At 33.2% G+C, this 141,542-nt stretch overlaps 15 protein-coding genes and 1 long non-coding RNA gene across 23 annotated transcripts in view; 7 read left to right on the top strand and 9 right to left on the bottom strand.

The window, feature by feature from the left end:
- Nucleotides 1-9,989, bottom strand: part of LOC125859380 (uncharacterized) — an 11,662-nt gene extending 1,673 nt beyond the window's left edge. The window contains exons 1-15 of one of the 3 annotated variants that reach the window (XM_049539118.1): nucleotides 9,711-9,989; nucleotides 8,540-8,988; nucleotides 8,358-8,443; nucleotides 6,470-6,624; nucleotides 6,159-6,223; nucleotides 5,831-6,025; nucleotides 5,635-5,689; nucleotides 4,037-4,252; nucleotides 3,432-3,544; nucleotides 2,944-3,133; nucleotides 2,728-2,787; nucleotides 2,392-2,646; nucleotides 1,580-1,838; nucleotides 1,298-1,503; nucleotides 824-874 (exon numbers count right to left, since the gene is read on the bottom strand). In XM_049539118.1, the coding sequence (XP_049395075.1) occupies nucleotides 824-874; nucleotides 1,298-1,503; nucleotides 1,580-1,838; nucleotides 2,392-2,646; nucleotides 2,728-2,787; nucleotides 2,944-3,133; nucleotides 3,432-3,544; nucleotides 4,037-4,252; nucleotides 5,635-5,689; nucleotides 5,831-6,025; nucleotides 6,159-6,223; nucleotides 6,470-6,624; nucleotides 8,358-8,443; nucleotides 8,540-8,802 (2,169 nt within the window). In that variant the 5' untranslated portion in view covers nucleotides 8,803-8,988; nucleotides 9,711-9,989. Of the gene's footprint in view, nucleotides 1-823; nucleotides 875-1,297; nucleotides 1,504-1,579; nucleotides 1,839-2,391; nucleotides 2,647-2,727; nucleotides 2,788-2,943; nucleotides 3,134-3,431; nucleotides 3,545-4,036; nucleotides 4,253-5,634; nucleotides 5,690-5,830; nucleotides 6,026-6,158; nucleotides 6,224-6,469; nucleotides 6,674-8,357; nucleotides 8,444-8,539; nucleotides 8,989-9,710 lie in introns of those variants that run through there. The other 2 variants (XM_049539119.1, XM_049539120.1) reach the window with 2 other exon arrangements.
- A 6,516-nt stretch (nucleotides 9,990-16,505) lies between these two features.
- LOC125859384 (uncharacterized) lies at nucleotides 16,506-24,781 on the top strand. Its single transcript, XM_049539124.1, has 4 exons — nucleotides 16,506-16,641; nucleotides 16,906-17,082; nucleotides 21,964-23,514; nucleotides 24,532-24,781. Exons 1-4 carry the CDS (start codon nucleotides 16,627-16,629, stop codon nucleotides 24,565-24,567), a joined length of 1,779 nt encoding a protein of 592 aa, XP_049395081.1. The 5' UTR covers nucleotides 16,506-16,626; the 3' UTR covers nucleotides 24,568-24,781.
- A 624-nt stretch (nucleotides 24,782-25,405) lies between these two features.
- On the top strand, nucleotides 25,406-27,210 carry LOC125859394 (uncharacterized). The gene is made up of 2 exons (XR_007445769.1): nucleotides 25,406-25,611; nucleotides 26,891-27,210. It is a non-coding gene; the product is annotated as an uncharacterized LOC125859394 (long non-coding RNA).
- Nucleotides 27,211-27,837: 627 nt separating this feature from the next.
- LOC125859383 (TORTIFOLIA1-like protein 3) lies at nucleotides 27,838-32,244 on the bottom strand. Its single transcript, XM_049539123.1, has 5 exons — nucleotides 31,247-32,244; nucleotides 31,002-31,110; nucleotides 29,869-30,383; nucleotides 28,840-29,290; nucleotides 27,838-28,323 (listed from the first exon to the last, which is right to left on the bottom strand). The coding sequence occupies exons 1-4, from the start codon at nucleotides 32,048-32,050 to the stop codon at nucleotides 28,853-28,855; spliced, it is 1,866 nt and encodes a 621-aa protein (XP_049395080.1). The 5' UTR covers nucleotides 32,051-32,244; the 3' UTR covers nucleotides 27,838-28,323; nucleotides 28,840-28,852.
- Nucleotides 32,245-51,354: 19,110 nt separating this feature from the next.
- Nucleotides 51,355-53,501, top strand: LOC125859382 (ABC transporter G family member 23). The gene has a single exon (XM_049539122.1). It carries the CDS (start codon nucleotides 51,474-51,476, stop codon nucleotides 53,457-53,459), a length of 1,986 nt encoding a protein of 661 aa, XP_049395079.1. The 5' UTR covers nucleotides 51,355-51,473; the 3' UTR covers nucleotides 53,460-53,501.
- Nucleotides 53,502-62,176: 8,675 nt separating this feature from the next.
- Nucleotides 62,177-63,966, top strand: LOC125859392 (uncharacterized). Its single transcript, XM_049539135.1, has 3 exons — nucleotides 62,177-62,446; nucleotides 62,557-62,623; nucleotides 62,831-63,966. Exons 1-3 carry the CDS (start codon nucleotides 62,369-62,371, stop codon nucleotides 63,730-63,732), a joined length of 1,047 nt encoding a protein of 348 aa, XP_049395092.1. The 5' UTR covers nucleotides 62,177-62,368; the 3' UTR covers nucleotides 63,733-63,966.
- Nucleotides 63,967-71,678: 7,712 nt separating this feature from the next.
- Nucleotides 71,679-74,249, bottom strand: LOC125859381 (formin-like protein 4). Its single transcript, XM_049539121.1, has 2 exons — nucleotides 73,170-74,249; nucleotides 71,679-73,073 (listed from the first exon to the last, which is right to left on the bottom strand). The coding sequence occupies exons 1-2, from the start codon at nucleotides 74,153-74,155 to the stop codon at nucleotides 71,801-71,803; spliced, it is 2,259 nt and encodes a 752-aa protein (XP_049395078.1). The 5' UTR covers nucleotides 74,156-74,249; the 3' UTR covers nucleotides 71,679-71,800.
- Nucleotides 74,250-78,435: 4,186 nt separating this feature from the next.
- On the bottom strand, nucleotides 78,436-85,770 carry LOC125857895 (two-component response regulator ARR5-like). The gene is made up of 6 exons (XM_049537551.1): nucleotides 85,731-85,770; nucleotides 80,040-80,321; nucleotides 79,855-79,931; nucleotides 79,562-79,639; nucleotides 79,378-79,448; nucleotides 78,436-78,939 (listed from the first exon to the last, which is right to left on the bottom strand). Exons 1-6 carry the CDS (start codon nucleotides 85,768-85,770, stop codon nucleotides 78,654-78,656), a joined length of 834 nt encoding a protein of 277 aa, XP_049393508.1. The 3' UTR covers nucleotides 78,436-78,653.
- Nucleotides 85,771-86,172: 402 nt separating this feature from the next.
- LOC125859393 (uncharacterized) lies at nucleotides 86,173-87,420 on the top strand. Its single transcript, XM_049539136.1, has 3 exons — nucleotides 86,173-86,329; nucleotides 86,408-86,496; nucleotides 87,119-87,420. Exons 1-3 carry the CDS (start codon nucleotides 86,300-86,302, stop codon nucleotides 87,270-87,272), a joined length of 273 nt encoding a protein of 90 aa, XP_049395093.1. The 5' UTR covers nucleotides 86,173-86,299; the 3' UTR covers nucleotides 87,273-87,420.
- Nucleotides 87,421-87,583: 163 nt separating this feature from the next.
- Nucleotides 87,584-93,926, bottom strand: LOC125859385 (anaphase-promoting complex subunit 8). Its single transcript, XM_049539125.1, has 4 exons — nucleotides 93,585-93,926; nucleotides 93,183-93,504; nucleotides 88,080-89,330; nucleotides 87,584-87,946 (listed from the first exon to the last, which is right to left on the bottom strand). Exons 1-4 carry the CDS (start codon nucleotides 93,668-93,670, stop codon nucleotides 87,875-87,877), a joined length of 1,731 nt encoding a protein of 576 aa, XP_049395082.1. The 5' UTR covers nucleotides 93,671-93,926; the 3' UTR covers nucleotides 87,584-87,874.
- Nucleotides 93,927-97,521: 3,595 nt separating this feature from the next.
- LOC125859387 (pentatricopeptide repeat-containing protein At1g74900, mitochondrial) lies at nucleotides 97,522-102,272 on the top strand. Of its 5 annotated transcripts, none has more exons than XM_049539130.1 (3): nucleotides 97,522-99,231; nucleotides 99,491-99,648; nucleotides 101,010-102,272. In XM_049539130.1, exon 1 carries the CDS (start codon nucleotides 97,552-97,554, stop codon nucleotides 99,010-99,012), a length of 1,461 nt encoding a protein of 486 aa, XP_049395087.1. In that variant the 5' UTR covers nucleotides 97,522-97,551; the 3' UTR covers nucleotides 99,013-99,231; nucleotides 99,491-99,648; nucleotides 101,010-102,272. The 5 variants fall into 5 exon arrangements, with proteins under 5 accessions (XP_049395087.1, XP_049395086.1, XP_049395085.1 ...); XM_049539129.1 differs by having other exon boundaries at nucleotides 97,522-99,648; nucleotides 101,010-101,656; nucleotides 101,746-102,272; XM_049539128.1 differs by having other exon boundaries at nucleotides 97,522-99,648; nucleotides 101,746-102,272.
- A 566-nt stretch (nucleotides 102,273-102,838) lies between these two features.
- Nucleotides 102,839-106,045, top strand: LOC125859389 (E2F transcription factor-like E2FE). 2 transcript variants are annotated; one of them, XM_049539134.1, is made up of 11 exons: nucleotides 102,839-103,170; nucleotides 103,268-103,335; nucleotides 103,421-103,473; nucleotides 103,577-103,654; nucleotides 103,738-103,791; nucleotides 103,889-103,997; nucleotides 104,122-104,189; nucleotides 104,274-104,346; nucleotides 104,482-104,543; nucleotides 104,664-105,078; nucleotides 105,739-106,045. In XM_049539134.1, the coding sequence occupies exons 1-11, from the start codon at nucleotides 103,088-103,090 to the stop codon at nucleotides 105,828-105,830; spliced, it is 1,155 nt and encodes a 384-aa protein (XP_049395091.1). In that variant the 5' UTR covers nucleotides 102,839-103,087; the 3' UTR covers nucleotides 105,831-106,045. The 2 variants fall into 2 exon arrangements, with proteins under 2 accessions (XP_049395091.1, XP_049395090.1); XM_049539133.1 differs by having other exon boundaries at nucleotides 103,883-103,997.
- Nucleotides 106,046-106,766: 721 nt separating this feature from the next.
- Nucleotides 106,767-110,177, bottom strand: LOC125857893 (pyridoxine/pyridoxamine 5'-phosphate oxidase 1, chloroplastic-like). Its single transcript, XM_049537550.1, has 8 exons — nucleotides 109,855-110,177; nucleotides 109,727-109,765; nucleotides 108,839-109,006; nucleotides 108,653-108,758; nucleotides 108,063-108,214; nucleotides 107,674-107,940; nucleotides 107,545-107,627; nucleotides 106,767-107,050 (listed from the first exon to the last, which is right to left on the bottom strand). The coding sequence occupies exons 1-8, from the start codon at nucleotides 109,954-109,956 to the stop codon at nucleotides 106,957-106,959; spliced, it is 1,011 nt and encodes a 336-aa protein (XP_049393507.1). The 5' UTR covers nucleotides 109,957-110,177; the 3' UTR covers nucleotides 106,767-106,956.
- An 888-nt stretch (nucleotides 110,178-111,065) lies between these two features.
- LOC125859386 (pyridoxine/pyridoxamine 5'-phosphate oxidase 1, chloroplastic-like) lies at nucleotides 111,066-118,664 on the bottom strand. Its single transcript, XM_049539126.1, has 14 exons — nucleotides 118,458-118,664; nucleotides 118,185-118,361; nucleotides 118,042-118,080; nucleotides 117,468-117,635; nucleotides 117,259-117,364; nucleotides 116,029-116,195; nucleotides 115,690-115,932; nucleotides 115,406-115,494; nucleotides 114,751-114,801; nucleotides 114,565-114,655; nucleotides 114,032-114,136; nucleotides 113,848-113,918; nucleotides 111,803-111,898; nucleotides 111,066-111,300 (listed from the first exon to the last, which is right to left on the bottom strand). Exons 1-14 carry the CDS (start codon nucleotides 118,593-118,595, stop codon nucleotides 111,234-111,236), a joined length of 1,608 nt encoding a protein of 535 aa, XP_049395083.1. The 5' UTR covers nucleotides 118,596-118,664; the 3' UTR covers nucleotides 111,066-111,233.
- A 688-nt stretch (nucleotides 118,665-119,352) lies between these two features.
- LOC125859388 (uncharacterized) lies at nucleotides 119,353-124,996 on the bottom strand. Its single transcript, XM_049539132.1, has 16 exons — nucleotides 124,847-124,996; nucleotides 124,639-124,698; nucleotides 124,392-124,489; nucleotides 124,155-124,255; nucleotides 123,982-124,060; nucleotides 123,720-123,780; nucleotides 123,517-123,563; nucleotides 123,302-123,394; nucleotides 123,104-123,194; nucleotides 122,733-122,781; nucleotides 121,500-121,616; nucleotides 121,264-121,411; nucleotides 120,418-120,510; nucleotides 120,271-120,339; nucleotides 119,757-119,799; nucleotides 119,353-119,646 (listed from the first exon to the last, which is right to left on the bottom strand). The coding sequence occupies exons 2-16, from the start codon at nucleotides 124,694-124,696 to the stop codon at nucleotides 119,546-119,548; spliced, it is 1,248 nt and encodes a 415-aa protein (XP_049395089.1). The 5' UTR covers nucleotides 124,697-124,698; nucleotides 124,847-124,996; the 3' UTR covers nucleotides 119,353-119,545.
- A 1,120-nt stretch (nucleotides 124,997-126,116) lies between these two features.
- On the bottom strand, nucleotides 126,117-134,400 carry LOC125858008 (aminoaldehyde dehydrogenase 2). Its single transcript, XM_049537672.1, has 15 exons — nucleotides 134,161-134,400; nucleotides 133,802-133,935; nucleotides 133,076-133,156; nucleotides 132,842-132,990; nucleotides 131,825-131,917; nucleotides 131,622-131,745; nucleotides 131,459-131,524; nucleotides 131,295-131,364; nucleotides 130,810-130,886; nucleotides 129,061-129,174; nucleotides 127,231-127,308; nucleotides 126,994-127,145; nucleotides 126,851-126,911; nucleotides 126,642-126,748; nucleotides 126,117-126,372 (listed from the first exon to the last, which is right to left on the bottom strand). Exons 1-15 carry the CDS (start codon nucleotides 134,276-134,278, stop codon nucleotides 126,279-126,281), a joined length of 1,518 nt encoding a protein of 505 aa, XP_049393629.1. The 5' UTR covers nucleotides 134,279-134,400; the 3' UTR covers nucleotides 126,117-126,278.
- Between the last annotated feature and the right edge of the window lie 7,142 nt (nucleotides 134,401-141,542).

The following is a 141,542-nucleotide window of genomic DNA, read 5'->3' as shown; positions in this document are numbered from 1 at the left end:
CTCTTTTGTGTTCCAATCAATAGATCTTGTGATGTGTGTTTAATGCAGGTTTCCCTATATTATAGAAAGAATGAATGCACTTCATGACATTTCAGAAATTTATTCTCTGCACAAGATCTGCCATAAGAGCACAATACTCTTGGTTCAAGTCTAGAATGCCATACGAATGTAAGGGCCATGGATCATTTGAGCTTTCTATCTTAGTAACCAATAGATAAGATTTTTCACAGAAAATTATGTTTCACTTAGAAATTCCCAGTGCAATCCGAACACTATGTATGTTGCTTAAAAGACTCGACAAATGACTTTTACCGATCACAGCTGAAAAGAAACTCAACTTCTCTACCCCTTTAAAAAAAAATCTTTCTTTTGAGCCTGAAAATTATTGTTCAACATTACCCGACTAAAAAATTTCTTAGCACAATTCCTTTCCTTTTGCGGATGCCTAATACATTTACATTTTTCAAAATTAACCAAGAAATTTTCGAGCCTAATGGTGCACGTTTCAAAACTCGGTAGATAGCCTAATCACATCACGCGTTGCAGTCGTACCACTAAGCCAAATAGATTGAATATAATCCAAATTCCATACATTATAATTCTTTGATTGAAGAACATCAATTCCCATACAGAGATCACTTCTCAAACCAAATTGTCTCATGATAATACACTCAATTTCAGTTCTATTATATTCTAGACGACACGTATAAAATACTGAAGAGAAAAAAGATCCAATGAGTTTGTATTCTATAATCAGAAGGAACCATCGCGAGAAAGTAAAAAAAAAAAAAAAAGGAAGCCAGCAAAAGAATATGAATAATACCTGAGGTGAAGATAACAAAATAATATTCTTGAAATTCTCCAAGGACCTTTGCTGGAAAAGACGCAATTAGGAGTGTTAGTACTCTTGCTAATAATCACAGCTCCTGTTACATTATTTTTTTTAGATTGATAAGAGCCTAGTACTGAATATTTGAAATATCTTTTCGAGCTACCAAATTTAAAAGAACCAATAACAAAAATAATTTTGGGATGGAGGTGTAGTTTTTTTTTGCTTTTGATAGAGGCATAGTTAATTGATTGAATAAGAAAGATAACCACAAGCACATCATAATAACGGAAAGTAGATATTCCATCTGGAATTCATGACTAAGACTGATCAATCTTCTTCCCACCCTTAACTAGCCATGAATTCCAACAAAAAAAAAAATTCAAAAGAAATGAATTGGTGAAGCAGTCATTTAGGCCACAGCACCAATACCTCAACAAAAATTAATACTGTTATACCATGTAGTACCTTGCAAAGTTTGTACAAGAATGTGTTCCGGAGATCGGGGTCATCTGTAAATGTAAGCTGATGTATGCATGGTGTGCCCTTGAGCTTCTTCAAGAGCCACAACCCAGAATTGAACAAAGAATTTGAACTGTACAGGTAACCTAAATGTGGACCAGATACAGAAACATACGTGTGAAGGAATCTGAGATATGGTTCCATGATGCTCTCTGCAAAGGAAGCACAAAGTCTAAGAAACTTTGAAAAGTTATTTGAAGAAAACAGATGAGATTACAGAGTACAAACCTGTTAAAGCTGTTCTTAATATGATGTTCCCAATGGAATGTCCAACAAAGCTTAGCTTAATAGTCTTCAAATTTCCAGATCTCGAGGCTTTGTCCATCTTCTTTTTTATGAAAGAAGTTACTTCTTGTGCCAGCCTTAAGCCCATTTCTCTAAAGTCTCCCGCTGTTTTTTCTTCATTAACTTCTGACATAAGAAACTCCATCTTGGGATCTATTAACAGCCACTGGTTTCGAACAAGGCGCAAGTCTAAATGATGTCCCTGCAATAAATGCTCTCATATTAGAGTTAGAAAGGATTATAAGCAAAATAATCAATAAAAACACTTCATCACACCACAGGTGCAGTACAAACATAATGAAGTGCATTCTGTGATCCTAGCAAACCCTGAAGTCCCTCATCCGTGTATCATGATAAAGACTGCATAGTAAAGATTTAGTATCAGAATGCCCTGTCTATCTGGCACAGTTTATTCAGCATGTCAACCCGTCCTCTTGCATTGCCATTCATGAGGACAGAGTCTAGTTACAAGAAGATTTCAAGAACAACAAGCGTCATGCTCGAATACAGGCATTTGGTTCGCGTAAACATCCAGAAGATAACTTAGCAGGGTATGTTGTTGTTGTACTTTGATCAAATTGTAACATAGAGTTGAATGAAAAAAACAATATTGAATAGACAAGTATGTTGGGTTTTAAGATGAGGAACTAGAGGTGCTTTCTGACAGAGGAAGACAATTACAAGGACGTATGCAGGAAACAAATAACAGGATTATTAATCTATTTGATGCTGAGGAATGAGGATGATAAAATTGCCTGGAATCCATGGACAAAAACCACAATCTTCAAAACACGGCCATTTTGACAAGGGGTTGTGCCATGAATCTTTTTTGTGCCTTTAGAATGTGTCTCAACTAGCAGGCTATTTACATCTTTTGGCTCCCGGTGGTTGAAGTATGAATTTCCACTTGTTGACCGCAAAGGTGCATTAACAACACGCTCTACAATTACAATTGGGATGCGTGATGGATCTCCAAATATAAACATGTCTTGGATAGATCGACTGTTGATCTGCAATGCATCAATTTTAATTCATCAATCCATCACAGTAAAGATAACTACACCGAGAATAATATGTTAGATTGTACTAACCCTCATTTGCGCAATACTTCTTCTGTGAAGATCAGCTCTCATAGCTGCAGTCTGTGCAGGCTGCACAGAGCAGAATGACAACTCAAGTTCAATACTACACTAAAATATATAGAATGATTCTCATCTTTAACAACTCAGACTTTGTCACACTACAGAGATAAAGTTCAAAAAGAAAAGACAATGATTATAGCAAATCAGAAGTGTAGATATGCTTACATCCTCCGATATCTTCCGCAGGACAGGTGCTCTCCCACGGGAACCATGGTAAGAAGAGCTATCAATGTCACTACTTATGTATTGGTGAGGCATTTCAACTTTAGAATGAACCATCCATATTGACCATTCAGCTCTTCGATCAATAGCCCATTGCTCACGCAGAAAATCCATAATTGATGTCTTATGAGTCCTAAAGGTAAATCAAGAACCAGTTTAAGATCCCAAGAAACAGCAGTACAGCACTAACCATAGATGACGAACCCTAGATACAAATTATATTTATGCGTGATCTTGTGCATGGATAGACTAATTGAGGTGCATAATGCATTGACTGGTACCTAAAGCATAAAATGAGGTAGTCGTCTTTCTTTTTCGGTGTACTAAATACATATTATTTACTCAAATGATGTACTAATCAGTAAAGTCTGAGGGGTAAAATAACATAAGCTCACTGACTACAAATAGTGCAAATGTAAAGGTAAACAAACCTGTGAAACCTCATAAACATACTCCATAAGTAAAAGACTTGGTCACCAAGGGAATGATACAACTGGAGTAATTCATCCTTGGATTGAGACTGGAGAACTCCATCTTCTAGTTTCTGATTAAGAATATAAAGAGTGAGAATTAATAAGGTATAGAAGGTGGTCCTTTGTCAGTCCCAACTCCCAAGTTAATATCTAACTTATTACATAGGAACATCCAAAAAGGATGGCACTTTGTGAAAAGGGAAGTTATAAATACAAACATACAACTAAATTCGAAGCAATGCACAGTCGAAGTGGGATATACAACTAAATTCGAAGCAACGCACAGTCAAAGTGGGATATTAAGTCTTACTTTTAGAAAGCAAAGTTGGATATTAAATTTTAAGATGCACCAAGATCAATATTAATGTAATGACAATCAGAAAAAGTTTCTGCAGTAAAAGAGGAAATACAAAAATACAACTGAATTCATAGCGCACAGTCAAAGTGGAATATTGAATCTATTTTTTTGGAAAGCAAACTTGGATATTAGATTTTGAGAGGCACCAAGATCAACATTAATGTAATGAAAATCAGAAAAAGTCTCAGCAGTATGAGGATAAGACCTTGGTGTCATTCAGTATCTTGCTTGGCACTTCTCTTGCAGCCTTATCATTCATCAAGTCTGTGGCTGCACTTGCAGAAAATTGGGACGCTTGTTTATCACCAAACTTGGAAGTAAAATCAGTAAAATCGATAGACTGATTTATAGCCTTGCTAATTTTTTCTAGCTCCTCGAGAAGTATGTCCCGTGCACTTGAAAGGGCTTTAATAAGCATTTCCTGATACAAGATATGATATGAAAATACTGGAGAAACGCATAATAAGAATGACAAGGCAAATGAATCTAAGATGTCACACATGCTCGAGAAAAGATATTCCCTCCATTTATGTGGCAAGGTTTGCATTGGTACAGAGTTTAAGAAAGAAAGGAAGACTTTTGAAACATGTGGTTATAAACATGCTATAACTTTTTTTTACTTGATAAAAAAAACATGTCATAACATTTGTGTAGCCAGAAAACTTTTAAACTCGTGATCTTAACATTCCATAATAATTGTGTGAAAGATGGGAAATTCAAGTTCGATTGTTTCCATAATATATAGAAAGTTGTCATTCTTTTTAGAAAGGATTAAAATGGAAATGTTGTCACATAAACTGAAACAGAGAGAGTGCATGATTCTGTCATGAATTTTTCCTCTTTGTATTAGGAAAACAAGCATATCAAACCATTTTATCTTTTAAAACAAATCGTTCTTTTTCATAATCAAAGAAATCCTAGAAATCCCCGAGGGCCGGTGGCCACAGTTCAAAACTCAATGGGTAATTGGTCCACTAAAGAATCTTAGTGTTGTTATTGAGTTCTTTAGTGATGCACCGCTGAAACATAAAGTCATTTAACTTTCAGTCCTTCAAATTTGATATGATACTAAACTTAATTCATATGTGAAAATCCTAGACTGATTTCTTTTCCTACAAACTTGTACTGCATCACCACATTTCTATACTTCTTTTTTTTTTTTTCAGTGGTGGCTGGGTCAGTTTACGTGCACCACGACATCGGGTATCTTCTACCTCCCTACCTCCTATCAGCATAGGTACCACAGGTACCAAATAACTCTTTCCATCAAGGCTTAAATAGATGGAAGCAAATCACCTAGTATTTTTTTTTTGCATCGTCAAGATTTGAACATGAGACCTCATGGTTCTTATCTTTCTTCATTGACCACCAGGACACACCCTAGGGTGCCCTTTATTTCTATTTTATCTTGAAATTATACCCATTGCCAGATGTGCCATCACTACTGTTGTGTATACTTACTGAAATTCATTGAAAAGCAAGAAGCATAAACAGCAGAATATTCAAGGAACCCATGAATATTTTCTGTTTGGATACCATGATTTCTTAATACAGTTCAAATGGAAAGCAGAATAATTGAAGAGTAAGCAAGAGACGGTCATACACTTGGAGAACACTAATAAATCATGATCCTTGACTCTTAAAAAGATCCATGATCATAAATCAATGAAGCAAATTACAAGATGATCCTCCTTACATTTCACCAACACACTGGTATATCTACCTTACTTAAAAAGTTAAACCGAATAAATTGTGAAAGACAGGTGAAGGAGTCAAAAATCTAAAGTCAGGAAGAGCACATACTTGTTTTCCCTGATTGTAATCTTCATTATCATTATCTTCATCCACACAAGGGTCACTGAAAAGGTCCATTGTAAATGTAGTTATTATTATCTTGTAATAATAAAATTAAGCAGCAGCCACATGAAACAGATACAACTCCGGTATGATCTCAATATATACTCAATTTAACAGTAAAGGATTGGAATCTTTGACAAACCTTGGTACCTTCTTTGAGGAAGTGTAGACACCACTTTTCAAAAGGCTGATGTGCACACTCACATCGACCAGTACTGCATGAAAAACATCAAAATGTACAGGACAATAAGAGTGCAACCCTAGAAGAGCTTTGGATGGAAGACGAAATTCATGGACTGCAGCAGGAGAAGCATCCAAGGAATCCTGTAGACTAGTCCTGCATTATACAGTTATTTATCAGGAATGCAAAGTATATTTGTATTTTTATGTTTATTAGAAATAACATTATTGTTTTGTGAATTATTTCTTGATGCAACTGCAGAAAAGCACAGTTCAAAAAATCAACTAACCCATTCTCCAATATAGGTGCATAGAAAAGCTCAAATTTCAGAATGACACCAGATGTCGATGGGCCCTGATAATTTTTACATATTAGTAGGTGAGATTAAGATATGGAAAGATATAACGGTTCCAGATAACCTATATGCCTGAAATGTTTGAACAATGTGGACACATACTTCAATTGAACCAACCGACCTTGTTGCTTCATTGTTATAACAAGAACAAAGCCCACATAGATACACCTTTGATGGGTGAATGTGGGGGGAGAAGGTGGGAGGGAAGAAATTTACAGATGGGGGCTAAGTTCAAGAGAGATCACCTCATGTTTGTTCAGAGATAAGTTGAAGGAGACCATCATGGAGAGAAGAATATCCTGCCTTGCATATTTGATTCGGAAAGGCTGTGTGGAGAAACTATGATCTGTATCATCAATTCTCCATACACCATATACATCTTCGGAACCCAAATCAGGAGCTGCAACCCAAACAAAGGTATTACTCACCAGACAACAGTTCTCCCATGACTGCAAAAGCTATATCATATTATCAATGGTATGCTTTATATGTGTGTGTTCATGAAAGGGCATATGCAAACATGTATTTCCGTTGCTTTTCTCTCTTCATCTAAGAATTAAGTAATTAACTATAATTGAGGACAAAAGGCCCTACCCATTCAAAACACAGGTCGTTACCCATCAAAAAGAAAGGAGAAAGAACGAAAAGGATAAAATAACCTGGTTTATTCTAACTCATTTTCCTCCCTTCTCAAATAAAGATCTCTTTTCAGAGAGCTCATCATCATTTCTCTTCTTCTTAAGAGAGTTGAAGACAAGATTACGACCATTAAGTGTTTACTTTACAAATGTCTAGTGAAAACAGCAAGAAGAAACAGATTAAAAAGATAAGTGCAAAAAATGTTAGTTAAGTTTTTCAAAACAGCAATCAATCATGAGTATATACATGAAATGCCAAAAAAAGTCACATTTAGTCCACTAACCTGATCAAATCTAAGAAATCTGTACTTATCCAGACAGCTCACAATAGGAACTCATTTAGCAGCACAGTGATTGACTTAAGGTTGGGCATATTCTAGGATGCTTAAATGCAGAATTATTTTGAAAATAATAATGACCATCAACTTTCAGAAAGAATGTCAATGTCACGAGAACGAAGAAACATATATAAGAGTCCAAGTATGAGAACAAGATCTAGGAGTGTCATCGAACAGGTTCATTAATTATTGTCTCTAGAACCTTGTAAAGGACTATAGAGGTTAGACTAACAATTAAACGAACTTTCTTGACAGTAGAGAAAGTTAATTATTCATGCCTTTGCTACCTTACGTACACATGCTTAAAAAGGATGTATCAATTTTTGTGAAGTTAAAAAGGATAGATAAATCATAACCATGACAGCCATCATTATATTCATTACTGAAAGGGAACAGAGAGTTCTGATTTCTCCAAAAGGAGAATGGGCTTGCGCGTATTATCTTGGTGGATTGAAATATTCATTTTTTGAGAATCATATTCAATTATGATAGACTAGTGCACTATACAACCTATGACCTCAATCTTCCTTTTAATTAGTTTTTGCAGTATTTTTTTTGTTTGATTAGGTAAGTGGTATTAATAACAGCGTCAAGAAGATGCAGAATTACAAGATATGGCATTTGAGCTTACAAAAAAATCCCTGGCAAACTATACAAACTATCTAAGCCAGAACAGAACTAGTGAGTCAGTAAAATCCTGAAGTTGTTCTGCATTAACAGCATACAAGTTGGACCAACTAAACAAATTTGCAATGCACCTAGCCTTCAAAATGCCTAAAGCAGTTGACTCTCCATCAAAACATCTCTTGTTCCTCTACGATTATATCCTCTGAAACAATGTGCAATGACCAAAACTGCTTTCTACGATTGTAAATTTTGTTCTCAGCAATGAAGCAATAAAATAAAAATCAAATGCACATAACATCAGAAAGATATCATAGTGCATAAAACTACCACATCAGTTTCTCATCTTGCATAGCTTATTCATAGTATGGGACTTTAAGAATTTCAGAATATTGACTCCTCCACTTTTTCCTCAAAGATGATATTTTTCTCACTTCTACATCCCACTATACTTGACTGCAATATTCGAAGGTACCCTTCTTTTAGAAGCCAGCTGTATGCTTTGACCGTTTCGCCATATTCTAGAAATTTACCTTCATATTGGATGACTCTGGATGGAGTTCCTAATACCCCATTATCGCCATTTTCCCATCTCATTGTAATCTTAATCTGGTACCATCTACATATTTGGCAAAAATTGTAAGGAAACAGAAGTACAATAGTCAAATTACCAAAGGAGTAAGATAAAGAACTATGAAACATGATGCCCACATACCCTTGCTGGAACAAATCAAGATTGTGAAACCGGTGAATGTAGATGGAAATCTCATGCACAGCCTCCAACATTGGTTGTTTAGGCTTTCTATGCTCAGACTTTGACTCGTAATAGGACTTGAGTAGTTGCAATTGTTGCTGCTTTGACAGTGGCGAAAGAGGCACAGGCCGCACATCAGCACTGTGCAGCCTCTTAGGGGTTACTGGTGTTCCTTTATTTAGACCAGTTATCATCCATCGAAGGCGCCGTAATATAATAGACATCTATTGAAATATCTAAAAATTTGCATCCCTCTAACTCCCTTCACCCAAGTATTAGCCCACTATATTTCCAATCAGAAACAAGATTATAACAAATGAAGATCTCAAAAAGCGACTCGTAAATTCGATTGTGGAAAAGCTAATCTTGCTCCAGTATTGTCTAGCAGCAAATATCTTCACAGCGGATCCCTGTGTATAGAAACATTATTTGTAAAAACTTAAAAACTCCTTCATCAAACCTAAAAACCTACTGGGTGAAAGTTTTGATAAGCAAACAGCAGGCTTTGATAAGAAAAATTAGCAGCAAGTTCGTACTATCCGACATCAGAGAATATAGAGTTTGCCATCTTAAAAACTTCAAAGTATTATAGGTCAGAGATCACAAAAGGTTAAAGCAAAGACATTTATTATGAGGCACATAGAAAAGTTAGAAAGCTATCCACATCTACAATCCCAAGATAATAAAAGCAAATAGAAGTGTACAACCACCATACATCAAATATTTACTGACAGGCACAGTTGTTATGCTGAAAAAAAATACAAAAATTGGACCTTGAACCTCACTAATGCAGAATACAAAATTTCTGAAAACCCCACTAAAACCCTTTGAAACTCATCTTATTCTGATGCAAAGTCTCTATCTTTGTACAAGAAACAAGAATGAGATTAGAAAGTAAGATAACTAGTTAACTAAAATCACTTTGATCAATCAACCAAGAAAAAAAAACAAGATTTCAACAACATAAGCCAAATCCAAAATACCCCTCCATTCAACTCAAAAAAAAAAAAAAAAAAAAAACTTTACAGGTTTTATTAGCAAAATCGAAAATACCGCAAAAAATCATTCGATGCAGAAGTTCGAATTAACTTAACAATGCGAATACAAAAAACAATAAAGAAGAAAAACCCACCTACAAGCACTGATCCAATTAACGTTTTGATAAACAAAGAAGAAACACCTAAAATGTAGTTTCTTGTTTCTTGTTTTCCTCTTTTTCTTTTCAGCAAACAAACGTGGAATAACTAAGTCAACGGTGCTCGAGCTGTAAAAAAGCTTGCAGCTTGTAATAAAATTAGTGACGGTGGGGCGCGGCGGAGGTGGTTGTTTACGGCGGCGATGGGTGTCCCCGGAGTCAGAAAGCGTGGAAAAAAGGAACAACAGATGTGAAGGAGAAACGTGTTTGGGGGACAAGAACTTCGTTTTTTCCTAAATATTGAACCTGAAAAACAGCTAATTCCCAATGACACCTGTAGATTTTAACAAATGACAGTATTACCCCTATTAAATGAGCTTAATTAGAAGTTATTTTGTTCCCGAATGAGTAATTTCACATATTTTTTCAATAATGCGTTTTAAGCAAAAGTTAAATATCTTAGCGGCGGAAAATCTGAACCCTCGAAATAGGAGCATTAAAGATTCACCATTAAACCACTTCATTAAAAACAGTAATTTTGTTTCTCGTGTTTTGTCTAGAGAATAACTTCATTAATGCTTATTAAATTTCAACACAAAATATATTCCTATAATGATGATATTGTAATGAATATATACCTCGCTCATATAAATTGTATATATATATTAATATGTTTAGAAACATGTATAAATAAATAAATTCATTTTTAGTGTTTAAAATGAATTAGAAGTGTAATCTTAATGCACAAGGGAAAAAAATCATGATTCTCATATTATATAAAAATGGAATTAGGCTACTTCAATTTTTATTAATTTTATTGTTTATAAATATGATGACTTTAAAATGTGGTTAGTAAAGATTCAGAATTGCATAAAACTAGTTTAAGTTAATAGCTTTAAAGCTTGTGTAAATTAATAGAGTAACTAAAATGAGCATATATCACTAAAGTTTTATATGTACACTTTTTATATATTCCTCTTCTTTGCACTTGTCTATCAACTTTAAGTTTTAGAGTTGAATGATTCTAGTGAAAAGAAAAGAAGTTGAATCATTCTATTTAAAAAAAAAAAAATTGAATCACAAGTATATATATTATGATTTTTTGATAATTTTAATTAAAAGTTGCTCTGATTATTCTTTTTATATATATAGTAACAATGATTTTTCATTTCAAATCAACTTGGACATATAACAAAATTATTTAGCTATTCAGAATTTGCAAGTGAAAGTGATCAAATATTACTTGTAGCAAAACATTTTCGAAGTATTTCAAATCTGTAGGTTTTTGGACAAGTTCTTGAAAGGTCAAAAGGTTTTTTTTTTTCTTTTCAAAAAATATTATTTTTTAAAAAAGTGAGATATTTAATTAAATTTTTGAGAACAAATAATTTCGGAGTTGCAAAAGCTATTTTCACAAGCTAAAAGAAAGTAATTTCAAAAATATTTTTAAAAACATTTTAGAGAACATATATTTAGAAACGCTTTTTGAAAGTTTGATCAAATATTAATCGATATTCAAATGTTTTTTTTTCAATTCATTAGTTAAACACAAAATAATTCTCACAAAAAGTACTTATTTAAGAAAACAATAATGACATAATCAGTTAAATCATAAAAAGACTTTATTGGCACTTTTTAAAGAAAATACTCCTCACGATAAATGATAAACTAAACTTTTAATCTTGATGTTTTATTTTTTTTCATATAATTTCTAATAAAAAGATGATCATGATAGGTGGGTCAGGGAAAGAAAATGTTATTGTAAGAACTATGAGGGGTTGTTTGGTACAAAAATAAATAACGTACGGATTAGTAACACACGAATTAGTAGTGCAACGTATTTTTATCAAGTGTTTGGTTAATTGCTTCCCACCTCATCTTGTGTTTGGATTAAATTTACAAAAAAAAAAATCAATTATACCCTTCAATTATTATAAGATTTGTTTATTTCATATAATCGGGTTAAGGTAGATAACTTTCGAACACTATGATTTTTTTATGGTCTTCTAACTAGTTGGGAGAAGAACAATTTTGTTGCCATGTTTGCTATTTTCTCACTTGAATTACTTGAGAGTAAATAGTGATCATCTTAATTAATTAATCACTCACAAAACGTCAATTTTCAAATTAAAAAAAGATAGACCAATTACTTTTAAAACCCAAAAGATGGTAAACAATAATCAAATCGAATAAATCATCTATATTTACACATAAAAATTGTAAGTTGTAGTTTTAATATGTATGCAATTTTATAAATTGTTCAAAATACAAATAATTAGAAATCACACACACACACATATATATAAATCAACAAATAAGACGAGAGGGAGTTGCTCGGATGGTAAGAACCCCTCACTTCCAACCTGAAGGTTGCGAGTTTGAGTCACCAAGGGAGCAAAAGGGGTAGGAGCTCCTAGGGAGGGTTAAAATATATATATATATATCAACAAATAATACATTCAATTAAGATCACAAAGATCACGTGGCAACGTGTTTGCCTTTTCAATTAGTAAATGTTAAGCAACTCACATTTTAATACTGTATTGATTTGTATTGCATTTATTTAGCAACAAACAACTCTCTCTAAATAATAATATTTGTAAGCTAATTTATTTAAATAAATCTAATAGTACAAACATAAAACATAAAATCAAGCAAATAAACAAATAATTTGAGAGATATTTTTGTCTTTACATAGATTAATTCCATAGTATTAAATCTTATCTACTATTTACTAATACCACGGATGGAAGGTATTAGTAATACATCCTACAATACCATATAAGGTGTATAACTAATCAATAATCCATTGATTAGTTATAGATAGACTCAAAATTTCTATCAAGCATAATACGTACTAAATATTCCTCAGTCTCTAATTACTTGTCCACTTTTCATTTTTTAGTTGTCTCTAATCTCTTGTCCATTTTGATAAATCAAGAAAGAACAATTTTTTTTTACTTATTATACTCAATTAATTACTTTGAAAAATGTAAAACTTATTGAAAATCTTAAGTTTTTAATTCATCAAATTCATAATTAATAGGGTAAAATGGTAAACTCACTATGTCAATCATTGTTTTCTTAATAGGTGTGTCAATTCAAAAGTGGACAAGTAATTAGGGACAAGGGAATAATACCATACATAGACTTTCACTTAATACTTCCTACAACCAGGGGCGGAGCTNTGGAAGGTATTAGTAATACATCCTACAATACCATATAAGGTGTATAACTAATCAATAATCCATTGATTAGTTATAGATAGACTCAAAATTTCTATCAAACATAATACGTACTAAATATTCCTCAGTCTCTAATTACTTGTCCACTTTTCATTTTTTAGTTGTCTCTAATCTCTTGTCCATTTTGATAAATCAAGAAAGAACAATTTTTTTTTTACTTATTATACCCTCAATTAATTACTTTGAAAAATGTAAAACTTATTGAAAATCTTAAGTTTTTAATTCATCAAATTCATAATTAATAGCGTAAAATGGTAAACTCACTATGTCAATCATTGTTTTCTTAATAGGTGTGTCAATTCAAAAGTGGACAAGTAATTAGAGACAAAGGGAATAATACCATACATAGACTATTTCACTTAATACTTCCTACAACCAGGGGCGGAGCTACATGGAGCGGAGGAGGTTCATTTGAACCCCTTCATCGGAAAATTACACTGTATATATATGATCGATTTACCGATTTACGTGTATATATTTAAGGGAAAAAGGACAAATATACCCCCGAACTATCGTAAATAGTATGCAAATACCCTCAGTCATACTTTTGGGATATTTGGTGCCCATGCCGTCCAAAAACTAGAGCATCTATACCCTTTATACTAACGGACATAAACGTGTCATAATCTTATCCACCGATCCGATATTTATTGACGGATAAGATTGCGCCACGTGTCCCTATTTAGTCTTCCGTTAGAGTAAAGGGCATATATGCTCTAGTTTTTGGACGACGGAGACACCAATGTCCCAAAAGTATGACGGAGGGTATTTGCATACCATATGATAGTTCGGGGGTATATGTGTCCTTTTCCCCTATATTTAATAATGAACCCCATCCGCATAAGCTAAAGACTTGGTTTAGTGATAAAGTAGGTTCAAGATTCAACCAACTCTTCTCGGCTTCGCTAGTTCAAGTTCAGATTGCCTCCTTTTTTATCACATTTTAGCTTACTCCGTGCTTACTTATTTTTGAACCGCTCAATGAAAAATTTTACATCCGGCACTGTCTACGACCCCTCAATGGATATGTGTGTGTTCGTGGACGATCGTGTGGAAACCATATCGTCTCTTGCACTATATATGAGTTAGTGTCAATTTTATTTAGTATTTAAACTTACATTCATTAATAGTGCAATAAAAGATTTACATTAAAAATCTTATTTAGGATGTTATTGAAGGTAATTTTTCATATTCTCATTATCTCATATATGATAACTGAAAATAGAAAAAAAATAATCCTATAAAATAATTTTTTTAATCATTTCTAAATATTTAATAAATAAATAAAAAATATTATCCAAACATAATTTTAGGAGACATTATTGAGTGTGTGGGGGGGGGGGGGGGGGGGGGGGGGGGGGGGGGGGGGGGGGGGGGGGGGGGAGTAGTAGAGGAGGTTGGGGCTGTAGGGTGGCCTGAGCTTTAAAATTTGTTTTTTTTTTTAAAAAAATTTAGTTGTATTTATATATATGCTTCATTTATTATTTATTTGATTGACTTTTGTATTTGACAAACGTTTTTAACAAAATTGAAAGTCTATCAAATTTTATTTTATTTATCCTACATAAGTTAAAAATAAAACTTATATATATTGCAGTCTCTTTAAATTCAATTTGGGAGTCCACATACTGATATGTTATTGTTGTTGTTATTATTTGATTGATTTAAATTTCTAACTCTTTCCTCATTTTTCAACCAAAGACTCTTGTCTTCTTGAAGTTTGACGAGAAATATAAAAAAGTTTCGATAAGTTTATAATCTTTTCGTTCTTCTTTACTAGTTTTTCATATATATTTTTAACTTACTTGTCCATTTTATCAAACTCATTTTTTTTAATATTATCCTAATCACTGAACAATTATATAAAATATTAATAGTCAAATTATAAAATATCATTTAATAAATTTCCTATTATAAATTCTTAATAAATAATTTTTAAGAAAAGTACCAAAGTGAATAGAGGATAAAAGAAAAAATAAATGGAGTAGCAGGTCAATTACCTTTATTCAAGTCATGTTATTAATGATCGAACCAACCAATCATCAATATATATTGCTTTTTTGTTTCAATTTTGTTTGTCTTATATTTTTTTAGTCAATGTCTCTTTTCTTCTTTATTTTTTTAACGATTTTTTAATTATAAATGTCTACATAATATATTCAATACTATAAGATTAAAAATATTTTAATACATTTCACTTATTTTTAATTTGAAATCATAAGATTATTTATTTAAAGTCAACCTCAAATTGAAATTAAATAAACAAATTAAAGTACAAAGGTCAACTAATTGTTGATAGGACCTAAACACTCCATCTGGAAACAAGTCACACTCCTGCATAGTAAATCCGCAACTAACTTTCACAAGTGAAAACAATATTCAGTGTATGTTTGCACTTTGAAGTGTTTGAGAACAGTTTTTTGAAGGATAAAATAATACAAATTTTACTAGTTTAGAGTTTGATTATATATATTTTTTGTGAGTTTTTAAAATTATTATTCGTGTTAAATTTTGATCTTTAAATACATATATCAGACGCATTTAGATATATATATATTTCAGATTGATGGGGTAAAAAAACAAGTGTAATTTATTCCATATACAATGTATATAAGTGAATTTACATGTATCTGACTCTCTTGCTCGTCTCTCTCTTCTCTCGTTCACCTCTCTCCTATGTATTTATATTTCGGAATGTATATGATATCACATATACATGTATATAGTGCGATTCATGTGTATTTGAGATACACAAACTTTTCGCTCGTTCGTCTCTCTCCGCTCTCACTCACATCTCTCCCTATGTATTTATATTTCAGAATGTATCTGCTAATAAGAATATATGTATCTAACTTGAAATTTTATATAAATTTATTAATTAATGAGATAATATATAATTATTTCAAACTATAAGAATAATTCTTAAATATGATATAAATATTTGTGTAATAGAATAATTTTTTCCTTTTTTTTAAAAGTATGACATAAGATGGAGCATTTAACTTACCACGGGATATGAGAAGTCTTGAGGCATAAGTCCCACGAATATTACCAACAAAGGTTGTGACTTCTGGTGAAGCGATATGTACTCTATCATCATTGTCTAGAGGCTTGGGGTTTAAGTCCTCTCGAATACAAAGTCGCCTTTGTTAGAAAATATTTTATTCCTCGGGTAGAGTTTTCCGGACACCGAATGAATATTCTTTTTAATATTTTAAAAATTAATAAAACTAACGTATAAAAAAACTAAATATTAAGGAAATGAAAGTGGGGCCATTTTGAGATCTACTTTCCCTCCAAACTTCAACCTCGTGTCTCTAAGCCACCACAGATGAACAACCCAATACTGCCACGTCATCCAAAACCATCGGACCGTGGGACCCATACCTTTTCCGACGCGCGCACATAGGCAACCAAATTCTACAAGCCGAAAAGACAAAAACTGCCCCCAGTCACATAACGGTGGCGGTCTCGTAGTTCGACCCGTTTCTCAGGGGTATAAACGTACATTCACAGAACCACACAACAGAACATTCAGTTCATAACAGACAGCTGCTGAGAAAAAAAAGAAAGAAAAAAAACCACCTTCCCCTCTTTCTCTTTTATAATACTTCGGTCTGAAAAACCTTAAAACCGCAACCCCGTCGATGCTTTAACGGAAAACCGAAATGGACACCGATGAGGTAAGCCCGGCGCCGACATTCCGACAATCTGGTCGGATTCTCACGGCAGCGCTACCAACTCAACCACTACTTACAACTTTCTAACTACCTGTTTTTTTTTAAAAAAAACTATTTTTAAATTTGAGTACTTTTGTGATAATGGAAAACGATATTGATCGTATTTTAAGTTTTGTTTGATGGTTGTAACGGTTAATTTAGTTTCATTGATGTTTTTTTTTGGGTGGGTTTGATTTTTTTTTTGAATTTTGATTTATTGGGTTGCAGAGACTGACGGCTTTGAAAAGGGCTTATGCGGATATAATTTTGAATACGGCGAAGGAAGCGGCGGCGAGGATTATGTCGTCCGAACAGAAGGCTGTTCGTTATAAGCATGAACTTCAAGTGGCGAAAGAGGAGGGGCTTGGGATGCTTTTGCGTCTCAAACAGATGATGGATTCAAAGGTGATTTTTTTTGTGTTTCTTGACAAGTGTGTTGTTTTGAAGTATTGAGTTTTCTTGATTGTTGTGCTCTTCAATGTGTGTTCATTTGGGTTTTTTGGGTTGGTTGATTGAACTTGATTTTTGTGGTAAAATTGATTCTTGACTTGTCTAGTAGTGATGTAAATGTTCTTTTTTCCCCTTGTCATTGATTGATAGCTAGATAACTTGTTAATGAGTTGATTGATTGATAGGTAGATAACTTGTTAATGAGTTGATTGATGTTATGCTGAGTACTTTGTTGATGAGTTGGTCAGTCTGCTCAAGGGATCGTTCTAGTTTTAGTAATGTGTAAAGAATTTTGAGTAAAAGAAAGTATGATCATCTCTCTTGCTGATTTTCTTTCACCTTTTTTCAGGCTCCCTTGGTGGAGACAGGAAATTTCAAAAATTATGTGCTGTGACCTAGTAACTCAATTAGGTTTTTGTGTAGCTCTTGTACTCTTAGTAATGTTTATTTTTCTGATGCTTACACTAATGTTGTTACCCCTGTTTTCTGCTCCTAAGATTTCAATTTGTTTTAAAGGCGATTTAGACTAGAGAAAATGCTGTGTCTTGTTCAGTAAGGCGACGTTGTTTCGCTGTGGTTGTAATATTTGCTTATACTCTGCTTCTTTGAGTATGTGTCTTGTTCATAAAAGTTGAGTCTCTGCTATATGTCATGTACCACGGCAGATGGAATTTTGACTTATTCAATTTCAAAACGAACTTTTTTGTTTCAGAAGGTATGTAATTTTTACTAGATGTCCGCTTGCAATAGGTCTGGTTATTCTCATCTTTTTCTTTGAAACCTGAATATGTTTGCAAATGCTGAAAGTGTTTGGGTACTCAAAGGGTAGACATTTAGACTTCCAAAATTCTCTATTCGAGATACTATACATTTTGAAGTTTCACCACATATTTTCAAAAGGCAAGTATCAATTTGATCAAGGAGTATTACTGAGTAGGACCTCTCGTCGATTGTTCAGTGTAGTTCAAACATCTGTCTTTCTTCCTTCCTATTCCTTTTCTTGTTTTCTGGCCTGGAGTGGTGGTTAGGATGGAAACATTAGCTTTACATTTATTGGCTGAGAGTGAAGTAAATTGCTTGAGGTAATGATACTTCAGTATTCTATCGTTTCAAATGTCTAACTATTATCATACCACATATTCAGGTCTGGTAACAATCTTTAATGCTTTTTCTCCCAGATTATGTGGTAATGTTCTTCTTGATTCTGTTCTTCCCTTCCTCTCATTCTCTCTCTCTCTGTGATTGGTTTTGGTAGAAGTGGGGAAGGAGGTGATTTTATAAGCTCCAACGCTATTGTAATAAACTTTATTAGGATAACTGGTCTATTTTGTTTTAAATTGGAATCAACGAAATGTAGAAAAATATTGTACCTTTGTTTTGTCAATCAAATTCATAACTTGTTCAGTAATGGATTAAGTCATTTCTATCTTTTTCAATTGTGATCATGCTTCTTGGTCTTTCATGTTGATATTCAGTTGAGAATGTCAATGGCTTTAGAAATGTTATTTCTTCTTCCCCCCTCTATTTGAGCAATAACATTTTAATTTTTCAAAAATGATTTCTCTTGGGATTACACCGGGTATGTTGTTGTTGTTCATTTCTCCTTTTGTGATTCCATGTTTTTGAACTTTTGTTTTCTCTTTCATTCCAAATCGTCTGTCACTAGGGCAGGGCATCACCATCTAAACGTTTTATTCACTTTTTTCTTCCTGTTTCATGACAGAGAAAAAAGGTTTATCATTTAAGTGAAAAGGTCAAAGTAATTGTCTTATTTTGTCTTTTGTGTTCTTGTAAGGTTTTGTACATGTATTTTCCAATAAGTCGAAAGAACTTGAGCCAGATATTTCCCGAGATCAACAGGTACATACTTCCAAAAAAATAAGAGAGGGTGATGATAGGGTATCACAAGCAAAGGCATCACTGGAATTTTCAATTTATGTTCTTGATGATGGGGCTAGGAAAATAAATTTCTACGATGAATTTAGAGCTTAAGATCTATTTGATTCATGAAGGTAGTCAAAGGCTACAACTTGGTTTTGCACCCAAGTGTGTGGCTTAAGGGGAGAACCATGAGGCTTTAAGTTCAAATCCTAGTAGAGGCAAAAAAACTAAGTGATTTCTTTCCATTCACTCAACCCTTAGTGCAAAGTTACTTGGTGCCTGTGCCGGTAGGAGGTAGCAGGTACCTGGTGGAATTGTCGAGGTCCGTGCAAGCTGTCCCAAAGACCACCTTGAGAAAACGGCTACAGCTTGGTTTCCAGCTGGTATAGCTTGTCTGCCTACTTGTTTATGTGTGCCTTTTCTCCTCATGGGCAGTCTTGCGCTTTCTAAAGGAATGCCAGCTGTGATGGGTTCTAGAAATTACAATGCCACAAACTGAACTTGGAAGAGGATTTCCAAACATCTCACTCAACAATGTTCACATATTTATCAGTTGGTTATGAAATATGTGCAAATTGATGAAATTTTGAGTCAAGTTTTACATGTTAGTAAATAGAGTTACACCTGTCCTACTAAACATGATATTTCTTTTCTATTATAAGTTACCATTAGACTTAATAAACTCATACTAACCTCAATTTTATAGATGTTTGGACAGTTTACTTTTGAGGAGAATAATGCTATTTGTGAACAATTCACTTGTGTTAATTGGCATTGTTTTCACCTGTTACTTATGTATCTAATAAGATTCCAAGGAGAAATTTAACATGCTCTACTGATTTAATTTTAGTTGAAGAGGTCAACAGTAAAGGTCAGTAGGTAATAAGGGAGGCTCTGGATCCCGGACCTAAATTTATCTGAGCATTTGATCATCATTTAATTCTGTTTTCCATCAGATTTGAGGGTGGGTTAAATTGTTATCTCTACTCAATGAGTGGAGAGGGACTGAGGAGAATTCTCTTCCTTGATACAAATTTCTGTTTCTTCCTAAAAATATAACATGGTGGATAATTGACTTCTCAATGGGGTTGAATTGTTATCTCTACTCAAATGGGTGGTTGGGTACTGAGGGAAATCCTCTTCCTTGATATAAAGTCCTGTCTCTTCCTAAAAATATAACAAGGTGGATAATTGACTTATCAAAAGAATGACAATAAAAGAAAGATGATGAATTGCTGATTGTGAACTTTGAGCTATATTGGGTTGTAATAAGATGCACGACGGGAATCAAGTACGGGCAAGATTTATTCACCTGCACACCCTTTTTCCTTTCAAGGATTGAGTTATCAAAATGTTGGCTGTCAACTGTTGGTTACACAGAGTTTCAGGACTCTTCCTGTTGTGCAGCTTCTTTGTATTTAGGATGATGGCATGCAGGTAATTAGTGTCTTAATGGTAAAACAGTTGAACATTGGGACAAATTACGGTTTTTGTGTGGCACCTGCCATGGACGCCCAGAGGAAATAGATCCCTTGCTGGATGTAGTGGAATGTGAGGTTGTTGGACCTAGGATAAAAAGGGCCGCTGACTGAGTGCTTGAGAACTTGTTTGACCCTAATGTTTTGGGCTTTATATTGGAATGACTCTGTGTAATTCATTAACTTGGGAAAATTTCCTTTCGTTTCGAATATGTTGCGATATTTGTAGGATATGTTTGGCTCTTTTTTAAATCTTTTGGGACCTCTTACCTCCTCTGCAAGAGTTCATCTTAAATGAAGTGTTGTCTTTCTTTTCAGTTCGTTTTGTTTACCCAGTAATTTTGTATATCAGCATTGTCGTTCGGTTGTAACCTAGGCTTCTAAGCTTCTATGATATCCATTGAGAGACATCGGCACTTAGGAGTCCAAACTTCACAAATGCACATAGAGGTGACCTGCTTCCTCCTTGTGTGCGCACGGTCTTACCATTTTGGCTGTTGACTTGCTTTTAGATAGAAGTTCATAGTCACTTAAAATTATAGGATAGAAGCTAGTGTCAGTCCACTGGATTAGTTTATTAAGGTTATAATCTTGTTACTAGTGCTATCTATACAATTCTCTTTGTTTTCTTGTTTGATATGATCATTTTGATATGCACCTCAAAAATCCTTGTCACATGTTCTTTCCTTCTTCAAGAAATTTTTTCTTGACTGGTTAGCATAATCACTGGTCATGCCAATGGATTTATTAATCTCGTTTTATATGTATGTTTGCATGGACACAGTCTTGGGCAACTTTGACTTGGCACCAGATAAACTTGTTAGTTTGATTCCATTTGCTACTAAGGTTCCAAACCTTCATTGAGCTCTAGAATTGACAGATGCATTTTAAAGAAATGATTAAAATGAATTTGGAACTTTCTGGAGTGAAGAGAGACATTTAGGCTCGGAGGATATGTGTTGATCAGTGATGTTGAACTATCTGTCTCAGTGTCAGTATACTCCTCACTTGGACTGTCTGTGTGTAGGTCTAAGGTAATTGACCACATAACAAGCAGCACTTTTTCTGTCTTACAATTTGGCTTCCAAAAATTGTCTTGTCAATCTGAAATAAGGTGTTTGGGTTAAATTATTGAGACCGTAAAGTTTCTGTTATCAAGTATGATGCTTTCAGTAATCATCAGAAAGCTGTTCAACAGCATCTACAGGTTCGACATATATAAGTTTGACACAAAACTGAAAACCACCTTTCGCATTGGTATAAAGGAACAAGAGAGCGTTCAGAGTAGTAGAAAATTCCTTTGTACAAATTAGATTAACATTTCGTTTTTTGGTGCATTTTTAGAGATAGCACCAGTGATTGGATACTCTTTGTAACTCTTGCTTAATACTTTTCCCCCCCTTTTTCCCCATGAGTTAACATGCTATTTACTGGTGCTTCGCGTATTCATAAGTTTTTACTTATTCTTTTGCAACAGATTAGTGAAGCAGAGTTGACGTCCTTGAGTCAACAGAGAAAGATTGAAGAACTTGAAGCTCAACTTCAGGAAGCAGAAGATATTGTGAGTGATCTCAGAGTAGAGCTGAGGGAAGTTCAGGCAGATCTTGAGAGGGTGACAAGCTGCAAAGAGAGAGGAGTACGTAACTTAGAGGATATTGACACTGCTCCTCCTGGAGAACTACACGAAGAGAACAGAGTTGTGTTGCCTCATGAATCACAGGAGGAGTCTATGACAATTTCTAACGTAGAAGTTACGAATATGAAGCCGAAAAATCAGGGCCATCAGTCATGTAGCAAAATGGTTCAACTTGGAAAACCTAGCATTTCAGGTCCAGATTTACCCTCTATAATTTTGAGAAGTAAAGTGCCAGAGCTATACAGAAATGGGTGTACACAGAGAATTCGTGCTTGTGAAGGAAACCTTTTAGATGGAGATTTATCTGTTTCTAAAGGAGTTGAAAAAACTAAAAATGAAAATGGTAATGCAGTAGATGAAGGTGAAGGGATCTATTCAGCACCTATTAATAAGATCGATGATGTGGTTAATCCACAGGAAAATATTCAACAAGCAGATGACTTGCTTAGCAGCTGGCACCTGCTAACATCTTTTCGCCGAAAAAGAAGAAGAGCTATGAGAAATAGAAAAGCTGGTTATCCTTCACCAGGAAGCAGTCCTGACCATTTCCTGAATATTGATAAAACGTCGAACACTGGTAGCTTGACTGCTCACTCCAGCCCTGCTAGCGATGGTGCTCCTGATCAAGATCCTTCTCATATGGGCTATGGTTTGTCAATAGGAAAAGATGAACCAGATATGAAGCTGGGATTCACTGAAATGCATGGAAATGAATCACAGATTTCAAAATCTTTTCGCCGAAAAAGAAGAAGAGCTATGAGAAATAGGAAAGCCGATTATCCTTCTCCAAGAAGCAGTCCTGATCATTTCCTTAATATTGATAAAACATCAAATGCTGGTGTCTTGATAGCTCACTCCAGCCCTGATAGAGATTGTGCTCCTGGTGAAGATCCTTCTCAGATGAGCGACAGCTTGCTGATAGAAAAAACTGAACCAGGCAAGAAGCTGGGGTTCACTGAAATTTCCGGAAATGAACCGCAGTCTGCTGAAATTTCTAGTGTTCTAAATTCAACAGTCAGTGATGAGTTAGTGATGGCAAAAATGGACTCCCCCAGACAAGAAAGTAGATCCTTGGAGAACTTAGCGGTTCATAGCGACAGACCTGATTTTGTAACTGTTAGCAGTCAGCCAGGAAACTCATTGTCAAAGATAGCTGATGTATATGGTGAAGTTCCTAGCCAAACTCCGAAAGATAGAGTCATCAAATACACCTTTCAAAGAAAGAGGAAGAGAGAGCAGTTGAGTGTATCAGAAGAGAATGCTCCAATTGAGAAGAGCTCTCCAAAGGAATTAAATGGAGAAAAATTAAATGGTCATGTAGAGCCAAAAATGTCAAATTCAGCGACAGAATCATCACGGGACAGTCGCCGAATGGCACAGGTTGCACGACAGGTTGGTTATTCTTCTATTTATCCTCGTAGATGTTTCTGCTACATGTCCATGTTTGTATATGCATAGAAGTTTACATTTATTTTCATATATAAGGTTAATACGTGGAATGTGACAACTCAGGTATCTGTTGTCATTTACTTCCCACCCATCCAAAAGAAACAAAGAAGTGTCAACTTTTGATGTAATTTTAACTGCTTATATATTTATGACAGAAAAGAGAACTTAAATGTCTGTGCAGTTTGGAGTCAGATATGGAGTGTTCTTCTGAATGGATTTCACATGGGAATTATACCGACACTTGTATAAATAAGCTGCAAATCGAGGAATAATTTTGGACCTGCTAATTCTACTTCTTCACAAAAATTATCAGTTCCTAGGATTCTAAAATACCATGCCGTGGACGCCTAGCTCAAGTGACAAAGGAATAAAAAAAGTCACATGTTTACCTCGTGTCATTACCTACTTTTTTTACCAGTAGTATTAGCAATATTCTCGTAATTTCTTGTTCTTCAAATTCAATTATCACCTGTGTTTGTTTGTGCTTTGGTTATCACATTATTTTGCTGTTGTTAGTGTTCTTTCTTTTGTATGTTGTGTACTGTTTTCCATTTCGCATTATTTCGTTGTTACTGCTTTCCCTTCTGTATTCCCCTTTTTAAACTGCTTTGAATTTTTTTTCTTTTTTCAATCCGAGGGTCCATCCGAAACAGCCTCTCAATCTCTACGAAGTAGGGGTAAGGTTTGCGTAACTTTACCCTCCCTAAACCACACTTGTGGGATTACATTGGGTATGTTGGTGTTGTTTACCTCCTGTCATTGTTGTGGGGTTTTTCACTGTAGAGCACGTAATTTGTTCTATTAGCTTTCAGTTTGTATGAATATGTCTCCATTCATGTTTCTCTATTGGAAGATAAAGAACTGACGGCATCATTGATGAGTAATTTCTTACTCTTGACTCTCGGTTTGAACCCCCTGATCACTTGGTTTGCTCATCGTTCTCTATTTATATTTTGGCAGCTAATATCTTTGTCTGAGAAGAAGTGGTGGAAGTGAATAAAGAGTTCACGCCAACACGGAGTAGTGGCAGCAGAAATCCATGATGTTCTTTCCACCCTTGGAGATCATTTCCAGAAGGTCGTGAAGGATAAGGACTGAGAGTTGATTGAATTGATAAAATATTTAATAGGTTGACGATGTTTTTTTTGTTTCAATACTGTCCTGCTATGATATATATATAATATATGAACTTGGCATTGTTTACAGTTAATGTTTTAATTATTTTCAATATATAAGAATCTCAATTGTCTGATTTAAACATGTGTTGATTTCTAAGATGACTATTATGGCGGAGTTTTGGCCTCACCATTGCTTATTTAAACTGTTTGGCTTACAACTCCTCAAACAAATGGACAATCCAGCCTTATATTTCACTAATCTATCTACTCTTTAATAAACAACAATCCTACCTCCCTTTTTGAAAACCTTGTAAAACCGAAGATAGCTTATACTAGTCAAAAAGAATAAGAAAATACGTCTTGAGGACGATAAAGCATATTTTTTACTTATTTGAAATTGAAATGAAGTTGTATTTGATTACACGGAAGAAATTCGAAAAATGATAAACCCAATGGGTTGACGCTACAAATTCCACCCAAAAATCATATTTTGACTGAGCTTCCACCATATCAACTGCTTTATTTGAAATTTATCAAGATGAAGTTGGAAAACAAATGTAAAACACTTTCTCAAATTTATATAATCCAACTTCGATTTTGATTTAAAATTTTATCTATGGCACTTAGATATGATTATAATTTCAATTTATTTATCTTATTTTTTCTTTTACTTTAATTTTAAATTTTTTTTTATCACTTTTTATATTTATTTTACACTCAGCCTTTTTATTTTCTTAAAAAGAGTGCGAGTGAAAAATAAGAAAAGCGAGGTGAAGAGTTGTGTGCTATGGGAGTGGTGAGTAAAGCAGGAGATTGGGCATTTAAAGCCTTCTCGGCGAGGCTGGGTGTTGCCACCATTTTCTTCGCCGCCACTTTCTCCGCCAACGTCTACCGTGGTCTCTCTTGGCATAACCGACAATCGGTAATCCCAATAATCCTCATCTCTCTGTGATTTCTTAGTTCGATAAACCCTAAAACCTCTTTTCCTCATTAAATTTAAACGAATACCAAAAGATTATTCTTTTTCTTCGTTTTTTATTAAAGGAAGATCGCCCTTTTTATACCAATTGTGTTCTTGTAATCATATATGATTGACATAAGAGTTTGTGATTATATGACCTGAATAGTATGTTATCCGTCTTTTATTTGTGTTATGGTTGATAGGATATGTAGTATAAGTATATAACATCAACATGTAAAACGAAGAAATGTTTGCCTTTTATTTGTCATTGAACTGTTGGGTGTAAACTGGAAGAGTTTCTACAAATCATTAGCTTTCCGTATGAACTGGAAAAGGATGCGATAAATGGATAATAACTCAAAACAGCTATTATAAGAGATTGGTTAAACTCATTATCAATATATATATTCTGAAGCTCATATAAGTTTCTAGGTTATGGTTGTTCACAGCTCAATCTTTCCGTGGAATGTAATTAAGGATAGTTTCTGATGCCAGATTACCAATTATTGGAGCACGAAAGCAGTGGCTCGTATGTTGCCTTAGGGTTGTACTTCTTGCTTCAATAGTATGTTGGGTTTGGGTGCCACTGCACTGTGTGATTTCAAACATGAACTACTTACCTGCACTCCGTTTAGCCTAAATAAATGTCGTAAATCTATTCCATAATTGTTCTATTCTAGTATAGTTGGATAGTTGCTTGTTCTGTTCTTTTCCTATCTACTACAACTACTGATGTCTGACAAGTGACCAAAATTCTGTGTAAAAATTGAACTATGAATAGAAGTTCTACAAGAGTTCTTTTCCTATCTACTTTAAGCACTAATTTCTGATAGGTGACCAAAATTCTGTGTAAATATTGAACGATAAATCAAAGTTCTAGAAGATTTGTTGATGTATGATGTCATTTCCTTTCATTTATGGTGATAAGTACGGTTGCTTCAAAGGTGAATCTGTGCTACTGCTCAAGTAAACTGGACCTTCTTACTACCGTGTTGTCAATGGTTCTAATGAAAGTTGAATTATAATCCCTCCGGCTTATGGCTACAAGTCCCTGTGCTCTTTGCTTTTCAGTTCTGCATTCTGCTTGCTCGCTCTTTTTTATGTCTTTGGTATTCTGTACTGATGTGCTAATTTTGACGTCTGACTATTAATTAAGCATTGTTCCAGCGTTACACGTCGTTTAATGAACTTTTAGCTCAACTAGTCAGCTATCTGATATGTGAGCATTTCCTTCATGTAGAGGGTTGAGAAGGAAGGATCTAAAGTCCTGCAGCAGCAAGAATGATGGTTTGAGAAGTCCTGCACTTCCACATCGCGTTGCTAGCTGAGGTCATGCTATAAGTTCTGAATCTTTTTTAAGTGATGCAATAACTTCTACACGAGGATGGTTTACATTCCGTCTTTTCTGTTCCCGGCCACATAATTGTGGAGATATAATTCTGCGATACCTATTTAGTTATAGCAACTGATGATCGTTTTAAAAATGTAGTTGGAATGATGTTTGAAATTCACATGTGTGAATTGAAATTATAGAATACACAGTATTACTTATCCTGGAAACTAAAGAAAGCAAGAGAAATGAAGTAAACCTCTAAATTTTCCCCTTCTATTGATTGGTTTGAGTAAAAAATGTGGAAAGAAAATAAAGGAGGGAATCAATTTTCCTCTTGGACCCAAAATTATTAATTCTTGAAAGAAACGTCAAATGTTATTCCTTTCTTTTCTTGTTTTCTACCCAAATTACAAGACAAGAAATGTATCTCCATTTAAGTTCTTGTTTCCATAATTTTCCGTCATCTTTTTTATGTTCTTTTTACGGCATCATTGTGCACCACCAAGTCTTCAATAACTCTATGAACTGCCTGATGTTTATGAGACGCATAAACAAAATTGCATAACATTTGACCAGTGTACAACTAGAACTTATAGCATTATAAGAAAAAAGGTATACAAGCATGGCTAGCCAATTGATTGGCCGCGTGGTCAGTTGAATTATGACTGTCCTCACCAATTAAGACTAATTATAATTGGTACTTACGATTATTAAGCTGTCTGGGTAGTTGGGTTGCAGTTGTGGTTAAATTAGGTGGGAAAGGTCATCTCTCTCAGGCCCACGGGACTCCAAAAAACATTTTTGTTTTCGTAAATACAAAAACAATTGAATTTATTTGACGTAAGGTACTGTACTTAAACAAATTATTCATATCGCAGGTTGAAATTTTTTGAATTCCCTTCTCACAATTCATGGTTCCACCATGGGGCATCATCAATATAGACACACTGGCAACAATCATTTACATATTCTGATATCATTTCAAACCCTATTCAATGCATCAAAAAGAAAGCTAGCTAGTTCTTAGCAAATTATGAAATAAACGAAATATTCTTCTATACAAGGCCAACGTTCATACCAAACCTGCCATACAGTGGTCTGGCTTTCCTTTTCGTACTTTGAAATATCAAAAAGTAGAACATCAAAAGGTAACACTAATTCTGAAGAAAGTTTGCTTGAATGATGTGGGATAGTTTATAGTGCACTTGGCAAAGCTTACTGAGTGAATAACCGAGGCCGAAAATGCACAAAATAATAGTTGTTCTAGTAAGAAACTGCTTCCTGCTTCATTCTTGACAATCCTCTACTACAATGCTCAAGAGTCCATGCAGTCTCCAAACCTAGAAACAAAAGCAACGGTGGTAAACTGTTTCAGTGTACGTTCCTCCACTCAAAAAAATATATTTGTGAAGCACACAATATCCAGGGCCAAGGTGCAAAGTAAAAAACTTCCTAATGAAAATGTGTTGGCTATAAATTTTTAACAACTGCACATTTTCTTTGGGGTTATCAACTTATCCCCAGTGTGCACTGATTACTAACAACAATTATTGCAATCCTCCCAACAACCCCCTCACATGAAAAATCACGGGAATGGATTAAAGGAGGACTCTACAGTTGGTTGTTACAAAAGTAATGACGAATAAGAAGTGTCCTGTGTGGTCATTCACTTCCTGAAAGCACGTCATGCTCAGGAGAGGGTAGCCCCAATATAGGCAACAGAAACTGCTTATGCACCCAAATCACAATTACATACTTTTATCAATATATGTGACCATTGTATTCCAAGCACAAAAATCCATGTTCTCTACTATACATATAAATTAATGGAAAAATATGAAATATTACCGAAGTACCTGACATAAACCATCATACACCATTTCGCAAACTTTTTGAAACTCCACCAACTGAAGGCTCAGAAATTCTCTGTGGATCACCATGAGTTTCAGCTAATGGGTTCACAATAAACCCACGACTACTATGGAGTCGGTATGTCCTATTCTCCAACTTAAGTCTTTCACCATTTCCATTCTGACCAGCTACATTGCTTATTAAACCTGCTGATGATGAGGTTCCACCAGAAGCAGAGAAGTGTGAAGTTGCACCACGACCTTCTGTTTTCTTCCAAAGTTTTGAAGTCAAGAATTCTGCACCTGGTAGCTTGCAACACATGGATGCAGAGTTGGTATTTGACATCCTTCCGGCTGACATAGCCAAGTCAAATGAGATTTCATCTAATGCCAGTTCCAGACCATGTACACGTGTCTCCAGAGAATGCATGCCACTTTGTGAGCTCCCCATAAATTTCTATATATACAAAGAGAAGAAGAAGTTTGAGAAAAATACTCAAGGAAGCATCTATGGACTAATCAGGAGAACTAAGATTTATGGAATAATGATTAAGAGCATTTCTATGCTCAATATATTATAAAAAAATCCAATGCACACTGAGCTGAAATTGATAATTAGGCTGGAATATCTTACAAAGTAAACACGGGAGCTGCATATAGCAGCATTTTGATCCAACGGGAACTGATATATGTTTTTTAATCAAGATCCAAAGGAACTAGCATAAGACCAGAGAAAGTTAAAATTTTGGGCTCTTTGCAGGATTCAATCATTGAAGTAAAAGCATATGTCGCAGCATAAAAAATTGGTACTATACAAGGACTAATTTCCTTCTATATTTCCTGTTTTCAGTGTATATCTTGGGAAGCAAGGAAAAGAACTTTGGTATTAAACATAAAACAAGTGCAGGCAAGTTAATGCATCTTACTCATATTTGTTGTACTTCTTTTTCTCCGATTGATACTTTCATTCACACACCACTTCCATTATGAATAGGAATCATAGAAGCAGAATTTCGTCAAATATTAGAAAATTACCTGGAGAAGATCTAACAAATTGGACTGCTGAGTTTCAATTTGAGCAAGTTGTTTCCGGATCAGCGAGAGATCTTCACAATCTTTTGGGTTCCTACAGAGATCTTCAGTTTCATTGCTCACAACTACAGTAGATTCTGATATCTCATCTTGATATGGAACCACACGACATCCAACCTTCACCACACTATTCCTGGTTTCATTAGTGATCTTACTAAAAAGAGTACGTTTGACTCCAGGTTGTGTATGTGTTTCCAACTCCTCGTCTTTGCGCAACTGTATCCCATCTTTGTTTTGGTGGTAATCCGCAGAAGAACCATGAGGAGCAGAAACTTCAACTTTCCATGGCTTCTTGCGATCAAGTTTGCGAAAGATTGCTGGACCTTTGTGGGCAGCAGGAGCAGTGGAATTATCTGCTACAGAGGACTTGTTAGATGGCCTTTTTACACTAGGAGCACTAGAGCTCACAGCCCTGGAAGTCTTCAGACCAGGAGGATAACGTCCATCACTTGCATTTTCTATTTCAAGGACACAACATGGAAAACATACAAATTGATTCAAATTCACAAGCAATGAGTATTAAAGATGAAAAGTTTTTAAGAAGAAATTAAACTACCCCAAGGAAAAAACTAAAAAAAAAGAAGCAACTAAACTAAACTAAACTAGACAAAACAACATCAGCATACTAAAATATAGAAAGCAGTAGCAAAAGATCTTATGAACAAAAAGGAACTGATGAAATGTGGAACAAAGTAACTAACAGCTAACCACTTGCATAGATGATCCGTAATTTAGCACAAGAGTGACCAAATCAGAAAATTCAGTGATTAACATCCTCCCAGAACAAAAAAAAGAAAAACTACGAAAAAAAGTAAATAAAAAACATATACTAATTTGGGAAAAAATCAAGGTACAACAATATTCTTGCCTGACGGATGATTAAGAAAAGAGTAGAAAACCAACAAGTTTATCAAAAGGACACAAAATAAGGAACTAGGACGCATACAAAGTACATCAACTACAGTCTAACTGGGGGAAAGTATGATCTTGAACTTGACAAAAATGCACCAAAGGTAATTAATGTGAAATAATACACTAAACCTAACTACGTTAGAGCGAAGATAGGGTGAAAATACCTTTGGAAGAGGAATTTGACAAAGGAAGAGGGGAACCATCATCAGACAAATCAGGGATTCCCTTCCAGGCTTCCAACATTTGATTCATTGTTTCTCTCACTGCCTTTACCTGTACAATTTAATCAATCATCTTTAAGTATCTGGCGAAATATAGTACCAAATAGATAACAATCAATGGTAAATCGAACTGGATTCGGATCAGCCAACAATGAAAAGAGGAGATAAATTGAATGTAATTTACAAACCTTATCAAATCGTTTCGCCTCGAATGTCTTCAAGCACGGTGCTTTAAACTCAGATAAAGCGTCTCCCTCAACTGCCGCGAGCCTCAGCAAAGCCTCTGCACTGGCTTTCCGAGCCGCCCAATCATCACTACTCACGAATTCCACCAAATACGGCACCAAATTCCTCACAATTTGCTGACTAGAAGCTCCTCCAACTGCGATCACACTGCCAATCATTGTAAGCAATGCTGCCTTCGCTTTGAAGCTATCACTCTTAAGCAACTTCTCAAATCTCGGCAACGACTTCCTCAAGCAGGCAATATCCGGATCTGGCGACGCCTCGATAGCTGCCGACAAACACAAAGCAGCACCGATCTGCGAGTTCATCTCCTGTTCCGTGAAAAGCGCTTCCAGGAACGGCTTGATAATTGAGGAGAATGGAGGTTTAGTCAGATGTGACGAAATGGACGCACAAGCAGTGACGCAAGCAGAGCGTACGGCGGAATCCGCGTCGCGGAGTCGGCGGACGACGGCGGTTAGAAGTTTAGAAAGATGAGGAGAGAGAGAATCTCCATGATGCTCGGAAAGAAGGGAGATCAGTCGGAGACATTGTTTACGGACTGGTGACTTATCCGAAGAATCAGTGACGGAAATGGAGGAAACAAAAGGAGGAATTGCTTCAGGGGAAAGAGTTTTAGCAATAGACTCGAGTTCAGAAGCCGCCGCCGAATGTGTATCCCGGTCGGAAAGCTTGTGTAGGCATGTGAGTACCCGGTGCTTCATATCACGTGTTTGGTTCTGGTTTTGCTTACTGTGGACCGACATTTTCACCGACAATTCACCGGGAAACTGATTTCTAGAATGGAGTTAGAAATTGGCGTGAGAAAATCTAACAGAGTTACTGTAAAGGTGGTGGTGGAGGTGTCTCCGGCAGCATCGCAGCGGTGCCGGCGGTGGGCGGTATCTTTTGTGTTGCAATGCTTTATGGATTTGGTTTCTCTCTCTTTCAGCCTTTTATAGAGAGTGGGGAAAACTGTAGCGAGGAAGTTACACTTGAAGAAAATCCGTTAATTGAGTTTTGACTGTTTATTAGCCTAACAAAACGACATCGTGGTGCTAATGACGTTAAGCGTCGCGCCATTTCGCTACTTCCCTCCTTTTATTTGTTTGATAATTATTGTCATATTATATTTTACTTGATTAAATGAAATAGCAAAACAATACTTTCTCGTTCATTTTTATATGTTATTTTAAACTTCACATAATAAACAAATAAAAATAAAGAGTAAAGTAATTTGTTTGTCTAATGGGTATGGGTTGGACATTCTTAGTGGAGGTTCGGTTTCCATTAGTGATGAAAAAAAAAATCAACTGCACAAAAACAATGACCAAAAACCGGCGAACAAGGAAATTTTTTGATGAAATCAAATTCAACCATGTGCATTTTGTTGCGTGATAATCTTTTAGCACAAGTTTGGTTTACCTACCATTCAAACGAACTTATATTATGTGTCACTATAATGAATAACATTGTTATTATAGGTAAAATACAAAATGAAAAATCAGGCCGTTATAATAAAAATGTTATTACAGCCAATGGATATTATAACTAAGTTTGATTGTATTCGTTATTATTAAATGTGTTAAAAGTTAAACTTAAAATTCAATCAGTTCATTCAAAACTAACACCGTTTATATCTTTTGCAACTTTAATAAATTTCAAACTCCTACTTGAATAATCTTGTTCAAACAAAATTGTAATTTATATTTGTGCTTCAAAAAATATATAATAATCGATAAATTACCCAAAAAGTAGTTGAGACTAGAGAGTAGGTCAAGAAATTATAGCCAGTACTAGGTTCTTAATTAAGTTGCACGCACCTATGTATCTATAGGTTTAATGCAATAATAATTACAAATTAAATGCCATAATCCACTCAACCGATTCTCATTGTGGTCGTTAATACGGTCAGCATTACTCTAGGAAAGGTACACCGTGACTTTTGAGTAAATTATAAAATATAATTGAGTGTTTTTTGGATTATAAATCAAAGTTGAGTAATTATCTAAATAAATTATCATAATTGAGTGACTATTTGAGATATTAGCTCCAACATTAATAGGTAGAATGATCAAATTTTCAAAATCTGCTTATCCAAAAAGGTGTTTTTAGTTGGAACTTCAAAGTGATTTTGAAAAATTATTTTATGGAATTAATGGAGAGTGATTAATTAATATAATTTTTTAATCGATATTAGAGCAACAATTTATGATTGATCAAGGATCTCAAAATACTTCTATACTTTTTTTTTCTTTTTTTCGTCTATGCTACAAATAAAAAATAATTAAGTGCAAGTATTTTCTATCTTAAAAACTTGATCAAATATATCGACTCTAAAAATTAAATATTATTTTTCCAAAAAGAAAAAGATTCTATTAGCTTCTGATCAGAAGCTTGGCCAAACGAATTATACATTCGTTTAAAAACTTAATAGTAATAAATTACTCTAATTATAAGTTGCTAAAAGCTATAAATATAACAAAGTAATGATGTGAGCATGTAAAAAAAAAAGAGTAGTATGATACAAGTTAGTGTTCTCACATCATTACCTCTTCATGATTAAGTCTTGTTCTCTAATCAGTGGACAAACCTTCCAATTTCTTCTCTTCATTTTCTGTGCTTTCTTGATTTGATTAAATATCACTGTTAATTTTTGTTTAAACGTCATTAAAAAAATCAGTCTTTTTCCTTAATCAAGTTTTTAATCAAAAGGCATAAAAAGTAGGGAACCAAACCACCTACTCAAATAGGAAAGGCCAAGCAACCCGGCCCCAAAATTGTTTACTATATTTATACTCACTCTCAATTCTCATTCTAACCTTGAAAAAGAAAGATTCTTATCAATCAAATTTAACATTTTCAGTAATTAATTTCCTAAGGAATAGTAATAGTGGGACTTACTATTTCTTAAGGAATAATCGAGACATGAGTTGTTAGGTATTTGCCTGACTTTCTTATCTTATTAGAATTATCTTGTATCTAGAATGAAGGGCGATAACACAATTATTTTTGGGATAAAATGGTTTTACATTGAATTATTCATTTGCATGTCAATTGATCAAATTATGTTAAATTATTATGTCTTTTTTAATATACTTTTTTTTGTATATATATGATTTATTGTCATCCAAAGTTTGTTTTATTAACTTCCATATAATATCTGATTATTCCAATCCAACATAAATTTTATGTAATTTCAAAAACTATGCATTTAAACTAAAAATATATTTGTTTTATTTTCACTACAATATACGCACAAAACTTTGTAGTAGACATGCTCATTGACAAGAGTAGGAGAACAAAATTTTCAGAGCTGCTAATAATACTTGATTGTTAGGAATCTAGTGATTGTTAGGCCAAAATAATAATAATAAAATATGGCAAAGGACAAGAAAAAGAAACTTAATAGGTAGTTTAATTTCTAAATAGTACTACTATTATAGAATAATTAACACCTTTTTTGTAAGTAAAATATGGTGTGATAGTTGTGTTTTTTTGGTGAACCAAATTCAATATTGAGTTCACCTACCAAAACACTCTTTAACAGAGATTTATGAGTCATCAATTTCAAGTTAAGACCTCTTTATCTATGAAAGAAAAAGAAGAAGATAAGACCACCTTTTCAAGAAAAGAGCTCTCAGAATTTTAAGGAATTAGCAATGATAAGCAGGACTAAGAGAAAATACTTAAACTAATTACCGATATTTTTTACTATTTTCTCGATCTTATATTAGCTGATCACTATCTTTTTGTACTGCATTTTAAAAAAAATCATAAATAAGATGGTCAATTTTTACTAATTTACCCTTTATTCATATTGATGGATTCAAGATAATTATTAAAATTATGTTTAATAGCATAGGATATATGAATAGATATCACTGAATATACAAAGTAATTAGTGAATTTTTTAAAAAAGAAATTTTTAGAACTTCTAAATTTGTTCAAGGCCTTCAAAGATTGTTAATTGTACGGATAAGATGAATTTTTAAATTTTTAATTTATCTTCATTTAGAAATTGGTTAAATAATTTGGGGCATATATTTTTAATAAAACGATCAATTAATATGAATCAAATAGACTAATATTTTTTAAACATCCTCCAATACCATTTGAAAAATAATTACTCTACTTGTAATAATAATTGTCGGCTGATACAGAACAAAGAAGCTAAGAATTTTAAGTCAACAAAAGAAGCCGTAGAAAATAAAGGAATTCTTGTAGGTGTAATATATTAAAATATTCTTTTAGCTATATAGACTATAGAGTAATTCCCTTGTATCCCTTTATCTGTAATCCAAAGAAATTGGAAAATTCAAAGTTTCCAAATAACCCCACACTCTTACTTTCTTTTTCTTTTTCTTTTTTATTGTTGAGACTTTTCATTTGGCAACTGATATTTATGTTGAAGGTCGACTAAATTTAAATTTGTATCGGAAAGCTTCACATTAAGAAATAATCACTCCTTTGCTCAATATTTTTTTTTATAATATATATATATAAAAATCTCTCTATGTCTTTTAAGTAAAATAGCGTAACTTTATACTTATTTTAAAAAACAACGAAGAAATGAAGGATAGAAAATGATTTTCTTAACAATACAAAATCAAGTGCTTTCGATCGATTCAAGTCAAGAAGATAGATATAGTCCATTCAAAATGAAGGTGTAAATTTGTGTATATTCACTTCATTAGTTGAGCAACCAAGAATATGATGGTCTTGTGAACTTTAAACGTATGTTATTATTGTGCTAGAATCATAATATATATGAAGAGAGAAGCATGGAATTTTGCTATGAAGAGACAGGCAAAACGGCTACAATTGCGCTTATAGATTGTGAGAGCCAAATGCAATTTTTTACTTTTGATCTCATTTTTCATTTGGTGTTCGGTATCTATATTGAAGCTTGACTAATGAAGGTTTGTGTCGCGTAGGGACCATTCGAGGGTGCTTCCTATCAAGGACTTTTTCATATTCAGAAGTCAAACCTGAGACTTCTCATTAAAAAAAAAATGAGAGAAGGTGCCCCTTCTGCTAAGTTGGAGCTAGGGAAGTTAAAGCAGGACGTCTGNCACTAATTGCTGTCATATGACAGATTGCATTATTGAAGGAAAAAAAATAAATCAAAATGGAGAGTTCATGTTGAAATTAGATTATTTTGTTTTTTGTCATAGTATAGACTATAGATATATCGATTTGGCAATTATAGTTAATAATACATTTGCATCTGTTAGCTAGCCTCTCGTTCCTTCTCCTAATCTACTAACTATATATTATTTCGTTTCTTTCGTTTTATTTGACCCTTATTGACTTGATATATTATATTTTATTGCTTTTTACTTTTTTAGTTTTATATTAGTTGATTATTTTATTTTTTACATGAAAATCATAAATAAGAAGATAATTTTACTAATTCATCTTTTTAAAAAATTATTGAGAATTTTACATAAAAATGTGAATATTTTCAAAAAAAATTAATTGTAAGAGTTGTAGAATTCTCACGTCTAGGATTAGAGAAATCAAGGATTGTATTGATGAAAATAATGTTGAGTTACAAGCTTCTTATATAGGAGAGAATTGTAGAGTCCTAAGTTAACTATACTTAGAGTCCTACTACATTACATCAACTAGTACAATAAGTAGTAGCCTAGTCGATATAATAGTCTAATCCTAGTGTGACTCTGATTCTACAACAGTGTTGTAAACTCGACAGTCAGTTTCGTTGGACCTGTTCCTTTGACATGTTCCAATCGTCAACTTCCTTCTTATTCAACACTTGTTGTAGATACGTCAATCAGCTTCGTTGGATCTGTTCCTTTGACATGTTCCAATCGCCAGCTTCCTTCTTCTTCAACACTTCCCCTCAAGCTAGTGAGTAGAGGAACGATTACTCCTAGCTTGCCTCGAATACCCAGAAAAAAAAAACTTTGAATACCCAGCAAAAACTTGTTTTGTCAATGCTTCGGTATGAATGTGATGTCTAGTCGTTGCTTGTGATAGTTCATCTGCAGATTGATACGAGTAGTTCCACCAGTAAAACCACTTAAAAACAATATGTTTATTCCTACCACAGATTTGACATCACTCAATATTATTCCTCTTCTTATTTTCACTTTGGAAACTTTTATTGTTCAAAGAACCTGGTCCATATTGATCGTTCTAAGAACCTATTCCTTGTCCAGCAGGCTTGAAACTTGTTTCTCTGGAGTTGATGTTGTTGTTTCCTCTTCCCCTGCCTTTTTGGGCAGAGAATACCATGTTATGATTTTGTTGTGATACCTCTTCTTCATCTTCCCTTATATCAAAATCCGTTAGAGCATTAACAATTTGATTAAGGGTGGGATATGGTGTCTTACCTAACATGACAGTCCTGAAGGTCTTGTATTTGAGACCTAAACCTCTAGCAAAATTAATTACTTTTGTTATTTTAATATAAGCTTTTTCCAAGCATTGCCACATCTCCTTGGCAGTTGAGCTGCCCGCAATTAGGTGCATGCTTTCTTCGGTCAAGGTGCTTGAGATTTAACTCCTTAGCAACACATCTTTCTCCTTCCAATCATCAATGGTGCCACTATCTTTTGCATCTTTCTTAACCGCTACAACTTTCCCAGCAGTCTGTCCAGTGGAACAACTACTTTTACTTAGTTCATAGATGAGATACGTTAGTTTCATCACCTGAATCAATTGGGATATTTGTGTCCTCCATATGAGGTAGTTTGTTGGCTTAAGTTTAATGGAGCAAGCGACAATGAGTTGGTGAAGTGAGGAGGTCAACATAGTGTTGGTAGAAGAGGTCATTGCAATTTAACGTGTGGTTGAATTTTTATATTTTTTATTTATCAATACTCAGAGAGCGGAAGAGTTTTTATGCTCTGATATCATGTAGAAATCTCACGTCTAGGATTAGAGAAATCAATGATTGTATTGATTAAAATAATGTTGAGTTACAAGCTCCTTATATAGGAGAGAATTGTAGATCCTAAGTTAACTATACTTAGAGTCCTACTACAATACATCAACTAGTACAATAAGTAGCAGCCTAGTCGATATAATAGTCTAATCCTACTGTGACTCTAATTCTACAACAGTGTTGTAAACTCACCAGTCAGCTTCGTTGGACCTGTTCCTTTGACATGTTTCAATCGTCAGCTTCCTTCTTTATCAACACTTGTTGTAGATACGTCAGTCAGTTTCGTTGGACATGTTCCAATCGCCAGCTTCCTTCTTCTTCAACAAGAGTAATATAGGAAAAAATTATCTCATGTTATCTTGATTTAGTAAGATGGACAACTGTAATATGACAACTATTTTTTGATAAGATGATCGATCAACTATTATAGGACGTAAATAAGTTAACACAACTTGTTGCACTATTTTCACGCTTTCAAATTGATGATCAATGTCATACACATCTCAACACCAATATTTTTATTAAACCATTTGAACTTTTTTATTGAGGTATTAATTAATTTCTTCTTATTTCTCAAATTAATTACAGTAGTTGATAACATGTGCCTACACTAGATCAGTTGTAGAGGCCACTTTTCCAAAACTACACATTAAATTGATATTCATAAAAAAAGTACAATGAATATTAATATAATTGAGGTAAGTTGGTTATATTTTCGAAAATTGAAATTCTTGCTTGATCGAGGATGAAATAATATGACCAGTTATTTTCCACGATTATAAACGTCACTCTTAATCTTTTGTATTCTCAAAAGGCAAACAAAATGCATTTAAGACAAAAAAATTCTACCAAGTATTCGAATTGAAACTTAACTAAATTCAAATTCATGTCGATAAGTAATCTAACTGTAGGCCAATTATGCTAACATACTCCTTCACAATACAATTGTGTGAGGGTAAAAAACTTAAGTATACAACTTAAGTACCTTAATTACTACTATATAACAATAGTTTTTTTACAAAATTAGGATTTATATTTAAAAAGAAAAAAAAAACGTAGAAATAGTCAGCCATACTTATCCCATATCTCTTAATTTTCTCCAATTATTTTACCTTCTTTGATTTACTCAGTTTTGTTATATATTCTCTCCCATGAGAGGTTTCTAACAAAAAAAAACTCTCTTCTACTCTAATCGACTATTCAAAATGGATACCAACAATTTTTCAATTCTAATACAACACAATGGATAATGGGACTCATCAGGTATTTGAATAAAAAAGGATTGATTTGGTGTTTTTTTACGTGGTTAATGTATTTGATTTTTCATCACCATCTGTGTTTTTTTTTTTTTTTGATAATTAAACGTTGGTTTATAAAGTACGTTTTTGTGGTATAATATAAAATTTATATGGTTTCGTTAATAGTCTGGTACATCGATTTTATTGGATTTTGTTGTTGAATAAACATTAAATATTAGTAGTCGTTTTTTTTTTGTTTTTTGCGAGTGATATTTTTTCGTTGTACATAAAAGCTGCTTTGGTTGTTATTTATCAGCCGTTTCATTGAATAATTGATTACTGGTAAATGCATGCGTAATGTTGGTTATAATACTTTGGGAGTTCACAAATACTTATAGTATGTGATTTGGTGTAATTATTAGTTTTGAGACCCCGTGTAAACATCAATTTCAAAATTGATATTTTTGTACATAGTTTAGCTAACAAAATTGAAGAAATATTATGTTGGTTATAATGCTTAAAGATGGTGTAGATGATTACGTTTATAATATCTTGTGTATTATTTTTTTTTATAAACACCAACTGTCATATAAAGTTTATTATGTAATTTTTTTGGGTGAATAAATACAATGAAATTGTGATATGCGATTTGGTGTAATTGATAGTGTGAATTATGGTTTGGTGTATGATTTGGTAAGTGATAGTGTGAAATTGGGATACGTGATTTGGTGAAAATGTATTTCCAAACAACTAAACCAGTTCTCGTCAGCCGTTTCGATACCTTCATGCCTATCAAATATTTTTGATACATTTATTGGTATATATAAAATGTTTAAAGAATTATTGAGTTGCCTACTTTGGTATAGTTGATGGTGTAAATTACGCTTTGATATATGATTTGATTAGTGATTTAGTAAGTGATAGTTACCATTTATGGTAAAATATTTGGTAAGTGATTTTACCATTTATGATAAGAAATTTGGTAAGTGATGTGGTGGAAATGTATAGTATTATACATTTTGTGGTACGTTATTTGGTATGTTTATTGGTGTATTAATTTTTCTGATTTGGCATATATAACAGGTTTAAAGAATTATTGAGTTGCCTAATTATTAATTGATAGTGTGAAATATGTTTTTATTAGTACCATAAGGCATCCCAGGGTATTATGTAGTTTGTTTTGGTTAAAATGTTGGTATGAAAACTGCTTTAGAACAAAACCCATTTGTACACCATCAATTACCAATATAACTACACAGTGCCTGATTATAAATTGAGTGTGAAATATGTTTTTATAAACACCATAAGGCATCCCATGGGTATTATGTATTTTGTTTTGGTGAAAACGTTGGTAAGAAAACTACTTTAGAACTACACCCATTTGTACACCATCAATTACCAATCTAACTACCAAACTGTGTGATCGTTTGGTATAGTGTATTAGGAAAAATAATGCATGTATTAGCCTTGTGTATTACTAGTACCTTGTTTGGTACTCTTTTTCAACCTATGTATAACTAATGCTTGCATTCTGCTAAATTTGAAAACTGATTGATAATTTGTAATTTTATATATAGGTAATTACGTGGATTACAATATTGAAGGAGTGATGTATGATGCAAACACTAAATACGAAGGCTTGATTACTACTATATCTTCCCAATTGGGTGTGGACACTAGCCATATTTAATGTAGAACTCAAATATGTCGTGAGTGGTCCATCTCCACCAATGAAGATTTATAACGATATGAGAGTCCAAGTTTATTTAGATCAAAAGAAATGCAATTCTGATTTCTTTTTAAAATATCCCTTAAATTATATTATGTTATATATGTAATGACAATACAATCAATCTTTTCTTTAACCATTTTGTTGTCTTCTCTTCCATTAGGAGATGGAGTGAATGCATTCAACTAAAACAAAAGCCTTGAACATACTATAGGAGGAGTGTCAGCAACTAAAATAATCACCAACCCTCAACACGATTGCTATAATATTTACATTTCACATGATACAATATTGATATAATTTTGATATTTTAGATGATAAATGTTGAAAATTTGAGTGATTTAGGGACATAATAAAAGGTTGGCAGTTATGGTAACATACCATACCTTATTTAGTACATTGTAAGATTAATGTATAATTAATAATAAAAAAAAATAATAAACACATGCAGCTAGAAGTTGACATAAAGTGTAGTCATTTTTAGTAAATAACATATTTATAGTTATTGAACTTCAATAACCCTATAACTATAGTCATTTTTGTAAATTGCTCTTTTTTATATTTGAGATGATACAATGTTGGTATAATTTTGATATTTTAGATGATACATTGTTGGTATAATTTGATAATTTAGATGATACAATATTGTTACATATTATGTGGTGCATATATTCTTTAGCACAAATTTAATGTATTATATGATATATATTGAGGTGTAATATAATATTAATATATTATGTAAGATTTAGCATCAAAGTTGTACGAAAATCTATCTAATATGCTAATTTTTAATTACTTTAATAAACTTTCTAGATTCAAATGATTATTTAAGTCATACCTTAACAAAATTAAAATATTTTTTCAAAAAATAACCTAGATAAATTTCAAATTTAAAAAATAAAATAAAATTTGATCACAATAAAAGAAAAAGATATTTGTATGAACACAATATTAAACAGGTGAGAAGAAAGCTACAAACAATAATTTGATTTGAATGAATAAAAATTAAGAGAGGGAAAAATCAATATATGGGTAAAAATATATATTAAAGAGTATAATTATGATTGGAAAGTTAAGTAGTAAACAATAATTATCAATTCTGTAAATTTAGCACATAACCCCCAAAAAAGGAAATAAATCGGATACTGAAATATATTTTAAAAAATAAAAAATTCAGTATATGAAAACATCTATATTATAAAACAGTATAATTATGATTGGAAAGCCAAAAAGTAAACAATAACTATCAAACTCATAAATTTAGCACACAAACCCCCAAAAAATGAAATAAATCGGATACTAAGATATATTTTTTATAATCTAAAATTCAATATATAAGCACAAAAAAATAATATAAAAGAGTATAAATATGATTGGAAAGCCAAAAAGTATACAATAGTTATCAATCCCATAAATTTAGCACATAACCCCCAAAAAGGGAAAAAATAGAAAAATAAAATATATAAATTAAAAAAAGGAAAATTAAATATAAAAAATTATCAATAATTATGGTTGGAAAGCCAAAAAGTAAACAATAATTATCAATCCCATAAATTTAGAACATAACCATCCAAAAAAGGGGGAAAAATTGGAAAGTAAAAAATATAAATTAAAAAAAAAACAAAAAACTAAATATTTTGATAATATAAAAGAGTATAATTATAGTTGGAAAGCCAAAAAGTAAACAATAATTATCAATCCCATAAATTTAGCACATAATCCCCCCAAAAAAAGGAAACAAATCGGAAAATAAAATATATAAATAAAAAAAACGAAAATTAAATATTTTGTCATGTTTGTAATTAAAAACCTAATTTTGTAAATAAAATAGAGTATATAAATATATTGTTAATTAAGTTATTAAATAGTATATTCTTGTAATTTTTATTTGTGGTGATTATATTTGGTGTTATATATACTAGCCCTTGTCACTTTGAATACTAACATGCTACGAGTCTTTAGCGTCAACTAAATACGGTCTAAGTCTAATAGAAAGTCTCAGGAATAAAATATTTTTTAACAAAAATGACTTTATAATCGAGACGAAGAATAAAGGAGCATAAAGTATTGTCATTGAAAAAAGGTGCATGTATGTTGAATAATTAGCTTTTTGAAGCTTAAAACTGCATATTGACAAATAAAAATTTGGAAAATTATATATAATAGCAATCTATTAATTCAAATTAAATGCTATACAAATATTTTGATTTAATTGTACCCTATAGCAAACTATTGCTATTTTCGCCACTCTCCCTGGTGGAATCTCGCTCGCCACTCTCGTTTGGTTACAATCTCGCTCGCCTCTCTAGCTTTTATACAAACACAAATGTCTAAAATGTGTTTGTGTTTGTATAAAGCGAGAGGAAATTGTATATATACATATATTTTCGTTCCCCTCTAGCAGATCTCGCTCGCCACTCTCCCAAATCTCGCTCGCCGCCTTCGCCTCTCTCGCTTATACAAATAGAAACGAAATGTATAAATTGCGCTTCTGTTTGTATAAAGCGAGAGAAAATTGTATATACACATGCAAATACATATATCTTCGTCCTATACACTTATAATTATACAATACAAATATTTCTCTGCCCAGTTTTCTTTTGCCTTTCTCTCTTTCTCGTTTTATACATACACAAATTATACAATTGGTCTTTTGTATACAACTGCTTTCTTTTGTATATGTATAGTGAATTATACAACTGCTTTCTTTGTATATGTATAGGGAATTATACAACTATTTTTTTTGTATATGTATAGCGAATTATACATATATATATGTTTGCTATGGAGCGCAATTATGCAAACTTTGCTATAACATACAAATATGAATTTTGTGTTTACTATATGCGAAAGTTGCTCATAAAAGAAAGATATTTATACAACTTATAATGAGCCCAGTTGACCCACATTTTTTATATTGATGTTTTTCCACTTTTATATGACTCCAAAATTAAGTAAAGATTTTCTTTTTTTCCCAGGAAGCTATATTTGTCTTTTAAAGAATTCGTTCATATCCATTATAAGCACCAACAAAAACTCTTTTTATTAACCCTTGCCACAGCTCCCACCTTTATGACTCGCACTCCCGGCCTTAAGATTGGAAGTAAATGATGTTTATCATCTGAGCAACTCCCTCTTGTCACATCAGCAAGACCTAAGTTTCTTTTTTTATCCCCTTTTGACGATTATTTTTTGGATGGAAAAACTTAGAATTAAAGAGAAAAAAAAGTGAAAAATCATTTAACCTCTTGTTTATTAAATTACTACTAGCAACAAGTAGGGTGGACCAGAATTTAGAGACAAGGCTCGTGCTCATATAAGGGGAACAAAGCTTGTTTGTTTCTGTTCTCATATATATATATATTCATTTTTTCTTTGTCCTCATCATTGTTACTAATAATGTTAGTTGTGACACTGCCTAATACGTATAATAATTTATCATAAACTTTCAACCTAATTTCACATGCAAGCAAGTGATAATCATTTCTTGTTTTTTGGCTTCATTTTCTTTTCTTTTCTTTTGGATTTGATTCCCTATTATGTTTTGGCTATTTTGCTAATTAATAACTGCCATGATCTTAATTAATTGTTATATATAGGTCTAGTCTCTCTAACTATTATAGCCACATGGATTGAGCTAAATGCTAATCAAGAGGGAAAATCTTTTGTAAATTTTCTTCACAAATTCGATTGCAAAAACAATAGTATAGTCTTTTCTGGGATTTTCATTTCTTCAAAAGAAAAAGAATTGTGAAAATTAGACACGTCTAAATAAATGATTATCTAACTAGTATATATTTCGATCTCTACATGAATCGCTGGTAGAGGAAATTTTAGAGTGTCACAAATCACAATTTTGTAATATGAGTTTTAAGTAATATATATTGTCACGGTCTCTAAATAATTTTTACATCATACAGATCATCTTTACCTGTTATATANAGTGAAAAAACGTGAGATGCTTCGGTTCAGATGCACAATTTAATTAGTGTGCATGTATGAAGACGTGAATGAATTAGACACATAACATGGTAGAAGACTATACATATGATAGGATAATGGTCCATATAAAGACAAAGAACATTTACAAGCATATATTTCCCCACAGACCGACATTCTTTCAACCCATTTCCTTTCACTAATTGCTGTCATATGACAGATTGCATTATTGAAGGAAAAAAAATAAATCAAAATGGAGAGTTCATGTTGAAATTAGATTATTTTGTTTTTTGTCATAGTATAGACTATAGATATATCGATTTGGCAATTATAGTTAATAATACATTTGCGTCTGTTAGCTAGCCTCTCGTTCCTTCTCCTAATCTACTAACTATATATTATTTCGTTTCTTTCGTTTTATTTGACCCTTATTGACTTGATATATTATATTTTATTGCTTTTTACTTTTTTAGTTTTATATTAGTTGATTATTTTATTTTTTACATGAAAATCATAAATAAGAAGATAATTTTACTAATTCATCTTTTTAAAAAATTATTGAGAATTTTACATAAAAATGTGAATATTTTTAAAAAAAATTAATTGTAAGAGTTGTAGAAATCTCACATCTAGGATTAGAGAAATAAAGGATTGTATTGATGAAAATAATGTTGAGCTACAAGCTCCTTATATAGGAGAGAATTGCAGAGTCCTAAGTTAACTATACTTAAGTCCTACTACAATACATCAACTAGTACAACAAGTAGCAGCCTAGTCAATATAATAGTCTAATCCTAGTGTGACTCTAATTCTACAACAATGTTGTAAACTCGTCAGTCAGTTTCGTTGGACCTGTTCCTTTGACATGTTTCAATCGTCAACTTCCTTCTTCATTAACACTTGTTGTAGATACGTCAGTCAGCTTCGTTGGACATGTTCCAATCGCCAGCTTCCTTCTTCTTCAACAAGAGTAATATAGGAAAAATTTATCTCATGTTTTCTTGATTTAGTAAGATGGATAACTATAATGTGACAACTATTTTTTGATAAGATGATCGATCAACTATTATAGGACGGAAATAAGTTAACTCAAATTGTTGCACTATTTTCACGCTTTCAAATTGATGATCAATGTCATACACATCTCAACACCAATATTTTTATTAAACCATTTCAACTTTTTTATTGAAGTATTAATTAATTTCTTCTTATTTCTCAAATTAATTACAATAGTTGATAACATGTGCCTACACTAGATCAGTTGTAGAGGCCACTTTTCCAACACTACACATTAAATTGATATTCATAAAAAAAAAAGTACAATTAATGTTAATATAATTGAGGTAAGTATGTTATATTTTCAAAAATTGAAATTCTTGCTTGATCAAGGATAAAATAATATCACCAGTTATTTTCCCCGATTATAAACGTCATACTTAATCTTTTATAATCTCAAAAGGCAAACAAAATACAATTAAGAAAAAAAATTCTACCTAGTATTCGAATTGAAACCTAATTAAATCCAAATTCATGTTGGTAAGTAATATGACTGCAGGCCAATTATGCTAACATACTCCTTCACAATACAATTGTGTGATTACATTTAATTTGGTGTTATATCTACTAGCCCTTGTCACTTTGAATACTAACATGCTAGGAGTCTTTAGCATCAACTAAATACGATCTAAGTCTAATAGAAAGTCTTGGAAGTAAAGCACTTTCTAATAAAAATGACTTTATAATCGAGACGGAGAATAAAAGAGTATAAGGTATTGTCATTGAAAAAAGGTGTATGTATGTTGAATAATTAGCTTTTTGAAGCTTAAAACTGCAAGATTGACAAATAAAAGAAAGATATTTATACAACTTACTATGAGCCCAGTTGAGCCGCATTTTTTATATTGATGTTTTCCCACTTTTACATGACTCCCAAATTAAGTAAAGATCTTCTTTTTTCCCAGGAAGCTATATTTATCTTTTAAAGAATTCGTTAATATCCATTATAAGCATCAACAAAAGACACTTTTTTTAACCCTCTCCCAGAGATCCCACCTTTATGACTCGAACTCACATTCTTAAAATTGAAAGTGAAAGGTGTTTCATCTGAGCGACTCCCTCTTGTCGCATCAAGAAGACTTAAGTTCCTTTTTTATTCCCTTTACACGATTATTTTTGGGTGGGATAACTTAGAATTAAAGAGAAAAAAAGTGAAAAATCATTTAACCTATTTATTAATTACTACTAGGAACAAGTAAGGTGGACCAAAATTTAGAGACAAGGCTCGTGCTCATATAAGGGGAACAAAGCTTGTTTGTTTCTGTTCTCATACATATGTTTTTTTTTTTTTCTTTGTCCTCATCATTGTAACTAATAATGTTAGTTGTGACACTGGTTAATACGTATAATAATTTATCATAAACTTTCAACCTAATTTCACATGCAAGCAAGTGATAATCATTTCTTGTTTTTTGGCTTCATTTTCTTTTCTTTTCTTTTGGATTTGATTCCCTATTATGTTTTGGCTATTTTGCTAATTAATAACTGCCATGATCTTAATTAATTGTTATATATAGGTCTAGTCTCTCTAACTATTATAGCCACATGGATTGAGCTAAATGCTAATCAAGAGGGAAAATCTTTTGTAAATTTTCTTCACAAATTCGATTGCAAAAACAATAGTATAGTCTTTTCTGGGAATTTCATTTCTTCAAAAGAAAAAGAATTGTGAAAATTAGACAAGTCTAAATAAATGATTATCTAACTAGTATATATTTCGATCTCTATATGAATCGCTAGTAGAGGAAATTTAGAGTGTCACAAATCACAATTTTGTAATATGAGTTTTAAGTAATATATATTGTCACGGTCTCTAAATAATTTTTACATCATCAGATCATCTTTACCTGTTATATATATAGAAAATAATAGAGAGAAGTGTTGAACACCCTTAAACTTGACACAAATTATTAGTTTCATCCTTGAACTATTGATAACCTTAAAAACACCCCTCTACTTGACTAACTAAACTTAGATACACCCCCGATTTGCCACAAGACATAGCAAGTGGTCTCAAACTCTTGTATGACATGTAACCCTTAATAAAAATCCGAGAAAAGTGTTAAAAATACCCCCAAAATTTGACAATAATTTAGGGGTGTATTTCACTCATGTTATAAGATCGGAGGTATATTTAAGTTTAGTTAGTCAGACAAAGAGGTGTTTTTAGAGCTGTCAATAGTTTAGAGATGAAAATAATAATTCACACCTAATTTAGGAGTGTTTTCAATACTTCTCTCAAAATAATATATAAATCTTATTTTTTCAAATTTTATATTTTAAGGAGACTTACCTTTTTTTGGTGCATGACAGTGACACGTTATATAAATTTATAACTCTTGTTAACATGTCTATCGACCTCAACATTTACGTCGGCAGTGTATTATACTTCAGAAATGTAATATCCACTAATCAAGTATCTCTCTCTCTCAATGACTATAAAAAATAATCTAAGCCAATGCTGGTAGTATCTCTCTAATAGTTACAACAATAACAATATATTTAATGTAATTTTATGGATGAAATTTTAAAATACGTAGAGTATATGCAGATTTTATCCTTATCTTATGAAGGTAAATCAAAATTGTTTCCGAAAGACTGTTAAAATAACACAATTCAAGATACAAAAATAAAATAAACATTACAAATAATAGAGAAATCACTACCAATTAGCATTCATAATGTGATAACCAGATCAAAGAAACAACATGCACTAACAGTGTAACACAAATCGAATGACAAGAAACAATGAGCTAGACTAATATTGATACTACTGGTATGTGTAAGGAGAAACAACACTCAACTATCTATTAACTTTTCACTCTAATCATCGGCCTCTGTATCCTCCGTGTCAATGAACATTTGAAGGGTAAATTTCACAAATCATCACACAATTATAATTTTTTAACATCAAAATCACACAACTTCATTTTGTCACTTAAATTTCACCAATAACTTTCTCTTCTTAATTCCTTTTCCCTCCCATAGAAAAAATCAAAATAAAGAATTAATTAATGTCAATATTGGCCAAATAATTTAACGCGTAACAAAATATGAAAATAAAGCATCACCTAATTAAACAGATCTGATAATGTGCTATTAAAGCAAAGAAAATAACAGTTATGAATTTTGGAAGGACTTTGGTTCTTAAATTGTATTATTTTGTTAAATAGTGATAGTGATGAAAATTGAGCACAAAAATTTGTTGGGACTAAAAGGGACATATGGTTTGCTTGAAACTTCATTATCAAAACAAATGGACAAAACATATAAAAATCAAGAAGAAATTAATGGGTAAAAGTTGTATATGGGGCTTACTAAATAGACTTGCTGTCGGGGTCAAAAAGAGCACCCTACCATAATTGGTTTGAACCTTTTAAAGGCTTTTTTCTCCCTTCACTAAATTCTATTTGTGGTTTTGGACTACATACCTCGTGTGATGTTTAGAATAATTTACGCTCGCTTCGATTAATTTTATAATGTAATTCCTACTTTTCATAACATAAATATTGGATAACTTTGTCATTAAGATTTAAATAAAAGAGAAAAAAATTAGCTATTATTTTTTAATTCCTCCAATATAATTTAAACTCGGGAATTCAGTTTTTTCAATCCATTTCGCTGACTATTAATTAGTCCACACTTTTGAGTATTTATATTTTATGAGTGTTTGATTGAATGCGTAATTTTGAATAGGAAGAACGATTTTTTGAAGCTTATAATCTTAAACATGCTACATAATTTGTATTACTAAAATTTATGTTTAAGGAAAACATAGAGTATTTAAGTTAAATTATTTCAAATATAAAAAAAAATGTCATTTTATCTTAACAAACTAAAAATGATATAGATAGATTACTTGAGTAGCGTTTGTGTGGCCATATACTATCTACACATACTTTAAACTAAATAGCCAAAGACATTGGGTTATAATTTTCGGTAAACAAATTATTTGATGTTTGTTGGGTCAACGTGGGTTGAGTTATGGGTTATAATCCAGACCAATCGAAGTTTAGAAGGAATTACACTTTCATAGGCTAAAGTGACAATCATCGATCATATGTTATGAAATGGCCCAAAGACATTGGTATATGTTAAATTTAGTTAATGAGCCATAAATTAACAAGGCCATGCATGTTGTTGGATTAATAAAATTGGGTCATGTCATAAACCAACTTGTTGGACTCAAGTTTCATATCGAGTCGAAACGAATCGAAATTGATATATACTCCTTACATGATTTATGGCTAGAGTGACGTGACATGAAGCACCAACGTCTTCAAATCCTAACTCCGACTCTATTGGCACCTTAATTATGATTATAGGTATGATGAAAAATATAAGGACAGAAGAAAATAAGAAGGGTGGAACTACAGATACACAGACTAAAAATAAGCCCAATCCAATGAACATGATAATGGTGGCAGTGACAATAAGTTAAGCCCAATGAAACAAAAATAGATTATTGATATATCTGGACCTATAGTTGTATTGGAAATAATTGGCATTAGACAGCCTATTCTCGTAAATGATTTTGATATATTTGAGCATATAGAAATCAAATCAATGACATGTTGGTCTATAATTTATAAGTAGCAAAACAATTTTATTTATGCCAGAGGACCCAACATAATTGCACATCTGTAATACTAAAAAATCCGAGTGATGTTCCTGACGATCGTTTTATTGTAAGTAGCACTTTACTAGCATGACAACTTTTTATAAATATTCAAATCAATTTCTCTTTTTTAAAACAGATTAAATAACAGCATTTCCTGGCGTCCTATATGATAGATGGATGACAAATGGCTAACAGGTTCTTTTTTATTAACAAGAAAATTCGCAGTCGCTATTTTTTAGGTGCGTACAAGGTACAACCTATAAACCACACACGATAGAGAAATCCCACTGGGCAACTCCAGTGGACTAGCTTGAATGAGAAAATATGCAGAGTTTCAAACCTGAAACCCCCATTTGAGAGATCACCTGCTCAACCAACTTGGTCACTCTTTCAGATATGGCTAACAAGTTATTGTATACATCACCATAATTTGATAATTTTGAGTATCGTCTAATCATATATGTGTATGTAGTCTCTTAATTATAATGTTGGTCAAAATATGTAGATGGCCAAACATTGCCAATATTACATTACATATTTTCACCAGCATTTAGGAAAACATAAACAACAATCAACCAAGTTTGTTCAACTTCCTTTTCCCAAAGTCCAAACTAAATATTTGTACACTTAATTCTCTCATCTCCATAACCTTGTTTAATTTTCTGCTTCACCAATTCTCTAACTCCCAAAAAAAATGGCTTCTCCATGTACAACTTACCATCCAAGTCCTGGTAGCCCTGAAAATGACTCAATGATACTTTTCTCAACTTCAACTTCATGTTCACCAGCCAAAGAATCCACAATAACTCACTCTAATTCTTCTTCCTTCAATTCTTCATCACCACCACCACGACAATCGTCTCCAGATAAAACTTATGAACTAAGAATTCGAAATCTTTCATATACTATCTCCCCAAATGGCTCAATATTTTCTTCATTATTAATGAAGAAGAGTACTAAGCCAAAAAGCACCATACTCAAATCAGTTTCTTTTGTGGCTGGATGTTCGGAGATTCTAGCGATTGTTGGACCAAGTGGAACGGGCAAGTCAACGTTGTTACGTGTGATATCAGGCAGGGTGAGTGACAAAGAGTTTGATCCAAAGAGTGTTTATCTCAATGATCATGCAATTACTACCCCTGTACAATTGAGGAACATATGTGGTTATGTAGCTCAAGAGGACAATTTACTTCCTTTATTAACAGTGAAGGAAACTTTGATGTTTAGCGCGAAGTTTAGGCTAAGAGGGATGAGTTCAAAGGAGCGCGAAGAAAGGGTTGAGAGCTTGATGCAAGAACTTGGCCTTGATCATGTAGCAAACAACTTCGTTGGAGACGAAGAGAACAGAGGAATTTCAGGTGGCGAAAGAAAAAGGGTGTCAATTGGAGTTGACATGATACATGATCCACCAATATTACTGTTAGATGAGCCAACTTCAGGACTAGACAGCAGTTCAGCACTTCAAGTTATTGAATTGCTTTCGTCTATGGCGAAAACAAAACAAAGAACCATAGTTTTATCTATCCATCAGCCTAGTTATAGAATTCTTCAGTACATTTCTAATCTTTTGATCCTTTCTCATGGATCAGTTGTTCACAATGGCTCTCTTCAATCGCTCGAGGAAAATATAAATAGGATGGGATATGAAATACCTATTCAGCTCAACCCTCTTGAATTTGCCATGGAAATTATATCCGTATTGGAAAATCAAGAACCACATTTTAAGTATCAGTCATGTTCCTATTTGAGATGGGAAGAGGCCATAATTCAAGACACCGCGAATAAAGAAGTAATCGATCAGGGAAAAATTGGTGCTGTTTCGAATAAACACTGCTCAAGTTTATTTGAAATAGCAGTGTTATGTTCAAGATTCTGGAAGATTATTTACAGGACAAAGCAACTGTTCTTGGCGAGAACGATGCAAGCTCTTGTGGGAGGATTTGGACTTGGAAGTGTGTATATAAAAATGAGGAATGATGAAGGTGCAGTTGCAGAAAGATTAGGCCTTTTTGCATTTAGCCTTAGTTTTCTTCTTTCATCCACTGTTGAAGCTTTACCAATTTATCTTCAAGAAAGGCGGGTGATCATGAAGGAAGCGTCTAGAGGAGCTTATAAAATCTCTTCTTACATGATCGCAAACACTATAATCTTTCTCCCATTTCTCTTTGCAGTGGCCATTCTTTTCGCTGTCCCAGTGTACTGGATCGTAGGGCTGAACCCCTCTATTACAGCTTTCGTGTTCTTCACTTTCGTGGTTTGGGTGATAGTGTTGATGGCAAGCTCATTGGTTCTGTTTCTGAGTGCAATTTCCCCTGATTTCATTTCAGGGAATTCACTGATTTGCACTGTTCTTGGGGCTTTTTTTCTATTCTCAGGCTACTTCATTCCAAAAGAATGCATACCAAAATATTGGCTTTTCATGTACTATGTTTCATTATATAGGTACCCATTGGACGCTTTGTTGACAAATGAATACTGGAGTTTGAGACACAAATGTTTTACTTGGAATGATGAAAATCATTCAGAATGTTTGCTTACAGGAAATGATGTATTGAAGAATAGGGGACTTGACAAGGATACCAGGTGGATGAACGTTGGAATTATGCTTGCTTTCTTTGTGTTTTATAGGGTGATTTGTTGGCTTGTTCTTGCAAGAAAAGCGTCAAAGACAACAATTTGAAACGATTACAACATGCTGGAGATCAGAAGAACACGACATTGTTGAAGATTGAAGATTGAAGATCGAGAGTATCTCATGTTTATAATAGATCTATGTTGCTCATACTATTCAAAAAGGCCACCGCATGTATGCCTGTTTTGAAGAGTCCGCAATAGATTAGTTTATTGGAGTGGAATTGGAGAAATCTTTTTTTTATGTGTAATTCTTTTGTAGTTCACTTGTGTTAATCTAGTTATCATGTAATATTAGCCTAAAATCTCTATATGGACCTTATTTTTGTTTTACACTCCCTTTTGTTTTTGTTCTAATATATATATCTGTTTTATCATTTTGAGACGTTCCAAAATGTTTGATACCATTCTATTTTCATATTTACGAGAATTTAAATTATTTACACAATCATATAAAATAGAACGGTTAAATCATAATGTCATTTTTTCCTAGATCTTACATGACGGATAAACAACTACAAATGGGTTTGGACAAAGCAGCCCAATCCATACATAATTGGGCCTAACCTACCTATTTCTCACCAGGAGAAATGGCCCAATAAACAACTTTCGGACCCCAATTAATTATGAGTGTTTCAAAATTAATAATCGTTTAGTCGCTTTCGATGCAAATATAAAATTTGAACAAAAATACCTAGCCAAAACACAAGGAAAAGAGCAGGCTGCTTACAACATTGCAGTTAGCTAAATTCCAAATAATACCTAGATTCTCCATTTGGCTAGATGAAAGATGTGTCAACTAAATATGGACACATAAAATGGACGGAGGAATTAGAAACTAATCAGAACATGTGAGAAGATGAAAACTTAAATATTCGATGTATTTAAAAATGATGGTGAAAACAGAGAATTAAGGAGTTGCCTGCACTATTTGTTGTCTAACCTTTTATAGACATACTTATCGTAATTGCACTGCTCAATAAATTTTAAATATAACATTAAAAATTGTATAACTCCCATATTAATATTATAGAAATCAATTGATTAAACGGAAAAGGGTCAAAATTGCCCCTGAACTATATGAAATAGACCATAATACCCTTCGTTACATTTTGGGATCAAAAATGCCCATGTTGTTATCCTAAGAGACCACAAATACCCTCAAGAGTTAACACCCCAAATTTTTGTTGACGTGGCAAGCCACGTGGGACTAATCCTTCCATCTAAGCGTTGCCAACTAGGATTCACTACAAAAGAACTAGACCTTTAGCGGCAACAACAGTCGCCGCAAAAGCCCAGAAAATCGTCACCAAAAGTTTTTAACATTAAATTCTAATTTTGTGTTTTTTTCTTCATTGTTTTTAAAAAACCAAATATGATATCGATTAAGTAGGAGTTTGAAGACACTATATGTTTTATTTTATGTCATATGTAAATGTATAAAATGTACAATGATGCATTATATATATATATATATATAGTAGGAGATTTTAATCAAGAAGTAATTTTGATTATTTTTCGTAATAATATTGAATGTTTTTAATATGGTTATTGCAAGTTATTTATTTTAGAAAATTAGGTCGCAATCGAAAATTAATTATCATATTTTTTTGTTGAAAAAATAGGTTTTACTAGCGAATGGTTGTTGGAGCCTTAGTCGCCACTAAAAATCACTCATAACCTTTAGTGGCAATATTTTGGGATTTTGTGGCGACTTTGTCGCCACTAAAAGTCAAGTTCTTTTGTAGTGAGTCTTAGTTGACAATGCTTAGGTGGAGGGATTAGTCCTATGTGGCTTGTCACGTCACTAAAAAATTGGGGTGTTAACTCTTGAGGGTATTTGTGGTCTCCTGGGATAACTGCGAGGGTATTTTTGATCCCAAAATGTAATGGAGGGTATAAGTGGTCTATTTCGCATAGTTCAGGAGCAATTTTGACTCTTTTCCGTTGATTAAATAAATAAATACTTTTACATCTTTACTCGACTTATTTCATCTTTCGTAAAAAGTTATTAATATTCTCTAAAACAAGCTCTATCATTTAATTATTATTAGTATGCAACAAAATATTTGTTGTCATAGCCCAATTTTGTTAGGCATGTTGACACATGGAGAATCTATCGATTAAGCAATATTCATAATATAATAATTGTATCTAAATTAAGAGTACAAATATATCCCATGAATTAGAGAATCTATTTTGTATAGTTAGTGTAAAAATACTTATCACTATTCGACCCCATTCAATAAATTCACAAGGTAATAGTACATGAAATTGGAATGAGATCATTTTTATAATCAAAATATAAATTACATTAAATTTATGCTACAATCATATTAATAACGTGTCCAATACCTCTATCTTAAATATTGAATTTAAATTTTATAACTTATTGAAGCTGATGATATAACCTTGTGTATATAAGCTAAACAATTTTATATATCAAATCATGATTTGCTTTATATGTAAAAGGGCACACATACAAGCCAAAGGTCTAATCGTTTTTGGTTAATAGTACACAGACTACAATAATTGTTTCATGGCTTAGAGAAAAAATGACGGGATCCCTTATTTGTAATAAGATGTATTGGAGGAGGTATGTTGAAAATAAAATTACGATATTTCTACCATCAATCTGAGGTTTCATTGAGAGTGAAAAATTATGAATATAAGACACTTTATTTTCTTAGTGAGTCTGTTCAACGTATTTTCAAACTAATTAAGTTGGCTAACGAGTCTACTTACTCTCATTCAATAATTGTAGGTCATTATCGATCAATTATTCATAAATCAAATCACCTTTTCAACATGAGATATTGTACGCTAATGTCGTGGGGCAAACAAAGCTTAACAATATTTGTTTACGTTCAATAGGTAGTTGGGAGAATATGTACTTATTTCATTTTGCACGTTACACTTTATTATTAATGTCAAATGTTTACAAATAAATATGATTTAAATTGTCTAACCAATACATTAATTCATTTTCCAAGTTTTTGGATGATAAGACTTTTGGGATATATATTATTAAAATCATATGCTTAGTTATAGTATTTATTATAAAATAATTATTAATTCAATTTTAATTAAAGATTTAATAGATCATATATTCGTTTATAGTGTCTGCTTACTTATATAGTAAATGTTTTAAAGGGTGTTTAGATTGACTTGAAAATTGGTCAATTTTATTTTTTAAGTTAGTTTTTGACTTCTCGAAGTGTTTGATAAATATAAAAACAATTTAAAATAAATCATAAATGACTTAAAATAAGTTCAGAAGTGTTTGACAAGTTTAAAAATTACTTAAAATAAGTTTAAAATGACTTAAAATAGGCTAAAAATCAAAAGTAGGTCTCCCCCTACTTTTTATTTTTTGACTTAAAAGTTATTTAAATTTGACTTTTTATATTTGACTTAAAAGTTACTTTTGAAGTCAATCCAAGCAGGCTCTTAGAGTATAGAGTTTTAGCTTATATGGAGAGGATTATATCCTTGGTTCTTATAAGTATAAAGTTTTTTGTTAACAATCTAAGATGAAAATTAAACATGTCATCGGTACGATTGTAACACAAGATTTTATATAATTTATCTTGATTATGCAGGGAACGTTATAGTTCCAATAATCTTGTGCTAGTGCATTTTGCATGTATTGAACGAGACCGAGTAGAGATAGTTGCTTTAGAATGACTAACAAAAGCGATCTAAACTATTAAATGTACTTATATTCTTAATTCTGATATAATATTATGATATGTATATATTAGTTATCGTTTTAATTTATTAAAATGTGGGATTTTGAGATGAGTCAATATGCTTAGCTTGATAGATCGGATGACCATAATAATATATATTGGTGAAATAATAAGTTAGTTAATGAAATTCATGTCTTGATGTAGAGATAGATATTATGTCATTTGAGAAGCTTATAAGCTTTCATCATATCAAACATTGCAAGTGGATTTTTGAATCCGAAGCAAAAAATGAGTTAAGGAGTGTTATAAAAGAAATTAATCATTGAATTAAATTCGTGAGATGATTTAATTTATTGATTTGTATATGTAACCTTAACATGGGAATTACATAAGTGTTTAATGGGAAATTTTGAAATATAATTGAAGGAGTGCAATTATGTATTTATAATTTTTTATGGTAATTAAGAATAATTCAAATTAATTATTTGAAATTATTTCCATAATAAGTTCCATTAATTAATTTTGTGTCCATGTAGTGCCCATATTTAACATAAACTCGGAATTCTATTTCTAGGAGAAAAGGAAAAAAATAGCGTGTATTTTCAAATAACGTGTTTTTTCGCTTATTCTTTTCGTACTGGGAAGAAATTTCAATAAATAGGGGTGTTGGGCTATGATCCATGTTCCAACCAAGGCCATTGCCTAATCCTATTTGGAATTATTTTTTCCATTTCTTTTGGGAAAAGGATTGAAGTTGTAGTTCTATTTGGAGTTGGTTTTGACTTTATAAGGAAAAACACAACTCTATAAATATGATGATTTTGAGAGAATTATTCAATTGTTCATTGGTATTGTCTTTGAAAGACACTAGAACATAAGAGGTTTTCTGAGAGAATTTTCAATGAGAAAGAAGAAGGAAGAAAATCATTTTTTTTTTGTTGCACTCTTTTTTTCCAATCAACAACCTTCAGATCTTGGTGTTTGATTTGAACGGTGGAGATCGAATTCAAAGGTCAGTAGTATCCTGTTTTAGGTCCCGAACAGCAGTTGAGTTTGAATGTTTTTTCTTTCTATTTATCTTTTGTTGGTGTAGCTATTGTTTGCTCTCTTTCGGCAATTGTTGAGTAGTCATTAAGAGAATATTAATAATACTCATATTGTTATAGTGAAGCAATTCGGATCTTGACGATGCCAGGGATGTTACCTTCGATTTGAAGAATTTTTTCACGTTAAATTTGGTGTTCTCTATTTTTAGGTTTCCATTTTTATCTTTTTGTCACAACAAGAGGTTCTTCTAATCTAGAAAGAGAATAAGTTTTATATTCGATACTTGTCCACCCAAGTATTAAGAGAGTTCAGATATGAACTTGGGATCATCGTAGAAGATCATAGAACCATTGTCTAACTTGTGTATGGAATTGTTGTCTAACTCGTGGACTTGTTTGATGGTCTGTCTAACTTGTGGATTCGCTTAGAGATATCTACTCACGCTTCAAAAGGTAATTTTTGAATTAAATTTCAAAAAAATTACAGTATGTGTTCTAGGATGATTGTATGTGTTCTAGCATAAACGTAATAGTTATCTATTATTCTATGTAAGCAGTATAACTCTGATATGCCATTGTGCATATAGTTTTCCAACAAAGACAGGTTGACTTAGAGAATATCTTATATATTACCCAAATGTTTTTATTTATATTTATTTTATTTTTGTATTGATAATAAAAGAAAAGTCCACCCATCTATATATATATAATAAAGGAGAAACATAGGCAAGGTGCTGTGGCACCTCTCTATGGCCTCCATTTGTATTTATCTTTTTTCTCCCTTTTTTGACATTTTTTCTTATTTAAATTAATTATTATATTGTTAAAGTAAATTACTTAATTTATTACAAATAAATATATTATTGATGGAGGAACATTTACAATAAAAACTTTTCACATTCTTTTTTAATTTGTTTGCCTCACTTCTAACCATAAAATGAAAATATTATTTTATATCTTCAGTATTTTTCTTTTTATTATTTAATTTATTCATTTGAGTTTATTATCCATGTCTTATACACCTCTTTAATTTATACTTTTAATAATATTCATAACTCCCATGATTTTCATGTCTATAACCTCCAAACTTAAATTTGCAAGTTTATAATGTCTTATGGTATTCCTTTATTTTTGCTTATAAATTCATATTTAATTTCATGAAGATTCACATTCAAGATTATCCTTTCTCTTATTTATCACATTGGTTTGTGAATGAATTAACATGTAACAAAAAGGAAGCACATGAAGGTAAGAAATATTTCATTTCATTCTCAAGTATTTATGTTTTCATTTCCTCTATTTTGCCTATATAAATTCAGATTTTGTTTCATTCACATTCGAGATTATCATTTCTCTTCTTCATCATATTTTATTTTATTGTAAATTAACTAACATGTAACAAAAAAGAAATACATGAAGGTATGATATATTTCATTCTCAAGTCTTTCTTTTTATTTTTATTTACTTGGACATGCTTTCTTAATATTTTATTTATGTGAGTATTATCATTCACTAACCAAGTACGATAAAAAAAAACAACCTTAATAATAATGAATGTTAGTATGCAATTGTTCTTTCTAATAGTCATTTTTGGGATATAATATAATTTGATTATAATATTTGTTAGACAAGAGATGAATATTATTTAGTATTGTTAGTACTATTGAAAAAATAATATATAGATATATTACATATAGTTTAAATTTCTTCTTTCTTTTAATATAATTATTTTTTAATTGGTATATGATATTTTAGTTATTCATATAACTTTTTTTATTCAATTGATAGCATATGATGAAGAATTTGACATGTGGAGCAAAATATGATGACAAATCTACTTACAAAGGAAGATGATAGAAGAGGGGAAAAACACATATTTAGAGATTATTTTTGCTAATTTTTTTTAATTACTTTGACTTGTATTAGTTACTTAGTTACTTTTGCAAAAACGAATTAAAATTACAGTTGTATAAATAATTTAGCTACATGTATTGTCAATGCTTATCATTTGGTCCTTTAGTATTCTACTTTTTTTTATGAAGCACAATTAATATAATTATCCCATTTCAACAACAATTTTTTTTTATGATGATTAGGAGTTTCATTTTTATTATATTTGCAAAAAGTAATTGATAAAATATTAATTTCATGATGCCATTTTTTTCGTATGTAACAATCTATTTTCGTCGCTATTCTTTTTCGTTTGAAATGTATTTATAATATTTATGCAGTCACCGATTATTATATTTTTTTGTATTTTCATTTATTTATTTTACAAAATAAAATCAATGCATAATTACTAATGCATTTAATGTCTAGTAAAATTGTACATTTAGATTATTTATAACTCATGTCTCTTTATCTTACTTGTAACTTCTAATCTTAAATATTATTAATAACTTTTGTATGTTTCATTTTTCATAATTCTTATAAATATTTAATTAGTGTTTACAAAATTATAATAAACAAATGTAATAATAAAGACACAAAAAAAAATCAATTTATTTTTTACAAAATTAGAATTTGTATAGAAAATTAGTACTCCTACAAAAGATAGAGGAAATTAAAACATACAAAATATTTTCAACATAATACAATATATTGTTATTTCAAAATATTGCCTCTTATTCCATTTACTTCACCACGATGAATATTTTGTTCTACTATGTACATATGAATAGTTTGCACTTAAAAAGATGAAAAAAGAAATTATATTTTATATGTTTAAAAAAGGATGAAAAAACACATCATATAGCAGATGAAGAGAAATATCAATATTATCTTAAATATCCGACACAAATATAAATATAAATTTTACATATTGTTATCTTATAAATATTTCATATAGCCGCGCTTTCACTAGTACAAGATAAGACGGAACCAAAGGAAAGCAAGAGTAAGATTATTAATAAGAAGTAATCTATTTACTCAAAAAATGAAGTTTTACTTGAACCATGTTACTCTTGGTAAATCGAAAAAAATATGAAGTTTCTTGGTTTAGTAATATATATACTGTCTTAATTACGATTATCTTGAATAATTGGGTTTTTGCATATGCTATATCTTAATTAATTTATTTTTTTACCAAATAGTTAGTGAATAGCTTCACTCTAATTTAAGTATGTTTCTATGCTTTATGACAAACGAAAACATATAAAAAAAAAATTGAACATAATTTAATCTTATCCTAAATCGATATCGATCATGTGATTTAACTTTTCTCTATTAGCATTTAGATGTACACTATATGTGTAACAACTAAAAATTTAATCAACATCATACTTTCTCAATATCTGATTTTGATATAAGTAGAAGATAAGCACAACCGCATTAACGAAAAATAAAAGATAAGTAAACAAGAAACTAATGAATTAGTAATCTTTTGGGTTTACCTTTTATCATTTTTGTTAGTACTAATTTTCATTCCTATGTTATATCAGCGAAAAGAATAATTTAAAAATCTCAAATATCTTAATAATTCACCCCTAAATAAAATTAACTATGATATTTCGTCGTTTAATTATAAATTTTATTCGTCGCTTATTTCTGTTTTTTAATAACTAATTACATTTTCGCCTATTATATTTTCTGTAGTCTTTTAAATAACCTGCTAAAATACCACTTACCAAAAAATGTAAAAATTAAGTTTTAATGCTTGGGACTCGAGTTATTTTACCTTGGCTAAAGAATAAGATACCAAAATAATCTCACCCACAAATTATGGAACTACCAATTCTAGAAGACTAGAACTTAGCCAAACGGCGTCGTGGCTTTTTCCCTGCCTTAGGTAATGATTATCCTCGTAATTTTTCACCCATAACTTCTAATCTTTCGTCCTATTTTATGTGATATATTTTATTATAATTTGAAATAATTTAATTTTAAAACAAACGATGCCACGTGAAAAGAGATAGTGTATTAATTTTTCGTTTTATAATACTCAAGAGATAGAGTGTATGCGGAAATTTGGGTTGAATTGAGGGGCAATTACGGAACAAAAAATAGTATATATATAGGCATTGAGTGCAAAACGTTTGGTTTCTCAGTCGAAAAAAGATCCGAGCGAAGCAGAGCAGAAGTTTCCGTTATCCGTTTCTCTTTCACTCACCATTGGTTTTCTCTCTCCATATCTAAATCACCCAATTGCTTTCTCTCTCTAAATTCTTGAGATATTCATCTCATCAATTTTAGGGTTTTTGATCCAATTTCACTCAGCAACAATGGTTTCCGATTCAATCCCCAAAGTTTCGATCCCTATTGCTTCCTCTAACCCCAAAGATTTTGCCAAGAAAAAAAGGGTAAATTTTGTCGCATATTAGTTTGTGTTTTCAATTGCTTTTTTTGATACTGTATTGGTAGTTTTCTTTACGATTGAGTTGTATTTCTGAGATTTGTTCTACGAATTCAGGCTAATCGGTCGGCGAAGTTGAAGCAGTCCAAGCTTGATGCTCGACGCGAGCAGTACCTTTCACAAGGTAGCATAAGATCTCCTTCTTCTTCTTTTTTTCAGTTTCTCAATAATTTTGCATGTATATGTAATCTGCCTTTTCGTGAAATTTCTTCCCCTTTTCAATTTTGTTCTTGCTTTAATTGCATGATTGCGTCTCTGAGTATATGTGATTATTAAATTGAATTTCTTATGTGTATATTTCTTAAATCTTGGCGATTGGGGTTTTGTATAGTGAAGAACAAAGGTTTGAAGGAAGAACCAAACACTGGAGGAACTCATGGTTCAGCGAAGAATGTTGCGAATGAGAGGGAACGATTGATTGAGAAGTTGCAGATAAAGCCAATAGGTGAAGAGGACAATGAAGGGTCCTTAAACCACTACAGTGATTTTGATTCACCTACAAGCCACACCAGTAGTGTTTTGGGAGGAAATGATTCAGGGACTAATTTCACAGGAAGCAGTAGAGGCAGTAGTAGCAGCAGTAGCAGTGGTGGATGTTGTTCAGGGAGTGTGAGCGAGGAAGATGAAGAAGCAGAGGATGATTGCTTGGATGATTGGGAGGCTGTTGCCGATGCTCTGGCTGCCACTGATAAAAAACAGGAGCAGCAAAATCCCATCTTGGATTCACATTTTGAGAGGAATGAGAATATGGCACATATGAGTTCTAGGCTAGAGGTTTCTGAAAGGCAGGGTTCAGGGATTGATAGATCAAAGCAGGAGTGTAATGACAGAGGATTGACACCTAGACCTCCTCTCAGTTGCCGGGCATGGAGGCCCGATGATACATTCCGTCCGTCGGGTCTGCCAAATTTGTCGAAGCAGCATAGTTTCCCAATGAATTCTGAGCGGCATTGTAGGAGGGACTCTGTATGGGGATGTAAAACTTTAGCCACACCCACGTTGTGTCCTATATGCTGTGAAGATTTGGATTATACAGACACGAGTTTTCTCCCTTGTTCGTGCGGATTCAGGCTTTGCCTCTTTTGTCACAAGAAGATTCTCGAGGAAGATGGGCGTTGTCCAGGGTGCAGGAAACAGTATAACCAGGAGGCAGTTGAGCGAGAGGCAACCATTGATGGAGGCAGACTGACGATTCGATTGGCTCGTTCCTGTAGCATGATATCAAGGTCCTAGGAAGATTCTGTTTCCATGGATATGTATGTTGGGTCCTTTTCTGTCTCTGCATGACATTGTGAGTGTTTTAATTCTTAGCAGACTGTGAGTCAAGATAACCAACCCATAGCTATAGATGTTGGTATAGAATGTGATTTTGGAAGCTCAGGGGAATGTTCTGGTTTCTTTATGATCTTTTGCATTATAGATGTGGGCTTGTGCTGATGTAGAACACTCATTATGTGAATAAATAAGGTGGTATTGAAGTTAAATATATTGTGCTTGTAATTCTATCACCCTTCTATTTGATTATTAATAATATGTGTAAATAATGAAGTAGCAATTTGAAATTACCAAGGTTCTTAAGAAATGCTTAAACTTTTGGCAGATAAAGAATGAGAAAGTATTCTGCTACTAGTATTCCAAGCCTTCCCTTTCCCTGTGCTCTAGTATAAATGCTTGAACTTTTGAGAATAACAAATATATATAATTGTTTACCATCAATTAAATAACAAAAGTGGATAGATATATTTACCATTTCATAAGGAATCATTCTTAGCAAAAATCCGATGTGTTGCATTTATAAATAATTAAGAAAAGCATAGTAAATAAATTGGGAGAAATACTGAGAGAGGTTATAGGCTTCTTTGGATAGTTATTTGTCATGACAACTATCTATTAAAACGCCAATCTTGAACTAAGGGTTGTTGGGAGAAAAGTATTTTCAGTTTTTGTTCTTTTCTTTTCGTTTTTGCTCTCTTTATTTCGGAACTTGCTTTCTCTAAAGCAGTTGAAACCCTTAGTTTCAGACTTTTATGTCACGTCCTTAGTCTTTTACTAAGCACACGTGCGACACTTGATAATTTGCTCATGTTCTTGCTAATCAGCCTAAGAATCTAGGAATCGCTAAGAGAATAGAAGAAACTATGCCAAATCAGCCTAAGATTCTAGGAATCGCTAAGAGAATAGAAGAAAGAACACAAGAAGATTGTTAGGAAGAATTGTGTAGAGAATTTTGATTGATTTTTGCTTGATGATTTTACAAATGGATGCCCCTCTATGTATACTACTAACTTGGGAGCTAATATGTAAATAATAATTATTAAATAAGTCCTTACATATATAAAAATAACTCCCTTTTCTGGCTTTCTAGAATCTACACAACTAGAATATTCCAAGGACCTTCCATGTAAATCCATGGGATTCTTAAGTCTTTCAAGGGATTTCTCCGCATATCTCTTGAACCTTCCCCTAAGAACTAACCTTCTTCCCGTGTAAGCCCTCCACATGGGCAACTTTTTGTCATGTGGCACTTACAACTTATGTGGCATGATGACGTGACGGGTCGTCACATTTAACTGTATACCTCTCTTCTTTTATTCCTTTATCAAATATTTTTAGTACTTTCTGAATATTGTTAACATTTGTATTATTTTTTTTGATGAAATTAAGATTTGTAATTGTATCCCAGTATGGTACACATTTCAATGGAGAGGAAATGATTTTTTATTTTTTTTATTTTTTATATCTTGAGTGTTGGTGATACATTGTACAGGTAAGGAGAATGTTGTTGGGATTTACTGAAATATTGCAAATCCTTTTCTTTAGATTTATTTGAGCAACATAGTTAATTTTTTGGGTCAATGGAGCAGTCCTGGATGGATGTGAAACTTTCTGGAGTCAACAGTGATAATTAGGCTTTCAAATGTGTATCTGTAGATTTCTGACGTAGACTGTCTGTATCTCTATATTGCTTCTCATTTTTATTTGTCTATGAACTTTGAATCAGGTCTAAATGCCCTTTAATGTAATTAACCACATAACAAGCAGCATGTCTTATATCTCTTATTATTTTGCTTCCAAAAATTGCCTATGATGCTAGTATGAAGCTATTAGTAATCATCAGAGTGGCGTTCAACATCATCTAATGAGATGTTTGAAATGCTTGGCATCTATACATGTGCCAAAAAAACTAAAACCACCTTTCCCACTGCTATAAAGGAACAGGAGAGCGTTTTGAAGCAGCAGAAAACTCCTAGTACAAATTAGAGGAATGTTGTGTGTATTTTGGAGCTATATTGTATTAGAAATTCTTTTCACCCCTCCTATCCAGTGAATATGAATAAATGATGAGAAACAAACTGGCATTTGCTAACAAGGCTCTTGAGCAGGTCTGTTGCCTTCAGTAGTCTTCTTTTCACCTAATTTATAGTGACATCCAAATTTATCCTTGGCATATTTTGGGGCTTTTTGTTTAGTAACTATAGGTTGATAATCTTTTGTCTGAATCGTGTTAGTTTAGGTTCTCTTGGGAAATCCTAGACTTCTTTTGTGCTTTTGGGAGAAATCTTGTAAGTTGAGGTTCATTAAGTGGAGTGGTCTTACTTATTCATAGATCATTTTAAATGTGTTCAGTTCTAATGTTGCTAACCTCTTCGTCTTCCTCATCTGGTGTCCATTTGGCTGTCTGACGGTTCTATAATGATATTGCACATTCAATTTTTACAAGGGTTGTGGGCTTCCAGAGCATTATGTTTCTTTCCCATCTGCTTCTAAACATAGCCATTACAAGTCAAGTAGAGGGGTTCTAATGATTGTTTCAATGGGTGCTGTTCTCGCCATAAGATCATGTAAGGATTGGGTAAAGCTAAATGACACCTTCTGATGACGTATTTTTGGTCAAATTTGGCTTTCTTGTTATGTGAGATTGTAGGAAAGAAGATTCAAAGTAATAAAGTCAATCTTGTCAAGTCAACCTTTCTATATATTAACAAAGATTCATTTGACATCTTCATCTGGAAAACGAAGATTCATTTAATAAGTCAAGCCTATAGCTAAACTTTATTTAGTTTCCTTGGATAGACATAGGATGAAAAGATTAATGCTACTTCAAACATCTTTCCAAGGATTTCAAAATGCTTAATACGGCTGGATTTCATTGAGCTTTCTTGATCTGCACCGATTTGTATTTTCTGAGTCGCAATCTAATTTATTTGACTTCGTGCTCATTGGTTGCTTGTGAGGAATGTTTTGAGTGTGTAGTTATTGTGTCCATTGGCAGCACGTCCTTAAGGCTGGAGTCATTCTCAGAGGTAGTCAGAGGTATGAGTTATAACTAAAGTTGCATCAAATATGCTGTCTTGTAAACTGGAGGATCTTCTTTCTGGTATTAACAGTGTATTCTCTCCTAGAAGGCAGTCTAACCTCCCGTCCAACTTTTTGTTTATCCATGTCTCAGATGAAAAATTATCAAAGAAATATATGTTTGATCTTATCCTCATTTAGGACTACTTTTTCCAAATTTTTTTTTTACTCGTTCACGAGAGGAAAATGGAGATGTAACTACTACCTATTTAGCTTAGAATGGTGTTTTTTAACAAGGAGAACGACAGGAAGCTTATCAATAATGGATCTCATCAATCAATCAACTGCATCTTAATACCAAAATAATTGGGTCGGTTATATGAATTACTCGTATTCATTCCTCTGTTGGGCTTATTTCATTTCATACTAAAATAATGTCTCTCAAGACGAACTAGAGGTATTAAATCTTGAGTTTCTCTACTCTTATACTTATCCTTAAATATACAGCTTATGGCAAGTCTCCACCAGCACCAGATTTGATGTAAGTATGACAACATCACAATTAGTCTTATTTCAACTAGTTGATTTTGTTTATATATGGCATTTGCTTTCTTTGTGTTCTGCTGTTAGTTAAGTTTGCATATTTTTATTACTTATAAGAGATTGGAGATACGTTGAGACTTCCCTTTGAGTAAGTTTTGTTCTACCTCATTTCCTTTTATTACATTCATTTCTAATGCGAGTGGAGGTTTACAAGGGCTCAGTCAAACCACGTTACCCTCTGCCATTCATCTTAACATTCACATTTTTACCTATAGTTGTTTACTCCCATAGTTGGTCTCACAACTGTTCAGCCTGTCATTTATCTCATATTGTATTTTCTTATTGCTTAGCATCTTTTTAACACTTCCATTTTAGCCATGCTATTTTTATTCAATGTGTTACATCTTTATTTATCATTACATTTTATGCAAAATTGGGTCTAGATGTCTGAATACATCTCATAGGTTTAAAGATTCTTTAAGTGTAACAGATCCAAGTAATTGCCAAATCTATCCCCAAAAGAATAAATTTCCAGTTGATTTCTTAATATTTGCCTTTAGACTTGCTATAGCAAGCTTCTTGTGTTTTTCATCCTCCATAAACCATTTTCTCTCCATCTATGAAATTTTTTAAAGTTTTTTAACTTTTTTTTTTCTTTTGTGCAAGTGCTATTGGTTTGGGAGAACCTTAAATGGAACAACATGGTCCGTGAGGATTTATATAGCTGAACCCAACTTGATTGGAATTGAGGCATAGTAGTTGTTTTTATGAACAACTTTCTGCCAGATATAAGTCATTCTAGTTTACCTTTTTTGGACATGCTATCAGAAGCTTTTTATATTTTTTCTTTTGGAAAAAATAATCACTCTATAAATCAGTTTCTCCGTGTCATTCTTGATCTGGTAACTTGCAGTGGAGATTCATTCTGAACATCGTAGAAGTTATTGTGATTAAAAGGATCATCCATGGATCTGCCCTAAAGGAAAACTGTGTTTCTTTTTTGAATCTGTACTCTTTTCCTCTATGCCGTATCACATCTCTGGTTGCGTTATAAGTCTGTTAACTGCCTCACCATGTGGATATTCCTTGAGAACTGTCTACTTATTCTGCCAGTGCAGACTTGTGGAGCTATACTTGTAAATAATGATTGATATTTTATGGATTACGAATTTACGATTGCTACTTCTATCCTTCTGCCAGGATAACTGTCATCTGTACCTACATTTTTCAACTGGAACAAAGATTTAAGAGAGTGCAGTACATAGCATTCAAGGTCTAACAGTACAAATCAGATTCATTTTCTTTGAAAATTTTTGTGTTAATAGAGTAGTTGATGGACTAAAAGCATTCTTTCTGCCATTTCTAGAGATCCAGAAGTCGGCTGGACTATTTATGTCCCAACCCCCAAACTTTGTTAGCTAGACTGCTTTTTGTTGTTAACCTAATGGACTGTAATTTCTTGATAACTGGCAGGTGAGTTTATTTTAGATGCGTCTTCTCATCACATGCTGTGTTGTTATTCTGCTTATATCTTTCTCTCAACTTCAGAGAAGAAAAACAGACCAGAGAAAGGTCTTCTATTGAGTTGTGAAATGTTCAAAGGCTGCAACTAATTGCAGACTCACTATGGGAGTCAACAAATTTGTCTTAACTTTGTTCTTGTGCAGCACTGAACACTGCATCTTTTTAACTCCCTCCCTCCTGTTTGAGCTCAATCAACTGGCCCAAATAAAGAGACTTGTTGTCAATTTGGTGTTTCTCGTTGAGCTCAGAAACTGGAAGTAGCAGTCATCAGTTGAGTAGCCCCTTACCTTTCCGGTCAAGGTTTGATGAATTTGATCACTTTGTATTCCCGATTTCACTCCGAGTGTGAGGTTGATTCGGTTATCATATTGTCACGACTGTATAACTGATTTCACTGCAAGTATGAGGGTATAATTTTCATCATATTACTGTCTTTGTTCTTGAAACGATATACTCTCAGGGGTTGTTTTGTTCACAGACTAGTTATTCAAATATTCAAATACCGTAATGTTGTGTGATGAATGATACAAGGAATGCTGTGAAGAGATTGCAGTAGCAAAATCAAGAATTAACTTATGGTAGTATTGTGAATACATGTATTTTTATTCTATGTTGTGTTCTTGTATAGAATGTCTACAAGTTATCCGTAGATATGTATAAACTATTAATGCTAAGGGCAATGTGATCTCAAAGCATCTAGAAAATCTGCGAACCTTGCTTCCTTCGTACCTCATCGTCCTAGTTGGCAATTTCTGTTTTCTAGTTCGTGAACAGAGTTGCTAGTTGAGAGCTGACTCTTGACCTTTAAGCTGTAGCATAAGTTATGTTTCTTTTAAGGTTTTCCATAGTTCACCAAATATCTAAACAATTTTTATTCGAAGCTTTTCATCTACTCTCGACTAACTTGTATGTTGCTGCGATCTTATGCTAGTTTATCTTCAGTTTCTAGTGTTACATTCCAGGGATTGAATGGGAGATTATTATTGCAACATTTAGATATCTCTTCTCTTGCTGTTGCTATTTGAAAGAGGACATGTTTTGTGTGACTTTTTTTACTGCTTTTGGTTTGTTCAGGAATTTATGCAAATCCTCTGGCAGATGTGTAAAGCTTGGAAGGACAGAAATCTGTGTAATATACTCATTATTCTGATATTCTTGATTTCCTGATTGAATGGTTGCATATGCAGAGCCCCTTACTCCATCCGATTCAATATATTGTATTTGTCTTTTTTTTTTAAGGCCGTTTTAAAAAAGAATGCCTCTTTCCTGTTTTGGTAACTCTTTTATTTTGAACTTTCCCTTTGAGGCCATGACATGTTGAAGACCACAAGATTATAGGATATTTAGGTACATTCTACACTTACTTTAGTTTAAGATCACAAGATTTAAAATTTTCGTTTCTTAAACTCCATGTTAAGTCAAAACCAGGCAAACAATTGAAACGGAAGGAGTATATACTAGCATCTGTATGTATTTTATGGTGAGTGTTTTCGTTGACATCTATATCTTTGTTGGCATTCTGGTTTTTTGGTTGATTTCATATTTTTGTTTTCCTGTTCTGTATCTGAAGTATATACATAGTGTTAGAATAGAATAGGTAAACACAATCCTACACAAAATAAGAATAGTTTATAGTCTCCTATTTGGTAAGAAATTGTATTATATAGTTTCTATAAAATAGGGTTCTCTATGTAATAATTAGAACAACAATTCAATAATATTTTTTCCATATATTTCTCACACATAATATTGGCAAAGCGCCATAATTTGTATTAAAATTCCTAATTTCAAGGGGTATTTGTGAAAGGTCGGGGAGTAATACCAGAAATGTGAGCTTGCAAAACTTATTACTAGCGTCTTTACCATCAAGATGTTAGTCTCATGAGACTTTAAACAATTAATAATCATTTCTGGGTGTCATTCTCATGATATTTTGACCATATCTAATCATTTCGGAATATTAGGGGTCTGTCTCAACGAAGGCAAGTGCAGAATTCCAATAAAATATTTGATATATAATAAACAAAAAGTGACATGTAAATTGAAATGTGTGGAAGTATGTTTTCCCTTCTTTAAAATGGCATTTGTTTTGAAAATTAGGCTAAACTCCTTTTTTTTGTAATTTTAGTAAAAGAAATTGAAAAAAATCCCTAATGATGTTTGGTTGAAGGAAATCAGTGCAAAAAACACTTTTGAACAAGCTGGGATTGGTCGTCAGCCACCAGCTTCGAGTGTGCTGGACGATATGCATACTTTGATGTTTTTGTCTCGTATTTCTATTTTTAAGTTTTATTGTTTTTTCTAGATTTTGCTGGAGAACCGGTTGTGCCTGGGATGGGTTAGTTAACAAGTAAGAAGGGATAGAAGGAACTAAAAAGTTACTGGAAGTGACTAATGAGATTACAGTAATTGAAGGATCTGCAGTATGCCTTCAGTTTGAGTATCCATAGGGACCTTTAAGAAACATTCATTCTTCATACGACTTCTGGGGTGTGTTTGGTATGGAGGAAAATGTATTCTGGAAAATAAGTGGGTTATTTACCTTCATTAGGGAAGTTATTTTTGAGAAATTATTTGACCAACCAAACATGGGAAAATTGGAAAAACTTCTCTAGATAAAGTTTTCCTTCATACCAAACACACCCTTGTTGAAGTCCGAAATTCTAGTCTTCTTCAGTGTCCCTGAAGCTCTCCTCAAGTTGAGAAGAATCATTGTAGAGAACATTGCTCTTTACCTGATCCTAGTGCCTGAACAACATATGGTATAAAGTGCCTCTACCTGCCTGAAGTAAGATGGTTTATTCTCTTTCTGGGAAGGAGCAGGTAGACCGGTATATTAATGTGATATTCCAAATATGAATAAATGGCAAGTTTAGTAGTAATAGTTTTTGACAATCTACTCTTCTAAAAGTGAAGTAATATGAGTAATGAAGTTCCATCAGAAATCATTCTCAGATTCACTACTTACTATTTCTGGTGTAAAGTATGTTCTCAAGTTATGGAACCTCACAGGAGTTATTGGTCTCGGTGATCGGGGTGGTGATGACTCTACAGTTGCTGCACTCTTCTTCTGTACTTTCTTTGTGATATCAACACACACCTTGTCAACCATGTCGAGAAAGTCTTTCACAAATGCAAACAACTGAAGTGACTGTGTGCCTTTTTCCTTCGAAGTTCCTGCTTGGTAATACTCTGTCGTTCTTTTGACAAGTTCCATGACTCTTGTTTGTTCTTCTCTGATCACCTTGAGTTCCTCTTCACATTCCTCTAGAAAACCTTTAGTCTCTTTTACAAATTGATCCTTTTCAGCAATTCCACAACACGTTATGAGCTGCTGAACGTCATTTACCCGTGTTGTAAGAGTGGAACATGTATTGATGAAACTATCGTAGTCTATGGTAGCTGCTTTCTTTACATTAGAGAATTCGGAACTTAATCCTTGCAATACTGGTAAACCTAGTGTTAGGTGCTCAGTATATTTCTCTACTTTTTCCGTTTTTCTATCGGAATCATCCTTGTGACCTTTATTGATAAGGCAACGTTTACCTTCAGAACAGATGACTTGTTCGACTACAAAATGAAGCAGAGTAGTCTTTCCATCATTGCTTTTCACATATGATAGTTTTTGTAAAGCACTAAGGTTGAATCCCTGAGCATTTCCTCTAGCCGTTCCTGCATTCATCCGATTGCCAGCCTTAAGAATCGCTTCCAGAAGTCTTATGAAAATTCTACTTGTTCTCAATTCCTTACAACCCAGCTCAATTGTTTGCAGATTCTCCTTGAGGTTAAGAATTTCTGGATCATAGTTTGATCTGAAAAGCATCGCGTTGAAACGTTTAAATGCAGAAGGAACAGCCTTCAGCATTTGGTAGAGGAAAGACTCCGCGTCAGCAAGTTTTCTTGTGTTACCATCAAATTGAAGGATTTTTGACGTTTCTTCTTCAGTTGGGCGAATCTTGGTTAGTTTTTCTAGAGTGTCAACACTGAGTCCTTGGCCCTCCGTCAGGGCATCAAGAATTTCTTTGCGAGAGACTGAAAGAGACTTTAGCACAATTGCTGTGTTCTGTGACTTCCTAGGATCGAGGATAAACATTTGAGTTGGTCGAGCCAACTTAGAAGTGCCTGAACTTGTTGTCGCCCTATTTCCTTCAGGGGTTCTATTGGAAGTGACATTGTATCCAAAAAGAACTTCCATCAGGTCATCTTCAAATCTGAAATGTGCATTCAAATGCAATTTATTAGTTGGACTCAAAATAGGCACTAACTGCACTAAAGGGACACAATTTTACATGCCAAGGTGCACTTACCGGAAAGATCCATTGTTAATTTCATCCCAGACCATAGAATGATCAGCATTAGCAACGACTTTATCCCAGTGCAGTGGCCTCAATTTGACTTGAGTTTCACCGTTTTCGTTTGACTTCTCTTCGTTTTGAGCTTCTGCTTTATCTTTCCTGCTCCCTTTCCCTCTTGGTGCAATAGGTGGTTTTATCAATGAACTTAAACCACCACCCTTTGGTGGGGGTGGTGGAGACGCTTTTATCTTTCCTGCATTAGGTGGTGTTGGTGCTTTGGCAATCCTCTTCATTGGAAGGGGAGGCGGAGGAGGTGGTGGTGCTGGTGGAGGTATTGGTGGCTGAGGCGGAGGAGGTGGTGGAGCTGGTGGAGGTATCGGTGGCTGAGACGGATTTTGACTCGAGACAAGTGCTTGTTGAGACGGTGTTTCTGGCTGAGGCGGAATGATTTCCTTTTGTTGAAACTGTAATGAGGTTGATGGCTGTTTTGAAGATCTGCTTGCTGCAAAGAGTGAGTTAGTTGTTTGTTGTGATGCAGTAACTACCTCTTTATTCTCATAGCTACCTACATTGCTACAATTTTGCAGTAAAGGCATTTCTTGAATGTGATCACTTGAAACTGGTTGCTCTTGTCCGCTATCAATCCTCTTCTCTTCCTCCTCATCCTCATCCTCATCCATATGATTCACCCAAATCTTAGAGAAACAACTTCCTAGTTGGCTACCTTCGAATCTTCTCAAATATATAACATCAAGCCCGTTTTCATCAACTATCAACCCTTTTAAAGCCCCAGTTTGCTGGAATTCTTGATGAGGCACTTCTCTACGAAAACTTGAACTCAACTTGTTTTTCTTCCATCGACGAATTACATAATATCTGTAGAAGAAATAAAATAGTATGCCAGCAACTACCAAAGTAGATAGAACTGCAGCTATAACAGCCTTCAGAACTACCTGATTCTGAGATGAATTTGTTGGAGGTGGCCCCGGTGTATTCATTACAGCCAAAAAGTGAGTAGATAAAACTAATCAGTGAAAGAACTGGTATACATAAGATCAATCAAGCTGCTGTTGACAGAGGAAAGAAGTAAAGAGTTTCTTCTTGTTTATATTTTACAATGACATATTCATTTTGTTATCATCTTTGGCTGCTTGACAGTTTCAAAGTAGGTTGTTGCTGTTAGTTGGCTGTCTTTAAACCTTGGTAGAAATGACATTATTGTTTTTTGTCTAGCCGCAGAGGTGTTAAATGGGCTAAACTAACAAATGGACGAATAATTGACTTGCCCAAAGGTTACTAGGGCTGCTGAAATGAGATGGGTTAAAATGGGCGAGTAATTGATTCATCCAAAGCTGAAATGGGTTGAGTTATATATCAACTCAACTTTTATATGAATTGAATTTGTTATAAATGAGCGAGTGCCAAATTCAGGTGGATTGAACAAGTCTAAAAATCAAGAAAGCTAGCCTTGGGGGTTTAGTGAAACTGTGTAAGTTTTGGCAACTTTGAATTTTTTGTATTTTGTGTGTTGTAGTCAGACGGTTGGTATAAGAAAAATTTTACCTAGTCATATACTCTTTTATTGTAAAAGAGGACATCTGTGTCAATGTGATACTACATTTTCAACAAACAAATAGAAGATGATGATGTTATTCCCTTTTTATAAGGAAAATGTCGTTTTCTTCTTTATTTTATCCAATTAGTTGTCATCATTGTATAATTTTGACATTAATCGGATTTCAAATTGAGATATATTTCGAGAGGGAATACCAACTTAAAGGTAATTAATTGTCAGCAGGCAAGTGACAACAATGTTTCGACCTCTTTTTTTTTTTTTTTAACTTGTGCCGTTGTAAAGTATTTCTTGAGTTATTTTTCGGCAGTTTAAGTTGTTTTTTACACATTTTTCTAACTACTCTATGTAGGCGTTTATTAATTTGGCATAAAAGTTGGCATGAGGAGGCCATATTTGTAGACACTAGTCGATATCAAAATTTTGGACCAGTACCAAAATGACCTAAATATTCCTCCAACCATCGTAGATGAAAGAGGAAAGGTACGCTACACTTCATTAAATACTCAATTTATTAGTTTCAAAAAGAATACTCTAGTAATCTTCCTGTTCTAATTTTTATGAATTGGTTTTTTTTTAGTTTAAAAAAATGACATATTTTTATATTCAGTGATAATTTAACTTTTAAATACTAATTTTATTCTTAATAAAATAATTTTTAACCACATAAATATCTATAACTTAATTTAGACGATAAGTTTTAAGTGTTTTTTTAATTTTCTTAAATTTCGTGTCGATTCAAAATGTATCATATATATTTGGACAGAGGAAGTTCCCCATTTTAATTTGTTTGTCCTATTTTCTTTTTAGTCCATTTTTTTTTGTTGACTATTTATAAATTAGCATGTTTAAGACTACTGAATTAAATGACGTTTTGGTACATTTGACATAAACGATTGACTATATTTTGAATAAAATTCAAATCAATTTCAAGGATCCATAGTAAACAGACTAAGATTTTCTATTAGAGTTTACAACTTAGCGGTTATAGTTCCAATCTTTTAATGGAAAAGATTTTTAAAAAATGTTTAATATATTGATGATGACTTGCATGTATACTTCTTTTACTTACCTATTAGATTCAAATTGCTCTTAACGTGAATTTTCAGGTTAAAAATACCTTTTTTCATCTATTATATCCCAATTGTTCTTTACGTTTAAAATAATGTTGCTCCACTTAATGAAATTATGAGATGGTTTATGTGGAATTTTAATTAAATATGTGGTGCTGATTTATTGGCTCCTACGGAGAGAGAGAAAAATAATTCTATTGTTTTAGGGGGACTAAACGTAATAATAATTATAGTGTATTATCGAGCAACGTAAGAGTTAATAGTCCATAGGACCACATTTTTCCTTTTTCAAAATTTTAATTAATGTTATTTAAAGCAGTAGGTGTGCAGCTCCGTTGTCCGAACACCACTAAATCTTTAGGGTCGTTTGGTTTGAATGCTGGGATTAGTTATGCTGGAATAAGTTATAATGAGATAAGTTATGCTGAGATTAATTTTTGTTGCTTGTTTGGTTTGTCATATTCAAACTTATATTCATGGCATAATTTCTAAGAATAAGTTGTTTGTTTACAAAAATACTCTTCTTCTTATTTAGTTTTTTACATTTTCTTTGTAAGTTTTAGTTATTCATTCTTAAAATTAAATTTTTCCATCTTATTTAGCTTAAATATTTTTGGGTGTGCATTTACATGATTGTGCCGTGTATTTTTAAAATTAAAATTAAACTTTCATCTTATTTAACTTTAAAATAAAACTTCCATCTTGTTTAGCTTAAAAATAAAATTTCAATCTTATTTAGCTTAAAAATAAATTTTCATCTTATTTAATTTAAAAATAAAACATTCATCTTATTTAGCTTAAAAATAAAACTTCCATTTTAAGTTTATTAAAAGTAAAAGAAATTCATTTATTAAAGTTATCTATATTTTAATTGATATATAAAATATAATTTTTAATTGAGTAATAAACTATTTAATTAAAAATACGCAATTTAGTAGTGGAGTGAAAATTTTGAGAGAAATCAAAATATAAATAGCATTAAGAATTAGGCAAATAATTTCAACTTATATTATATTCATAAATAAAAAATATATTTTATTAAATATAATTTTTTAATAGAAAAATATATTATCAAAAGAATAAGGAATAATTAAGGTTGTGAATCTTATTATAAATGTTGTTAAAAATTATGTTAATAAACATGAATGTAAAGTGGGGTTTAAGGAGGGTATTTTTGTTATTTTACCTACTTAATCACCAGGATAAGTTATCCTGGGATTACTATCCCACCCCTAGGAAGGGATAACTTATCCCAGGACTAATTGTTAATCCTGGGATAAGTTATTCCACCCTTGGCAACCAAACAACAGATTAATGACCACTTAAAAATTATCTCTGAATTAAATCCTCTTGTTCATCACACCAAACGACCCCTTATATTCTAATTATTAATTTTCTTCTTCTTTTATTCCCCTATAGGCAATAGCCTATAGTTCATTAATTGTTACCTAAACGACTACAGTTTCCATAGTTAAATATTTGCAAATTTAGCATCGCACTTGAAGTAATACAACACAATACTTCCTTGGCAATATAAATATGAATTAATTACATTACGTCAATATAATACTCTCTATTTCCCTAATTACTTGTTCACTTTTCCTTTTATAGTTGTTTCTAATTACTTGTCCGTTCTGACAAATCAAGAAAGGACAATTTTTTTTACCTATTATACCTTCAATTAAATGACTAATTATTTTGAAAAATGTAGAACATTTCATCCACTTCATAATTAATAGGGGTAAAATGGTAAACTCACTACGTTACTAATTATTTTCTTAATAGGTGTGTCAATTAAAAAGTGGACAAGTAATTAGGTATGAGTCAACTTATCAGTTACTTAATAACAACGATGTAACCATGCTAAATTCAACTTAAAATTGTGTTTAAGTTTTCATGTTTAAAACTTCACCTACCAAGAAGTTTCTATCCGACCTTTTGCCTATTTTAAAAAAAGGCAGTCTTTGAAAATACATTTTATGATCATATTTTATACATTGGAGAAAACAGAAAAAGAGACTAAAACAGTAAGAATTCAATTTGAACTTAATTATGTGAAAAATTCCAACACTATACTTTAGGGGTCGTTTGGTAATGTATTAGCAAAATTAATACATGCATTAAATTATATGTATTAGTAATCCCTTCTTTAGTGCATATTTTCGTGATATGTATTACTTATTGTGTATTAAAGAGTGTATTATTAATACCATAGATATTTAGGTATTAGTAATGCAAATGATTTAATACATGCATTTATATGATTAAAGACACAATTACCCTTCAAAAGTACTTTTATATCTTTTCCACCATAATTGTGAAGAATACTTGTGTAAATAAATATTTTTATACAATGTATACTACTATTAATACACCAAACCAAACAATGCATAAGAAATAATCTGTACATAACTAATACACGTACAATAATACATACATTACTAATATACTCTATTGGATATTATTTTTATATACTACCAAACGACCCCTTAATTGGCAAAAATTGAAATTAGTAGACGTCTCAAACGTAACAAAACAAACAAAATGCATACATAAAAGTGGACAACGAACAAGATTTGGTTGCTAAGAAAGCAAAGTCATAGCGCTAAAATGTCTAACCTCGTTGATTACAAAAAAAAAACAAGAAATCATTTGGACTTCCAATCTATTTCTACAGAGCTCATAAAAGGGTCCAAAATGGTGAGCTAAACATGTACAAGTATACTCACAAAAGAAGGTACACACAAGATGTCAAAAGATGGCGCTAGCAAAATGGTAACAACAGCAACAACTACTAGCTCAATTAGACAGCAAAAAATTATGTATCTGTGTCATATCTTCTATCCTGTGCTATCCAATCTTGGATTGCTTTGACAAAGGCTGTTGAGATTCTGATGATGCTGAAGATTCTGGTGATGACGACTCAATGTCATGGACTGTTACTACAGCTGATAGCGTTAATTGGGTCGTTGAATCGTCTTGAAATTTTCTTTTTCTAGAACATACTTGTTTGATATTCTTCTCTGTTTCTTTGTTGTCATCCCCTTCGCCTCTCAGGATGAAGTCTCGGAGACGTTTAACATCAGACAGCTTAACAGGCTTCAGGAGAAATTCTTCAGCACCTTCCTCCAAACATCTATTCAATTAGATGACCAACTTTAAATTCAGCAACTGTGAGATATATACCATAACCAACAGTTTCTTCAACTAACATGCAATTACATACTACTTATGAAGCAACATATGGTTACTTGAACTGTTACAGATGTATGCTCCACAAGAACTTTTTCCGAATTCAATTCAATAGTCCTCAATTCTAGAGAGTTTATTTAGACAAAGAGTATAATAGGAGGATTAGTACCAAGACTTGCACAAAAACACAAATGCAAAATGTTCTTCATATGTACGTATCGATCGAGTTTAGTTGAATCTGCCTTAAATCTGCCCTATGGCAAAAGGATTCTAAAATGTATTCAAGTGTAACATTTTGTTTGTCCATTCGTTGCAGGACCATATGTCTTATATAAAACCAGTACAAATGAAGAAAACAATTGATGGTCAAAAGAGGATATACCTATCAATGCGAGGTAAAATCTTTTCAGATGACATAATAACAACGGGGATTTTGCTCAACACCGATGATTCCTGTTCAACAAGAATGAAAGCGTCATTCACAGTTAATGATGACAAGTTACAACAAAAAATATAGCCCGAAAGAGACATGAATTGAAACAAAACAAATCCCATCCTCAACTAACCTTGATTTTTTTGAGAAGTTCATAGCCAGTCATCCCAGGCATAGAATAGTCCGTCAGTATCAGATTTACCTTCAAACCCTGAAACCAAAAAAATCCTTTACAACATACTCTCACAAAAGTAAAACCATCAAATCAAGAAAAGGAATTTCTAGTTAATCAAGATTTGATGAACACATTTTCAACTCATGCAATATAAATAGAGAACACAATCTGTCTATTTTCCATAAAAACTTTAACATGAAACCAAAAGGTCTCATTTTTAACAAGTTAAACAGAAAAGTGTTTATACTGACATCGATCCCCATAGAACTCTTCTCTCCATCCAACCCCAAATACTGCAAAGCCCTCGTTCCACTTTCCACTGCCGTAACTGCAAAAGCAAAAACCTACCCCATTAACAGACATTTCAACAAACATCTAGTAAACAGAAAAAACAGAGTCTATTTCAACTGACAGAAAACAAGAAAATAGAAGCAACCTTTACAGCAAGAAATCTTCAACAATCGCTCAATAACTTTCCGATCAACATGACTATCATCAACAGCCAGAACATGCAACTCTTGTGCCATTTCCAACACTTGTATTACTAAAAATGGGTCTTTTATATCTCTGTTTCCAAGTGGTGCTCTGTATTTCTGTTTCAAAAAAATAGAATACAAGTAAAGCGAATATATATAAAAGGGAATAAAGGAGATTTCAATTAGTTGAGTTGGGTCATGTGGGGGAGATATATAGTAAAGGAAGAAATCTACTTTAGAGACTGAAGAAGAGATACTGAAAGATCTTAGAAAATCTACACCGCATTATCCCACTTGTCCCCTATGTATCTGACGCTATTATTATTATTACTCCCTCCGTCCTTATTTACTTGTCCATATTTTCTTTTTTAGTTATTCATATTTAGTTGTTCATTTTGATAAATCAAGAAAGAACAACAAATTTTTTCCTATTATACCCTTATTTACACTTCTTGAAAATTGTAAAAGTGTATGTTGTTTTCCTCCAATTTATTTCACTTGAATTCAAATAAGTGGTTGTAATTTTGAAGTGAAAAGTTGTCATAAGGATAAAATTGTAACTTCACTATACTAATCATTGTTGCCTTAATCTGTGTGCCATTTCTAAAGTGGACAACTAAAAAGGGACGGAGGGAGTAACTTCGATCGAGAGGTGGGGCTGTTTTGCTTTTTACTCCAGACAAAACATACTGTTTACTGTTCACCTTCTCTCTAAAGTGTTCTTCGATAGTTCGTGTGATACATTTTTCTTTTTAATTTTTTTCGATCAAACTTTATTTGTGACAATGCAAGTAAGTGTTGTTAATATGTATTAAATAAAATAATATTCCTAAAATCAATAAAGAAAATATAATCTACTATAAAATAGAAATTATATTGAAAAGAAGAAAATTGAGCCTATTAAATACAATGTCTTTAATAAAATTATTCTCCTCATGTATTTGATATTAATAAAATATATCCTTTTAGAATAAAATAATCTTACTCACCATTTCAAAAGTTTTTTTTTATGACAAGTTAAAATATCACATAAATTAAAACGAAAACGATATATAATTATAGAAATATTCCTAATAGCCAATGTGGGTAGTGTCGTGCTTGTTAGTGGGGCCAGGTGCCATGAACACTGTTTGTGGTCACTAACTTTGACCCCTGTGTTGTCACTTCCTTTGACCCTCTGTATATTTTCTTCTTCTCAATAAAAGTAATACAGTAAATTTTAAGCCAGGGTAATATTTTTTTATTTTTTACTTTGATTGATCTAAATTTAAATTTTTATAAAAAATTATATCTAAATTTCCGACCTACTGTTTAATGATGGACATGATGTGTTCCATAGTATCTAAATATGGTTGATCCAAATCTTCCTTTTAAATGGGTATATATGTATGTATATGGTTTATGAAATATTAGTAATAAATATTTGACGGTAAATTAAATTATTGTTGTATATTAATTGAAAAGCAATATAGGAACGGAAAGAAGTTATATGATTTCACATTATTATTAGTGTTAGATAAAAGTAAAACTATTAGATTGTGATTTTAAATTGGAACACGTTGTAATTATTCAAAGTTGAGGGGGAAAACAAAGAATATAATTTACTTTATGAATGTTAATTTGGTCCACAAGATAATTTAAATATCTTTTAATCTCCAATTTAATACAATAAATGGCCACTAACGGTATAATGTTAAGAAAATTATGAAATTTGTATATTTCAACTTCTTATTTGGGAACTTCAGAAATAATAAGAAACCAGTGAAGGATAAATGTACGTAAATACTTAACTATCGAATACTATATTAAATGATACTGTATTTTTCTATTGAAAAAAAATAGTTGAGTCAAATGTGATTACCCTTAATTTTAATAAATTAATTCTACAAATTGGAAGAAGGGTTGGAATTTGGAAAGGTGAAAGGGTGTGTAATAATGCATGAAACGGCAAGAAGCTGGTGGGCTAAAGGAAAAACGTATATAAAACCTAACGTTTACATTAAAGGACATTAATTAAATTATATAAGTAGATTGACGTTATTTTATATTAATATATGCTATATTATCAATGAATCATGTTTAGTGATAAATATGCATATAAAAAACACATAATTTTCTCTTTTATTTGATCATAAATTTTGAGGTTAAAATTTCAAATTTCTAAATTTTGAAATCATCATTTTTAAAATTTAAATATCGAATCACCAAAATCTCATTGAAAATTTACGACAGAGCTAAAATATCATGTGCATGTCAAAATTTTGGCCAACTATATTGTCTCCCACTTGTATGGTTTGTTGTTTAGGTGTTTTCCTATTGGATATTGGTCAATTTGCTTTATTAACATGTTTTGAAAATTTATACGGCATACAGTGATAAAAATTTAACAATGAATTTAATGATTATTTAACAAACACAACCCACCAAATCAAAGGAAAGATACTCAGATTTTGTCAAAGCTCCTATAGACCTATACACTTAAAAAAATACTAATTCTACTATTGGAGAATTATTAACAATTCAAAGTTTGAACCTACCACTTGTTCATTGTGCTCTAATGAATCATTAAAAAAATATTATGCATTTTTTGCCAAAGGGAAGATGACAAACAGAATCGAATCAACGATTCTTTTTTTTGGACAGGAAGATAAAATCCTAAATAATTTAATTTAATTTAAAATGTACTTCATCCGTCTCATTTTATATGTCATTTCTTTCTATAAATAGTTAGACTACAATACTTGTCATTTTATAAAATTTATACATAAATTACCATATTTTACCTATTATACTCTTGATAGATTAGTTAATTAATTTTGAAAATGTACTCATCATTTATTATAAAGTTGACTTAAGAAAACATTAAATAAGGGTAGAAGGATAAAGTTACGTCATTTCTTAATACAAGTGCAAAGTAAATATGATATACAAAATGAGACGGAGGGAGCAGCAAAATAAGAAGTTAGCTAACCTATACCAACATGGGAAAAAAATCACATTGATAGTATTGTCCTCAAAAATTGACTTTACTTCACGTGAATCTAAATCTAATCAGATTTTAAATATTATGTTCGATCAATATACAATTATTTTAGTAGACTTTGTTAGAAAATTAAATGTAGTTTTTAGAAAGAGGTGGTATATGAGTACGATATTTATAAGAAAATCTTAATAGCTCAGTAAACTTTTACTCAACGAGGATATAATTTTTTTTTAAAAAAAAAGTGTTTATTCACAAATGGTTGACTAAAAGTCAAAGTGAAAGTGTTTGACAAATAGGCGGCGTCCAAAAGGAGTAAAGGCGCCTCCAGTATTTGGACAAAGTCTATATTTGCACCCAAAATCTTCAAAAATTGATTTAACAGTCACCTCCAATCTCCTCTTTTCCCAAGAAATCTTATTTGTACTAAAATATTGCTACTATACTCCAACAAACAGATCAAATTTCAATTAATACAGTATCGTAATCCTTTTTAATTTTAGTTTAATTAGATTCTAAATTAATACAGTATCGTAATCCTTTTAAATTCTCTTCTTCACATGTTTGTATTATTTCATACTTGTGCTTTTCTTATCTTGTTTCAAATAATAACCACATTTATCTTGTATATAACTTTATTCATAATTCATCTTTTTTAATATTTCTTCACGGTTATTTAACCATATATCTTATGACAATTGTTAAAAAAAAGAAAATATGTATATTTATTTTCTATATTATCAACACATGTATAACTCTAACCAATTATCGAATGATCCGGAGAAATTTGAAAAGAGAAGGATATGATATAAGTAAAAAAAAGAAGAAAATGAGCTCCAAGTAGCAGGGAGAGATGGGATGGGAGTGGAGTAGACTAGACAGACAGCCAAACTAAATCTTTTTGATCTTCCATAAAATCTCATAAACAGAAAAGTGACCTTTTTCCAATTAAGTAAACTTTGGATTCTATTTGTTGAGATTCGCCTGAAAATCGCAGAATCCCAAGTAAATCACCTTTGCACGTTCCGTACTCACAAAGTAATCACCTTTTACTCCTAACTAAGTACATTTTAATGAGTATTACACAAAGTTTTTTTAATTAAATAAAATTATTAGATAAAATAATTTTTTGTTTGATGATAAATTATTTCAATTAAAATATAATAATATCACAAGTTGAATTGTTTTTCAATTTAAAAAGGTAATATTTTTTTCTAAATGGATTAAAAAAAAAATGTGTAACGTAAATTAAAAACAAAGGTAAAAAAGGAAAAAGAACAGTATTTTCCTAGTCCTACGATTTTGCTAGGTTCTGTTGTCAGCAGGGTGATTGACATTACAAGTTAAAAGACCAATCAACATTAATGTTACTGCTGCTACTACTTTTGTTGCTGTTATTCCACATAAATTGATAGCGAGTCTTCAAACTTGAAAATAAATGTGTAAGGATTAACCTGTCAAGGTTGTCATGGAATAATAGATATTTTTTTATTGAAGTTTTAGATTCAAATTCTCTTGAGTACGAAATTATTTTTGTTAGAAAGAGTTATGGGATTTCTTGACGCGAATTCAACTTTAATTGAACAAGATATTGATATCATGTGAAACCCAAATATAAGAATTATTCTTTCTTTTTCTTTTTTTAATGGGGTGAGAAAAATATTTTTCATGATACTTAGCAAATTATAGAGAGGGTTTGATAAATATCAAATAATCGAATTGAACTTTTTGATATTGTGATTTTAATATTATGATACTTGATAAGTGATATGTTTTTTAATTTATTTTTTTGGCATATGATATGATATTTGATATTTATAAAAATAGTATATTGAATTATTGAATTTGCTAATGAAATATATAATTATATACACAATTTATATATAATATTATATATTAACAAAATTTTAAAGTAGATTAGCAGAAAACTAATTATTTATCCGTTGAAATTTTGATTATTATATTTCGATATAAATGTCACTTATGTGTAATTGCTTAGTAAATGATATTGTTTGTACTTTTTTTTAAAAAAAATATTATTTTTAAAAAAAAATAAAAATAAATATATATATAAAAAAAATTAAATAACAAAAATAATTTCTACTTTCTTTAAAATACGACATGTGTATGGTGTTTTTATGATACTATTGAGCCGTTTTCAAAAAATCGAGGTCATAATTCTCTATTACTAAGAGTATACGTAAGTCGGAATCAAATAAATGATAAGTATTGATTTACTATATCTCGTAAAATATCAAAATATACTAAAATTAATTTGTATTATAATATCATATTTTTAAAAAAAAATTACAAACCAACATTTTCAATACTATACTGTATCTTGTCCACCCTTATTATGTGGTGCGACCGTGTTACCAACTAACAAAATCTTTTTTGGCGCAAGAAATAGTTGTCTTAGATCTTTAATTGTCTGGAAAATGAATCATACTTTATGGTAAGATATATATTTATTATTTGGTGGTATGATATATTTATGAATGCTAAGCAATTTTCGAATTCAATGAATCTTTAGAACTTATTTGTGCATCTAATGTGGTTTAATTGAAAATCCTGGAGCCAAAAGAGTCATTTTGTGAAGAGGAAATATCAAAACGGACAATCCATTTGCAGAGATTCAAAACAGAAAAATCGGTTGAATCCATTGACAAACCATTTCTTCTGACTGCTCGACTAAACAATCGTTTGGCCATTTTTAATTTATTTATTTTTGGTTATGAGTCATGGAAAAAAACACAACTAGCAATTTTTAAATTAACTTGTTAGTCGTTTTAAAACCAACGACTTTCAATTTATTTATTTATTTTTGTAATTTTTGATCGTTTCGTACTGCAATGAGCAATCTGAGTTAAGAGTACAGTTACTAGAAGGTCCATGTTTTTGTTTTTGGGCCATTATGTTTTAGGCCCGTGTCTTTGTAATGAACAGTTAGCTCGGCCCATTATGATTGTCTAAATTTCCCCCGCTTTTATCTAGTTGGTGGGTTCTAAAATTGTCCTTGTCAAGTTTTGAAACGTGGCAATTAACGATTGGGAGTTAGGCAATGATAATGTTAGATCCCCTCATCCAATCAACATCATCTTCTTAATAGTACTATTTTTTTTCTCCCCCAATTTCTAAAACAAGATAAAGTTGTTTATTACTCCCATTATTGTACTCAGTCCTCCTCTTCAATCTTCATCTCATCGGCCTCTTTGTAATCAAACTTCTTCTTCTTGTTCCATGGCTACTAATCGCTGGCTCAGGCCCGAGGTATCTTCTATCCTTGCACTTTGTTATTTGTTTTCTAACTTTTTGAGGAATTTCTAAGCATAATGAATGATCGAGTAGGTTTATCCACTGTTTGCTGCCGTTGGAGTTGCAATCGGAATCTGTGGACTTCAATTGGTTCGTAATATGCGTATCAACCCTGAAGTCAGGTTCGATCTATCATATTCCTTCAATACATCCTTATTTTCTCTAAATAAGTAGTATTTCTTTGTAGCAAGTATCATTTAGTATATGTTACACTAGTTTCTAGCTGGAAATACGACTAGTTTACATTTCTTTTTAATAGTGTAGACAGAAGTAGTCCAGGCCCCTTTTTGGTGTACCCGATCACTTCCCTGATTCCTTTGAATCATAGGTGGATTCTGTTTTAGATATCAAAATTTCAGAGATGGGGCTTTGAAGCAGGGTCACTTATATTGCAAAACTTTCAAGTGGAAAGTTTTTCGTGAGAAGAGATAATAGGCTTGACACGGATACTGTTGCTTATCACCCACCTTAGAAACAAGCCATTCAGTTTGACTATACCCGCCTTAATTCCCTCATTTAGGACAGGCAGATGGTAGCAGGTTATGGATCTGCACCGAGGCTTATGAGGTATCAAGTCCCCCGGAATAATACTACAAAATTGTTTCAAGTAGTACTCCTCGTACGTAATTCTAACAGACTTTGTTTCAACAACGTATTGATTGTTGAATATACACAGCAACATTCAGATATTTACTATCTTTGCAAGAACTTACTCTTCTTTTTTCGTTCAATAAACGTGAGCAGGGTAAACAAGGAGAAAAGAGCTGCTGGCATCCTGGAGAACTTTGAAGAGGGAGAAAAATATGCTGAACATGCTGTCAGAAAGTTTGCTCGTAGTAGGCCACCAGAAATTTTCCCTAACCTTAATAGGTTCTTCAGTGACCCTCAAAAGAACTAATCACCTGTAACTTGGTTAGAATAAACTTCATCATTATAATGGTGATTTGGAATGTAATGTGACTGTCACACTAATCTGTTGTGCTGGATGAATTGCAGTATCGATGTGTCTGTAAAATATGTTCCTCTGTGACGGTTTGTATTGAGACATTTGTCAAATGTTCAAATGTTGTTTTCTGAATGAAACTCAAGGTACAAACAACTACTCTAAGCAAAACGGTAACATGCAGTTTGTCCTGTATGTATCACATTGAAGGAAAAGATACCAACAATTATATAAAATACGGACATCGCGCTAGTCCTTGAAATAATCTGGAAAACAGAACCATATGTAATATGAGAAACTAAGATGCACTACTATATCTGCATTCTCTTGCTCCTAAGCTCTTTCCCAGGCATTCCAAACGAGGGAAATATCTCATACCACAGAGACGTTTCTTTGATCATGAAATCAACAAGACAACTAGATAACATTTAACGAGGATGCCAGCTTAGATTCCCAACTTTTTGGTTGTTCGACTGAACTGTCCAAGCTTCTTAGCTGTTTGTTCAGTTGGTGCCTCCAAATTCATACACAGGTTTGTAAAGGAAAAAAGAAACTTATCAGGGTGGAAGATGCTCAACATCCATTTCATATCTTATTCCTCTAAGTAGACTCTTTGCTGTTTCCTTTTCCTGCATTAATCACCAAACAATATGAGGGAAACTGCTGAAAGAGTTGTTTTCGAGGATGATGAAGAGAACATATTATAATTTATCATAGAGAAATTGACTTTTTAGGTATTAAATAAGAAGAGGTAAAACTTACTGGGCCAGAATAATCTAGAAGGCGGGTGCAATAAACCTCTGCATCTTCAAATCTCTTTTGAGCTTTATAATATCTTGCAAGAAACATTAAAGCTTCAACTAGGTTAGGACCTTCCCGTTCTTCAGCTTCCATAATCTCCAAATCTTTCTTGTAGTAAAATGCTGCTTCTTCAGAACGACCAAGTTCAGCATGCAGTTTTGCTAGCTGGTGAAGTGCAATTGCTTCTCTGTCATTACAATTTGCAGCCCTTCTGTAACATTTTATTGCCTCCTCAAGCATATGAAGCTGTTCCGTTTCAAAACACTGGGCCATTGCAATCCATAATCGAGAATCACTCGGCTGCAAGAACACTGACTTTTTAAAATAATGAAGAGCATAAAATGGCATCCCCATCATCTCATATGCTTGTCCTAATCCATACCAGGCTCGATAATCACATGGATTTATGTCCACAGCCCGCCTATAGGCATCAACTGCTGCTGGAGTGTTTTTCATCTCTACGTACTCGTGACCCATAAGTGTCCAAGCTGATAAATAATTTTTATTCAATTTAAGAGCCCTCCGAAAATACATTACAGATTTCTCATGCTGCCCCTTCAAACTGTAATAGTTCCCAATAATGCAACAGGACTCTGGCCTGTATTTATCCGTCAAAAATACCCTATGTGCAAGATAACTTAAGGCTGAAAAACATTCCTTTGCATATAGCACATTGGAATACATATCCATGTCTTCAATCCTGTAAGGATCATTTCTTAGAAGTTCTTCAAATATAACTTCTACTTGTTCAAATTCTCTAAGACTGTATTGAGCTTTAGCAATCTGGGCCTGGATGTAATTGCTAAAACTGAAAGTCCCTTGCAAATTTTCATATTTCACCAATGACTCACTGTGCATACGAAGCTCTTGGTAAGCATTGGCTAGAAAGAAGTCTTTCATCCAGTGGTTATTAAGGTTTAAACTGTTCAATGTCTCAGCTGTGGTGCACAACGACTGCAGCTCAGACCAAGCACTCCAGTTCCAGGGGTAGCTATTTACTGACTCTACAAGAACTGTCCTAGCAAGATTGTCACTGCCTTTCTGCTTAAGAACAAGACCATACAAGTAAAGGCCAAAGGAATCAATGCTTCCATTTTTTCGAAGTGCAGACAACTCCCGCTCAATAGAAACCAGTTCGTGGTTCACAACATCACTCTTGCCTAAGGGTCCCTCGAGTTCTATCATCTCCTCTTCTTTTCGCTTTTCACCGGCCTAAAGAAACAACAAAGAAGCATCGTAAGTATCTATCACCAGGCTTATTAGATACAATTTAATATTAACAAATGACATAAAGCTAGTTCACTTTATATTTGCTTTTATGGAAGTATATTTAAGATTCATTTGTTTGAGAACAAAAAGGAGCTAAAGTTTCACATATATTCTCCTTCAATGACATTTTAGAGAGAATACCAAAATTAGGAAGGTGCTTATCAGCAAAGCTACAAACTGAGAACCAAAAAGAAAAAAGATTTGATGCCTGTATATCCGTATCTCTCCGCTAATGCAGACAACAAGAACCAATCACGGCTCTCCTTTTGTCCATTGCATGTGACCAGGTCTGGTTAGAGATGGAGTTCTAGGGAAAAGCCCTAAGTTAATTTATGATCTGAATCAGTTAAAGTGTGCCATAAAATTGCTCCCCTTTGCTTCGAGTCCTATGACACGGTTTGATCAGTTGGAAATTCATTCAGATGTTAGTTGATTGAAAGAAAACGTTACACTAATTTCATTCCTGAATGGTACACTTAATGAGAAGGTCTGTCATTTCCTTATCAAAAAGAAAGAACAAAAAAGAGAAGGTCAATCATTCAGGAAATGAACAAAACGTAGACTATAAAATGTCATGTAAGGAGTGACATACTAATATAACTGAAAAAGATAAATTCAATGTGCTTACACTATTCTGATATGTATTCTCTTCTTTTGGTTGATGATTCATTTCTACACTTTCTTGTACATTGAAAACCCCACTATTTTAGCAACATGAGAATCTCAAAGGAGAGTAATATGGCCCATGACAAAATAGTTTACAGTGAATTATACGTCTAACTAAGCGAAAGGGAAAATATTAACAGTTCCAAAGATAGGACTGACTGAAGTAAAGCTAAGGAACACCACCACCACCCACAAAATAGGTGGGGGCAAAAGAAGAGGAAAGCTCCAGCACCTCAATTTCATCCTCGAACATAAGCCAAAGGAATAAGAGAAGAAGACAAAGGAAAAGTCATATGTAAATTCCAGGTAAACATACAACAACACAGCACCCGAAAGCTTAACAGTCACTTCTTGGAAAGACAGCACAGAAAAGGGTGAAGTTTACCAATAGTTGACAGCCAGCCTAAGAACCATCTAATTATTAATAATCTTATACATAGAGAATTCATTGGGACATTGCCACCTGGAAACATGCTACATCAGTACCTGAGTTTTGATTTGAATAAACCAGGGACATCGTGACCAAAGTGTGATAGCGTCTAATCAAGAGTTCCCACACTATGAGCGCATGTGCTTAATTTAGTCCACCACATCGTAAGTGGTGCTAGATATAAAAGAGTTCCCATATCTTATTTGACAAATGGATAAAGAAGCTACCCTGAGAGATTCAAGTAGGTAGTTGTAGTATAAAGGTGCTGACGAGAAACTCTATAATTAATAAGCATCTTAAAGAGAAAGAGAGTTAATACTGTTGTGTATACAAGAGACTAAGTCGGTTGGAAAAAGGCTGTAGAGATTAGTAAAAAGAAGTTACAAATTAAGGTATTGTGGGTTATATAAAGATTAGGATTGTGGAGAAGATTATAGTAGAGCTATGCCTTTAATGAAATCTATTGCATCATCTAAAAAAAGGGAAAGTACACATAAGCAGACCCGAACACCATGTCATTAAACAAGACTGTCAAGCAACCAACTTTTACAATTGTTCAACAAGACACAGATCCCTTTGGTCGGAGAAACGCCATCTCCAACCAAACCCATCACTTTCTCCTAGAAGAAAAACACCATTAAAGTGAGCTTCGAGCTCTAACCATGAGCAAACAATAGAGCTCCAACGAGCTCACTAATTCACACAACCTCCGACAAACAGCCACCAAATAGCTCCGACCACCACGAGATCCAGAAACCACCCACAACGCAGCCGACAAAACCCCAACCCACACACCTCACTGGTCTGGCAAAACAGCCAGCAAACGACCCCAAGCTCCAAGGTTTGGCGAACCAGATCAAAACTCCATGAGACAGCCTCCACCATAGCTCTCTTGTGAGCTCTGAGTTCCATTTCCGGTGAGGTTTGAGTTTTCGCTTCTAATCTAATTAAAATTGATGTTGTTTTACTTTGTTTTTGCTCTTTTTGTTGCTATGTTCAGCTGCGTTTCAAATGTCAAATGTTCTAATCCTTTTAGATCTGGCCGGAGGGGCTCAAACTCCGGCCACCTTGTGTCAGATATGATTTACGGGTCGGATATCCTATTTAAAAGAGGCGTATGCAGTTTTTAATATAAATGCCATGTGGTAATTAAAAGGGGATGTGGCAATTCCATTTGTTATTTGAAGAAAGGGATAATGAGCTGGTTATTTCCAGCAAAGCAACTAACGTCTACAAGGGCATATATATGCGAAAAGTTGGACGGCGAGGGCACGGGTGAGCCAAACTTCAAATGGGGGTATATTTAGACATTTTCGTTTAATTTAGGGGCATATTTGACCCTTATCCGTAGATTTTAGGAAATAAATCTCTTTATTTGTTTTATATTAACAGCAGAAATCACCTCAATGCATAGAGCGCTTGAGTGAGCAATGGAACTGAGATTGTTACTTAGTATTAAGTGGAAAAAAAATTGTAAGAAGAAAAGTCTCATCTCAAGTGTTGAATTCCCACGAGAGAAAGTTCAACCACAATAAATATCAACTTCTTACATTTTTACAGTTTTGAGAAGATTGTTTCCCTTTCGTGTTTCATAAAACAAAAAATTAACTGGTAGATTCGACACGTCTTAACATACATGCATATTGACATCTTTAACCCTTCTGCTGATACGTAAGGAAGGTCAATTCAGAATAGAGATAGACCAGATTATACAATTAAATAAATAATAATGCTACCTTGAAGAACACAACAAGACCAAATGGCACAATCATTGTCAGAATACCAAAGGGAATTATATTAGTTTCTTGCTATCTCTGCACAACTTCATTATAACCCTTAAAGTTGCTCACTGAAAGCTGTGACCAATTCCTGGCTATTTAAGGACATGATAAAGCAAAATAAAGTGAAACTAATAAAGAAATATAATGAAGAGCAGACACCATTTCCCTAAAGCTATTTAGCTATGCATTTTGAATCTATCTTGGGCGCAGAGTTGATTTCTTTACCTGCCATCTTAAGTTACAAAACATAGGAGACTTTTGCCTCATCTTCAAGAACAGAATACCTAGAGAACTCAGTCAAGGAAAAAGATTTCTCCGATTGATGAAATGTCGTTCTCTTGTTTGCTCAGTCATTTAATACATATGGAACGTGATCGAGCTTTTAGTGCCTTTGATAATGTAATTGAATCTTTAAATGTTGAAAGACGCAACTGAGATGCCCTAGATGGATCACACCATCTCCTCATGCACGTGGTATGAATTACTTAAGATGTATTACCTAAAAGGTGACTACTTAAACACGTTTTGATATAACCAGCTACCAATGCATAGTGTTATTAGTTTCATCAATGCCAATGCTCGAGTTAGAACCATCTAGAAGTATCCCTTTGCTAATAATTCATCTGCGGGTCATATATTTGGTTCCAGTCATGGACATATAAACATGTATTGATGTACCAGATCACCTGATTCTCCAGATGTTATACTAATTCAGATTCACAAAATGATAAAGGTCATAGCTTTTGGTCTAATAACATTGATACACCCCAATGGTATTAGTATTAATTAATGTGCCTCAACAGCGCATTAACAGCTAATCAAATACCAGGTTAATGCTTTCACTCAATAACGATAAGCATGAAAGAGGAGAAACTAAAATCAAGTACAAATTGGTAAAAAGGATGATAAAAGACAAACCAAGAAAAGGGCATAACAGCGCAAAAACACGGCTTTCTTGCCAGTCTGATCACGGAGCACATGTGTTGCCCGCCGGTACTCCCGACAATCGAAGTAGGACTTAGCGAGCAGGTAAAAATCGCTGTCAATGGCTTCGTTGTCATCCTCCGGTACAGTCGGCGTAGCCACATGTGATACTCCCGCAGCAGGGGTTGAAGTGAAAGCAGCTTCCGTGGCTGTGCGGAACCGGCGACGGATGCTAGAGCTGCCACGCTGGAATCTTGTGTGAGACGGGGTGTACTTTGCTGGGTCTTGCTCAATTCCCACTAACTGTTCTGCCGCCCTGTGCCCAATGGAAAATCCCAATTAAGATTACAAAAAAGGGGAAATTTTTAGGGTTTATTTTGGAGAAAGAAGATATACCATTTGGAGGCTGAGTAGAGACAGCGGTCACTGAGCTGACGGACGGCGGCTCGGAGCTCGTTTCTGCAGTTTTCTTTAACACCCATTCGATGGATCTGTGTAGTAGTAAAATTTTTACATACAAGCTACTACTATTATATTGACGGCGAAGATAGGAAGGACTCGCCGGAGTTGGAACGCAAATTGGGGTAAAATGGACAAATTTAGGTCGCCGCCGGCGAGGAGGTGGTAGATGACTGCGCGGGTTAGCTGCTTTTTCAAATTTTTGTACTTGTAGCTACTGCTGCGCTGGATGAAATATGGTTTTGTACTCCATTCTTGACTGCATCAAATTATATTTCAAAGTTTTGTAACTTGTTTAGAAATAAATTAAACATGTCTGTATTTTACATTTAGGGTCTGTTTGGAAAGTCATCTGGTAATTGGAATTGGTGTAATTACTAGGGTAGTAATTACCAGCCTAATAATTACACTGTCTAGTAATTACACCGACCTGTTTGATTGCCACAGTGTAATTACACTGTAATTACACATGTCCTGTTTGGATGTCACAATGTAATTACACATGTTCTGTTTGGATGTACAATTGCAATCATAAATTATAATAAAATTTTAAAATAAAAATTAATTATTTAAAATTTATACTAGACAAATAAGAAACTTTATAAATGACATTAAATTAAATATTTAAGATATATATTCTTTTTTGAAAATATAATAATTAATAAACATATTTTCTGTAACTAATATTATGAAAAATAATTGATTTATATTTTTTCAAATTAATATATTTCAATTGAATTGATCGTAACAACTAAAAGTATGAAGTTTCTACAAACATCGTGAAATGCATGTTTGATAAAAAGAAATAATATATAAATAAAATGTCATAAATTATTAAATGTTTGACAAAAATATAATTTATCAACTCTAATTAAAAAATGACGTGCAATGTAGATTCAGTATTACTAAAACAAATGAAACTGAAAATATAACATAAGTTATAAATTCAAAACAATTTTTTTAACATAATACTCTTATAACAAATTTCAATATAGCAATAAATATGATTTAGTTTTATTTTTCTTAACAAAGAAAACGTAAGTCTATAACTTATTTAACAATAACTTCTATTTTAATTTAAAAATTAGAATATAATAAAATTATGCTAATGAGAAAATAAGCATGGCATAAATAAATAGATAATACGAAAAAATTACATAGAATCACGTAAAGTAAGGTTGAGAATAAGAAGAAAATGAAATATAATAATATAAAATATAAAATAAACTTTTACAAATTTTTAGAATAATAAAATTAAAAAAAGAACTTAAAATAATAGAAGTAGAAAAAATTAAAACAAAAAAATTAAAGTAGAAATAAAAAAAAAATTAAAAAGTAATCAGGTGGTAATTACACCATGTAATTACCAGCAATTCACATCCTCTGGTTGTGAATTGTAGAGTGTAATTACCCTCTGCCAATTACACCAATTACCNTGAAATATGGTTTTGTACTCCATTCTTGACTGCATCAAATTATATTTCAAAGTTTTGTAACTTGTTTAGAAATAAATTAAACATGTCTGTATTTTACATTTAGTAATTTTCATATTTCAATTAAACATATCAACTTATTATAAAAAATAAAATTGATTAAACACTTTTTATTCAAATTTATTAATAAAAAAAAAGAAAAATCAAATATACCTTTGAACTTTTAAAAATGGTATGAATACAACATTTGTTATATTTTAAAGTTGTATATATCATTATCTTATTGTCCTACTTTTGAGCTAACAGAAAGACATATGGCATCGTCTCAATGATTTATTCTGTCTTATTTTATTTTTATCAAAATAATATTCATTCATTGCATTTGTTGTCTTGGCCTTAAAGCTTCTAGATTTCTCTATTGATCAACAAATTAAAGGTCTTTCTCGTATCCTTCTTAATTTTCATCCAGTTTCAATCTCTCTTGAAGAAAGTATTCCTAAATTTTATGTATGTAGATCTCCAATCACTATTGAGACAAAAATAATTCAAAATATTAAGTCAATTTGATTAGAATGATAAGTAGTTTAACGTCCTATCCATGATTTTTCTATCCAGCAAGCAAAAATCTCTATCCACATCGACGTCGGCTTCCAATGGCATCATTTCAACCGTCAAATCCTAGGATCCTTTTCATGTCCTTTACTGTTGGGTCTGTTACTTTTATTTCATTTTTCACTCGATAATTCACATTCACCACCGTTAATGAAAGTGGCTCGACGGTTTTTGAAGACAAGTCACCGTTATTGGAGGAGCTTAGGATTGACCTAAAGCAAATTCACCAAAAGACATTATCAATTACAAATTCATTTCGCATTAAAGTAGGTCTTCATGATAATGCTGACCTTTCTAAGACGTTATCATCTTCATGGCGTTCGGACTTTTCCAATTACTTGTCAGAAAGCTTCATTTTGGAACCATATTAGGGAGAAGACAATTTAATTCTAGAGAAAAAATAAAATAGAATAAATTATTGTGTGGTCCAAAAATGTAACGGTAAGGATACATACGACCTTAAAGTATAACGAAAGACATACGCATACCATTTTAAAAAGTTCACAAATATATTTAGCTTTTTTTTGAAAAAAATTTACCAGTACTTTTATTCGTCTATTAAGTACTATCAAAAATAGACATTCTATTTTAATCGTTCAAACTTATAAAAAAAGAAATATATCATTAAATGATTACATAGAGTAGTAATTAAATTTAGATTTCAAAAACATAATCAATAAAATTAGTTAGTAAAATAAATCTCTATTTTTTTAAAGGGAGAGTCAAGTTAACATGGTCAAATGAAATAGAAGAAGTAGTTAAGTTAATCAAATAAAATATGTCATTTCCTTTAATTATACACATTAACGTCATAGAAAATATTTGAGTTTTAAGGACGAGGCAGACTTATTGGCAATATATATGAAAAACGTGAACCTGTGTTCTCTTCTTAAAATTATGTATTTTATAGATACATATATATTTTTTTTTAAATCAATATAATATTATAGTGTGACACTCATGCTACTAGAAAAAATGAAGAGGATTTTTCGCAAATGGCCATCATAATAAACTTAATCATGCTCCATAACTATAATTTGCATATTTACGGGCTGTAGCTATAGTTTAAGCTGTCTCGTTTGTATAATTCACGGGTTTGTATAAATCGCATGTGAGTTTGTATAATTCGCGGGTACGTTTGTATAATTGAGTTATTTTTGTATAAACTCAAAATAACGAATTTATACAAACATCTGAACTTTAAACAATTATACAAATTATATTATAGAAAATTACAATATACAAAAGTTATATAAATTTTCGAATTATAAAAACTCGAAACCCCAACCCATGTAATTATCACTAAATGTTGGTCACGAGTGGTAATTAACTAAAACTATGACTATGATAACTAATTAGCTACTCCCTCCGTCCATTTTTAATTGTCATGTTGCGTTTTTCGAAAGTCAATATGACTAATTTTCAAAGTTGAATTAGATTACATTAATTCAATATTTTAAACAAAAAATTTAGATATTAAAAAACTATACGAAAAGTAAAACAAATTCAAATTTTTGCATATCAATATGATGAAAAAATACATCGTAAAATGTTAGTTAAAATTATTATCATTTAATTCTAAAAAAAGAAATTATGACAATTAAAATTGGACGAGTATATACTTGCTTAACTTGTAATTTTCCCAAAAATGAAATCATTGAATGTTGAGTTAATTGTGAGCGACCAGAGATGAATTCTCATATTAACAAATTTAAAAAGTATTTTAAAAAATTATGATTATCTATATATTTAAAGATCCTTTACTTATATTAACAAATTTAAAAGCTTGTAAAATACAAATTATTAGCTAACACTTCTTTGTATTAAGTTCTTAGCGCCATAGTCCGGAGAACGGTGAAATGTTGAATCTGCACCGAACCCTCATAGTACCGCTAAATCCCATTTCTCCCACCCTCAGTCACTTCGCCACTCTTCCGCCGCCGTCACAGATACCACCGGACCCCGTCGTAATCTCCAACCTCATACTTCAATCCAGCCCAGAATCATTATCAGATACCCTTCACACCCTCACGCAATGGACACCGGACCTCGTCCAAGCTGTACTAAAGCGTCTATGGAACCACGGCCCGAAAGCCCTCCATTTTTTCAACCTCCTTGATCACCACCGTTCATATACTCACTCTGCCACAGCCTTCGATCACGCCATTGACATCGCTGCTCGGATGCGCGATTACAAGACCCAGTGGAAACTTGTGGCCCGAATGCAATCTCGGCGGCTCGGCCCGAACCCGAAGACATTCGCTATCATCATTGAGAGGTATGTCTCCGCTGGGAAAGCTGATAAAGCTGTGAATGTTTTCCTGTCTATGCATAAACATGGTTGCCCTCAAGATTTGAATTCTTTCAATGCATTTCTCGACGTGCTTTGCAAATCAAAACGGGCCGAGATGGCTCTTAAGTTGTTCAAGATGTTCAGGAGGAGGTTTAAAGCTGATACAATTAGTTATAATACACTTGCGAATGGGTTTTGTTTAGTTAAGAGGACACCCAAAGCACAAGAAATTTTGAAAGAAATGGTGGAGAGAGGTCTGAATCCAACCATAACTACATATAATATAATGCTTAATGGGTTCTTTAGAGCAGGGCAGATTAAGGAAGCTTGGGAATTCTTTTTGCAGATGAAGAAGAGGAAATGTGATATTGATGTTGTGACTTACACTACTATAGTTCACGGGTTTGGTGTTGCGGGTGAGGTTGAGAAGGCTCAAAAGTTGTTCAATGAGATGGTGGGGGCTGGTATACTTCCCTCTGTTGCAACTTGTAATGCTCTGATACAAGTTATGTGTAAGAAAGATAGTGTGGAAAATGCTATTTTAATTTTCAATGAGATGTTGAGGAAAGGTTATTTGCCGAATGCCACAACTTATAATGCCATTATAAGGGGATTGTGCCATGTCGGGAAAATGGACAATGCTATGGAGTATATGGATAAGATGAACGAGGATGGGTGTGAACCAAATGTTCAGACTTATAATGTTGTCATCCGATACTATTGTGATGAAGGGGAAATTGAGAAGAGCCTGAGGGTGTTTGAGAGGATGAGTACCGGGGATTGTTTACCTAATTTGGATACATACAATATCTTGATAAGTGCAATGTTTGTGAGGAAAAAATCAGATGATTTATTAGTGGCTGGGAAATTATTGACAGAAATGGTTGACAGAGGGTTTCTTCCTCGAAAATTTACCTTCAACCGGGTCCTAAATGGTCTTTTGCTAACTGGTAATCAAGATTTTGCGAAGGAGATTTTGAGGTTGGTAAGCAAATCTGGCCGCCTCCCCTGTCATTTTAAATTGTGAGCACAAACAGCATAGGTATGATACCAAACTAAGTGCCTTTTTGAAGCCTAATGAAACAGTAAAGCTCTAAATCTGAGATGGGTTTGTCACGTGCCATGGATGGGCATGATGAATGTGAAGAGTTTGAGATGAAAATGACTTATAAAGCATGCCATTATCTTAATGCAGCAGCTCACGAGCATGTTTGTTGCGTCTTGTGAAATTCAATCTTGGAGTGTGGTAAGATGTGGATAAGTATGATGAATGTGAAGAATTTGAGATGAAAATCTATGATGCTCGGACTCTCCAAGTATGTTGTTGCACCTGTGGTAGATCCTCCAAAAATTCACAACTTTGGAAGGATCTGACATGCACCTGTTGGCATTTTTAAAGAGTCCGAGCTTCATAGATGAAAATGACTTAAAAAGCACACCATTATCTTTATACAGCAACTCACGAGCACAGAGACTTGGCATTGATAAGGGCTTGTGTTACTTAGCAAGATACTCTGACTGTGACCCATGACTTGAAGGAGGGGCATCTCAAAGTGTTCCCATTTTCACTTGTATAGGATAAATTCATTACTTCTTGTTATTGATATATCCACCACAGAGAAAGGGCAGTGACATCCAGATAAAATCACATACCTGTATACAGGTATATTTTTCCCTCCTATATTCTTGATGAAGGAAACATGGAGGTTAGAAAATAAAGTGGGGTTATACATTTACTGAATTACCCCAAGTCTTAGCAACTCCCCAGCAAATCTTATTGAACCTTTGCTGTTTTAAGTTTAAGAATATGAGTTCGTAATTTCTAAGTTGTGAACGTCTTTGATGATGTTGTTTTTACCCCCAAAAGGGGAGACTGTTCAATAGGCAATTTAATTCTGTGTCAAGTTTTATATGTGCTCTCTTCATCTGCTTGATCCCAAAGAAACTAGTTGCTGAACATACTGGCATTTTGAATTCTTTGCGTTTCCGGACTCCTTTTCTGTGATTGCAGTCTTTGATTGAAACAACAAGGAGATATAACTCTACGCGAAGATATAAACTTTTGTGTTCATCTTTTTGTGATCATTAACTATCTTGCATCAATTCAAGTCCGGAACTTTATAATAGTCAAAATTGTTTCTATTATGATTTCATCTATTTGGAATGGCAATTTCTTTCTAATTTTCCTTAAGGTGTTGGATAAGTCAGTTCTCCGTAGAGCCGTCAATATGGGCTAGACCTGTAGGGCCGGCCTGGCCTAACCCGTGATTTGATAGGGATGAGCTACAATTTTTGGAGCCCATTTAAGAAAAGAGCTTTTTAGCTCGGCCTGAATAAGCCTGCCGATTTGTGGGGCTTGACAAATATAGATAGGGCCGGCCCGTGGGCTAAATAAAAATTAATTAAAAAATAAAATAGAATATTAAAAATAACAAGAGTCTTAACTCAAAATCTGTTAAAAGTTTGAAATATTACAATTTAAATATAAATTATGTTTATAAAATATGTACCACATAAAATAAAAATTACCTAAAATTTCTAGGGAATCACTACATAGGCCGTAACTTATGGAATGTTGTCATAGTTTTTGTGTTATATTATGGTCATTGAAAAACAATTAGGTTAATGTTTCTATTTAACTATTTATGCGTTTACTTGAAATCAAACATAATAAATATTATAAAGATAATTTTATTTGTGGATTTGATTAACAAGTAGTAACACTAACACCATGTAATATTGTCTTGTCGATATTTGAGATAATATTTTTAAATTATAATTTAATTTTAAAAAATTATAAAAAAATATACCTTTAAAAAAAGAGGGCTGGCCCGGCAAAGCCCGTAGTCCACGTACTTGTGGGCTGGGCCGACCATTTTTTGGCCAACACCAAAAATGGGTTAGCCCGGCTTGGCCCGTAAAATTTCAAAGTCTGTATGGATTAGCCCGGATGGGGTGGGCCAATCCATATTGACAACTCTAGTTCTCCGTCTTATATAAGGTTGTCGGCCTGTATTGCTGCAGGATAGCTGCCTTTTAGTTTCAGCTTGTCGTGAAGTACACAGTTTATGCATCAGTGGATTGCTGTGCTTGGATCAGAGACAGGCAGTTCCCTTTTCCTGTGATCATTACTTTCAACAACCAAAAGCTGTAGGATATATAGCGACTCATTAGAACGTTTGAATTGCCAATCTTTGGCATTTTTGTGAAACGCAAAGAGCACTTAAAACTCCTGATGTTTATGCAATGTGTGTAGGATAGATGAGATCTATTTTCCCATCCAACCTCAACTAATGCTTCAGGCTTCAGCATCATTATAAAAGACTAGAAACGCTACATGATTACATACTCAAAGCGAACAGGTTCTCCTAATATATTAGCTCCCCCACTACATTTACTACAGCCCTTACAAACATGATATAAGAGAATGCAGATTAATAGATTTTTGATCTAATTTTATTCAGTTCTATTTGGAGCAGTTCTTTTAATCTGATACCTTTTGGACTGATTTTGCAATTTTTTTAGCTGAGAGTTTCTAACCAACCTGTCTGTAAAATGTAAACTTGCAGTGATGGGATAGTGGCACCATATCCTAGTAGACAATAGGCTGATGTGGTTCCTTCTTTTTCTTAAAACTGTGTACTTTACAACCAACACAAACTCATCAATTCGTAAGCTAGCAAATAGAAATCTTCTATTTACTTTATACTAAAACCCATTTTCTGATTCCGAATTTCACTTTCAATGGCACCAAAAGCAGAGAAAAAGCTAGCAGAGCAGAAACCAGCAGCAACAGAGGAGAAAGAAGCTGAAATAGCATCAGCAGGCAAGAAGCCAAAGGCAGGGAAGAAGTTACCAAAGAAAGCAGGTGCAGCCGGTGCTGACAAGAAGAAGACGAAGAAGAAGACTCTGCTTGAGGTCACTGGCTGGGAAATTATCGACAGAGAATTTCGTCCTCGAAGATTTACCTTTAGCCGGTTCCTAAATGACCTCTATTAACTGGTAATCAAGATTTTGCTAGAGAAATTTAGAGACGTGGAGTTGCAAATTATGCAAATTGAGGTGCACAATTTCATTCAACGATCTCAAAAGTGTTCCCATTTTTGCTTCTACCAGATATCTCTACTTGTTATATATTGATATATACGCAAGTCGCAACACAATAAGGACAATGACATCCAACTAAAACAAAATCCGTGTATATTTGAAGTTTATAGATTTGAGTTCCACCAAAATTCATTTGATTTACTGTGTTTGTAATCAATTATTTGTACTTATTTAGTGCATTGTCAAGTTTCGAATCAAAGCTACCTTTGCAATTTTAAGTTCACCAATATTGCCACATCAAAAGATATCTCGTAGCAATAAGTATTCTTACTTAGCCACGAAACATTAAATTTATAGCTAATTTTTACCAATACTACTTCTAGACTTCTAACTATGCATGCAAATAAAAATAAATTTGTTTTTCTGAATATGTATGTCATCGGGCAACACATAAATTTGTAAAATCATTAGAAAAAATGTTTAACCACAATGAACATATCTTAAAGAAGAAATGATTCTAGTTAATCATATCGTGGTTCAGAAATTTTCTTTCAAAAATATTATATTTTCTTCTAATGCATCTACAAATTGTACTCATTTTGTGACCAAAATTTCATTACTTCGGCGCCCAAACAACCTTTTTAGATATTTTTCCTCAATAGAAGGCAGCTCTATTATATACTAAAAAACAAATCTAACCACGTGATTATGCATGTGTCGTCATCAGATTCCCCATTTCTCATGTTCCCCGTGAATTTCCAAATATAACCTCCTACAACCGCGCGGACCACGGAAACAATAGCAAGGTCAAAACCGTCAATTCAGTGTACATAGGCGCGGCCATCTAGGGAAGAAAACTCAAATTCCCGCTGTAGAATCTGAAATTCAAACTTTCAAAAACCCTCCAATGGCTTATTTCCACCCCGCCAAATTCAACAAACCCTTTCATAACGGCTCCTTCTTCTCCATTTAACTTCTCTCTTCCTGCAAGAGCTTCGTATAAACACATTGTTTGAGTTTGTTTGGAGTTTCGTCGAAAGATTTTTTTTTTAATCATGGCTTTAGCTTCAGATCCTTCGAAAGAATCTAGATCTACTTATTGTCGGAAACAGAAATCACTTGGTCTCTTATGTTCAAAGTGTGTGGTTTTTCTCTGCCCTTTTATGCATTTGATGTTTTGAGAATGAATCTGAACATTTGCTGATTATTCTTGTGTTTTTGTGAATTGGGTGTAGTTTTTTGAGCTTGTATGATCGGGAAGGTGTGGAAACTATTGGGCTTGACGATGCTGCTCGGAGATTGGGTACTGATATGATTTTTGATTTTTTTTTTTGTTGAGGGTCTGATTTCGATTTATATTTATGAGTTTGTTTTGGATTCCTATGTAGGGGTTGAAAGACGGCGGATCTATGATATTGTGAATGTACTGGAAAGCATTGGTGTAAGATCTATTAATTGGAATATCGTAACAATTTTTGGTTTTTGAATTAAAAGATTCTATTTTTATTTTTAAATCTTATAGTTTTTTATTTTTATAAATTTAGGTTCTTGCTAGGAAGGCTAAGAATAGGTATTCATGGAAAGGGTTAGGAGCAATTCCGAGGACTTTAGAACAGTTGAAGGTAAACACAGAAGTTTAAACTTTTATATCTTGGATCTATGTGCCACTTTTTTGGCTTGCTAAATTCTGTTTATAATTGGATAGGAAGAGGGTCTTAAGGAGAATGTCAGTGGATTTGATGGATCTAGCTCTGCCAAGGTAAGTAATTGGTGATTCGCGTTCTTGAATATTGCTTGGGTTAGCCTTATGTCTAGCGAGATAACACTGTTTCCTTCTTTTTGCTCCATAATCTCAGGGTTCAGATGATGATGAGGATGATAGAGATTCCAACCTAATCACTTCGAGTCAGACTGATAAACTAAGCTCCAACTCTGGTGTCAACTCTGCAGCGCCTGTTAAATCTGGTAAATTTGCTTCCCTTTCCCTTCTTTGAAGTGGTACTTGTAAATTGCCATTCAATTATTCTGATGTAAAAAAATAGAGATACTTTGGGACTAATTTCTGAGATATTGGGCTATGTTTTAACAGAAAATAGGAGGGAAAAATCATTGGGACTGCTTACACAGAATTTTGTGAAGCTCTTCCTCTGCACCAATGTAAGTAAAAAACTTTCAAGTGTACAACTTTGTTTCTCAATTTGCTTTCAACAGACCCTAATTCTCTGTGGTGATTCTGTTCAGGTTGACATGATTTGCCTTGATGAGGCAGCAAAGATATTGTTAGGAGATGGGAGGCCTCCTGCCATGACAAGAAGTAAAAAGTCTACACCTTTTTTTCTTGCTTAAGAATAATCTGAACTACTAATGCACAAACTGTTAGTTCTTATAATTCAACTGTGCTGCCAATCTATGCTCCTTCAAGTAATGCTGTTCCTTCTTATCTATGCAGCTAAAGTTAGGAGGCTATATGATATCGCAAATGTTTTGTCTTCGATGAGATATATTGAGAAGGTAATTATCCTCAAGTGATTATTCACCAGGAAGACAATATCTGGAAATTCAACCCTTATCTAGGTAAAGTTTTGTATAAGAAACTCTAGTCACTAATAGTGCTGCTCGCATGACTTGTAGACTCATCATCCAGATACAAGGAAACCTGCATTTAGATGGTTGGGGCTGAGAGGAAGATCAGAATATAAATCAGTTGATGCCTTTTGTGCTATTGAGTCCAAGAAGAGGGTATTTGGGACTGAGCTTACAAACACAACTATCAAGAGGAACAGAGTTGCTCTACCTATGGATGGTATTTCAGATGAAGCAACTCAAAAACAATTGCTAACTGAAGTGAAATGTGAGAACCTGGAAAATGATTTTCACATTCCTAAACAGGAGCCTGGTTTAATAGCGAGCAAAAAGAGTTACCACTTTGGTCCATTTGCTCCTCCAACCATACCTCAAGCTGAAGTTTCTGAGGCTGACAGAATGAAACGGGTTCATGACTGGGAAAGTGTAGCCTCCAGTTACCGTCCTCAATATCACAACCAAGGTATGATGAGTTTCATTTTGCTTGAAATTTCATCCTCTCAAATTTAGTATGATTCAATTGATAATCATTCAGAGGATTATAAAAATTAGAAGGCAAACCAAATTAGAAACAAAAAGTAGTGTCCTGATCTACCCTCATTAAGAAGCTTTTATAATTTTCCTGAGCTCAACCCTTGAGTGTCATTTTTTATTGGATGCTGTGTGTCCTACCCTTTTCTTAGGAATACCACATTGAGAGTCTGTAGTTACTTTTGCAAAATTGGGTGTTTTGCTCTTTTAACTTTGACAGCAAGTAAGCACTTGTTAATGTGATCTATCATCTACCAGGGTATGGATTATTATGTTTAAATTTCTTTTTCTAGTGCACTGAAACAGGTAATTCAATCATGTTATACATCTGGTCTATTCTCAAATTGCTCTGCTGACTGGTTATTTGCTCCATATGATGATATAGACGCGTTTAGTATGTTCCGTAACCAAATCATCTTCTACATAAGATGTGAAACAAGCTTTTTTAGATTGCATTTACTGTTTATTTGACACAGCTTCTTATCTATGATGACATATTATCAAAGCAGTATAGACAAATTATTCTTATATCTTTAGCTCATTCGATGTACTTGAGCTTACTAGCAAGTCTTGTTTGTTTGTTATGTTTCAGCACTGAAAGATCTTTTTGCACATTATGTGGAAGCATGGAAATCATGGTACTTGGAAGTTGCTGGGAAGAACCCAATTCAGCTGATCTCCTGATGTGTTCTTTATTGATAAGAACAGGATATTGAAGTTAACTGCCTTCACAAACTAGATATGGTCGAATGCACATTCTCGTTGCATTCAACAGTAATTTGATGTACATTTTCGATATCTTTTCGGTTAATAGTGATTCTTGAAAGGATTGACATGCTTTATGGCAAAACATAGTTGTTATAGAGGTAATAAATTTAGGGCTATTATTGCCTCGTTAATTTGCATACCCCCAATATATCCATTTTGATGCGTTGGGTAAATTCAAAATCCAATTTGCAGGTTAATTTTGGGCTACCAACCTTCACAGTATCTGGTAAACTTATTTGAAACTCTAATCAACTCATTCATATCGACATGCTTTATCCACAACCCCATGATCTAACCTAATTTTTGAACTGCCATCATATTCCTTTGCCATCAGATCAACTTATTACTCAGCTCAATTTGGAGCATAGTTGCACAAATTCTTTTCAATTTGCCAATGTTTGAGTTAATCTGTCTATTGGAGTGAAGACCTGAACTGTCTATTGCCAATGCCTTTTTGAAATTGTGGTGTTTGAACCAACTTCTGCACACCTAGATTAATTCCATGGGGCACTTGCTACCTCCCACCAGAACACAGGTACCAAGTAACTCTATCTATCATGGCTGGTAAGAAATCACCTACTATTATTTTGTCTATTGGGAATTGAACCTGGGACTGACCTAGAGATCCAATTTTCCCAACAATTTTAATGAGCCAAACAGGAAAAGGAAAGAAAAGACAATCGTCATCTGAAATAGAAGTAGAAGGGAAATACAATGCAAATCAGCACGGAGATACTAACAAAGAGATAATGAGCAAGTAAACGCTTTCTGGCAACACATATGTACACCTCAGAATAGAAGTAGAAGGGAAATACTATGCAAATCAGCACGGAGATACTTACAAAGAGATAATGAGCAAGTAAACAATTTCTGGTAATACATATGTACACCCTCAGTAATGTTATATCACCTTCCAAGTGCAATATCCTACCCAAGAAAAGGTAATCAGAAGGGAAAACAGGAAAAAGAAACGATCTAATTGTTAGCTTCCTATCATATGCATGCACTGGTGCATTTTTGCTAAGTTCAAAGAGATGGCAAGTCATAATGAAGATGCTGATTCTGCTAATTGCGGGACCAATCTATGAATTGTCCATACTCTTCTTCCATCAATCTCCTCCGCATAGTACCGAAATCTATTAATGACAGCACACTTAAATCATAAGTCAACAGCAATTAATATCAAGAATCATTTCAGCTCAAATTATAACAGTAAATCTGTTGAAATATAGCTTTAGTTCTACTCAGTCAAGTTGGTAGGAGATATTATAGAGAATCTTTTACTGGTAAATGGATTGTCCCATTAACACTCGTACAAGTCTATTCTCTTTTTATACTACTGATGCTGGAGATCTGTTCTTTCAACCCTCTGGACAGAGGTTTTATAACTAGTTTTTAAAATAATACTATACAAGTAACCATTCCAATGCCATATATGAAACACCTAAAAGAGGTATGTCCAAGTGTTCTCCCATTCAGTACCCATTTTTTTGTTGTGATCTTTCTGTTGAACCCAAAATCAAATTTTAGTACAGATTCCAGATTAATTGAATTTAAACAGAGATCAATTTGGTAGATCCATAGGAATTATCATGATGATATAATAAAAGAAAGATGGGTTTGGACATACTTGAGGTGCACTTGAGATTCCTCTCCCTGCCAAAACTCAAAAAATTCTGCATTGCTTTTAAGAAAAGAAGTTTGCATACATTTCTGGATTATCTAACAAACTTGCGATAAAATTACCACAAGAGAGTCAAAGTTCTAGATATACTTTATACAACTCAACCTGATCAATAGGATTTTCCTCCACCTCAAGATTTACAGAAGCTGTAAATATCCCTTTCTGTGCTGATAAATTGGTTTCTGGAAGATTTCCAATTCGAACACACATGGAAGTGCTGGGATACGATGGAAGTTTTAACTTGAATTTGTCTATGATGGATTGTGGAACAAATCTTCCACCCAAAAAATGATGCGGGCCACAAAACATTTTGGCACACAATTTTGGAGCAGTCAAAGAGACCTACACAGTGAATGTCCAAAGATTTCTTTAGGTATTTCCCATGATTCTCAAAGGAAAAACAGAATTTTCAACGAGAGAAAGGCATGACAACAATAGAATGTGAGTACTTAACAACTCTATACCAGCATATCAGGTTCAATGCCTCCCTCTTCCACATGCCACCCAGAAGGTATGTCTACAGATATAACGACAGCTGCTATTTCATGTGTGCGCTGCTGGGTTTTTATGGGGACCATCCTTCTAATGAGACTATCAAACGGTGGCCTTGGGTTCCCTGGAAAGAATTAATATGCTCAGAAACACTTCTGACACTTTGGGAGACCTAAAGTAGATCCACATAATGCCAGATTTGTGTTTTAAGGAAAGGCATTCTAGCTAGCTCCAGGGCAAAGTTATATTGACTAATCTATTTGTGAAACAGCCCTAAATAAGTAGAAGGAAACGGAAAAAAAGATTGGAAGGACACAAGATCTCTAAGAAATGAAGAACCAGAAGGTCAAAGTCCTCAATAACAGCAAATTACTTTTAACGCTGTATACCCATGTATATGGTGGATAATGAATCACTCAAACCAACTTATGCAAAGAATAAGACTAACAAGTTTGGCACACAGCTATAGAAGTTATGTAGCATTCAATAGCAGTCTTGGCCTTCTCAGCAAAGAGAAAAACTAATGGGAATGTCAAATAGAAACTGAGAAAGGAAGTATTACCATGGAATGAGAATCCAAAAATTGCATCCACTATAATTTCAAAGTCACTTGAAAGTTGCACGGGTAGATCTTCCACTGGCAAGAATGGAACTGACAGTGACTCAAGCTACCAAAATTCTCACATCCATTAACATCTCAAATAAACTAGAAATATTGAGGTTAAGAATTTCATGTCATATCCTCTACCTGGGTAACCAGACCAGCAAAAGGAGGTTCAGCATTCCGCTTTGGATAACAAATGGAGGGCTTATAACCAAAGTGATGCAAGTGTCGAGCAGCTACAAGACCATCCCCACCATTTTTACCAGGACCACATATAACAAGCACACGAGTATATTCACTTGGACTATAGACCTGGAGAGATGACATGCATTTAGTCTTGTTAATCACATGGCGAGGAACGAAATAAAGAAGTAATTCTTTAACAAACCAAGTGATTGCTTGTTTATACACTTAACATATGTTCTGCCTTTCCTGTCAACGCATCACTTATCACCGATTCCAAGTTTTCCCTAGGTTACTAGCTTTGATGTCAGTTTCTTCTTGAATTAACCCTCTCAGAAACAAATGATCTTTAATCATGGCTTCTATGAGACTAGGCATAACAACAGAGGGAGATCTAGCGTTGAAGCACTGGGTTGACATAAACCAGTCGCTTTTGTCAAGCCCCATAGAAATTCACTAAATATCTATTAAATATTTGACTGTGAACCCAATTACTATTGAATATCAACTTGACTAGACATTGTTGTAGGAACCCATGAACTTCAAATACTGAATCCATCACATATGCTTTTATTTCAACTAGGTGATATATGAAAACGGTTATGTCCGTCTAGTTTGATCGAAAAGGTTGTAGAGTCAATAACTACATGAACTCTAGTTGCCAAATTGTGTTTGCACCATCCAACAGTGATAATTTATAACAGGCAATAGCTTGAACAGATGATTTCCGCTACTAAAACCCACCCTCTCTTAAAAATACTGCTTTCCCACTGGTGGCAGAGTCGAAAACATGGAGTCTGGTGCTACAAGTGGAACAATATTATACCAGTATGCCATGAGAGCACTTACCTCTCCAATTGCAGAGGCAACACTCAAGCCTGCCAATTCCTAAACTCAAAACAAGTAAAACCCAATTTAGGGATAAGTAGAGAAATTTAAGAAGTAGTAACATCTAAAAAAAAATTCAGAGGAGAAACCATGAGCTGAATCACAGTAAAACCAAGAGGACCCATCAACATCTGATCAATTTCTATGGCTTCTTGCTGGCTCACATATGATATCTCCTCTGTGCTATCCATGTTGCTCAGCTCCAAAACACAACAATCGATACTTTTTAGTTCCTTCTACACTCTCTGGAGTGTCCTCGAATTATTATTGTACATAACTTCGCTCCTCTTTTCGGAAAAATTCCCCTTCCCGTTAACAGAAATAAATTCATCTTTAATTTATAATAACGAAATACATTATTGGAAAAGCATAGTCGTAATTCAGAATCTATTAAATTGAAAAGATGCTTCTGGAATTTCTACACCAGTCTATCTTAGTGATATAAATATAAATATAACTGATAAATCATCAAGGGATTTATTTCACAAGCGCTACATTGGTTAGTTTCTCTTTTGATTACTACTCACTTTGGGCATTTCGCACAAAAAGTCCCTCTTTGGGTAAAGGCTACTTGCCAAAGGCGAACGAAGATGGAAAATTACTTACCACTCCCCACAATCCACAATCTTTGGTGATGACTGGTTAGTTACTTAAACACATAATATAATATTGTGAAATCGACAGTGTTGGTCAAACTTGTGACTACACTACTCACAAATTGTCGATTAGTCATTCTGTAGCTTTTTCATCTTACAAATATCAAATGAGAAAGCAACGAGAAGCAGATACNCAAAAAGTCCCTCTTTGGGTAAAGGCTACTTGCCAAAGGCGAACGAAGATGGAAAATTACTTACCACTCCCCACAATCCACAATCTTTGGTGATGACTGGTTAGTTACTTAAACACATAATATAATATTGTGAAATCGACAGTGTTGGTCAAACTTGTCACTACACTACTCACAAATTGTCGATTAGTCATTCTGCAGCTTTTTCATCTTACAAATATCAAATGAGAAAGCAGCGAGAAGCAGATACCAGCAGCACCATGTGTTTACACCAAACCAATGCAATTTCCATTATTACGTGATTTAATGAAGTAAAATGAACTATAAATTTAAACACATGGCATGCATGTATTGGCTTGGTGTAAACACCTGATGCGGTAAGTTTTACCCGCAATAAGTTGCACTGTTGCAGCAACAAAAAACAGAGAGAAGGAAACCATGCAGCAAGAGTTCTATGACCGACGTTGCTTATAATGTAATTACATGTAAATCTCTATTATAACTATTAATCAATAATCTGATAAAAATGGCAAATTTTATTGGTGTCTGGAAAGTTGCCTCGACTCGACAACATACACACATGATCAATAGGCGGGCCTGCGGGGAGAGGAGAAAGGGAAAGGCTAACGGAAGAAAGTACACAAATTGGCATCCTCATAATGAGGATGTTCTCAACACCAGTCATGGAGCCAATCGTTCAATCCTCCACGCTGTTTTTCCATCAACTGTTTCCAGGATGTAACACAACCTGCAATAGCATAAACCAAATGTAGCCATAAATTATATGGGAAAAAAGAGCAACCTAAAGTTCTAAAGAGTAAGACACACTGAAGTTAATCTGGAAATCTCATCAAATTGTAGTTCAAATATGGAGAAACATATGAGAGTATTTTTAAGAAACCATTTGTCTATATTGAGTTGAAAAATATGGAAATCCGTTTCACATGGAGCATTCAGTATAAAAACTGCTAAAGTTCCTGGGTCCCAGATTACTAAATTCTCCCAACTCTATTCTATTTATTCATTCAAATTTTCTAAATTGATATATAGTGTTTTGCTCCACACTCCATATCTCTTGTCCACTACATTCTTGTACTTTTATGTCACATTCTCTTCTAAAGTGTTGAGCTGCCTAGAAAATTGCATCCGTAATATCTCTCTTACAAATCAAAAAGGAAACACCTGTAGTCTTTGGATACATTCCTAGCATAATATGGAAGTCTTCGGACGAGACATCCTGTAGTCAATACCTGTCATGCAAGCGAGATTTCTGTCCTTGCCAAAATTCAAACATTTCAGGTTTAAGCCGGTAGCCACCCCAGTATTTTGGTTTGGGAATCACGCTTCTGCAGATGAGACAAAATAGGTAGTCAAGTCCTTTCAAGGATATGGGAGTGAAATTTATGAGCATGAAGTGGGGGAAGAGAAATGACAAATCACTATAGTGGTTGCATTACAGGAGACAGATTTTTTTAATCAGCTTATAGGAGACAGAATTAGTTGGTTTTAATTATTTATGAACATGAAAGTACTGCACTACATGATAGCACATACACCAAAATAGAAACTGAACAGCGTAAATGAGCTCATTAAGCACCATTTCTGAAGCTGTGCCCAAATTGAATCTGGGAGGGCTAAGTTTAAATTTGAAGTCCAACCTCAGCAAAAGGCAAGTCTGAGCTTTATTAGGCTGGGGTCCAAGTTGTTCGTAGATATATTGTTCTTTAGTTCTTTTCCTCTCCTTTCACAAACAATCTATTGATCTACCATTATCAAATTAAATGCCATTATAATTTACTTGATACATCGATTATTGATCTACGATTTTCAGACTAAATGTCGTTATAATCTTCAATTTACTGATATTAAATTAACACTTTGCAAGGCTGAGCTTTGGTTGAACCTACTGATGAAATCTAATTCGACTTGCTCAGCCGGGCAGGCATAGATAAAAGAATCAATTGACAGCTTACCGTATACACATGCATTTATACTTACCACTGCAAACAAAAAGATTCATCTGCAGTGGACAGCTCTACATGAGGCCTTCCCTACCCAATACAATCTCAGCAAAAGGGGCATTCAGACCGTGAACAGATGTTTTATGTGTTGCAAGAGCTTGGAAACCAACAACCACCTTTATTATATTGTTAAGTTGCAACTGATTTGTGCAATATGTTTCTCTCTATTTTTGGTCTCAGTTGGGTCATGCCGCAAAGCTTTAAAGAAGCTTATGAATGTTGGAGCTGCCGGGAAATTGGTAAAGCCATCAGAAGCACATGGAGGATGATTCCAGCTCACATTTGTTGGTGCTTATGGTTAGAAAGAAATAGTAGATGTTCTGATGGTTTATCAACCTTTAGCCCTTAACCATTCTGTTAAAGTCTAGGTGTCTTATGTTATTGTGTAGCTGTGACAATATGTCCCCCCTGGCCCCTGTAGTCTCCCTGGGTCTTGTAATAGCCACTTATGTAAAGAGATTAATACAACCTTTTTGTAAGCTCAAATATACTACCTCTTTTGCATCTTTTGTATGCTTTCAATGAAACCTTTTTACTTCATCAAAAAAAAAAAGGGGAAACCTTACATCCCAACTGGGAAGTTTAGAACAACATATTTGGGATTCAACTTTCAATTATTTCTTGATGCAGCATAAGGAAATTTTAAACCTATAGAAGCGTATGAGAACTCAACTTATGGATTTTAGTTTTTGTTACTCCCTCCGTCTGATAATACTTGTCATGTTTCCTTTTCGCGAGTCAAACTAGATTAACTTTGACCGGCGTTTTAACATATATTTTTCACCATATTGATATGAAAAGAATTGTAATTTATAGTACTTTTCGTGTAGTTGTTGAATATTTAAATTATAATTTTAAAATATTGAATTAATCTAATCCAATTTAGCTCCGAAGATTAGTCAAATTGACTCTTGAGAAGTAAAACATGACCACTAATATGGGATGGAGGGAGTATTTCTCACTCCCACTTATGAATTCCCATTTTCTCTTAATGATTTTTTTATGGGGTATTAGTTGTACCTGATTTCCTATTTAGGCAGTTCCACAAAAAATGTTCCTCAAGTTCTCTTTCAAAGGGATTGTGAATTGGGGGAGGAATTTTACTATATACTATCACATATTTCCTAAAGTATGGCAATGGATTACATAAAATAAAGTTGAGCACAAGTATGAGAACAGGAGAAACCATGTTTTGAATGGTGCAGATACAGAAACATCATAGCATTTGGCTTTGGCATTCCAAATCAGTTGATTAGTTAAAACTAGATACTAACCCATCAGAGTATTTTGCCTCCAACTGTTTGTATTCGTCAAGGAGGACATGCCTTCCCGGAATAACTGTGCTCTAGGAAAAGCAAGAGACAAATGTTTGCAAATTATATGAGCAAATAAAAGGAAGTTATAGACATACAAAGTTAAAGAAACAATTTCAAAAATTATACTAAGAAACTTGCGTACCTGCTGGCTAACTATGGCACCAATCTGACTTCCCCGAGGACGACTGTGAAAATATTGCTCAGATTCCTCATCAGAAACTTTTTGCACTGGCCCTTCGATTCTTACCTAGAGACCACACTGTTGTTTTAAGATCCATTCAGAATAATTCAACGGCAGCAGGAGATACAACCATGACATATTGTTCAACAATTAATGTAGCTTGCACATGGATTTGAGTTTCTTTTAATAGGTAATTTTTATTCATAAAACACAACACAAAATGAGTGCTTTATATAAACACTACAAATTACAAAGTTTCTTCCCTTTTAATCTGGCAGGCACTAAGTAGGTCTAGTAAAGTATAATATCATATACATATTCCATGCTCAACCTATATGCTGAGAGATGCAACCACTTGAATTTTAATCTATGCTAGCAAATAGTAAACAGGGTATTGATAGCCTCCTCATACACTGCATAAGTCTTTCTCCTTGAAGAATGAGAATAAATACACTGACAGATTCTCTATTATAGATAGTTAAGTCAGACTATACCTGGCGGTTCAAATCATCCCAATAAAAGAGGAGTGCGGCATGAGGATTTTCAGCTATTTGTTGACCTTTTCTGCCTTCATAATTGGTGTACCTGCACAGGGGAGACTCTATATAAGAATGAAATAATAAACTAGTGTCTTCTGAATGGCATTAGGATGCACTAGCATAAAGATGAGCAGAACTAACCAGACAAAACCATCCTTGTCAAACCCTTTCAGCAATACGATCCTTGATGAACTTCAGTTAAAAAGTCATAAAATGATACAAGTTTATGGTTCAAGAAAGAGATATGAAAACATACCTAAGCACTTAACAAGAACCAATACATAAACAATTTGAGACATTAATCAGAGATTCATATGAACCAATAATCTTGCAAAAAATCCTAATGATCTAGCTTTTTATTATGGTTACAAGTATCACAAATTTCGTTTTATAGTGAATATATGAGAAAATTACAGTCACTTGTCATTCAATGCAAATGGACAAGATTCTATTTGCTTGGGAAGAAAAGGGCATTGGAAGGACAAGTAAGTAGAACCATTATACACAGAGATGACAATTCTCCTACCTTATCAAAAACGAGAGAGAGAGAGATTTTCCTTAAACATCCTGCTAATTCTCATAGAAGGACTGTTGCCAGTTTCACAATTGAGCGTGAACCAAAACTGCTATATGAAAGTTCTCTAGATGATATAGCTCTCATCACAATTTCTTGGTGATTGATAATGTAAGAGAGGGGGAAAGAAAGAGGTAAAGTCTTAGAGTTGCATATTATTACAGCAGGTGGGTTAAAAAATAAAATGAACTAATTTTAGCAAAAGCAACGTGAGACACTCACGGCTTGCCATCTTTGCCAGTAGTTGACAAGGCCATGGCATTTGGTTCCTTCAAGCCTGCCGCCATTGCATCATCAAACCACTTTTGGAACTGCAAAAGTCAAGGTTGATGTAATTATAAAGCAACAGGAGAATTAGGTACACAAAATCACAGTGAAAATTCAAGAAACATGGGTTAGAATTAGTGACACCTGGAATATGGCCAACTATCTCTTAATAAAATTTTTAAAAAATGAAGTCATCAGTCATCATCCACTCTGTTTTACATGATTACATCAACTCATACCTGATCAAAGGGGTCAGCGACGACCTCTTCCTCAAGCAACGCAGGAGAAATATAGTTCTCCCTCAGAGATGATATGTCAATTTTTGGGGGCTTGCCAATACGGACGCACATGGAAGTGCCAGGATATGCTGGTAATTGGAGATTAAATTTGTTCCTGATGGATGGTGGAACAAATCTGCCACCTAAAAAGTGGTGCGAGCCAGAAAACCTTTTGGCACACAATTTAGGGGCAGTTAGAGAAACCTAAGTTGGAGAAATTTTACTTGTTAGGTGGCTCAATAAAAGTCAAACAAGTAAGGCGTTGCAGATATTAAATACAAATAAAAAACAAACACATACCAGCATGTCAGGTTTAATACCTTCACCACTTAAATCACCCTCTTCCACATGCCAACCAGATGGAATATCTATAGAGATGATGACAGGTGATTTCTGATGTGTATCGCCATTAATCTTTAGTGCCACCAGTCTCTGAATTAAGTCATCAAAAGGTGGCCTTGGGCTACCTGGACAAGTTACCAGAAATCTTACAAAAGCTAAAGAAAGTTTGAGGTGCACACACTTCAGTATCAGAACCTTTTTTTTAATCTTTCATAAAAAACACCTTCGCAAAGGTACTTTGTTGTTACCACTTTCAAATTTTCCTGCTTCTTCCTTATATCTAGTGCTTCTCTTCTTGATGGTTCTATCTAAAATCCAATGATAATCAGGCCTAAAGAAGAAGCTCGGTTTCTCTTAATTTTTATCTATTTTTGGTTTCATGCTATCCACCTGAGGGATATAGAAAGATATTTTATAAGAAAAATTATCTTTCCGGCTGATTATAACCTCCTTTCTGATCTATTTTGGGTATCAAACAATTCTATACACATCTAGACCTTAAAAGTTAAAACAAACTAAAATATAGTGGATTTTTCTTCCAGGAAACCACGACAAAATTTGACCAAAGAACCATCCTTATCCTGCCTCAACAATCTTCCCCCTTCAATTTTATCTATTTTTCATCCAAACTAAGAAATGTTATTTTTGTAACTTTTTCCCTTTCCTGTTAATCATGGACAAAACCCCCTCCTTTCTAATCTATTTTGGGTATCAAACCATCCTATACACTTGCAGGCCTTGAAACAAAACTTAAGTATTTGACAATCTTTCCACCAGGAGACAAAATTTGACCAAATTATCCTTCCTCAACATTCCACTCCCAACACAAGAAAATGTCCTATAGCTTTTTATGTTTGAGAGTGTACATCTTCTATTTTTCTGTTCAGATATCCCCTTTCTTTGCAATCAGCTGTGTTGTCATCTCATCCGGAAAGACAGATTTTAGTCTTTTATGGATCAAAGAAAGGATTATTACATTGCTAATGACATAAGAAGTTCACCAGTTTCTTTTCCATGCTAAAAGGAATAAAAGGTAAATGAAGAGTTACTTATCAATAAACAAAGTAAATGTCATGAACAATAGAAATAGAAAGAAAGATAAATGAAAGGTTCCAACCAAAGGATTCTAAAATTTGAGTAGTTACATGTTGAAGCTCAACGACAAAAAGATCTAAAGAAAAATTATACCATGGAATGAGAATCCAAATATTGCATCCACTAGAATGTCAAAGCTGTCAGACAAGTCCTTTGGCAAATCTTCCAATGACAAGAAAGGAACTGACATCGACTTGAGCTAGAAATTTTTTTTATTTATCAGAAAGTTGAATAAATGGAACTTTTAATGGAACAATGGACAATAAAGTTGTCATTCGTAAAGTTTAAACAAAAATTGATACCTGAGTTACCAAGCCATCATAAAGAGGTTTAGCAGTACGCTTAGGGTAACATATGAATGGTTTATAGCCAAAGTGATATAGATGACGAGCAGCTACAAGACCATCACCGCCATTATTGCCAGGACCGCAAATAGTAAGAACACGACTGTACTCACTTGGTCTGTAGACCTGTCATAAGAAAAAAATCACTAGCGTACAGCCTCAACGAACTACCCACAAAGGATCAAGATGGAAAAAAAAAAAAGCAATAGCCTGATGGTATTGTCTATGAACCTACATCCACTCAAAAATTGCTAAAATGACAGAAATGGAGACAAAAAATTTGTTGTCCAACATGCAGGGGGGAAACAAAATTTTGGAAATTCAAAAATATGACACGCAAATCAGGGTAGATGCTATACAATTGTATTGTTACCTTGCGTCAAAACTTAACATAACCAAATTACTCAATCCAATACAACTGAAACAAACTGAAATTCTATAAGTCAGAATGCATCTTCAACCATGTCAAATTGTCAAGGAGGTGATGACATAAAGTACAAAGAGATCTTTTTAAAGCAATTCCTCTACTCACCTCAGCAATTGCAGCAGCAACACTCAAGCCAGCCAGTTCCTGCAATCAAACCCACAAAATCACCCAGCATACTAGAAACTATCCCCTAATGAAAGTCAAAACTCAAAAGATATCACAATTATCGGGATAATTAAGACGCTAACCATAAGTTGATCAACACTGAAACCAAGAGGACCCATAAGTATTTCATCAATTTCAGCAGCTTCTTTCTGGTTTAGGTACGAAATGGCCTCTGGGTTTTGCTGAATGCTATCCATTTTCGTTGCCATTCCTCTCACCGAACCCAAAAATCCAATCTTAGGTGTTAAACCCAACAACCTCTTTCATTCCCAAGATTTAGCAAATAAGTAATTCAATAGCTGACAATTCTACACGTAGCGAAATCAAGATCACACAAAGAAAGAAAGAGAATTTACCGGAAGAAGAAGATGATGTGGAGCGATGAGAGAGTGAGTAGGCTTGAAATTACAGACGGAATTAGCAGCTGAAGAAGGAAGTAATGTTTGGGAGAGAAGACATGACATTCTTTTGGCTTTGCGCAACAAAGGAAGCATTTTATACACAATTAACAATATAGTATTGTGGCATTGTGACCTCTTCGATTAGCCACCTTTTCCTGATTTAATACACATGAAACCTCTAGATAAACTTTATTGAAGAGAAGAATTAAAGGATGGACTTTATTTTAATAAAAAATTAGGAAAATAAATTTAAAATCAATTATTTTTATTTCTTTCGGTCGAAAAGAGTATATTTGAGTTATTTTGGTAATCATACAAGTATATATATATTAATTTTTTTTTTTGACGAAGAATATATCAATTTTAAATCACAAAGTTGAAGACTATATCAAACATTTTTCGTTATTTATATGGTGAATTGAAAACTTTTTCCCACATTCAACACTTCAATGGCTGTTATTGGAAATGGATATATTTGGACCTATATATAACATGAGAGCTTTTTTATTCGGATAATATAACAGGGAAAAAATTTAAATACAAAGGAACAAGTTTGGCATTTTTTCTTACTAAAAAAACAAGGGGAAATTTATGCAAAATGACAATTTACATGGATTTTCTCTCCGTCTCTTTATTTTTTACAGCATACCGAGTGAAATTTCACTAAGTGGAATTTAGAGAGGGTAGAGTACACAACAGACCTTAGAATCAGGTTAAGAAATATCTGAAAATATTGTAGTGTAAAATCTTCACCACAAAACGTCCTAACATTCCTTTTTAAGAAACTAAATGAATTTGAATTTATTTTTTAAAAAAAATAGATTATTAGGGAGAGAGACCAACAATAAAATTAAGAAAAGAAGGGTTTATTGCAGTTCTTACTATTGAAAATTACAAATAAACAGTAAACTAGCAAAATTGTTCCGTATTCAAATGTACAAACAATACATACATAGAATTAAAATGGTAATACAAGCCTAGGTGATGAAGATGGCTTAGTAGCATTAGCAAAAGGGGGTACTGCCAAATTCATCTCTCTGTGTTTAAAGTAAGATCTCTTCTTGGACACTCACATTAAGAGTCTTGTTTGGAAGAACAATGCTGTTGATTACCACTACTTCATCCTCGACCGACACAGATTCACCTGGTTTCAATATATTGATTTAGATAATCCACCAAAAAAGTTTAATGTTGATAATTTTGTAAAGGTACGAGCTGTAGCAGAAAGGAATATGAGAATAACAAATACATTACCAAGAATTGTGATCCCGAGCTTCGTGTTGTAGTCTCCTACACCCTGAAATAAGTTTGATAGAGTTTAGATACCTGATGTGAAGACTAGGACTAGAGAAAGCAAATGAAATAATGGAGGAATGGTATTCAGCTAGCATGGAATATAAAGTCCAAGAGAAGGGACTAGTACAGCCAATCTTATGAATTCTCATCGAAGATCTTCACATAATACATGGATTACACTCTTGGAGTTAATTTAATATCATGCGTAATGAATAATTTTGATGTGAAAAAGCACTTTCTTCAGATTATTTTACTCTACAGTTCTGATGAAAGAGGAGTAGTATGACAGCTCTTCCTACTTCCTAAATTCCAAAGGAGAAACCAGCTGGCACTACATATTGACAGGACAGACAAACTGACAAATTAAGAATGACCTCTCGGAGAATATTTTTGGGGAGTCGAGACCAAAGCATCTTTTTTCAGCAATATATTTGATACATTAAACAAGAATTTAGCCATCTCCATTACTTACCTGGACTCTTGACCATCTGCCAACTGAAGACTTCCAGCCAACAATTGCATGAATAACAACCGCATTTTCCTGGAAAATGAACCCCATGTTAAATTCCAGCATATGTCATTGAAGTATCTCATGAGCTGTAATATAGTGAAGTGGTACCTTGATTTCAACATCATCAAGGATAATACAACTGATGAGCCTGGCACCAGCTCCAATACGAGCATTAGCAGAAATTGAAACATTTGGACCAACCTGTTCAACATTGTAACAGACACATCAATAGGTGAAGGAAGGAGGTCTAAGTGAGCACATAATCAGGGCAACTGCAGTCAGAAGTGTTTGTGGCAATTAATTATGCAAGGAGAAACAATATAAAAAAAACTTTTTGAGGCATGGAATGGAAGCAAGAACCATCAAGAGCTAGCTCTTCAGATTCATAAACGCTAATCAGAAATCAAATTTGATCTCTTTACTTTTAACTAAAATAAATTTACAAAGGTGCAGCTTTGACAATATAGAAAACACTGCAATAACTGACATAATCTGTACCAGGAATCATATTCATTACAAAAGAGATGACCTCGAGCTATAGTGTTGCAAACATGTACTAGTCAATACAGATTTGGCTGGTGAGCCAAGATGTGTACGACATAGAGCCAAGATTTGCCTCTAGCTGTTTTTCATATCACAGAAGTTATTGCAGTAAAATAAATAACCATTAATCCCAAATAACAACAACAACAACAACCCAGTGAAATCCCACTAGGTGGGGTCTGGGGAGGGTAAATAGTACGCAGACCTTGCCACTACCTCGTGGAGGTAGAGAGGCTGTTTCCAAGAGACCCTCAGCTCCAGAACATCAAATCTAGGTGACAGGAGAGATATATGCAAACATAACAGCCAATACAAAAGATAGCGATTAATCCCAAATAACCAACCATGAAATTTATAACATAATATAATAATCATAACAAGTTATTTGTAGGTGTATCGAAATATTCCTACCTTTGCAGTTGGATGAACTTTAGCAGATGGATGGATATAAACATCACCGCTGATGGTTGCAGTCTTTGAGCCATCCCCACTTGCCAAAAGATGTGGTGATGTGGAACTATATTGAGCCAGGTAGAGACCGGAGCATTTCAAAGACATCCTGCAAAAGAAATAAACCCACCCATCACCTCAAATTTTGAAATTTGAAATGGAAATGGGATGATGAGCACTTCATATGATTCGCTTACCCTGGTGTTTTAATTTGTTCCCAGAAATCCATGGTTTCATAGGTATATAGCTGCTTCTTCCCTGCAAGAGGGGTCAAAATATCTTGATCCAACCGTACAAAGTCTGTTGGAAGACTCCTGTCAAATAAGCTCATATCAGGAAAGGAAAAGAAGGCGCCAGAAATTCTTTTTTCAGGTGCACCGGTACATTTAAACTCTTTTGTTGCCAATTCTAAGTATTATTCAGTAGAAAGATTAATTTTACTGCTCCTATTAAGAATCATAAACCTCATTAATTTATTCTACATAGGGCTGTGGCTCGGAGACCCATAATCCAGCTCTAGTAACTGCAGTCTGCAGCCCCCTACTTGACTACCTTTTGCCGAGAGTGTATCACCTATAGCAGGTGATTTATTCATATGATCCTTCTGCAGAAAAAGCTTCTTTCAAGAGGTTACTATAAGACCAGGTAACATGATTCAAGCTAGAGGTGCACAACCACACAGTTCAATTGTTCAAACATTTGTGGCATTGTCTTGTTCGAATTAACTGTGAGCAGACCTCAGGAAGATGCCAAAATTAAATGGCTTAAGCTTGGGATAAGTGTGGGCTTCAAAAATCTAAGACTGGTTTCAGTTTTGGTGGACTCCTCAATGACAGTGAAGACAACAAGACATACACTTTGCACTTTGAATATCATTTACTGGTCAAACAGTGAGCAGTAACATCTTCCATTCCATTAAAGCTCAAAATAACAGGTGTTTGTGGGAACATATGATTGTGTAGTGACATCATCCTAATGAAATGAGTAACCTCAAAAAACAAACTAGAATCATTATCCTTCAGAAGATTTAGCAACCAAAAATCTGCTCTTTACTCCTCAACAACTTCAAGAAAGATAAGTATTCACTACTGCCCTAAGAAACTAAAGGTAAAAATTACGTCAGCACCTAGAACCTCTGTCCTGAAAAGTAATTATCAGCTGCTACAGTTATCACCATTCACCAAACAAAATGCTGAGATAAATTACTAATATAAATGTTAAATCTGGATTTGTGAAATGTGCAACGAGGAGAAAGAAGCAACCACACTTGTAAGCAATTGAATAGAAGAATGAAAAATCAGACTAAGAACCTAGATACCATTTTGAGCTGCAACAGTGAAATCATAATAGAGGGCAATTGCAAATGAGATGACTATTCTCCGAAGGTAGCACCAAAATGTCTATTACATAGTGTTATAGGGAAATTATACCTATTTACTGGCTGAAGAGCTTCAAAGCTGGATACACGCCTTAGATTAGCTGCAACAGAAGAGAAAATACTTCATAAATCACCCCCATATAATACTATTGTTTGAGAATTGGGACCAATCACTGCATGGGTTTTAAGAAACTTGAAAACCACATTGGATTAGGAAGACGTAATATTGTCCCAAGTCAATCACAGCACTGTTCTATTTCAGCAATTGTCCTATGTCAGTGTTCAAATCAGCCCAATATGGTTCTAAGGTGAAAATGACACTAGAACAATGATATCAAAGGAAGAGATGGACCAAAAATCTCAGCTCTTTTAATATGAAAACACATAATCAAGGGAAACCCTCGTTATGATGCATAGACCAACCTCTGTCTTTCCTCTGAGTGGATACTCCTTGAATAGCATTAAAGATATCGGGCGTAAATACGTACACACCACAGTTGATGCGGTCACTCACCTGCATTCCAGTCATATTTAGGCAAGAATCCAGGGGTATAAACCTACACATTTCTTAGTTAATGCAAGTAAAATCCAAGAGCAAGTAAATGTTGGATCAGGACGTACAAAAGTTTCAGGTTTCTCTGTGTAATGCAACAGTTCATTGGTTTCGGGGTCAGCAACCAGTTCACCAAATTCACTGGCTGTCTCAGCAGACACCTGCATATGGAAACTCAAATAAGACTTTCAACTTGAAGTAATCACATAATAGATGCTAATAAACTACAAAATAGCCAATAGCATGTGTCCTAGACAAACAGTTCGAGGGGACTTTCATCTACCTTGCTGACAAGAATGGTTCCCATTCCACCATATCTTCTATGAGCCTCTGCGATTTTGGAGCAAACAGAAGGTAAAACTTGGAAAGTCAAAACTCTAAACCACTGCAACGCTCTTTATTGCAGAGAAGTTGATCAATAGAGTAGAAAAATGAAAGTTAAGAAGTGTGAGAGAAGTATAAAGAAGGAAATAAAGAGCCAAATACCGAGCATCTCAGGCAAAGGAAAGCTGCAGCAAACGTCGCAGTTCAGCAAAAATATATGCGACTGCCAGGTGAGAAAAGTTAACCATGTTAAGGTGATAGCTAAGTATGATGAGGCAGCAGCCCCACTTATATTTTCAGATTTTTTAGACCATATTTGATCAATTCTTATGTTCCTAGTAACTAACTCTGTAGTTATTATTCCCAGCAATCTACACATGATCATCACAAGAATATTATAATCAAGAAGAGTGAAAATCCCAACCGGGCTGTCTTCCATAAGCAGATCCCTAAAGTTGTAAAGGCCTCCAGCTGAACCATGTGGTTTGTCCTCCTTCAGGTATCTATTAACAATAAATTCAATAGACACATCAATGAGCTCCAATATTAAGAAGTTCATAAAACTCACTGCATGGATAAGCAGGATAGTAATATAACCTGACAGGAATTCTTAGTTCATTCGAGATTGAAGACACATATATAGCAAATTCACGCTCCTCATAGAAGCCAATGAGGTAGATCTGCGCTAGGTTCGGAATCTGAAAAGTACAGAAGTCATTAGTTTAATGCATAAAAACTTGGACTTTGAACACCCCATTCGTTAATGAATGCAAGAAAACCTAGAACATCAAATCTGTATAGCAATATTTAGCATTAGTACAAAGAAAGTATTACCTTTTTACAGGCAGAGATCGGATGATGAACCATTGGCTGTCCTGCTAATGGAAAAAGTGGCTTTGGGATATTCAATGACAATGGGCGGAAACGTGTACCTGTCAAGGAATCAAGAACACAGGGCTCAAGATTTGAACTTAATTAAAATTGAATTGAAATTAATCAAGGGTTTCTTTTATACCCAAATTCCAAACAGTGATAAAGAACTTGGATGGAAGTTCTAAAACTTGAATAAAAAAATGCATACCTTTGGTTGGTCCACCGACCATGATCACAGCCACAACTCTCTCCTCAGAACTTCCCATTTCTATCAAAAGCAGAATTCAGATCTCAAAAAAAAAAAAAAGATAAAACCTTCAGCCCAAATCAACAGCTCCAATTCTTTTAACTCTACAATGAACACAATTTGGGAAATAATCTCAAAAGGGGCAACTCAATAATTACAATACAGAAACCTGAAAGTGACAGTGCTGGCAGAAGATGAAGCAGAAAAGGAGGTGGACGAGAACGTTGGGGGAGATAGACAGAGAGGAGAAAGAGATATGAATACTGTAAATAAAAATTGAGATGGATACTAAAGATCCAGTGAGAAAGAAAGGACAGAACAAAGGGGGTGGATTTTTTATATTATACGAGACAAATACAAATAAATAGGTAGCAAATTTCGACCTTTCTTTTGTTTTTAATTGGCTTTCATCACTCTCCAGTATAGAATTATTTGTATTTATTATGTTGTCATTATAAAGTTGTCTAATTTAAGGTATATGAATTATGATCTTTTATTTTTCCAACAGAGGATGTTCATATGTATGAGATAAATGGAACTTGGAAAGCATATTATAATATTCTTTTGAAAATATTTTTACTAAAGCAAGAAGATTTTTTTCCAAATTAGAAATTTCAACCACAAAGATTTTCTTGTGTTTGTAATGTTCCACATGAATTCTCCTTATTTTCTTTTTCCTCTTCCACATTGCAAAAAAAAAATTATTCTATTGATAAAAAATATTTTTTATGGAAAAAATTATATTTTTCCTTGCATACTCATAAAATTATTTTCATCCTTCGTTATTGTTTTTTGATATTTACTTTTTCATACAACACATTTGTCATCATACTCTTTAAAGTGTTGTACCTAACTTGGTTGTCAAATTTCATTGGGAAAGCCAGATCAAGAAAGAAAGAGATGTAGCACCGTACTAGTAATCATCCGAAATAATGATGGGACAAAACAGTGAATTAAAGATAGATAAATGAATTGGAAAATGAAAAGCTAAAAGGGGAAACAGTGACTAATATTTTATAGTAATTTACAAGTTTAAATTACATATGTAATATATTCATCTTACGCAACATAGTAATCTATCATTGGTCATCATCACTGGTGATGGAAAAGCGTATATATTAAATACAACCATGTAAATTAGCTTGCATATAATTCCAATCATTTTTTTGTGGTTTAACCCTTTTCATGTTTTACTAACCCAAAAGGGCAACTCACAAAATCTTTAGATTAATCTAAATCATTAAGTCACTTTTATCCAACTTTTCATTGGTGGCTTTTATTTATCCATCCCATGCTATTTCCCCTATGTGGACTGATGGGTTCATTGCATTAAATGAATTGATGTTAGTTAATATTACTTGCTAACCCTTTCTCCCATGGAATGCTGCAAGTAACGTGCAATTAGTGAATATGATGAATCCAGGATTGACACTTTGCTCTTAAAGAGGAACGCAATATCAGTAAAATAAATGTAGTCCACATTTTGTCCCTTCAAACGAATTTATTAGACTTGATAACAACAACCGAAGCTAGTTCTACATCAGATCAAGTTTCATCTCTGGTTCTTCATCATTCACATAATCCTTGACCACTTGAAAGTTTCACAGCTTTGAAGGAGACTTGTAAAAAGCCCATGGTTCGTCCGGAGTCACATACTGAGTCACCTGTTTAATGTTTAGGTAGTTCTCGAGACTCCTGCGAGAAAGAAGAAAGAACAAAATATCACTAATCAGCTGTACAACTTGCCAGATTCCCCATCTAAATACTCTTCTAAGTGTGGTAATACAACCACAGTTTTTCCCTTTATACTGATTACAGGGTTGCTTTTACACAACATAGCCAATTCCAGAAAGAAAATTTTAGGTAGCAGAAAGAAACAAGATGGATGAAGGGAAAGTGAGGTAATTGCTAAGTCACTTAGATGTTAATCAAGATGGTACTAAAATCAACCAATGAGTGCTTACCATTCCCCAAGCTCACGTCCAAAACCACTACGCTTCTTACCCCCCCATGGTGGTTGCCAAAAGCATGGCTGCGAGCAGTTGATCCAGACAACTCCTGACTGAAAAGCCTGCAAAGTCCAATTAATAAGAGGTCATCCCTGGTTTTGCAAGAAGCAGTGCCTTTGGGTATGGATAAAAGATGTTTTTCGCAATTGAGGAACTACTCTCACCTTTGTGAAACGTTCACATCTTTCAAGATCTTTTGACAAAATTGCAGCACCCAAACCATACCTAACAAAGAAAAAAGTGTAAATAAGAAAAAGGAATGTTTGTGAAATAATAGAATCATAAATCTCAAGTCTAGCCAACTCACTTGGTATCATTTGCTAGTTCAATGGCTTCCTCTTCAGTTTTAAATGTTTTGACACAAAGAACAGGTCCAAATACCTCCTCATTCCAGATTTCCATGGACGTATCAACATCAGTTATGATTGTTGGTTGAATGTAATATCCTTTCTTTAAGTGCTGAAATCCAGTGAAGAATCAAGTCACGTTCCAACATAGTGATAAATACAGCACCTGCATACTTCCACCCAGAAGTGTTTCTTACCTCAGGACGGTCACCACCATAAAGAATGGTTGCACCTTCATCTTTGGCTGTAGAGATGAACTTCAAGACCTTCTCATACTGAAAGTTAAAACAAACAGTCAGCATATAAGAATTGCCCATACGTCTGCTTAGACGGAAAAGGAAACCAGCAGATAAACATGATAACAAGAAAAGAAACAAACTAGACACAAATTGAAAGCCAATATCCATGTCATTTTTAAATGTTGTTGCTTTGCCCAGTGATAAGAAAGTTCCAGTATCTTCAAAGAATTCTAAACTGATGTGAATTATGATCATTTCTTTCCCTATTTTTGAGCTTTTTCACAACAACTACACAGACCTTCCCATGTCGATTGCATTATGATTTCTCCTCAAATTCCTTTTAAGATTTAAGTCAACCTCCTATTTACTTCAGGGTGCTGTTAAAGAAACTTCCCTTCCCTTAGCAGATGTTTAATTGACAAAATTTTGGACAACAAGACCAATTAGCTTTTTGAAATACATGAATTATTATCTCTTTATTTTAGCAAGTAACATGAATTCTCTGTATTTCCATTCTTACATCAAAGATTAAGTTCTAATAGTTCTGAAAGAAATGATATCTCACATCAATAGTTCTTTAACAATAACATTGACCAACTAGGGAAAGCAGATGAATATTATACAGCATTGACCACCATTAATATAGGCGGTACTCATTACTTTCTAATGTTAAGGTTTACCAAGAACTTTAGATGTAATATACACCAAGCATCTAAGTTTTCTAACCCAAAGTTGTGCAATTATGGACAGAACTAATCAGATTTATTTGGTATGAATAGGATAAGTAACAAGGGTGTGAATTGAACTTAAAATTAACAGTATTAACTACTTCCTCCGTTTCATAAAGAATGACCTAGTTTGACTTGGCACGGAGTTTAAGAAAATAAAGAAGACTTTTGAATCTTGTGGTCCTAAATTAAAGTTATGTCAAATGTACAAAATTGCCCTTTAATCTTGTGGCCTTAAACATGCCACGTGGAATGCTGAAATTAAAATGTTACCAAAAAAAGAAAAAGGTAATTCTTTTTGAAACAGACTAAAAAGGAAAGGAGGTCATTCTTTTTGAAACGGAGGGAGTATAGAAGTTTAAAGAGGAAGCATTCGTAATTTCTCAGACAGAAGTCCCTTGCATCTTGATAAATTAGAGGTGAAGTTAACAAGATAAACTAGAAGTGACATTAAACAAGGAGAACACTTTATGTTCTCGCAACATTTAAATATGATCGCTGAATCAAGGAAGTAGCGAACACCAAAGTTTCAGCCAGAAGATTTGTCTCACCAGTACAACTAAAATCTTTAAGAATTTGTTTATTTTTCATCAGAGATATGTTTCTTAAATTCATCCATTGTCCTCTTAAAGGCAAATTTCTTGGCCTTGTGAAACTATGTCCAAATCAACCCATTTCAACGGCTATTTTTGTAACATCATCCATGCAGACTGGTTATTTTTTCTCTTCTGCACCACAACTAGTGATACTACACCAGAAAAAAGACCACGGGATAGCTATTTGGCAATTTTCAAACTACAAATTGTTTAAACAGCCTGTTGTGACTTTATGTTCCATATCCCCCAAACTTATCCTGCTCACTATATCTAATCCAGAGGACACTTGCGCACATAAGTTGCCTTAAGCAGGGAACAAACATAAATTTTGCCCATGAATCATTCGCTTCATGAGCTACAGTTGCATCTATTTAAGGAAACACACAACATTGTCTCCAAGAAGCACTTTGTAATACAGTTAAAGCAGAGTATCTTCTACTAGTTTAATGCCAGAACGTCTTTACCTGTCCACGACTAATGACAGGACCAAGCTTGCAGTCTTCTTCCAAGGGATCTGAGATTTTAATGTTTTTTGTCCACTCAAGAAGCCTGGCCAAAAATTGTGGAGCAATTGTTTCCTGCAAATTCATAATTTCTTTTCACAAAGAGCTCTAGTGTTTGACAATATTAGAAAGCGCGATAGCATCAAAGGGACTTTGTAATAGTATTGTTTTCAGTGTTATAATAAGGCGGCAACAACAACAACATACCTAGTGAAATCCCACAAAGTGGGATCTGGGGAGGGTAGAGTGTACGTAGTCCTTACCACTACCGCTACGAAGTAGAGAGGCTGTTTCCGAAAGACCCTCAGCTCAAGAAAATCAAAGCAGTAAAAAAAAGAAAAAACAGCGGTGGGGAGAAACATGACAACGAATAGCAAATCAGTAACAACTATATACAAGTATCTTATTAAACAGGCCTACTCTTTTCTTAAAAAGGCCATCTGAAACTGATCTACTTGCTATTCAAGAACCAGAAAACCTTCTGCGAAGACCATGTCTTTTGTTTTTTTATAAGGAAAGTAAACTGAGCAGAAAAGGCCTTGCCTTTCGTTTTCTTTCTTTTTATTTTTTTCTTCAGCAATTCTGAATTCTAACATTTACCTGTTTCAGAGCCCTTGGTTTTCAGTTAAGAAAATTTACATTTTCTAAGGTCAAACTAACCGATGTCCAAATGGGGACTAAATTTCACAATCTAATCTTGTAGCATAAGAAAAAGGAAGCAGGATGGTTTAGCCTTCTCATTGATAAAGTATTGTCTGGTGTATCAAGGTATAGTATTAGATGCACATTGTGCTCAGTCAGCCATTAGGAATTAGGATGATCCCCTTTCTGTTCCAACTTTCAAGAATTCTGGTAGGACACTCACTGTTTGTGGGTCGTTCATCCTATTCTTAAGGATAAAGAGATAAGGAATTAGTTGATCCATTTTCTTGGTACTACTTATCTTAATTCTTCTCTTAGTAACCAATTAAATATAAGACAGACGTATCTTTCTTTTGTTATTTGAGCCTCTTCTATTCAAAGAAATGAGAAAAATTCTCGCTCCACACTATCTGGAATGGCTCTCCACATATTGTGAAATCTTGTCGACAACAATAAAGTAAACTAAATGATTCCACGAATCAAGCAGTTATCTAAATCCAAGCAAGATATGTGAGTGTCTTTCCTCAACATGACCCTACCTAACTATGACAAACAGGTTTGCAGTGATGTTCCTGTTACACTGTGAAAGAAGACTTGAATATGATATAAGAAGTGTGTGCGCTATGAACTATTTAGATATTTCATCACTAACATGAAGTATTATGGCATCATCATCATGGACCTTGAGCCTTCAAGTTGAGTTGAGATGATGTGAATGGAATTTTCACCAACTGATATTATGTTTGGCTCAGGTACCATCAGTGAACTACCAAACTAAGGAGCAATCGAGTTTCACATAATCATAAACCTGAAGAAACTTCATTACGAACAACCAGAAAAAAAACAGAGCAGCCTTGATATAGTGTTACGAGAAAAACTAATTATCTGCTCCTTAAGATACTCATACCCCCACAATCGTCTTGTATTCTTAAGGAATTGCTCGTTGCCAATAGTATATTCAGTATTTTCTAGATAGTGGTAAACAGTGTGGAGTCAGAGAACCAAGATAACCATAAAACTGAAAACTAACTAAATACATGGGCCTTCTCCAATATTTAAGCTAGTTACCTGTATTATAAGACGTGATGTTGCACTGCAAATTTGACCATTTGTCCAAAAGCAGCCAAAAAGAGTCCACTCAACAGCTGTGTAGACAATGAGGACACTTGAGCTCAAGAGCTACATTAATTTCTTAAATGCAGCACAAAGGTGACTATGAAATGCATGAGGGCACAGAAAGTAATATTAAGACTTGTATTCCAACAGTTTAGGCAATTATTACGCATTTACACATAACTCGGAGGTTAGCGCATTGATTTGTAATGCGCTAGTCACCTGTTAAATTTCAATAGCTGGCTTTTCCCTATTCTTTCTTTTCCTTCTTTTTTATATTGATAATGTTCCTCCGAAATATAAGAACGTTGAAATGATGAAGTTCATCCTTTTCCAAAATTATCAATTTTGTTAAGTATGTGATAGGAAATTCCAGATATGTCAGGAATAGATAATATTACATTAGAAGGGAGTTGTCATATAGGACTAAAAGAGCAAACCTATATCAAGGTCATGAATGTCATCAAACACAACTATTGGACTTTTTCCACCAAGTTCAAGAGTAACTGGCTGCAAATGACATACAGAGGCTTAGTGTGCTGAATCCACCAGCATATCAGTTTTGCCAATAGGAACCTAAATGATTATTCAGATGTGAACGTACTTTAACAAGTTGAGCTGCAGCAGTCATGATCTTGACCCCTGTTGGGCCACTCCCTGTAAATGCAATCTGCTCACCCAAAGAAGTAAAAATGCATTCATCAAATGAAATTACATAGTATTAAATTTAGGCAAGCACATATACACCCAAAAGAAACAAAGCAAACCTTATCAACATCAGGATGTGATACCAAAGGAGAACCAGCTTCATGTCCCAATCCCGTTAGTATGCTAAGGGCACCAGGAGGAAGACCCACCTCTCTACAGATTTCACCCAACTCCAAAGAGGTACTGAAGTTGAAAAAATGAGTAAAGATGTAAATGAATGGACATTAATAAGGATAATGAAGAAAAAATGAAAAGGACTCACATAGATGCTAGTTCTGATGGCTTAAGTATTGCTGCACAACCAGCAGCTAGGGCAGGAGCAACTTTCCATGTGGTCATCAAAAGAGGATAATTCCTTCATTATGAAACAAAAGCTCATAAATCAACCATCTAAATCTTTTCTCTCATACGAAACACAAAATATCCAATGAAATTCACAATGCTCCAAGAGATTGATTTCAGATCTCCCTAACTCATAAACAAAAAAAGCTAATCTTTTTAGGAATCTTTGAAACTGTAAATGCAGCGGTTTGTCCACTTACCAGAGTGAGTGGTAAAAATAAGAAAAGAGAAAAAATAATCTCTTGAAGACTGTCCCCCACCCCCGGTTTGTCAACACCCCTCTTGACTTCCACAAGTATTCCTGATTGCCTTGAAGATGCAATTTGTTTGAGGTCAACAAACAAAGAAATATTCGGGAGGAACTCTACAATTGTCCTACACCCCTTCGAGTCTCTTCCTACTTTTTCATCTAATTTCTCTAGACTATTTTGAAGGCATCTAAAAAACTTAGATTCCTAGAAATCAGAGTTCCTAAGGCTTTCATCTCAATGACATTTCACCTTTTTTAGAGCTTGAAATGTGTATGTTGTCACTATCCAATAAATAAAGTTCTCACAAGTCCACTTGATTATCATTCCCAACGCTCGTGTTAGGATGGCATCCAACTTTGTCAATTAATGACACCGCTGAACTAGTCAATAACTAGTTTAATGAACTACACTTGCAAACTATTTTCGTTTCTCTAACTTTTGGAAGTTCAAGAGGCTATCTTAATTAATCATAAAGCTCAAAGTTTAGCTCATTAGAACAGTCTTTCCTTTTTCCTAATAGCACATAAAAAAATAGAGCGGCCACATATACAGTAACTGTATGTACGATGCAGAAGTTGGTCATCTATAAATAATATCATCTTGGTTGGAAAAAAGAAGAATACCATATTTCAAAGTGGGTTGAAAGAGATGAGAAGAGCATAAATCATTAACAGTAAGTGGTGTACCATGGAGTAATCAACCCCACAACACCAAGAGGTTCTCTTAAAACATGGGTCTTGAATGAATCCAAATGAAGTTTAACTTCAGTCTTCTTTTTTGAATCCAAAGCTTCAGCGAGATCTGCATAGTACTCAAAACACGCTACGACATCATCCTGGAAGATAAGAAAGAGCACATAAGTAGAATGAAGTATTTTGCAATAAATAAAATTATGTTTATCCCATTAAGCAAGAACGTACTATATCCGAGGCAGCCTCGAACCAGGGTTTTCCATTATCAATCGTCTCAAGTGTAGCTAGTTCAGGCTTTTTCTCCAGTACCTACAGTAAATGTAAACAATAGCAACTGAACCATTTAAAGCATAAACGAATAATCATGAATAGTAATAATATCAATATCGGGCTGACACTCAAACACCAAGAATCAAGGTAAATACTATATAGACGCAGCAGCTGTAAGTACACTACAACATAATCTAATCAAACTAGATCTGCTATCTACTACTGTGTTTCACAACCATGGAAGTCATGATGTTCAGAGTCAAAGGTGAAAAGTAGCGAAAACTGGCATTATCGTAATTAGAAGAGAAATAATTTATCATTATTCAAACAGAATAATCTTTGCAGGTGTTATTCAATTAGCTGCAGGACATAATTTGAGGGATCATTTTTTTTTTTTTTTTTGATAAAGTACAGTTCGAGCTTTCTTGATGTGACTGTAGGCCTTTACACAAATATCTGGTTAACTGATGTCACAAGATAACACTATCGTCTAGTCTTGTAAGATAAGGAAATTAACACTTCCTTAGGTTAATAAGCAATCAAGAAAATGCAAGTCAACAAAAGATAATTCTCAGATGAGAAATTCCACCCAAGCATCCCTAAGTTACCAAACCTGAAAGTCAAACCTGCTAGGTGGTCCACCTAATAACGATATGGAAAAATTACCAAACTGAACACACTAACCTTAGCAGCAATAGCACGAAGATACTTGGCACGCTGTGCTCCAGTAGTAGAACCCCAGTCATCCCGACGAAGCGCACTCCGTGCAGCTTTGACGGCAATATCTACATCCTCCTCTGTAGCTGCCGGAATATACCCTGAAAATCCAAGAAGATTAAAAAAAAAATACAATCGGATCAAACAAGAGTTCATTTATTTACAAGATAAGATTACTAGGAAGATAATTTGAAGGTTATTGTAAAACATATTCTACTTGCAACCATTAAACACTCACAGATCTTCACAATTTCTAAGATAATTTCAAAACTTTTCCACTAAATTGCAAGAGATCTTTGAAATTAAACCTATAAAATTTCAAATACCGATAATTTCTTCGTTGGCCGGATTGATGATGGGTAACCGGTTCTTCTTGAGGGGTTCTCTCCATTCACCGTCGATGAACAACTGCCGACAAGGGATCCGTATATTAGGAATTGCCATGGCTCTCTCTACACTTGATCACTTCACTTTCAGTATTTTGTGAAAGTGTGTGCTAAATGCTACTGATATGAGTAAAAAAATTGGAACGCTGATTCCTGCTTTATAGCTAAAGAATTTGATAAGAAAAAAAAAGCCCCACTAGATAGGCTGTCCACGTCGCTTCTCAAGGGACCGTCATATAATCCGGCCACTCGCTGCGCTCACACGCGCATCTACACTCGACCTTGTGGGCAAGGTGTAAAAGTAGGTGAAAAAGATCATTTCTTGAAAATAATAATTTAGTATCAATGTGCTTAATATAAATCTATTTACATATTTTTTTAAAAAAAATATTTACAATAATAACATACGCAATATGATACACAGTCTCAAACAGTGAAATATGAAAAGGATATAATGTTTGCAAACCTTACGTCTACCTCAGAGGTAGTCATGTAGAGAGGTTTTACGATATATCCTCTGCTCAAATTTTTTTTATCCAAAATCGTCTAAAGAAAAGTAACATCTATATCTATTCTACCTTAAATTATATTATACTACCTTAAAAGCATGAACTTCCAAACTTGAATGTTGAATTACTATAATACCCCCAATTAAAAATACTCAAATTATTTTATTTATTAGTTTAATTATTTTTATTATATTAAAAATAGACGCCTTTTCACGTTAAAGGGTTGTGATTTTTTCAAAGAGTTGTGGCTTTTCCAAAAGTTTGCGATTTTTTTGATGGGTTGTGACATTTTCGATGAGTTGTGACTTTTCGAAGGGACGTGATTTTTTCAAAGGGTTGTGCCTTTCTCAATGAGTTGTGACTTTTCGAAGGGTCGTGATTTTTTCAAAGGGTTGTGCCTTTCTCAATGAGTTGTGACTTTTTCGAAAGGTTGTAACTTTTCTGATAAGGCACAATTAGCACCTATTTATACTACTATTTGTTAGCTATAAATAGAGGAGTTTCTCTCACTTTTAAACTACAATTTTTTTAAGTTTTGTAGTCTTTTTCTTCTTAAACAATCTCAAGGGTTATTTGCAACAGTTGATTAAGTTCAAAATTCAACGAAATTCGAGTATCACATAAGAAAGAGTTGTTGAACAAATTATAGCAAATCATTCAACAATTCACACTCGTAGTTTTTCTTACGATGTTCATGAGTTAACAATGACAAAAAGTTGTGGGAAAGACAGTGATAATAAACAAATGTGAAAATAGTCACATGATTTGGGTATGACATTCCTTCTTTATTTTTTTATTTTTTATTCTCTTACCCTCACGAAAGAGTTTCTTTCTAATTTTGGTAAAACAACGGGCATCAACATAGTCCATTAAATTATTAGTTTGGATATAAAATCCATTATTTCAAAAATAGACTTTAGCTTTTACTTATAATGTGATTTCAATCAAATGGAAAAATTACCTCTCTATATATGATAGTCTTACTCAAGAATTAATCGAGTAATAATATTTTGTAAAAGATAGATTGTGTATAAACATTAAACATTGAAATATTTATGGTAATCCTTATTAGTATCATGCACATACTACATTTCAAGTATGAATATTTAAGAGAAAAATTGTACTTAAATGGTGTCCATCATTTATGTTCACAACCTCATGAGGAAAGGCTATTTGTGACATTTTTTGTATTGATACTTTTTAAAAAAAGTTGTTGGTTAGATTTGCTTAAAAAATTGAGTGAAGTAAAAACACTAATAAAGAAATGTCACTTTCTCCCCATATTTAAACTTTCAATGTATTTTGAGATGCTTCAATGAAATTTGGTCATTTTGATCTCAAAATACAAGTAACTCTATAACAATTTGTATTAATTACTTAAAAACACTTGTCCTATGTTCTTTCAATTATAATTATTTACTAAAAAACTTTAATTTAGTAATATTAATTCTATTTTACAGCATTGAATACTATATATACAATACACACGTGCAACGCACGTGCCGTGAAACTAGTAAATACAAAAAAGTACCAGTTACATAGTAACAAAACAATAAATAGTACTCTAATATGGTAGAAAACTACAACAAAATAAAATGATAATCGAAGTACAAAAAGCAACGAATGGTAATAGAAATTAAAGAACAAGTAACTACCGAAGCAATATTATAACTACTACTTACAACTAATCTATTTTAATTTGTGTTTTTCATAACCTCATATCTAAAGTCATATCTTCCGTAAGTTGAAATTGCATATTATAAATATTTAATCATTCAATCAGATAATTTCCAAGTGAGATAATCTTAACTTGTCCATATGAAAACTTGTTATGGTAAGTCTAAGTAGCGTTTGGGCGACAATAGTCAGTTCGAATATGTCGCCTTTATATTGGAACTCTCCAACAACTCTATTCTCTACAAAAATAGGAAAACGTGTCTTTTTTCTTGTTGTAACTTTGCTAGGCGCCTATGTTGTTTTGTTCTACTGTATAATAAACTTTAATCTATTGAGTGTTTGGTCATAGATTTTTAAATATTTTTGACAAATTATTCTTAAGTAATATTTTGTTGTTTGGTCATAAATGTTGGTAGAAATATTCGATTTTTTTTATAAAAATATAATTTATATCCATACATTTTAAAAATTATTAAAAAAATTCATAAATTTGTATTATCATTTTATAATGAAAATATTTTATGAAAAGTTATGACATCGAACATAATTAATATGAATTTGAAAAAAGAAAAAAAAAAGTGCCATTGATTTGTTATTTGTATACGAAAAACTACTATTAGTACTTGTAATTGGAAGTGACTCAGAAGAGCAAGCTCGGATAAAATTGTATAAAATATGAATATAACGTTATAAATTTTGTGCTATAAACTAGGGATGAAATTTAGTCCAAAATTATAAATGATGGATGTTTTTATAAAATAAGTATAAAAGTTTGGGGTGATTTTTAAAAAATTTCAAATACTAAAACTTGAAAACTTGGGATGCTTACCAAATATATTTATCAAATAATTATAAATTATATGACCAAACACTGATTTTAGATTATGCATTTTATTTAGTTTTTAATCCAAAAAGTGTGACCATAAATTTTAAATTTAAAAAGTGTTTCAAACGTGTTTTTTTCCATCTTCCTAAATTTCAAATAAAATACTCTCATCTCCTAGGTAGAATATACTATCTAATTCTAACTTCACAAAAGAAAAAAAAAAATCCTTTTTATATTTTCTTTCTCCACTTTCCATCACCTTTTCCTACTTTACATGTGGGTTAGTTATATGTGATTGTTTGTATTAATATATAATCTCAATGATCTTTCTGGCCCAGATCTTGCTGATTTCCTTATCTTTCGAAATCTTCTTCTATCGATTTTAAATTTAAAAAGACTATTAAGTTAATGAATAATCAACAAGATCTTTTACATATATAATAGTAATAGATTTATAAATAAAAAATCTTAACTTCGTCTCTCTAATTACTAGTACTCGCTTTATAAATTATAATTATTTGGATGTGACTTTCCAGCCTTATTTATGTGTTTGCAAAGTAGCTATTAATACATTTTATTAAAATTTAAGTATTTAATTGATCTGAATAAGTTTTAATTATTATAATTTTGAATAAAGCATAAATATTATTAAAATATATTTTTTTGGGATAATATTCACCACTGATACATCAACAATTACTAGTTTCATCACAAGTCATAACTACTATCACCATTGCCAACTATTATTATCGTCTCACCAATCACCACCACCTTTGACCATTGTCATCATCGCTACTACCGTTGCCACCACCTCCATCATGCCACTATCAATCACTACCACGTTATGGTCAATCGCTACTACCAATCAACTCCACCATCACAACTAACACTGCAGTCAACTATCATGATACATCGTCCGACATCTTACATTCTCCAAATATCATCACTATCGACCATCACAATCATGACAGTTGCTACAACACCAACCACCTTCATTATCACTATTACTAGCCACTAACATCAACCATTATCACTATGTCACCATACAAATCATCTCCATCATCACTAGCGAACATAAATATTTCATTTTTTATTAAATAATAATTTTATTGTATTAAATTTATTGAATTAATTTTTATTTAATCATATTTACAAACAAATAAATAATTATACATTCAAATATTGGAAAAATAAATAATTTTGATTATTTAATGTTCAAATAAAAATAAAACTTTAATAATTTAGGCACTTAGTTAATTTAATATATCTTTAATAATAAAATCATATTAGACCTGACTATGATTGTTGTCTTTTTATTGATAGCTCAATTTACGTGGCCAGAATTGAATCGTATCTTTAATGAGATAAATGATTCGACGATGATAAAGACGTATATACCAACTACCACGTGAAGAAAATATTCCAAGTAGTTAAGTGTGATATACTATACTCTATATGGCAGAAGTTAAATATATCGATTTGGTAGGTCGACACGTGAGTAGCATCAATATCCAAGCTAATAGTAGTATAATAATTAATACTTAATGGATTTGGGGAAGCTAAATCTGTCATCTTATGGTATTCACTATTCCGAATAATACTGTGATCATATAGTTTTTAATAAGATTCTTTTTTTTTGGAAAATTATACAAATAACAAATAGTTAACCTATATGATGTACAATAGCTATAATTTAAGAAAATTATAATTTACGGCTACAGTTTATCCAATTTTTGTTATTTGCTTGATTTATATAATTCGCCTAGTTTGTATAAATCTAAAACTTGTATAATTCGGTTCTTAATTGTATAAATTCAGAAGTTTGTATATGTTTACCCTAACTATTTGTATACGATTTATGAAAAAATCATGATAAATTACCCTGTTTGTATATTGGCAAGCGAAATATACAAACGGAGTTCTGAAAAATTTCTTAATGGATAAATACAGAATTTGTATATACTTACCCTATTTGTATATTTGTAAGCAAAATATATAAACTGACAGAAATATACAAACCACAACCCATAGCAAACAAAATTATAACTCTATAGCGCAATTATCAAAACTATAACTATATAGCGTAATTATCAAAATTATAACTATAGAGTCTTATTATATCTAATTATGTTTGCTATTTATGAAATTGTCTCATTTTTTTAGTGTATTTATTAAGAAGATTGTCCTTATGGCAAATGCTGAAACGGGGAAACTTTTTTTTTTTTCCGGCAAAACCAGCATTTCAATTTCTTAGCATGAATAAACTAGAAATGGAAAAAAAATAATATAATTAAAGAGTATACAGTATACACATTTTTTTTAAAAAAAGATTAAATTAAAAAACTAAAACAAATTAATTGAAACAAAGAAATTAAATTAAATAAAGAGACAAAAAAGAAAGATAGTGTAGCTTTAATGGACCAACAAATAAAGGAAAATCGTGACGGAAGCTTCTAGCTAATTTGCCATCACTTTCCAGCTTTCACATCATGAACTGGACGGTGCCACGGAAAAAAGACCTTTTTGTAATAAGTCATCGTTTTAATTTGTTTATCTTTAATTTAAAATTAAAAAATAATAATCTTTGAGTCGTATGATCATAAATTTGATACATGAATATATCAAGATGTTATTTAGTTTTTTAAATTTATTTTATCACGGTCAGGGCCATTTTCAATTTTATTTTATTTTTACTTAAAAGTTCTGAAAAATAAAATTTAAAAAGAACAATTTTGAGAGACAAAAATTCACTTATAATCTGAAATTTTCAAAATTCAAATAGTGAGTAAAAAGTGACGAAATGGGCGATACAGTTTTGTTTGAGTAAAGCCCATTTGACAATATCGTGACAAACTGTTTTTCAATTTGGGCCTAATGAACAATTCAGTAAGAAAACATGCTCGATTAGCGCACACAAAGTAAATTGCAAGAAAGTCCCTGTTAGTATTTAGTCTGTGAATTGTATAACTTACATGAATCTCATTGTAAACATTAGGAAAAAAAATTAAACATTTTAAACTACTTCTTCAAGTGATAGATCGGATTCTCCAATTTTCTTTATTGTCTCTCTTTTTAAAATTTATGATTTGATGGAACTAGAAAGATAAAAAAAAAAAGGATTGTTTTTTAAATTTATGACTTCATGGAAACTAGAAAGATAAAAAAAAAGCATTGTTAACATGTGAACAATAAGAAGAGACATGAGCGCAGGTAGCTTGATTGTCTTATTGTTATTGAAACATTCTCATCAATGTGATCTTCATTATTAATGGACAAATCTGTTTAAAAACGGATCGAATCTCGAGAATAACCTTATAGTTCATGAATCATGATACGTGTGTAAGTCTCCCTAATTGATTAAGAACTTTTAACTTCAATTGAACCTATTACTTTAAGTTAGAATTATATATACTTATATACAAAAAATAATAATTAAACACATACCTATTACATACAATAAGATCATACTGATATTAAATCTTTAATTTCTTCCAAAAGATCTAGCCCTCTATTTTTTCGATTATTGAAGAAGAATCAGCCTTCCTTCGTAATAGTCATTAATCCAATCAGAAAAGAATGAAAAAATTTGTTAACAATAAATCATCTCAATTTTATTTTAAACCACCAATACATGCCAGTAAAATGAATATATAGTCTCCGTATGAAATCTATGTATCATCAATCATGTACAGATGATGCAAATAATCAAATATATATATGGAACTCAAACTGAAATAAAGATACTAGTCTCTAGTAACGTGTGTTACGTTTGCACAAATAAAATATCAAAATGATCAGTTCTTTTGGGCAGTTTTTTGGCACTTTTCTTTGATCCACTGAAATCCAGATGTAGTACCTTCTTTCATCTTCTTCATACTAGTTGAAGCCACTGCCTTTGTTTTTTCTCCCACTTTCTTTGCCACTCCGACGCCGACAGCGGAGAAATGACCTTTTTTGGTCTCTTTGGTATATGATTCTCTATTGTAATCCCATTGATCAGCCCATGAATTGTCATATGCACTTTTCCTCGACATGTCTTCTTATTTTGATCAAAAGATGTGGAAAAAAAGAGAGTAATAAGAGGAAGAGGTCTACAAGTAATGAGAAACTTTGGGAGAAAAGAGAGTTATAATTTAATAATATTGGAGTTAACAGCCTATAGGAAAGTAGGGATGTATTCTATAAGTAGAAAAAGTCAAGGAATATTATAAATTAATTAATCATCATTTATTGAAAGTACAATTTTCTCCTTGCCAACTTGAGAAAGTACATTAATTTATCTATAAGACATGAATAAATATGATGCAATT

This window comes from Solanum stenotomum, chromosome 3 (assembly GCF_019186545.1).
Source record: "Solanum stenotomum isolate F172 chromosome 3, ASM1918654v1, whole genome shotgun sequence".
Lineage (NCBI taxonomy): Eukaryota > Viridiplantae > Streptophyta > Magnoliopsida > Solanales > Solanaceae > Solanum > Solanum stenotomum.
This window is presented reverse-complemented; position numbering and strand designations above follow the sequence as displayed.

Bases quoted from the DNA above. Each gene is read 5' to 3' on its own strand.
- LOC125859381 (XM_049539121.1), bottom strand. From the start codon at position 74,155: ATGAATACACCGGGGCCACCTCCAACAAATTCATCTCAGAATCAGGTA. The intron at 73,074-73,169 runs GTAAGTGCACCT...TGCACATTTCAG, and splicing joins ATTAACAATGGATCTTTCCG to ATTTGAAGATGACCTGATGG.
- LOC125859387 (XM_049539130.1), top strand. From the start codon at position 97,552: ATGTTGAATCTGCACCGAACCCTCATAGTACCGCTAAATCCCATTTCT.
- LOC125857893 (XM_049537550.1), bottom strand. From the start codon at position 109,956: ATGGATAGCACAGAGGAGATATCATATGTGAGCCAGCAAGAAGCCATA. The intron at 108,759-108,838 runs GTAGAGGATATG...GAATTTTGGTAG, and splicing joins TTGCTGGTCTGGTTACCCAG to CTTGAGTCACTGTCAGTTCC. The intron at 108,215-108,652 runs GTAATACTTCCT...AATTCTTTCCAG, and splicing joins TTTTGGATTCTCATTCCATG to GGAACCCAAGGCCACCGTTT.
- LOC125859382 (XM_049539122.1), top strand. From the start codon at position 51,474: ATGGCTTCTCCATGTACAACTTACCATCCAAGTCCTGGTAGCCCTGAA.
- LOC125859384 (XM_049539124.1), top strand. The intron at 17,083-21,963 runs GTGATTTTTTTT...CTTTTGCAACAG, and splicing joins AACAGATGATGGATTCAAAG to ATTAGTGAAGCAGAGTTGAC. The intron at 23,515-24,531 runs GTTGGTTATTCT...ATATTTTGGCAG, and splicing joins TGGCACAGGTTGCACGACAG to CTAATATCTTTGTCTGAGAA.
- LOC125859389 (XM_049539133.1), top strand. From the start codon at position 103,088: ATGGCTTTAGCTTCAGATCCTTCGAAAGAATCTAGATCTACTTATTGT. The intron at 103,792-103,882 runs GTAAGTAATTGG...TTTGCTCCATAA, and splicing joins ATGGATCTAGCTCTGCCAAG to TCTCAGGGTTCAGATGATGA. The intron at 104,190-104,273 runs GTAAGTAAAAAA...GATTCTGTTCAG, and splicing joins AGCTCTTCCTCTGCACCAAT to GTTGACATGATTTGCCTTGA.
- LOC125859386 (XM_049539126.1), bottom strand. From the start codon at position 118,595: ATGCTTCCTTTGTTGCGCAAAGCCAAAAGAATGTCATGTCTTCTCTCC. The intron at 117,636-118,041 runs GTGAGTAGAGGA...TTCTTATGACAG, and splicing joins TTGCTGCTGCAATTGCTGAG to GTCTACAGACCAAGTGAGTA. The intron at 115,495-115,689 runs GTATGAGTTGAT...TGACTTTTGCAG, and splicing joins TCGCTGACCCCTTTGATCAG to TTCCAAAAGTGGTTTGATGA.
- LOC125859388 (XM_049539132.1), bottom strand. From the start codon at position 124,696: ATGGGAAGTTCTGAGGAGAGAGTTGTGGCTGTGATCATGGTCGGTGGA. The intron at 124,061-124,154 runs GTTATATTACTA...TATTGTTAATAG, and splicing joins GAACTAAGAATTCCTGTCAG to ATACCTGAAGGAGGACAAAC. The intron at 119,800-120,270 runs GTAAGTAATGGA...AACTTATTTCAG, and splicing joins GCAGATGGTCAAGAGTCCAG to GGTGTAGGAGACTACAACAC.
- LOC125859392 (XM_049539135.1), top strand. From the start codon at position 62,369: ATGGTTTCCGATTCAATCCCCAAAGTTTCGATCCCTATTGCTTCCTCT. The intron at 62,447-62,556 runs GTAAATTTTGTC...CTACGAATTCAG, and splicing joins ATTTTGCCAAGAAAAAAAGG to GCTAATCGGTCGGCGAAGTT. The intron at 62,624-62,830 runs GTAGCATAAGAT...GGTTTTGTATAG, and splicing joins CGAGCAGTACCTTTCACAAG to TGAAGAACAAAGGTTTGAAG.
- LOC125858008 (XM_049537672.1), bottom strand. From the start codon at position 134,278: ATGGCAATTCCTAATATACGGATCCCTTGTCGGCAGTTGTTCATCGAC. The intron at 133,936-134,160 runs GTATTTGAAATT...TTGGATTTTCAG, and splicing joins GGCCAACGAAGAAATTATCG to GGTATATTCCGGCAGCTACA. The intron at 132,991-133,075 runs GTACGTTCTTGC...CTTATCTTCCAG, and splicing joins TCGAGGCTGCCTCGGATATA to GATGATGTCGTAGCGTGTTT.
- LOC125859383 (XM_049539123.1), bottom strand. From the start codon at position 32,050: ATGTCGGTCCACAGTAAGCAAAACCAGAACCAAACACGTGATATGAAG. The intron at 31,111-31,246 runs GTTTGTAAATTA...TAAATTGTACAG, and splicing joins AGGCGAAACGATTTGATAAG to GTAAAGGCAGTGAGAGAAAC. The intron at 30,384-31,001 runs GTATTTTCACCC...TCCTTGAAATAG, and splicing joins GTCAAATTCCTCTTCCAAAG to AAAATGCAAGTGATGGACGT.
- LOC125859385 (XM_049539125.1), bottom strand. From the start codon at position 93,670: ATGGGTGTTAAAGAAAACTGCAGAAACGAGCTCCGAGCCGCCGTCCGT. The intron at 93,505-93,584 runs GTATATCTTCTT...CATTGGGCACAG, and splicing joins CTCTACTCAGCCTCCAAATG to GGCGGCAGAACAGTTAGTGG. The intron at 89,331-93,182 runs GTTTGTCTTTTA...TTGTTTCTTTAG, and splicing joins GCTGTTATGCCCTTTTCTTG to GCCGGTGAAAAGCGAAAAGA.
- LOC125857895 (XM_049537551.1), bottom strand. From the start codon at position 85,770: ATGGCCAAACGATTGTTTAGTCGAGCAGTCAGAAGAAATG. The intron at 79,932-80,039 runs GTTGCTTCTATT...TTGCTTTTGCAG, and splicing joins GAAGATTTCTTGCTGTAAAG to TTACGGCAGTGGAAAGTGGA. The intron at 78,940-79,377 runs GTATATCCTCTT...CTAATTGAATAG, and splicing joins ATTTTACCTCGCATTGATAG to ATGTTTGGAGGAAGGTGCTG.
- LOC125859393 (XM_049539136.1), top strand. From the start codon at position 86,300: ATGGCTACTAATCGCTGGCTCAGGCCCGAG. The intron at 86,330-86,407 runs GTATCTTCTATC...ATGATCGAGTAG, and splicing joins ATCGCTGGCTCAGGCCCGAG to GTTTATCCACTGTTTGCTGC. The intron at 86,497-87,118 runs GTTCGATCTATC...AAACGTGAGCAG, and splicing joins CGTATCAACCCTGAAGTCAG to GGTAAACAAGGAGAAAAGAG.